The following is a 144,179-nucleotide window of genomic DNA, read 5'->3' as shown; positions in this document are numbered from 1 at the left end:
AGAGAAAGTCATGGAGAAACTCCTCGCAAGTGGCGATGAGTGTAATCACACTAATGTGTGGTACCTTGACAATGGAGCAAACAACCATATGAAGGGCCATCGAGAGAAGCTCAATGAGATCGACGAGAAAATTACTAGAAATGTGAAGTTCGAAGACGGAAGCGAGGCGCACAAGTTTCCTAATTCATCTTACAGGGAAATCTATGTGAGGAGAGACACTATATTCGAGGAGGAGAAGAAGTGGGAGTGGTGCAACAACAACAACAAGCTCGTACAAAATCTCGCGGAGTTCGGAATCCTACGAGATGTCTATGTGGAGGCACCACTAGTAGAGATGGATCCTGATGAATTGTTGTTGCTCACCACCGATGAGCCAACAACATATCACGAGGCGGTAGTCGAAGAGTCATGGAATGAAGCCATGAACAATGAGCTCGAGTCTATTAGGAAGAATAAGACATGGGAGCTCACCGACTTACCACTCAATCACAAGACCATCAAGTTAAAGTGGTTTTTCAAGTTTAAAAGAGACAGCGAATGCAACATCCTCAAGCACCAAGAGAGATTGGTAGCAAAAGGCTATGTGCATAAGCAAAGTAATGATTTTGAGGAGAACTTTGCACCGGTGGCGAAACATTACACAGTCAGGTTAATTCTTGGTATCGAGGTGGACCAGAAGAAAGATAGCATTAAGGTAAAGCAGGAAGCTTATGCGAAGAAGATGTTGAAACAGTTTGTAATGGAGGATTATAACTCGAGCAAGTATCCTATGGAAGCAAAGTTGCAGCTCGGAAAGGATGTGGAAGGAAGCATAGTGGATCCGAAGGAGTATTGGCGTATCATCGGGTGTCTCAGGTACTTGACACACACTCGACCGGATATCTCTTATGTAGTTGACATAGCGAGTCGATACATGGAGAAACCTGGCACTCTACACCAACAGGTAGTAAAAGACATTCTTCGTTACGTGAAGGGAACGATGAATTATGGGATTCAGTTAAGAAGAGGACGAGAAGTTGAAAAACTCGTTAGTTTTACTGACAGTGACCTAGCCGGTGACACAGATGACAGAAAAAGTATTGGAGGGATTGTGTTTTATCTCAACGGGAATCTGATCACGTGGCAATCTCAGAAACAACGAACTGTTGTTTTATCTTCATGTGAGGCGAAGTTTATGGAAGCTACTGCAGCGTCGTGCCAAAGACTTTGGCTAAGAAACTTGTTGAGCGAGGTGCTCGGATGCAAGATGAGGCCGGTAACCCTCTATGTTGACAACAAGTCTGCAATAGAATTAATGAAGAACTCGGTGTTTCATGGACGCAGAAAACACATCGACATTCGGTTCCACTTCATCCGTGAATGCGTCAAGAATCAACAGATCGTTGTAGAGTTTGTAGGCACTAGAGAGCAGCGTGCAAACATTCTCACTAAGGCACTAGCAAGAGTCAAATTTGCAGAGATGCGAGAGATGCTCGGCGTGAAGTATCTCGAACCAAATCAAGCTTATGGGGGAGATTGTGAGTTTAAGCATTGATTGTGAGAAAATATAAAGTTGTAGGCCTTTATTGATGTTAGTGTATATAATATAATAATATATTATATTGATATATTATTATATTATACAATATAATATATTATATTATTATATTGTCTTTTATACCATTAGGGTATATTTAATTATTAGTGGGCTTGGGCCTATATGTATAAGTAATTTAAGGTTTTAGGCTAATTACTCCTATATAAGGATTGGTTGTAAAGGTTGAATATACAACACTCAAGTTTTTTCAAGACTTTTTCTTCTTTAGCAAATATCTATTTTCCAGAGTTTCATATCTTCATAGTTGTTCTTAGAAAGATCCAATAGTCAAAGCCAACATGGAGAAAGCTGGAAACACTAGGAGACAACGGCTAAAGCAAGAAAATGTTAATCAGTAAAGGGAGGAAATTACAGTCAAACATAACAGATTTGATGTGCTGACGGCTGGGAGATCCAAATATAAAGGGAACAAGGAAGGAGTGATAAGTAATTGGATTGATAAAGGAGACATAATGGAAACTAATGAAGATGACCCATATGATATTGATCCAATTATAGAAGAACTCTATTACATTTGTGTTACAAGAAGGATGATGAATGAGAGGAAGAATATCAATTCTTCATCGGCTAAAACAAGTGAAAGTATTAATATTATAAATGATTCTCTATCATTTGAAGATATTCAATCACCAGATGTTAGCAAAAAAACTCAAGATGGTTGTTGAATTAGATGATGGTACAAAATCAGCAAGGGCAAAGAAAATGGAGAAGCAAAAGATGAGTAGGAGAAGATATAAAGAGGAAAGTCAATAGTCAAATTCCTTTTAGTATTCATGAATATTGTCACTTGGAACATAAGGGGGCTTATTGACCCTCTTAAATGTCAACTCATAAGGGGGCTATTTAAGTTCTTCAACTTTTGGATGAATGATTATAGGTTTACTCAGATATTAGAACAGTTCTAGGCATACCTGATTGAAGGAACTGTAATGTTTCAAGTTACTAAAAAACTTAGACTTCTAAGAGTATAATTGCATAAGTTCAACTAGGTTAGGTTCAACAAAATCTCCATCAAAGTTGCTGAAGCTATAGAAAAGCTTGAAGAAGTACAAAGGAAAATCCTTTACAGCAATGTACTTAGTAGTCTTGCTAATCTGGAGAAGAATGTGCTCACAGAATTTAGAAAATTAAGTGCTTAGCAGGAGAACTTTGCTAGACAGAAATAAAGGTAGAATTGGCTATCTTTGAGGGATAAAAATACAACATTCTTTTACAAAAAATTTTCAGCTAGGAACATGAAAAATTGGGTGGTCAAATTGGAAAAATATGATGGGGTTGTTGTAATTAGACAAAAACAGGTTATAAGGAAGAAATTAGGTTCTATAAGAAATTGACTGACACTAAGAAAGTAAATTCCAACAACATTAGCCACCTTAGCAGAATTAAACTGAAGCAAATCAGGTATAATGATGGCAGCAGATTGATGGAGAGGGTAACGGAGGATGATGTTAGACAAGCAATATTTCATATGAATGGGGATAAGAGCCCCTGGACCGGATGGATTCATTGTAGAATTTTTCAAGAGTAACTAGAGTATTAATGGTAAGGATGTGGTGAATGGGGTGTTGGAATTTTTTGAGAATAGAAAGATGTTGAAACAATGGAATGTTACTATTTTAAATCTTATTCCTAAAAGTTTTATACCTAAAAAGATTCAAAATTTTCGCCCTATTTGTTGTTGTAATGTTATTTATAAAATCATTTCGAAAATCATTTCTAATAGGTTTAAAAACGTAATTTCTTGCATTATTAGACATGGGAAGTCATCATTCATTCCTGGTCGTTCTATATCCTATAATATACTTCTTATGCAAGGTTTTCTTAAGGGTTATGGTAGGAAAATAATTACACCTAGGATTTCTATTAAAATTGATATTAGGAAAGCATTTGATTCTATTAGATGGGATGTTATTCAAGATTTTTTTGTTGTTTTTGGCTTTTCTAATGTATTTGTGGAGTGGATTATGCAGTGTGTGACATTCACTCATTTCATTGAAAGTAAGTGTGAATGGTGCTCACGAAGGATTCTTCAAAAATGAAAACAGTGTTAGGCAAGGGAATTCCTTATCCTCATACATATTTGTTCTAATCATGGAAATCTTCAATTGTATCTTAAGGGAGATACTAAAGAGTAACCATTTTTCTATCATCCTATTTGTTTAGAAAAAGAATTTACTCATATTTATTTTGCATATGACATATTTATTGTAGCGCATGCAGATGTAGATGTGGACTCCATGAATATCATAAAGGAATTTTTTAATCAATTCTCAAGTATCACTAACTTCTACATAAATGTAGAAAATAGTTTTGCTTTTTATGGAAGGGGTGGATGAAGTAACTAAAGAGAATATTTTTAATGTCATTGGAATCAAAGAGTGTTAGCTGCCTATCCGGTACTTGGGAGTGCCTGTCTCGTCCAAACAGCTTAGGATCACACATTGCAGATTGCTAATTGAGAATGTCAAAAATTCAATAAATGGTTGGGCCTCAAAAAACTTATCATATGCGGGTAGAATTGAGTTGGTTACTAAGGTTATAATGAGAAACATTTGATTATGGGCACAACAACTTGTTATTCCTAAAATGGTGATGAAAGAACTTGATAAACTAATGAGAGATTTTATTTGGTGCACTCAAGGGAGAGGAGGCAAGAAGATAAAATGGGATGATGTTTGTAAACCCCAGAAAGAAGGGGACCTCAGTATCAAAAACTACACATAATAGAACAAAACATTAAACTATAAACACTTTTGGGCGATTGCAAAAAAGGAAGATTCAATGTTTGTAAACCCCAGAAAGAAGGGGACCTCTGTATCAAAAACTACACAGAATAGAACAAAACGTTAAACTATAAACACTTTTGGGCGATTACAAAAAAGGAAGATTCACATTAGGTCAAAGGGGTACATTCCAGATTCCTGAAAGTGGAGATAAGTATCTGGAAGTGCAAGGTGAAGGAGAACATGTATTGGTTAAAGAAGATCTTGAAATTGAAACAAATTGCGAGACTTCTATATCACGTTAGATTTGGCAATGGTAGGGGCACTCTATTCTGGTTCGAAGGAGTCTCCCTTATTATGACATATGAAGTCGGAAACATCCAAATAAGAAGAGGACCACAACGGCAACCGTGCATGAAGTTAAGGAAGGTCAATGCAATGATAATCTAAGGTTATATCTGGATGGGGCAAGAATCCTTCAGGGTGTTAATCATATAACCTTTCATTAAAGGGCTGATGTGCATGAATGGAAGGTTGAGACCAATAAAAAGATTTAGCTCTAGTTTAGCATGGTGATGCATTCGCTCTCGAGGGTAGATTGTGGAGTGGCATCATAACGTATGGTCTTTTAGGATTATACTTCGACATCAGATTATGATTTGGCTTGTTCAAAGAGTTAAGCTGATGACTAGAGACCGCTTGAGAAGGTTCATGGCTATTCCTAACACTAGCCGTGTCCTATGAATTGATTGTGAAGAGTCAATCTCTTATTTATTTGGTGAATGTAACTTCATTAAAGATCTTTGGGAAAAGTTTCTCAACAATTTCAGTTTACAAATTCCCTTGTTTAATTGAAGTTGTATATGAAATTTAGTGCTTTTAAAGACTAAAGGAAACTCATTAAAGGCCAATTTATTCAAATTCTTCTATGAATGCCTTTTGTATCATGTTTGGATGAAGAGAAATGCTAGAGTGTTCTCTAGAATAAGGAGAGAAATGAAGAACAATTTGTTAGATTCTTTAATCTAAATCTTTAATCCTTAAGTCTATAATCTATATACTCTATGTCGATAAATCGAGATAAACTGTAATTGCGGAAACGTACCTGGATATTGAATGCAGAACGGTTCATTAAGCCGTTCTTCGTTATTCTTTCTTGATCTTCTCTTGATCTTGAATCTGGACCTGAATCTGAATGTGGATCTTCTTGTTTAAGGATCTGGACCTGGATCGGAATGTCAGATGTGGGTGGGGTTTAAGTCTTCCAACCCTACATTGATAGCCTTCTTCTTTAGTGTTCTTGAGAGATGAACCTAAACCTTATTGTTCGATGAGAGAAACAAATAGGTAGGCTATCTATATGGGTTGGGGACCTAGCCCTAATATACCCATTTATTATTCGGCCCATCAACGAAATAATGAATGCTATTTATGCTTCTACACAAATATGTCCCCATATTTATTATAGATGTCTAAATAAGCCCATAACCTTTATACTTTAATAGATCACTTTATTTGGGCTTTAATCTTTATTATGATAACAACTAATATATAATTATTAAATAATATATGTACCCAAATATTGGAAATAATTCCAACAATCTCCCACTTGGGTCATATAATATTTCCTTCAATTGTATATTATAACCTTAAGAGCTCAAAATATTGTTATCATTACAAATACATCTATATCAATCTCGTCCATCAATTATACCAACATAGGACTAAAGCGGTTTTTGTTACATTAATTCGTAACTAAACCCTCAATAGTCACATATGTCAATACAATCAAATGACATAGATTAAACATGGGTGTGTAGTGTGGATTAACATGTAGTGTGATCTGTAACATGTCTAATACCAACTGGTCCTCCTTTATTCCTTATAGAAATCAATCTGAATAACTTTAAAATCTTGATTTTCTTTAAAAACTAAATCTTTAATTTCTTTAGAAACTAATTCTTTAATGTGCACATAAATTCCAAATTGTATCTATACAAGCATCACAATACAAACTCCCACTAAAACTGTATATCATCTAAATATGTAATATCCATATGAACAATATGTTCATGAAAGACCTCGGATAACAAATATTTAGAGAACGGATCCGTAATTTTAGAGTTTGTCCAAATATGCTCAATAGATAAATAAACATTCTGAATTCTTTATTTTCCAAATAGTTTGACTTAGTCAAACTCATATTACTATTAAAGTAAAAGAACTGCAAATTATTGTCACGTAATAACTTTAGTGGTCTTTCTATATCATTCATAATTTACAACCTCGTGACAAAATTTTGCAGTCAAATTCTTTAATTGAATGTCACAAAACACCTAATAAATTTTGCCATCATGTCGAAATAATTCTAGTGTCTGCTTAACACTCTTACAAGAATTAATTCTTTAAACTAATAATTAAACTAAAAGTATGTGGCACGAATTTCCGACTGTTTTGGTATCCAAAAAAAAAATCGAATCAAAATACCAAATGATCTCTATCCGATTCGATTTCACTATATGAGTATGTAATGTTTTGTTCTTAAAATATCACATTAGTTGTTTGATTGCTTTCTTAATGATCCAAACCAGGATCCTTCAAGTATTTGTCCAACATCATAAATGTACTTAATTTCTTGATTCATATAATCTAGAACATACATTAAACTCTTGTTTAAGGAGTATTATGTATATATATTTATTTTCAAGGCTAATGTTGAAGTACTTATGAGACTAAATTTATCTCTAGATCTTTCAAAATATCCAATAATTAACATCTAGAAATTCTTTAGTCTAGTTTATTTTCTTTAAACCTATAAGGCCTGACCTTAACTGGACAACCCCAAAAGAATTCTCTAGTTGTTTTAGTTAAATCTTTATTCCATATATAAGTTGTAATTCTTAATTCTTCCTTCCAAATGAATCAATTACATGAAGATATTCCATAAATGTTTGTTTCCAAATAAAGAGTATCTAAAGTAGGTCTTTATTTCTTCATCTTTAATATGAATTGCCAATGTCCACACCGATGTTTCTTTCACCATCAATTGACTTTTGACAACTAACTCAACCGTACATCAACACATTTACTTTATATAGTAATAATGAAGTTACCATCAAATGTGTATGAGTACTGAAGTTAAATTACTCTTAGAACAAACAAAACAAACTATAATATGTATTCTTTTATGCACCACTTTCTTTAGTAATTTTCTTTTAGGTGCAATATCTGCAATTCTTACAACTTTATTTCTTTATTATGTATTAAGGTATTTGCTAAGTGAACACTATTTATGTTATTTTTGTTTCAATCTTTTATTTTTCCTACACACAATTGATGTGAGTTCATATAGAGACTATGTCTCCCTTTAGACAACTACAATTCACATCAATTAACTTAAGTGTAAATAAGAAAATCCAAATTAGATGCATGAGAATACATTATTGTAACTCTGACTTTAATGCATTACTTTTAAAACAAAATAAAACATATATTATTTATGAAATCTTTATTCTAATAATACCCTTAGCAATTTTAACTATTTTAGATATAATTCTTAAAAATACAACAAATTCTAAATATGTCTTAAAAATTATATCATATAAAATGAACTTAAGATGTTGACAAAAAAATAATTCGTATAAGCAGAAGTGTTAACTTGATTAGATAACAAAACAAATGAACAACCATACTCACAAAATTTTAATAATCACATAAATTCAAAATAATGGTACGTCTCATCATATGATACCAAACGCAACATTAATATTTAGTCTTTGGACATTAAATATTAACTTGCAAACGATACTCTTTTGTATTAATCAAATATTAACAATAAGTCCTGTCAAACAATTGGTTATCTTTGGATATTCCAATTATTCACATGGCCCGCCGAATAATTATTACATATTTATTACCACATGTTCATAATGTTATTCTGACCAATTATTTATCTTCCTTTGGGCCGATTAAATAACCGCATGAAATACATACACACTACCTTCTTAATTTATAAAACATATTAACCTTCACAAGAGAGCCTACTTTGGTAGGATGTTGCTTCAATTAATTGATTTAATAAATTAATAAATTATGTACATACTTTAAGTGTGTAACTCGACCAATTATTAAACTTACTTTTGTCCGATTAATAATCGCATAGTTACAAACACAACCGTCTTAATCTTATAAAACAAATATGTTCTATAAATTAATAATTTGTACATTATTTAAATTTGCAATCCGACCAATTATTAACCTTCCTTTGGGCCGATTAACAACCGCATAATTACAAATTTAAGTGGGCCTAAAATTGTACCAAATTTTGAATGTGTTATTAATACCGAAAATCTGAATGTTGTTTTATGTATCAAAATTGCATAAATTCCATATGTGTTACATAAAACAAATAATTGTGATTTTACTAATCACTCAATTATTTCTTAATATCAATCAACACAATATATACATAAAGACCGAAATATGTATATATATTTGAATGTGTAATATAACATGATTGATTATTTATCCAAATATAATAAATAATTAAATAATCAATTACATAGATTACCTGAAATTCTAAATTTATCGATTATTAGGTTAATTGATTTCCTTAATTCTTGATAAATAACTTATTGATATTTATTTATTCTTGTAAATTATTATTAATAAAATAATAATCTCTTTATTCTTGTATTTTCTTAATTTCTGAATATATTTATATAAATTGACTTTTTCTTAATTTTAAGTCATAAATTAAATGGATGATACAAATATATTACAAACATAATGTAATAACTATTTTTCTTTACTTAATTCTCAAATCATAACCTATATTATAGGTATATATTAAAATTCCAGTTCTATATTTTATTTATTCTTAATTGTATATAAATGTACAATAATAATTATTTCAGGAATAAATATTACTTCAATTTTTAACTAATTAAAATATTATTATTATTATTTTAATTCCTTAAATTAATTATAATAATTAATTATTATTCTAAAACTGAATTCCTTGATTCCTTACATACTTATCTAATTAGAATAATAATAAATTATTATTCTAAAATTCAAATTTACTTAATTAATTCGTACTCAAAATATATATATATATATAACCGAAATATATATAATATATTTATTAATATCTCTTTAATTATCTAATCATATCTCACTTTCTTAATTATATATATATATAACTCTTCAAATATTCTTACTAAAAATTATATATATAATTCTTGATTTTATTTTCGTTTCTATACCTTTAATGTTATCCTTAATTTCTTTTATGACATATACATTAATTATTATAAATAATTAATAATTATTATAAAAAAAAAAACTTAATTAGAATTTGAAAAGTTCTTTATTCCATAATTCCTCAATATATATAATTACATTCCTTAATTAATAATAATAATAATTAATTATTATTCTTAAAACATTAAATTCTTTAATTAATTCCTCAATATATATAACTAATTCCTTAATTAATAATATTAATAATTAATTATTATTCTTAAAATATTAAATTCCTTAATTAATTCTTTAATTATTAATTTGACAAAGTCTTTAAAAAAAATATTAGCATAATTATATAATTAATTAATTCCTTAATTAATAATAATTATCATAATTAATTATTATTCTATAAACTGAATTCTTTAATTAATTATAATTACTAAATTTCATATATATATTTCTTTAATTAATTATTTAAATAATAATTAATATAATTAATTCTATAATTAATAACAAATATATAACTTCAAATAAATATATATAATAGAAATAATTTCTCCTTAATTATCTCATTTTTTTTTATTTTATATATATTATTTAGAATTATTCTCTTAAAAAAACCTATTCAACTTCTCTATCATTATCATCCTTATCATTAAACCCTTACAAATCCAATCATCTATTCTAATCCTTGTTAGTTATAATCATCCTTACTAATATCATTAAACTCTTACAAATTCAATGATCTATACTAATCCTTATTAGTTTTGATTGAAATAGATGAAGAACATATATGAATATGTTTTAAAATTCTTATAAACCTAAATTTCAATAGATAGACATAGAGATGGCTCTGATACCACTTGTTAGATTCTTTAATCTAAATCTTTAATCCTTAAGTCTATAATCTATATACTCTATGTCGATAAATCGAGATAAACTATAATTGCGGAAACGTACCTGGATCTTGAATGCAGAACGGTTCATTAAGCCGTTCTTCGTTATTCTTTCTTGATCTTCTCTTGATCTTGAATCTGGACCTGAATCTGAATGTGGATCTTCTTGTTTAAGGATCTGGACCTGGATCGGAATGTCAGATGTGGGTGGGGTTTAAGTCTTCCAACCCTACATTGATAGCCTTCTTCTTTAGTGTTCTTGAGAGATGAACCTAAACCTTATTGTTCGATGAGAGAAACAAATAGGTAGGCTATCTATATGGGTTGGGGACCTAGCCCTAATATACCCATTTATTATTCGGCCCATCAACGAAATAATGAATGCTATTTATGCTTCTACACAAATATGTCCCCATATTTATTATAGATGTCTAAATAAGCCCATAACCTTTATACTTTAATAGATCACTTTATTTGGGCTTTAATCTTTATTATGATAACAACTAATATATAATTATTAAATAATATATGTACCCAAATATTGGAAATAATTCCAACAATCTCCCACTTGGGTCATATAATATTTCCTTCAATTGTATATTATAACCTTAAGAGCTCAAAATATTGTTATCATTACAAATACATCTATATCAATCTCGTCCATCAATTATACCAACATAGGACTAAAGCGGTTTTTGTTACATTAATTCGTAACTAAACCCTCAATAGTCACATATGTCAATACAATCAAATGACATAGATTAAACATGGGTGTGTAGTGTGGATTAACATGTAGTGTGATCTGTAACATGTCTAATACCAACTGGTCCTCCTTTATTCCTTATAGAAATCAATCTGAATAACTTTAAAATCTTGATTTTCTTTAAAAACTAAATCTTTAATTTCTTTAGAAACTAATTCTTTAATGTGCACATAAATTCCAAATTGTATCTATACAAGCATCACAATACAAACTCCCACTAAAACTGTATATCATCTAAATATGTAATATCCATATGAACAATATGTTCATGAAAGACCTCGGATAACAAATATTTAGAGAACGGATCCGTAATTTTAGAGTTTGTCCAAATATGCTCAATAGATAAATAAACATTCTGAATTCTTTATTTTCCAAATAGTTTGACTTAGTCAAACTCATATTACTATTAAAGTAAAAGAACTGCAAATTATTGTCACGTAATAACTTTAGTGGTCTTTCTATATCATTCATAATTTACAACCTCGTGACAAAATTTTGCAGTCAAATTCTTTAATTGAATGTCACAAAACACCTAATAAATTTTGCCATCATGTCGAAATAATTCTAGTGTCTGCTTAACACTCTTACAAGAATTAATTCTTTAAACTAATAATTAAACTAAAAGTATGTGGCACGAATTTCCGACTGTTTTGGTATCCAAAAAAAAAATCGAATCAAAATACCAAATGATCTCTATCCGATTCGATTTCACTATATGAGTATGTAATGTTTTGTTCTTAAAATATCACATTAGTTGTTTGATTGCTTTCTTAATGATCCAAACCAGGATCCTTCAAGTATTTGTCCAACATCATAAATGTACTTAATTTCTTGATTCATATAATCTAGAACATACATTAAACTCTTGTTTAAGGAGTATTATGTATATATATTTATTTTCAAGGCTAATGTTGAAGTACTTATGAGACTAAATTTATCTCTAGATCTTTCAAAATATCCAATAATTAACATCTAGAAATTCTTTAGTCTAGTTTATTTTCTTTAAACCTATAAGGCCTGACCTTAACTGGACAACCCCAAAAGAATTCTCTAGTTGTTTTAGTTAAATCTTTATTCCATATATAAGTTGTAATTCTTAATTCTTCCTTCCAAATGAATCAATTACATGAAGATATTCCATAAATGTTTGTTTCCAAATAAAGAGTATCTAAAGTAGGTCTTTATTTCTTCATCTTTAATATGAATTGCCAATGTCCACACCGATGTTTCTTTCACCATCAATTGACTTTTGACAACTAACTCAACCGTACATCAACACATTTACTTTATATAGTAATAATGAAGTTACCATCAAATGTGTATGAGTACTGAAGTTAAATTACTCTTAGAACAAACAAAACAAACTATAATATGTATTCTTTTATGCACCACTTTCTTTAGTAATTTTCTTTTAGGTGCAATATCTGCAATTCTTACAACTTTATTTCTTTATTATGTATTAAGGTATTTGCTAAGTGAACACTATTTATGTTATTTTTGTTTCAATCTTTTATTTTTCCTACACACAATTGATGTGAGTTCATATAGAGACTATGTCTCCCTTTAGACAACTACAATTCACATCAATTAACTTAAGTGTAAATAAGAAAATCCAAATTAGATGCATGAGAATACATTATTGTAACTCTGACTTTAATGCATTACTTTTAAAACAAAATAAAACATATATTATTTATGAAATCTTTATTCTAATAATACCCTTAGCAATTTTAACTATTTTAGATATAATTCTTAAAAATACAACAAATTCTAAATATGTCTTAAAAATTATATCATATAAAATGAACTTAAGATGTTGACAAAAAAATAATTCGTATAAGCAGAAGTGTTAACTTGATTAGATAACAAAACAAATGAACAACCATACTCACAAAATTTTAATAATCACATAAATTCAAAATAATGGTACGTCTCATCATATGATACCAAACGCAACATTAATATTTAGTCTTTGGACATTAAATATTAACTTGCAAACGATACTCTTTTGTATTAATCAAATATTAACAATAAGTCCTGTCAAACAATTGGTTATCTTTGGATATTCCAATTATTCACATGGCCCGCCGAATAATTATTACATATTTATTACCACATGTTCATAATGTTATTCTGACCAATTATTTATCTTCCTTTGGGCCGATTAAATAACCGCATGAAATACATACACACTACCTTCTTAATTTATAAAACATATTAACCTTCACAAGAGAGCCTACTTTGGTAGGATGTTGCTTCAATTAATTGATTTAATAAATTAATAAATTATGTACATACTTTAAGTGTGTAACTCGACCAATTATTAAACTTACTTTTGTCCGATTAATAATCGCATAGTTACAAACACAACCGTCTTAATCTTATAAAACAAATATGTTCTATAAATTAATAATTTGTACATTATTTAAATTTGCAATCCGACCAATTATTAACCTTCCTTTGGGCCGATTAACAACCGCATAATTACAAATTTAAGTGGGCCTAAAATTGTACCAAATTTTGAATGTGTTATTAATACCGAAAATCTGAATGTTGTTTTATGTATCAAAATTGCATAAATTCCATATGTGTTACATAAAACAAATAATTGTGATTTTACTAATCACTCAATTATTTCTTAATATCAATCAACACAATATATACATAAAGACCGAAATATGTATATATATTTGAATGTGTAATATAACATGATTGATTATTTATCCAAATATAATAAATAATTAAATAATCAATTACATAGATTACCTGAAATTCTAAATTTATCGATTATTAGGTTAATTGATTTCCTTAATTCTTGATAAATAACTTATTGATATTTATTTATTCTTGTAAATTATTATTAATAAAATAATAATCTCTTTATTCTTGTATTTTCTTAATTTCTGAATATATTTATATAAATTGACTTTTTCTTAATTTTAAGTCATAAATTAAATGGATGATACAAATATATTACAAACATAATGTAATAACTATTTTTCTTTACTTAATTCTCAAATCATAACCTATATTATAGGTATATATTAAAATTCCAGTTCTATATTTTATTTATTCTTAATTGTATATAAATGTACAATAATAATTATTTCAGGAATAAATATTACTTCAATTTTTAACTAATTAAAATATTATTATTATTATTTTAATTCCTTAAATTAATTATAATAATTAATTATTATTCTAAAACTGAATTCCTTGATTCCTTACATACTTATCTAATTAGAATAATAATAAATTATTATTCTAAAATTCAAATTTACTTAATTAATTCGTACTCAAAATATATATATATATATAACCGAAATATATATAATATATTTATTAATATCTCTTTAATTATCTAATCATATCTCACTTTCTTAATTATATATATATATAACTCTTCAAATATTCTTACTAAAAATTATATATATAATTCTTGATTTTATTTTCGTTTCTATACCTTTAATGTTATCCTTAATTTCTTTTATGACATATACATTAATTATTATAAATAATTAATAATTATTATAAAAAAAAAAACTTAATTAGAATTTGAAAAGTTCTTTATTCCATAATTCCTCAATATATATAATTACATTCCTTAATTAATAATAATAATAATTAATTATTATTCTTAAAACATTAAATTCTTTAATTAATTCCTCAATATATATAACTAATTCCTTAATTAATAATATTAATAATTAATTATTATTCTTAAAATATTAAATTCCTTAATTAATTCTTTAATTATTAATTTGACAAAGTCTTTAAAAAAAATATTAGCATAATTATATAATTAATTAATTCCTTAATTAATAATAATTATCATAATTAATTATTATTCTATAAACTGAATTCTTTAATTAATTATAATTACTAAATTTCATATATATATTTCTTTAATTAATTATTTAAATAATAATTAATATAATTAATTCTATAATTAATAACAAATATATAACTTCAAATAAATATATATAATAGAAATAATTTCTCCTTAATTATCTCATTTTTTTTTATTTTATATATATTATTTAGAATTATTCTCTTAAAAAAACCTATTCAACTTCTCTATCATTATCATCCTTATCATTAAACCCTTACAAATCCAATCATCTATTCTAATCCTTGTTAGTTATAATCATCCTTACTAATATCATTAAACTCTTACAAATTCAATGATCTATACTAATCCTTATTAGTTTTGATTGAAATAGATGAAGAACATATATGAATATGTTTTAAAATTCTTATAAACCTAAATTTCAATAGATAGACATAGAGATGGCTCTGATACCACTTGTTAGATTCTTTAATCTAAATCTTTAATCCTTAAGTCTATAATCTATATACTCTATGTCGATAAATCGAGATAAACTATAATTGCGGAAACGTACCTGGATCTTGAATGCAGAACGGTTCATTAAGCCGTTCTTCGTTATTCTTTCTTGATCTTCTCTTGATCTTGAATCTGGACCTGAATCTGAATGTGGATCTTCTTGTTTAAGGATCTGGACCTGGATCGGAATGTCAGATGTGGGTGGGGTTTAAGTCTTCCAACCCTACATTGATAGCCTTCTTCTTTAGTGTTCTTGAGAGATGAACCTAAACCTTATTGTTCGATGAGAGAAACAAATAGGTAGGCTATCTATATGGGTTGGGACCTAGCCCTAATATACCCATTTATTATTCGGCCCATCAACGAAATAATGAATGTTATTTATGCTTCTACACAAATATGTCCCCATATTTATTATAGATGTCTAAATAAGCCCATAACCTTTATACTTTAATAGATCACTTTATTTGGGTTTTAATCTTTATTATGATAACAACTAATATATAATTATTAAATAATATATGTACCCAAATATTGGAAATAATTCCAACACAATTTAGGAATGATATTGTTGTTGATGGTTTATTTCTCATTCACACATGGAGATGAATTCTAATCATTATAAGGAATTGGGAGATTCGTCTAAGAAGGGTATAGTGTTTGATGAAGTAACAAAGGAAGCAATGTTCAAGGTGAGATAGAAATTGATGCTTGGTTTCTCATTTTTGGATACTCAAGATATTGTTGCTGGTTTTGTTAAAAAAATGTTGTTTGCTTGATGTATTTTCTAGTGGGTTGTTTGTATGTTGTATTTGTTTTTAAGTGTTGAACTCTTAATTCAGGTTTGTTTGCTTTTAAAATTAGGGCAAAATGTTATTTTGTCATAATCTTGTATTTTTCTTTCCTTTTGGGATTTTAATTAAATGACAATAAGTCATTTCCCAAAAAAAATGTATAAACATGAATAAGTTTTAGTTGATGTGGAAACTAACAACACAAAAAAACAAAAAAGAAGTGGAGAGAGCCTTAAACCTTTAACAACATGATTATGGTCTTACTAATTACACATGTTAAAAGTACACCCACCGAGGGCTTGAACTCTCGGCCACAAGGTTAAGAGCCTTGCGCTCTACCAACTGAGCTAGACGGGCTAGTTGAATTATCATTATAAATTTTTAAAAAAGAAAAAGAAAATTTTATAATTTTTAATTTCAATCGAAAAGAAAATCACTAAAATAACACCTGCCAGGGTCTTACACCCTGAAACACAAGGTTAATCCTTATGCATTTCCATATAAGATAGACATGTTACGTGATTTTGTGTATTAATTATTCGATGAATCGTGATCAAATTCTAAAAGATAACAAAAAAGTTTATATGTCTATTTTGTTGATGCTACTAAAACACTATGTCCTCCTTGTTCCTTAGAACTGAAATTGTATGTGTACTTGGGAGTTGGGGAGGGGTCGGGTCTGGTCGCGATAACTGATAGGCATAAACTTTTTTTCTTATTTGTAATTTAAACATCCTTTTGTTTACAAAGAGTACAGAGTAATTAAAAAATATCACGTTAAAGTAAGTAAGAAAACAAACGTTTTGTCTGTTCATAGCAAAATTTGAGTTATCAATTCCAAATTTTACCTACCCATACCCAACTTATACTGAATAATATGAGTTGTGTAATTTTAGTTTAGTTGAATATGGATTGAGTAATACATATTGAATTTACCCTATTTGCTCAAGCTAATATCTCCAATTCATTAATAAATAAGTTTGACTAAATAAACAATAAAAGACTAATATGTAGAATCAAACTAATCCATCATTTAGGTTGTGAATGTATTGTCTTATGATCAATTGAGCCAGCTCCAAGACTTCAAACTAATACCTGCATAATTAATACAAGAAAAAACTATAAAACATTTGTTTATGACAAGTACGATATTTGTTCTATTATATGTGCATCTTACTATTGGCTAACATTTCAGATCAATACCTGCATGATTAATCAGATGTGTCGCATCTAATCATTAACATATATGTATTAAAAGCTATCAATAAGATTAAATTTTGTTTTTTACGTGTTATTGTCTAACTACATTCGAATGAGATATTTTGGAATATATATATATATATATATATATAATAATGATTAAAAGGGATTTGGAGGTAGCATATACTCGCTCATGAGAATACCGGATTTTATTTGAGTTTATGGCGGGTAGAATAAAACTCTGTTCTAATATCATTATAAAATTTAAATTTGGATTAGTTTCTTTTCTCTAGATACAGATTAGATTTTTATTGATGATAGTAACATAAGAAGAGAAAGGGTGTCACCCACCTTCTGTTTCCTATTCCAAATGTTGCAAATGAAGGAATTATGTCCTTTAATCCAATGTGCAATGACTAAATGTGAATAGGACAATTAAGAAAATTAATTTAATCCAATTATTTTAGGAGTCGTAGTGCTTTGCTAGAAGCCAACTATGATTAATAGGGTAATACCTACAGCTATTATAATTGGGTCCTACGAGGTCACACATATAGGGTTTACCAATAGATGAAATGAGAATGATTATATTACTAATATATTAGATATTAGTAATATATATTATTCCTTTTATTTTGAAATAAAAGAGTAACTTTGTGGATAAACAATATATTAGATATTGTTAAAGACGTTTAAGCAAAAAAGAAATAAATATATATATTGAGGATATATTTATGAAAGATAAAATTATAACATATTTTATTGTCATAAATATGTTACGGTTTATCAAAAAGGAAGGTGGAAGGTTTCTTACATGACAATTAAAAGGGAAATAAATTTTCCTAGGTGAGAAGGGCATTTAAAAGGATGATTATTCGATAATCAATGAGACATACAAAAACTTCCCCATCCCCCTTTTTCTATAGCTGGAGAGAAGTTCTTTAGAACAAAGGGTGCTCTTGATTCTGAAAGCAAGCAATCAGATTGTTTCCTTTGGTTATCCTACGATCTAGCAATCGACGGTAACCGGATCTATTGGAACTCGTGTGGACCAAATAGAGGAGCAACAAGTGGGGCTCTGATCCTGATCCAATCAACCAGATCTGTCAAATTCACGTATCAAAGGTATACCATTTCAAGCTGTATGTTTATTCTATCAGTTATGCTTTTATATCAATGATTAGGTATTTTAGATTAGATCTAAAATTTCCGCACATATACCTAATCAAAAACAACAATGGTATCAGAGCTAGGTTGCATAAACTGATAGAACTATTTGATGCAATCTGAATAATAATCTAACAAGTTAATGATTAATTATAATATGATGATATTATTCGTAATATACAGTTAATTGATCTTGTTATGAAATATAATAAGTTTTGTTTAGAATTAAAATATATAAATATGATTTATATTATTTACTTTTTCTCAAAAGTTAAGAAAAGAAAATGCAAGTTCAAGATTAATACTCTTGAAAGTTACTACATGTTGAACCTTGAAGGATAGTGATCCGTAGAAAAGATTACATGTTTTAATATACATTGTTTTGGTTTTATTTATAACTATTTTTTTTTCACTTTTAAAATAAAACCAATGAAAGATTTTAGTTCCTAAAGAAATTGGGAAAATACCTTTCCACATCATAACCCAAGCAGTTTACGGTATTATTTTGGTTAAGATGGGTTTCGCAAAAGCGATTGTGTCTTTCCTCTACTGTATACTCTTGAGGGTGAATCTATATAAGGGATTCATAAACATTGATATGGTTGTACCCAACAAGAGACCAATACCAAGTCTTGGATCTTGAGGTATAGGGATGACTCTAAATTGGATTTAGATTATCAACCAAGAATTATAAAGAAGTTATGATTAGTAAATATTGTTTACTTACCCTGAATATACAAGGTCTAAGGCAGTGCAAAAGTACGTTAGACTTTTATCAAATGGGATCTTGGAATCATTTTGTTCAGAAAGGAACTATAATAATTTGAATAAAATGCGCATTCACTCCTGTTAAATTGTTTATCACAAGTGTTTGCATTGTCAATACATAAACTAATTAAGTTGTATTTAAATAACATATTGTAGATAATGGCAAACGATAATTTGAAATTCTCCCTGCGCTCCATTATTGAGAAAAACAAGTTAAATGGGACTAATTTCCTAGATTGGGAAAGGAATCTGAGGATAATTCTGAGGTCCGAGGGACGTGAGGACGTTCTTACTACCCCTATTCCAAAAGTGACTGATACCTCGTCTGACGAGGAGAAGGCAACAGCAACCCAATTGAAAACTGAGGCTTTACCTGTCACTTGCTTAATGCTTGCTGCAATGGAACCTGATTTGCAGAAGAGGTTTTTGAGTTCCGATGCTTATACCATCACAACTGAGCTGAAAACTCTGTTTCAGGATCAGGCAAGGATTGAACGATATGAAACTCACAAGGCTATACTTGATAGCAGACTTGTGAAAGGGAAACCCGTAAGTCCTCATGTGATTAGTCTAACTGGGCTGTTCAAGAGGATGGAAGATTTGGGGACCCCTTATGACCAAGAGTTGGCCACGGATATCGTTCTTAGATCCTTACACGATGGTTTTGCACCTTTTAGAATGCAATACCATATGAATGGACTAAAGCATGATCTAAATGAACTCCACAACCTGCTTAAAAATGCAGAAGGCAATATCACTGATGACAAGAGGAAGGAAGTTCTGAATGTCAATAGTGGGAAGGGTTTTAAGAAAATGGCTAAGAATAAAAACAATTACCAAAGAAAAGGTAAACAAGTTGCAAAACCCAAGGGTGATGAGAAGCCAAGAGTAGCTTCTGAACATGATTGTTTTTATTGTAAGACCAAGGGTCACTGGAAGAGAAACTGTCCCAAATATCTTGAAGATAAGAAGAACGGAACTGTGAGTTCCACTTCAGGTATTTATGTTATTGATATAATGACAACCAATGTCCATACATTAGATAATGGTCCCACTTGGGTATTTGATACAGCATGTGGTGTTCACATTATTTCAAATGTGCAGGGACTAAGAAATAGAAGGCGGGTGAAGAAAGGGGAGATAGACTTGCGCGTTGCAAATGGAGCAAGTGTTGCTGCACTTACTGTAGGAGTTTTTTGTCTGTCTCTACCTTCCGGTTTAACATTTGAACTTAATAATTGTTATCATGTTCCGTGTATTACCAAGAACCTTGTTTCGGTTGGTGCATTGCATTATGATGGTTTTGATTTTAGCCTTAAGAATGGGTGTATTTCTGTTTCTAAGAATAATATTTTCTATGCAACTGCTCATATGAATAATGGGATTTTTGAAATAGATCTTAAATCAGAATTATATAACATAAATAACAAAAGACAAAAACCAAATAATTTGAGTGAAACCTATCTATGGCATTGTTGATTAGGTCACATTAGTATGAATCGCATGAAGAAGCTCCATAGAGATGGAATTTTAAAAGATATGGATTATGAATCCATTATAACATGTGAATCGTGTCTGATGGGTAAAATGACAAGGTCACCTTTCAAAAGAAATTTTGAAAGGGCTACTGAACTATTGAATATAATACATACTGATGTATGTGGGCCAATGAGTACAGAAGCTAAAGGTGGTTATAAGTACTTCATCACATTTACTGATGACATGAGTAGATATGGGTATGTTTACCTTATGTCACATAAATCAGAATCCTTTGAAAAGTTCAAAGAATTTCAATATGAAGTAGAGACTCAATGTGGCAAGAAAATCAAAGCACTTCGATCTGATCGTGGTGGTGAATACATGAGCCATGATTTTGATCATCATTTGAAAAATTGTGGTATAGTAACACAATTGTCAACCCCAGGAACACCACAGCTAAATGGTGTATCTGAAAGGAGAAACAGGACCTTGTTAGACATGGTCCGATCAATGATGAGTTTTGTCAATCTTCCGATTTCCTTCTGGGGATATGCCCTTACTACCGCTGTACTAACACTAAATAGGACTCCGTCAAAAACTATTGACAAAACTCCATATGAGATATGGACTGCAAAAGTTCCAAAGTTGTCTTTTCTGAAAATATGGGGATGTGAAGCTTATGTAAAACGTTTACAGACAGATAAACTTGCCCCCAAGTCAGATAAATGTTTCTTTATAGGGTATCCAAAAGGAAGTTTTGGATATTATTTCTACAATCCAACACAGCAAAAGATATTCGTTGCAAGGGATAGTGTCTTTTTGGAAAGAGAGTTTCTTTCCAACAAGTCAAGTGGGAGAAATATTCATCTTGAATCATGTCAAAATGATGATGAGCAACAAACTCAACAACAAGATGACATGGATGATGTCATGGATGATGTCAATGATGAGATAAATACTTATGAAGGGATAAGGACTCAGATCATCCAAGAACCTGAACAAGAGGATCTACAAACTGTTGTGGATCATATTCCGGATTCAGTCGTTGAACAAGTTGAACCCACTCGTAGATCGGAAAGGCCAAGGGTTATGCCAAGACGTTATAATGATTTCATCTTAAATGCAAGCCTTGATGTTCTTATGTTAGAACATAATGAGCCTTCCACCTATAATCAAGCAATGATGGGTCCAGACTCCAATAAATGGCTTGAAGCCATGAGGTCCGAAATGGATTCGATGTTTGAAAATCAAGTATGGGACTTGATAGATTTGCCAAATGGGGTCAAACCCATAGGGTGCAAATGGATCTTCAAACTCAAAAATGACAAAGATGGAAATAAATCTATTCACAAGGCAAGATTAGTTGCCAAAGGTTATAGACAAATTCATGGTATAGACTATGATGAGACATTTTCACCAGTTGTTATGATTAGATCCATTAGGATAATCCTAGCTATTGCTGCATATTATGACTATGAGATATGGCAAATGGATGTCAAAACAGCCTTTCTAAATGGTTTTTTGGAAGAGGATGTGTATATGACACAACCTGAAGGTTTTGTAGATCCGAATTATGCTGGGAAAGTATGTAAGCTCAAGAAGTCAATTTATGGACTTAAGCAAGCATCCAGGAGTTGGAACTTTCGATTTGATGAAAAGATCAAAGAGTTTGAATTCATTAGATGCGAAGAGGATCCTTGTGTTTACAAAAGGTTTAGTGGGAGTAAGATAAATTTCCTAGTATTATATGTGGATGACATACTACTTATTGGGAATGACATTCCGATGCTAGAGTCCGTCAAAGAATGGCTGATGAAATGCTTCTCAATGAAAGACTTAGGAAATGCTGAGTACATTCTTGGAATCAAGATCTATAGAGATAGATCTAAAAGGCTACTTGGACTGAGTCAAGGAATTTATATTGATAAGATTCTTAAAAGATTCAAGATGCAAGATTCTAAAAAGGGATTTTTACCCGTTCAACATGGTGTATATCTCAGCAAGACGCAGTGTCCTAAAACATCTGATGAACTTGAGAAAATGAGCAAGATCCCTTATGCCTCTGCCATAGGATCTATCATGTATGCCATGGTATGTACACGTCCAGATGTTGCATATGCATTGAGCATGTGTAGCAGATACCAATCAAGTCCTGGAGAAGCACATTGGAGTGCAGCTAAGAATATCCTGAAGTACTTGAGAAGGACCAAGGATGATTTCTTAATATATGGGGGAGATGAAAAATTAATCGTATATGGCTATACTGATGCAAGTTTTCAGACTGACCGAGATGGCTTTGAGTCACAATCGGGTTATGTCTTCATCCTTAATGGAGGAGCTGTGAGCTGGAGAAGCTCCAAACAGGATACAGTAGCAGATTCTACAACAGAAGCTGAGTATATTGCTGCTAGTGAAGCAGCAAAAGAAGCTGTTTGGATAAGGAAATTTTTGGATGAACTCGGTGTTGTTCCTAGCATTTCAATGCCTATTGATATCTATTGTGACAACAATGGTGCCATAGCCCAGGCTAAGGAACCAAGTTCGAGCTCAAAATCCAGACATGTTATGAGGAAGTATCACCTTATTCGACACATCATTAATATGGGTGATATTAGGATGTGTAAAGTGCATACAAATGACAACATTGCTGATCCATTGACCAAACCTATGCCTCGGCCCAAGCATGAGAGTCACAGTAGGGCTAAGGGCCTCAAACATATTGGAGAATGGCTTTAAATTTTTTTTTTTGTTTATGAGTATTAAACACTTGTTTAAGTTTGACTTGATGATTTTGAGATATATGATATTTCATATTTATTTATACATTGTTCTTAACAAATATTAAATAATATGTCCAAATAATTCATTATTAACAAATGGGATCACCTTAAGTGTTCTGGTGAATGAAACCCCATTAAGTGAAATGAAGTTTTGAATTATTAAAAGTCTATAGTTCGAAATCATCAAATGGACATAGATGATTTTATATGTTACTATATTGTATGCTGACTGATAGCGTCAGGTTTCATGAGCTATAGGGACATAGAGATGTCTAGTCATATACATATATGTGTATAGATGATACATATAAGACTGACCTGCTTTAATACTCTTCAATATTATAGAGTTTTAAAATTAAACCATATTTAGTAGATTCCTCAGACATGAGTATGTTATGGTCTCACTGGATAATTAGTATTTCTTTGACATTGTTAAACGCTTTCCGTAAAAGGGAGTTATAAAGGCAATTGTTAGGATTGCTAAAAGTTGAGTGGGAGCCATAGTCATACAAGACTGGAATAGTCCTCCTATTTCGTGTATACTCCGATACATTGAAAAGGGAATGGTGTCTCGGCCACTTGAAGAGTGAGAACTGAAAATGCATGGCCATGCTCGGATGGATTATTTGAATCATCCGTTTTATTTACAGTTCGAACTCAGAGTTCAAGAAACATATTTGATAAAGGATATGGATGTCATCATATCATCGAATAAGACACTAAGAGACAAGGTATCTTATATTGCACACTTGTTTAAGGACAAGTGGGAGATTGAAGGAATTATGTCCTTTAATCCAATGTGCAATGACTAAATGTGAATAGGACAATTAAGAAAATTAATTTAATCCAATTATTTTAGGAGTCGTAGTGCTTTGCTAGAAGCCAACTATGATTAATAGGGTAATACCTACAACTATTATAATTGGGTCCTACGAGGTCACACATATAGGGTTTACCAATAGATGAAATGAGAATGATTATATTACTAATATATTAGATATTAGTAATATATATTATTCCTTTTATTTTGAAATAAAAGAGTAACTTTGTGGATAAACAATATATTAGATATTGTTAAAGACGTTTAAGCAAGAAAGAAATAAATATATATATTGAGGATATATTTATGAAAGATAAAATTATAACATATTTTATTGTCATAAATATGTTACGGTTTATCAAAAAGGAAGGTGGAAGGTTTCTTACATGACAATTAAAAGGGAAATAAATTTTCCTAGGTGAGAAGGGCATTTAAAAGGATGATTATTCGATAATCAATGAGACATACAAAAACTTCCCCATCCCCCTTTTTCTATAGCTGGAGAGAAGTTCTTTAGAACAAAGGGTGCTCTTGATTCTGAAAGCAAGCAATCAGATTGTTTCCTTTGGTTATCCTACGATCTAGCAATCGACGGTAACCGGATCTATTGGAACTCGTGTGGACCAAATAGAGGAGCAACAAGTGGGGCTCTGATCCTGATCCAATCAACTAGATCTGTCAAATTCACGCATCAAAGGTATACCATTTCAAGCTGTATGTTTATTCTATCAGTTATGCTTTTATATCAATGATTAGGTATTTTAGATTAGATCTAAAATTTCCGCACATATACCTAATCAAAAACAACAGCAAATTCTTGGGTCGGTAAATCGTTTCTCTGAGATGTTTCTATGTTTTTTTTTTATTTTAATCCAAGTGAATGTAAATTCACGTCAAATTTAAATTTGAATTTTTGTGAAATTTTATTCCGAATGAAGTTGAAATACAAAGAGGTGAGAAAGGGTAACTGTCAGCCAATGAGTTGTTGAATTAATAAATAAATTTATTATGACAATTTAATTTTCAGCTACATATATCTGTTAACTCTAACTCTTATAATATTTTTTTTCATCCAACTCATTATCTCTCTCGACTTCTGAAATTTGTTTTCTTTTTTTTATAAATGTTTTTCGAGTTCTTCACTAAACATTTTTCTGCTTAAACCCAGTGATTGTGATTCAAATATTTTTGTCTAATTCGTTGTGCAATGGTTTTATGTGCTAAGCCATTGTAGGTTTGAACCTCACTATCAATATGTTTTTTTTATTTTCTTTTCAAACCATTGATGTGGTCTACTTAACTCTACAATGGTGTGGATATGTTTGTGTGGTTAAGGAGAGTAGAATACTTACTTAAAATTGGTTAGGCATGGTCGGAGCAGGTTCAAAATTTATTTTATAATTTGTTTTACAATTAGTAAGATCAAACCGTTGACCTCGGTTCACCTAAATGATCAAAATTGTTCGATATGTCCGAGTGATTAAGGAGATAGACTTGAAATATTTTGGGCTTCGCCCGCACATGTTCGAACCCTGATGTCGACGTTTTCTTTTTAATTATATACTTTTTATTATTATGTAGGATATCTTCGAGGGGATAATGAGACAAATTTGAAATTTGGTGTGGGACCCGCCCACTATTACTACGAAAAAAACCCTATAACTTTTTCCTTCGCTAAAGTTCAAGTAAGCAACTTCTATTACCATTGGACTTTGAATCGAAGTTATTGTTGGGAAAAACCCTGACAGAAACACAAAAGAAGAAAACGAACTGAAAGAACACACTAACAGAATTTGATAACGGAGTTCGGCCAAAATGTTGCCTACGTCTCCGAGCACTAAGACTATCAATTAATAAGGAAGAAATTATACAAATTTGGGTGCAATAAACTAAAGAGGGGAGAGTTTCTTTTATACACTAAGAAACTTCCCCAACTCCCATCATCTTCCGATGTGAGATTTATTCTAATTGTGAATATAGTTTCTTTTATATACTAAGAAACTTCTTTCACTCCCACATCTTCCGATGTGGGATTCTAATAGTATCAAAAACAACAAATCTGCACCTTGGCACAATATCCAAATACTAATCTTCAATATTAAAAATAAACCTTCAGTGCTTCCAATTGGCGCTCTTCAGCGCCGACTCAAACGCGGAATATGTTTACCAAATCTAAACAGTTAGATTTGGTATTCCCCATGTCTTTCATCTCGAACTCTTTACCCAATTGAGCCTTCAATTTGTCAACTTCATATTGGCTCTTTGATTCTATCAACATATCATCAACGTACAAGAGTAGATAAATGTAAGAGTCATCTTGCAATTTGCGCAAATACACACATGAACTGAATCTGCTTCTTGTGTACTTGTGCTCCATCATAAACTTCTTAAGTTGCTTGTACTATTGTCTCGACGATTGCTTCAACCTGTACAATGATTTGTTCAACTTGCAAACCCAATTTTCTTTATCAGCAACTTTGAATCTATATGATTGATAAATGTAGATTTCCTCGTTCAAATGACCGTGTATGTCTGCGGTCTTCACATCTGGTTGAGCTAGCTCTAAATTCATCTGCGCTATCAAGGCCAACAAAATTCTAATGGAAGAGTGTTTAACAACAGGAGAAAGTACCTCATTATAATCACCTCCTTCCTTCTGAGCGTAGTTTTTAGCTACCAATTTTGCCTTGTAACGAACGTCAATTTTTTTGGAAAATCCTTCTTTCTTAGCAAATATCCATTTACCACCAATAGCCTTCTTCCCTTTTCGTAGATGCGTCAACTTGCATGTCTCATTCTTCTGAATATATTGCATCTCATCTTCCATAACACCTCTCCTTTTTCCATTTTCAGTACTTCGACTGACATCTAAAAAAGTGGATGGAACATCATCTACGACTAGAAGTGCATAGGCCGCCATGTCAACAAACTGACAAGGTTTTTGAGTAACTCGTCTTGGCCTGTTTAAAGCAATTGATTCACGTTGTTCTGAAGGTTCTTGGGTCAGAACCTCTTCCACATTTAACTCTTCGTCCGTCGTCGGAGAGTCACTTCTAGTTGGGCTTATCTTTATCTGCTCAAACTCTACCTGTTGCGGAGTACAATCAATCTTGTCTGGTGTTACCTTATTCAACATTGAATAATCATCAAAACTAACATCTTTTCTGATAATAGTTTTCTTTGCATCCAAACACCAGAGGCGATATTCTTTAACTCCCGTATTAAATCCCATAAAAAAGAGCCTTCTTTCCTCGTGGATCCAAATTTGATTCAACTCCATGATAATATATTGTAGAACCAAAAATATGCAAAGAATCATAATCAGTTGCAGGTTTTCCAGACCATACCTCTAATGAAGTCTTGTCACCAAGTGCAGATGATGGTAGGCGATTTACCAAATGTTGAGCGTATGACACAACTTCTACCCAAAATTTCCTGTCTAACCCAGCATTAGACAACATACATCGAACTTTCTTCACCAATGTCCTGTTCATACGCTCTGATACTCCATTTTGTTGTGGTGTTTTCCTGACTGTGAAGTGTCGAACTATGTAACATTCTTGACATAACTTCTGGAATGGATCATTCTCGTATTCTCCACCGTTATCAGTCCGGAGAAGTTTGATCTTTCTTTTTGTCTCGTCTTCAACTTGAGTTTTCCATTTAAGAAAAATCCCAAACACTTCATCTTTATTCTTCATAGTAAACACCTAAACTCTTAAGGAAAAATCATCAATAAAAGTAACAAAATAATGTCTACCTCCAAGAAAAGGAGTCTTGGCAGATCCCCAGACATCTGAGTGCACATAATCCAAAATACCCTTGGTGTTATGGATAGCAGTGCCAAATTTTACTCGCCTTTGTTTTCCCAGAATACAATGTTCACAAAAATCTAACTTACAAACTTGTGTACCTTTCAATAATCTTTGTTTGACAAGAGTTTGCATAGATTTCTCACCAGTATGCCCCAATCGCATATGCCATAACTTTGTTGCCTCTAATTCCTTACTGCTCCTGGAAGTTGATACACATGATGTCCCATTAAATGTACTACCTTGATAGTAATACAAATTATTACTCTTCCTGATAGCTTTCAACATCACTAACGCTCCAGTTATTACCCTAAGAACTCCATTTTCCAATTTCACATGTAGGCCTTTCGACTCTAAGGCCCCCAAAGAAATGAGATTCTTTTTCATATTCGGTATGTACCGAACATCTCTAATAATTCTGGTGGATCCGTCATCATTCCTCAGCTTGATTGAACCTATCCCCTTTATTTTACATGTATAAATATCTCTCATGTAAACAACTCCACCATCTAATTCCTTAAAGTCAAAGAACCACTTTCGGACTGATGTCATATGATAAGTACAGGCTGAGTCCAATATCCACGCATCAGAATGTGATGTTGTGTGTGACATCAATAAAGAGTATTCTGAATTTGCATCACCTTTGTTTTCTGCAACATTCGCATCTTCAGAATCTTTCTCTTTATTCTTCAACTTTGGGCAGTTAATCTTACAATATCATTTCTCACGATAAAAAGCACATTAATCTTTGGCAACTCTACTTTCAGATCTTCTTCTTTTCCCTTTTGATTTGCTCTGCTGACGACCCCTGACCATCAATGCTTCATCTGTTGTACCTACTTTGCTTTTCCTTTTATCTTGCTTTCTCAATTCATGACTATATAAAGCAGAACTTACAGCATCAAGAGAAACATTTCCCTTCCCATGAAGTAACGTTGTTTCTAAGTGTTCAAATTCATCAGGAAGGGACAATAGCAACATCAACGCAAGATCTTCATCCTCAAACTTAACGTCAAGGTTTAACAGATCTGCTACTAATTCATTAAACTTAGTAATATCTTCATTCATAGTAGTACCTGATTGGTAATCAAACCGGAACAACCGCTTCTTCATAAGGAGCTTATTCTGACCACTCTTCTTTAGAAATTTATCCTCCAATGCTTGCCACAGTTTCTGTGCAGAAGTTTCATTCTTCACAGCATACTTCTGCTCTCTGGACAGGCACGATCGAATTGTTCCGCACGCCAACCGATTCATGATACTCCACTGTTTTTCTTCTATATCATCTGGATTTCCGACCTCAATAGCAACATCTAGACCCTGCTGAAAAAGACAATCTAGAACCTCACATTGCCACATGCCGAAATACCCAGTTCCATCAAAGATCTCCACCGCAAACTTTAAATTTGACATCAGTGTCCTCGTCCAGGATGACGAAGAAGTTGACGCCCCTTTTGAAGACTCCACCATGCCAAGGACAAACCTTCGGCTCTGATACAACTTGTTAGGAAAACCCTGACAGAAACACAAAAGAAGAAAACAAACTGAAAGAATACACTAACAGAATTTGATAACGGAGTTCGGCCAACATGTTGCATACGTCTCCGAACACTAAGGTTATCAATTAATAAGGAAGAAGAGATACAAATTTGGGTTCAATAAACCAAAGAGGGGAGAGTTTCTTTTATACACTAAGAAACTTCCCCAACTCTCATCATCTTCCGATGTGGGATTTATTCTAATTGTGAATATAGTTTCTTTTATATACTAAGAAACTTCTTTCACTCCCACATCTTCCGATGTGGGCTTGTAATTGTGCCAAAAACAACAGTTATTGTGTCATGTACAACATCCATCAATGATGGTTCATTAATATCCATTGTTTGATAAGAGACCTGAAAACATTCCAAACAACTGAAGGGAATGCTTTAGAATATCCTCTTATATATATGTCTACTTTTAGGAATGCCTTTCTTTAGGAATCATAAACTTTAAAACAAGGAAAAAACATCATTAGTCTTTGAAAAGTGCTGAGATATGATGCTTCTATGTCCCCTTTGGGGCAAGGACGGTTCACTGGGAGGATCGCCCTCCAAATTTTATGTTTTTTTCTAGAAGTTGAAACCGACTATGACAATAGTTGCGACTATAAGCAGACTCGCAACTATGGAAGGGCGGTACGCTCTGCTCTCTTGTGACCCCTACTCTAAAAAAAGACTAAAGGCACCGTATAAAAATTAAAAAGGTCTAAAGGTTCAGATCGATTCAGAAAGACTTTGATAACTCTTTGTGAACATTAATGTAGAGTGAGGGGAAGAGGGGTTCTTTGTCGAGGTTCGAATTCTATTGCTCTTTAATATGTTCGAGTGGATAAGGTGATAAATTTGAATATGTTGGGCTTTGCCCTAACAAATTTAAACTTTGTTATTATTATTAATTTTTTTTATAATTACATGTGAGTGGTAAGTTCAAACCCTTGATTTCGTTTTACCCAATCTTAATTAGTTGTATGTATATTCGAGTAAAGGAAGTCTTGAAATATGATGGGTTTGCTGAATATGTCTGAATTATTTTATTATATATTTTTTATAATTCTTTAATATTGGTAAAATGTGTAAATAATTCGATTTGATTGATTTATTCACCGAAGTTTACATTATTTATAATTATTGATTTCATATTATATATATCTCAAAACACTTATTGAAAAAGAAATAAAAGGAAAATTGAAAGGGGTCATGAACATAAAAAAGATAATTATCTCTTAAAGTACTTAGACATCTCACTCATCTCGAGCAAGTTATATTTCAATACTTTCTATTCAGTGTAGAATAAACTCTCATATTTGGATGAATTGAACTCACCAAAAGTATTTTGAGCATTCAAGTATTTTGAGTCTAACACTTCTCCGAAAAGAAAGTAAAGGGTTTGATAGGATGATGATAGAGCTTCATTTTGGAACAAAGTGAGAGATGAGGCTTTTACCCAACTCCTTGAACATTCACAATAAATATAAAAGAAAGTTAGCCACAATTATGACTCTAGTTAATATATTCTCAAGGGTTAGACAAACAAACAATTAAATTTTGCGATATATTTGAACCTGTATGCACGACATCACTCGCTTGTGGAGAAGAGTCCCGATCACCCAACAATATTTGAAAACATGACAAATCATAAGTATTGATTACGTTGAAGTCACTAATAACCCAATGTAACCAAGATAATTAATCCACATTATGTATTTTTCTTACTATTTCGATATAATTGCGTAATTTCATTAGAAAATTTGGATTGTGTTGAGGAAATATTTGTTTTGACCGACAAAAGAGGTTATGTTATTTTTATGTTTGAAGACATTTAATATGAAAAATTTGAAGTCATTTTTTCTAAATTAAATTAAAATAATAAAAAAATATCAAATAAAGTTTAGTGTGAGTATTAAGGGTGAGATTGGCTCTACAAACATAATTACAAATACATTTAGAAATTATTTCTCAATAAATTAGCTCTAGTTCCAAATTTGGTTTTCCAAAAAGGCTCATTATTAAAATTGTTGGGCTGTTTTCACTAAAAAAAAATAAAAAAAAACACTTTTAGTGAAATAGATCCATACTAATTTAATAAAAGGAAGGAGCATCTAAAAATGCTTGGTCAATCATATGATGCCATGGATCACAAATATTTTTTTGATTCAATAGAGGATGCTTGCATAATTGAAAATCGGTGAGATACTTCATTTTGAAATTGTCCAATTGACAATATGTCTTATCATTACTAGAGACAATCCTACAAATAGAGGATAGTTGGAAGCTAAGCAATTTTTATATATTTAATTATTTTTTAAAAAATATTAATATTGAGATATATAATATTTTAACATTAAAATTAATAAAAAAAAACTTAATTATTAATTAATTATTCTCTTTATAAGTTTAGTTTTCATATATTTATTTTTTAGGTGACCTTTTTTACGGGTGAAATGACATTAAAAATGTTTTGTGGAGATGAATCAGAATAATTAAGTTATTGATAACATCAATATTTACCAACATATTAAATCATTGTATGATTGCTTTAATATTCAATTTCTTTTGATCTTCATTATTCAATTGATTTTGTTCTATTCAGTCGGTTTATTTTCAAAGTTTGTCTGTAAATGAATTTCTTAAAAATAAAAGGCTATAAAACCTACTCAAATTCAAAAGAGTTATAAAAAAACTGCATAACAGCTATAAGATTAAAAGAGTTATAAAATTTGTAAAACAAAAAGTTTTATAAAAAAACTGATCAAAAAAGGCCTAAGTGTTCGTTTGATCTGGGTATTTTATAATTTGCTTTTGGAATTTTATTATTCATTTTCATAGAATTAGGTCGAAACATTAAAAAAAAATATTCAATTCTACTTAACACAATGCAACCTCAAAATAAAATATTATAGAAGAAAATAAATAAATATAATTTATAGTTTAAAAAGAGAAACTAAAAAACGACTTTTACCAAGGGTTTAAACCATCATCAACAAGTTTAAAAATCTTAAGTTTGTACAACCAAAAATAGACTAAATCAATTATTTTTATATATTCTCTATAATTGTAAGTTGATCAAAAATAAAATCAATAAAATGATGCCAACCAAGAATTTGAAACTCTCTACCACAATCATAGTGACGCAGATTAAAACCATAAAATAATTACAAATAAATGGGCTTAAACCATAACCACAAGGTTAAGAGATGTCCCATATATATTAAATGAGCTAAACGGACTAATTGCAATAACACCATCAAATGTTATTGTAACCAAAGTTTTTATAATCCTCAGTCTATATCCCATTTCATAGTTTAGCATGTGTTTGTGAGACACGTGACAATATGTAAGGACTACTGCGAGGCAACTCGATGTTCGATTGTTTCAACCTTGGTTTGCATGCCAGACATCTTTTAAAATGAAACATTTAGTTTTTGAAAGATTTTGAAAATACCTGGAGCGGTAAGAAATTAATTATGTAAAAATAATTAATCATTTGTTCAAACTTTAATAATCTAGGAAACTAAATAACAATTTAACCAGAACCCGATTTAAATTAATTAAACATAATCAATTTAAAGATTATTTATTTGAAAAATCAGAGTCGTCAAGAGATTTTATGAAAATCAATAAAATGATATGTGTAAAAAAGTGGTTCATTATATATATATAGATTGTTGAGATGAATGGGCTATTTAAGTCGTTTTATAAATACTACTGTCTATTATATTAGTCTCGATACTTTATAATATTGAACCTATTTTAATCATGTGACGCCTCAAATTTTCTAGGCTCTCTATTTAATTTTTTTTATTGTCTTTTTATTTCCAGATTAATTTAGAAAATATTTTTGAATATTTTAAATAAATCGGGAATTGACTTTTAGATTATAGATTCGCCACCTAATATTTTTAAAATTAGGAAATTGGTTTGTGTAATTAAACACGTTTTAGAGATTCTGTTTTTGATTCGGAGTTTTGTTACATTTGGGAAAGGGCTATCGCGCTTACTCATTTGTGTCCATCAGAATTACTGTATATTCTTTAAATTTTTGGTTAATTTTAAAATTTTATTGTTTTACCCTTTCATTCTAACGATGTATTAAATACTTATTATTTAAGATGTTCAAATTTAAATATTTAAATCATACATGTAATATAATTGAATTTAAAATTAAATTGTTAATTAACTTTCGGGCTTTTGTTCGAAATCAAACAAAACATCCGTCAGTACAGTTCCTAAACTAACAATTGACTTAACATTTTTAATATTTAAAATTTTCAAACGGAATTTAATAATTACATTGAAAACTAACACCAAAAGTTCGGTATAAGACTCCCCTGCACTTGTGAATGATGTTCAAATATGTAGCCAAATTTGTTAATCTATTCATCCATTATATATTATTGTTTTTCGCTGAACCGATAGCACGGAGACAGAGCCGGCCCAAAAGTGCCCCGACTTTTGGGCTGCCCCAGCCTAAAAATTTAGCTTTTGGTGAGATTAGAACTCATGACTAAAGGATAAACTTAAATTTTCACCCTAAATCACTAGGCTAAACCATTTTATGATTATAAAATACTATAAATCTCTTCTTTATTTTATTTAATGGGCTGCCCTAGGGAGTGGGCTGCCCTAGTCCAAGGGCTTGTCGGGTTTACCCTAGGGCCAGCTCTGCACGTAGATTGTTTCCAATTTTCGAGGGGAGACTTTTGAGTTGAACAGAGGGAAAAGAAGATCATTAAGAGTTGGGATCATCTGCATAGGTCCTTCAGCGAAGCACCCATGACTTATACATATAAAGTTAATTTAATTACTGAAACATTGATATGTATTTTCATGTGAAGTGCTACTACATTGACAACAATCTCAAATTCAAAATTTGTGATAAACTTATTTTCTTTGCTAATGAATATAGTTCTAATGATGATAAACTCCAATGATTTAACTAATATTTTTTCACATGATTTGTAGGTATATTAAGATACTCCTACAGATTTTGATTACAAACTTGAAAGGTGAACTTTTAGCCGTAACACACAAATTGCTATTCTAGTATTGATGATCTGAAGGTAGTTAGTTTTAACTTTTTACAGCCTTGTCTAAGATTTCCCATCCTTATCCGACTTTACAAAACGCCTTGCTACCTGAGTGGATATAGTTTTCCCAGTTATCTATGGCCGATTTGGTGAAGATGGTGACATTCAAGTATTGTTCATTCACCAAGCAGTAATGATCATTTGCTATCTAGAGAGATGTTGTATGTCAAGTTCAACATTAAAAGTGATCATTATGTTTCTCTTATCCCTGCAAGAATAATACAGATTGCTGCATGCTTAAGTGTTGGAATTTTAAACTAATTTTATAAATTCTATTAATGAATGGAAATTATAACGTGGGTAATAAAATTAAATCAATTTCACATGAAATTCAAATGTGAATTATAGGGTGAAATTTGATCCAAATGTTTGATTTAATTAATTTAAATTAATTAATCAAAATGCCTTGATGATCAATTAACAAAATGTTGTTAATTTGTAGCGTGACTTACATGAGTTTGTTATTATTATTAATTGTTATGATAATTTAATATTATTAACAGATTAAAAAACCATGTAACTTGAGTATTGCAAATAAATGTCTTCATTAATTTTGGCAAACAATTACCCTTCATTAAGAAGAAATATTGAGGCAAATGAAGAGAGAAACAATGCCAACTGTTGGATCAATTGATGATTTAATTAACCGTTTATTATTTCAACAATCTAAATAAACATTATATCCCATATCATCCGATGGACAAAAACCACATCACTTCATCCTTAATTTTTCTCACTCTTGAATTTCAAAAGCACTCTTCTTATTTTGTGAGTGTTCTTCGAGTTCTTCACTCGATATTTTCCGTTGAAACCCGGTGATAGTTCAGGTACGCTGATCAAGCTCGACGAGTAGTGATTTCAGTGCAGAATCACTACTGGATTCGTTGTACCCTGGGAGACAGCCATCTACGATAAGCTTCAGCACAAACGGGAGACGATGAAACTATTTTAAGGGAAATGTGTTTAACACATGACTCGAATCAACATCTCAATCGGTGATTTTCGTTCTCCATATATTTTATTTGTTTCATTTATTTGTACATCATTTTATATATATTTATGTAATTTATTTCAAGACAAGATTTCTAACAATCTTAAAACAGTTTATGTGCTAAGTTATTTAGTAGTTTGTGTCATCGAAATTTTTGTCTTTAATGTTTCAGGAATACGAGATATGATGTTATAAGATAGATGATGGCTTATTTCGACAATATAAAGTTGTTCATCTAAAGGAATAGAAGAATCTACAAATAAAGATAAGTCTTTATTGTATACATATAATGTTAATTATTATTAAAATTATTTGTATGAAAGCTTACTTGTATAAGCTAATATATGTTGATGGAGATATATATTCTAAAGAAAAATTATGTATATTCATTATACAAACGGTTTTTAGAGAATGAATTAGAAAACTGTAATTTATTAATTTTTACTTAAATATTTGTTAGTTATTAAAATTATTAATAATATTATATGAAAAAAATGTAACTAAAGAGTTAACTTTTAATTTTTAGAAATAAATTACTAATTATAATTTAGTAATAGTAATTAAAATTAATTATAATTGAAACATATGGTTTCAGTTTTAAAATAATTAATTATAATATATATTCTTAAATTAATTAAGCGTGATGATTATTAATAAGAATGTGATAAGTTGATTAGAAAAGAATTCCAAACCTTTATGCATTCACCTCCGTTCTTATATATTTACCTTTTGATTATGATATTACTAAGTTATCAATTTTGTTTTTAAGTCAAAAAGAAGAGAAAAATAAGTTTCTCTGAAAAGAAGACAAAAGGTCGTAAACAGTAGTATAAAAATGAAAGGGCGTGTTGGTGCAACGGTTCGAAGTTCAGACGCAAGGGTACGAGGAGGTATGAATGGATAATCAATGATTTCTTGGAAGAAATCAGACTGGTTAAAATGACTTTAGTAATTGATGTTGAAACCATTTTAATTTCTTGTGTAGAAATATTATGAGATGAAGGCATAGTAAATGATTTTTTGGTAAAAATCAGACTTGTTAAATTGACTATAGTCATTGATGTTGAAATCACTCCAATTTCTTAGGCATAAATTATGAGATGAATGAGTGCCCATAACAATGTCTTATATAGAAATTTGATCTATCAAAAAGATTTTAACCATGGATGTTAGAATCATTCTAATTTCTTGTGTAGAAATTATGAAATAAAATGGGGCACTTAACGATTTCTCTTGTAGAAATTTAATTTGCTAAAATGACTTTTTCATTTATATTTTGAAACATTTTAATTTCTTCTATAGAAATTATGTGATTAATAATGACAGAAAATGAAGGTCATATGTATAATGAGATTAAATAAGTTGTTTGTGTTAGAACTTATACTAATCATGCATTTAAATAGAAACGACTATGTTAGTCGAATTTGACTTTGCAAAAATGGTCTCGGTGAGAACAATCTACCTAGATTTATTTTGAGAGTGCATACTCGCTCCACGTCGATTGTTGTTCAAAATATGGCAATGTAAGTATTTCGATTAAGACATGAAATATATTTGTAGTTATATTTAATTTGATTATATGTTAATTGATTATTAATATAAATCATGCATATTAGCTAATAATATGATGATTCATGTTATTCATGTTATTCACAAGTATGATTATCTATAAATTTATACACATATATAAATTAAGATTTATTTTCTATCTATTTTTATTTTAATAGATAATTTTGAAATTTGTCACAAATAATGTGTTCTTTGATTGACAAAGATTTGTTATAGAATGTTAAAGGTCATCTAATTAATTAAGAAACGAATAATTGATGACATGAATATTTATTTATATAATTAGTTAGTTTTATATTTGATTAAAGATAAATGATCAACATTCTAATTAAGTGTGATAATTAATATTCTAATTAATTATCATGTATTTTTTAAACGGTATTTTTAATGATAAATGAAGTTGTATATATACTTGTTTAATAATATATATGACATATTATTTATCTTCTATGTTATTGACTATATATATTATAGTTGTTTTGTCATCGTGGTGACTAAAATGAAAGAAGCAATAATATATAATATCATATATATGGATATATTAATTTTAATTTAATATAATATATTTGATATACATTGTTCAATTGCATAATTAAGACTTACTTAATTTGATAATTTTGAAATCAAATAATTACAAGCAAAGTCTTGTTTGATTTGAGAATAATGTGGCAAACGTGCCGATATTACGAGATGCAAAAGTGCAACCGAAAATAAATGTTTAAGTGACTTCGGTCAAAGATGCTTGAAACATGTGATATGGTGAATATTTATTTGATTAAATATTCTAATTTATTTTATAGAAATTAAGTGTTGAAATAAATATTTTAATTTCTTATGTAGAGATTATGTGAAGAATGATTTATATATGAATAAACATTCTAATCTCTTGTATAGAAATTATATTTTATTCAATTAAATATTTATGATATAGTTATCTTATTCATTGTATGATAAGTATAACAAAAGAAATTTTTTAAAGAATCGTGTGACAATTTTTTGATTAGAAAATCATTGATTTAAATCATATAAGTGTGTGGTTTAAAAAAGGGTACCAACACGAATGTGGGGACAAATATTTTTATTGATTATAACACAAAAAAATTGTGTATATTATGATAAATAAAAAGATAATTTATTGTTAGAGAAATATGTTTTCTATAAAAGATAAAGTTGCGCAACTTTACAAAAAGAAAGAAAATAACAAGAAAATATCTTGTTTATATTTGCTGAGTTGGTGCTCAAATTGATATTATAAATTTGAGGATTTTGAAATCAAGAAACATGTCATATTTTGACATTATTTTCATAAATATTTGAAGAACCAATGTCTTTAAAAGGAATTTATGAAATAAATGAAAAGAAAAGTTTATAAAGTCTTGATATGACTTATAATAAATTTTATAATAATGATATAAAAATTTGATCATACTTTTATTAGAAAGTGGATGTGACAATTATATATCATGAAAACAATGAAAAATGTTTCATTACGTGTCTTTTGTACGATATTTTATCGTTAAAAACTTCAATAAAAATGATTAAATTCATTAAGAATGTGAATTGCACTACACGAAATATCATGTTGTTATCAAATAATATATTGATATTATTAAATAAAAGACTTTACGTTTACAAGTGAATATGTTTACATTTGAAAGTGCAATCTACGTATGTAAATCTTCTAAGAAAATTATGATTGATAGATTAAACGTTATAATCTATAATTTTGACTTATGTCAAAAAATAACATATTTTTATGCAAAATATATAATCGTTTATACGAAAACAGAATAGTTCAAAGACATTTTGTCTACTAGTTGGCCAAGTAAACAATATTTTCATAAAAAAATTAAAAATAATTTAAATGGTAAGCTTGTACGAATAACTATGCTTCTCATTAGAAGATATTCCAAGATTATCATAAATTTCTAATTATTAAAATAATAATTTGAAATTAGATAAGTTTAGAATCAATGACAAGTCTAGACATACACATCTTAGACATAATGTCATTAGACTATACTCTCTAATGGAGTTATCAAATTTGACTATGTAAGTCAAAGATAACATTGTGGATCCACTAATAAAATTATTAAATAGAGAGTTTGTTTGAAAGTCTTTTAAGACATCAGCCTACTATAAGTTGGTATGAAGGAAAACCCAACCTATGTAGACTAGAGATCCCAAGAACTAGGTTCAATGGGACAACCTAATTATACTGACTTGGAAATTATTGTTGAGGATTAATTCTATAACGAAACAATATATATTTTGACGAGGATAAGCATATCTCTTTTAATGATTCTTTGTGAGCAAAGAGATCACCTATATGAGGGAGAAGTGGGGCCGCTTCGAAAGAATTGCACGGTTCAATTCTAGACCCTCTCATAGAACTAGGTGCGTGTTCTATGGCCAAAATGGACACAACCATGAGAGTTTAACATGTATCAGGGAGAATTTTATGTGAAAATGTGTAATCGTTTACACAAATGGCAGAATAGTTCAAGGACATCGAGTTTACTAATCGGCTAGTAAAGTTATATACTTTCATAAGGGAATGTTCAAAAGGTTACACTTACCTATCCTATGTACAATTCAACTGTTGAACCTTTCAACGGGTTAATCTTTCAATTTCAATGTGGGGGATTGTTGAAATTTTTAAATTAATTCTATAAATTCTATTAATGAATGAAAATTATAATGTGGGTAATAAAATTAAATCAATTTCACGTGAAATTCAAATGTGAATTATAGGGTGAAATTTGATCCAAATGTTTGATTTAATTAATTTAAATTAATTAATCAAAATTCCTTAATGACCAATTAACAAAATATTGTTAATTTGTAGCGTGACTTACATGAGTTTGTTATTATTATTAATTGTTATGATAATTTAATATTATTATTAACAGATTAAAAAACCATGTAACGTGAGTATTGCAAAATAAGTGTCTTCATTAATTTTGGCAAACAATTACCTTTCATTAAGAAGAAATATTAAGGCAAATGAAGAGGCAAGCAATGCCAACTGTTGGATCAATTGATGATTTAATTAACCGTTTATTATTTCAACAATCTAAATATGCATTATATCCCACACCATCCGATGGACAAAAACCACATCACTTCATCCTTAATTTTTCTCACTCTAGAATTCCAAAAGCCCTTTTCTTATTTTGTGAGTGATTTTCGAGTTCTTCACTCGATATTTTCCGTTGAAACCCGGTGATAGTTCAGGTACGCTGATCAAGCTCGACGAGTAGTGATTTCAGTGCAGAATCACTACTGGATTCGTTGTACCCTGGGAGACAGTCATCTACGATAAGCTCCCGCACAAACGGGAGACGATGGAACTGTTTTAAGGGAAATGTGTCTAACACATGCCTCGAATCAACATCTCAATCGGTGATTTCGTTCTTCATATATTTTATTTGTTTTATTTTTTACATCATTTTATATATATATTTCTGTAATTTATTTAAAGACAAGATTTCTAACAAATTTTAACTTTTTACAGCCTTGTCTAAGATTTCCCATCCTTATCCGACTTTATAGAACGCCTTGCTGCCTGAGTGGATATAGTTTTCCCAGTTATCCATGGCCAATTTGGTGAAGATGGTGGCATTCATGTATTGTTCATTCACCAAGCAGTAACGATCATTTGCTATCTAGAGAGATGTTGTGTCAAGTTCAACATTAAAAGTGATCCATTATTTTTTTCTTATCCCTGCATGCTGCATGCTTAAGTTCAAGAAATATAATATGCATATTGTTGTTTAAGAGAAATAATCATATGCACATTGGTACCTGGTTAGCATAGAAAATGATACCTGATTCACCAAATACTGGATAAGCTGCTGCATCAGAAGATCTACAAAATAGACATGGATACTGGTTCTCCCTCCCTACCTACAATATCACATGGACTCCATATTTTAGAATTAAATCAAACATTCTCTTTAATCTAATACAATCAAGACTGATGTTAAAAAGTTATCAGATCATAAATATTATCTTAAATATACCTACCTCCAAACAGAAGAAACTCTAAGAAGAAGAAGATTACCGACATCTGAATCACATAATAATATAAAAAAAAAAAAAACTCCCCTCAATAAACAATAAAGAACATACCTCAAGATTGAAGGAATTAGTAGATAGACTAAATAGAGAACAATGATCTACAAAAGATAAACAAAACAAGGACAATGGAACTATAATAACTTAAGTTAAGAGCCAAGAAAAAACATTGTAACTCATCTTCATCCATTCAAATTTAACCTTACCTTGTTACATCAATATTAAAATAAGGCATCTGACTGCATGTAAATCAATCAATAGATCAACACTTACAGATTGAAGATTGCATGTTCTATAATATAAGCTATAAACAACCGTCTCAAGAAATCATTAATAATAAAATTTAATAATTATGTTATAAAATTTAATGTTAATAAAATTATAAGTTTAATTTAATTTAAAAAAATTAAAATAGTGAAATAAAATAATTATAAAGTAAAAAATAAAACATAAAAATATTAAAATTTAGAATAGTTAAATTTAAATAATAATTAATTAAAAATCATATATATATATATACAAAAATTAATCAAAATTGTTGTGTATAAAGGTTGGAAAAAAAATTGTTTCTTTTGAATTTTAGCACGCTTAATATGAATTGTCATATAAGGGTCGCCGAAAATATATTTTATTGTAGTGTAATTACAAATAGTATTTAAATGATATTAGATTACAGTTCATAAATTACATTATATTTTAGTTGAGTTTTATAAAATATTAATGTTTAGTGTAAAATAAATTACAGTTGAGTATATACGACGTTACACTTCAGTTGATTAGAAACGTTACACTTCAATTCATTAGAAAGTACACTTAGGTTTATCAATCAATTATACTTCAGTTTTTTAGAATTTATATTTCAGTTTAAAAACTCATTATAAATAAGTATTTTTACAGTTCATTATCATCACTTTAAAAAGAACAATCATCTGGTTTATAGTCTTCAGGGCTGGCCTGGGGTAAGCCCGGCAAGCCCTCGGGCTAGGGCAGCCCACTCCCCAGGGCAGCCCATTTATTAAAAATAGTAAGGTTTTAATTAAATATATTGTAATTTTGAACGTAAGATATTTTAGTCTAGTGGTTCTAGATAAAAAATTTAAAACCTTTGTTTTGGTTATGAGTTCAAACTTCACCAAAACCATTTTTTTATTAAATTTTTTAACTCGACCTAGGGCAACAAAAAAATATCGAACTTTTTTCTAACGGGGGCTGGGGCAGCCCAAAACTCGGGGCCGGCTCTGATAGTCTTTCAATAGCTTTTTTTAATAGCGAAGGGAGTCTCGTTTCTCTTCCACTACTCAAAATTGAATTGTATTTTTTGTTTTAATTTGTGCAACATTCTATTTGAATTGGATTTCTTATTAATACTCTCATTTTTTTATGAATCTATTCATTTAACTTTGAATATTGACATCTTTTGAATAGACACTCTAATTATAATAATTACAATATTGCATCTATTTTACGGCTCTCTACCAGACCAAAGAGTTGCATGATGATATATTTTGATCTTATTTTCTTTTAAGTAGACAAAACTAATTTCCACATAAGAGTTCATCAATGATGTAATTTATTATATGCTTAACAAGGGTACAATTACAAAAACAAAATTAAAGTTGAAAGTAAAACTTTTTATGTTCACTTGAACATGGCCTTTTTAATATGTTGCAACTCCCTAACAACATCGGTCATGTTCATCCTATTTGGGGGTAGCTCTTCCGAGCAAGCCAAACCAATCTTCACAATTGCGATCAGACAATTGTCCCTCTGACCATTATCAATGTCACATTTTAAAATTATTGGATCCATTACAATCTCAATTGCGTTTCCTGTTAAGACTTGACTAGCAAAGTTACGAATGTTAAGACCATTTGCAAACATCAAATCGGTAGGTCTCTTTCCCGTTAACATCTCTAGCAACAAAACCCCGTAACTGTAAACATCTCCTTTCATCGACATCTGACTTCCAATACCGTACTCTAATTAAGATTAAGAAATAAATTAGGCCAACAAAAATTAAAGACATGATGTGTTCTACTATGGTTAACATACCTGGCGCTGCATATCCAACTGTGCCCATCACTCCCATCGAACTACTGTGATGGGAAATACCCATTTCTGGATGATAAAGTCTGGCCAGTCCGAAATCTCCAACATGTGCAACCATTTGTTGGTCAAGTAGGATGTTACTTGGCTTCAGATCACAATGAATAACCGTGGGTTCACACTGATAATGAAGATAATCGAGTGCAGAAGCCACATCAATCGCAACTCTTAAACGCTGGAGTAGATTAAACTCAGGTCTACTAGTTTCTTGAGATGGGTGCAACCATTTCTCCAGATTCCCATTCATCATGAGTTCGTAAACTAGAGCTTTGAATTCGTTACCTTGAAAATCAATGCTTGAACAACATGTTACGATCTTGACGAGGTTCCGGTGTCTAATGTTCTTTAACGCTTTACATTCTGCAATGAAGCTCCTCGTGGCACCTGGGTTTACAAGGTTAAGTACTTTGATTGCAACATCTCCGATCTGATCAAGAACTCCTTTGTAGACGAATCCGAAACCGCCAGCACCAATCAAATTGTTGGAAGAGAACCCATCCGTTGCATTGAGGAGCTCGCCGTAGGATATTTGCACGAAAGACTCCTTGGGCAGCAATTCCAAAGTGGTGGTGGATTCCTTTTTCCTTTTCCACAAGTAAAACACCAAGCTTGAAATTAGGATTAGTATTCCTAATATTGAAGTACCCACGATTGCATAGATGCGTTTGGATGAAAAGAAGAAGTTACGATTCAGTTTCTTGACAGGACATCTCGGAAGTTGTAGAGAAGGTATTCCGCCGCATAGCTTATCGTTCCCATACACGGATACTGCACTTGAGTTTGCAAAAGCCCCGTGTAAAGGCACTTCTCCATTGAAATCATTGAAGGACAAGTTAAGGTTGATCAAAGGAAGTTTCTCCAAAAAAGCTGGGATTTGTCCCGATAGATTATTGCTCGACAGGTCAATGATTTGAAGTCCTCTCATGAATTCCATCGACATGGGAATAGATCCTTGGAGCATGTTTCCTTCCAGGAATAGGAATTCGAGGCTGGTGCAACTGCTTATACTACCAGGAATCTCTCCGGACAAGTCATTATTGTTTGATATGTCTAACGCCACCAAACTTTTGAGTTCTCCGATCTCTGAAGGAAGTGGGCCGGACAGATTATTGTCAGATAAGTCGAGAAAAATTGATAGAGATGAAATTTGGAAAAGCTCTTTGGGAATGGTTCCACTCAAGTTGTTTTGATGAAGATCCAATGATATTAATCTTTTGCAGTTGCCAAAACTGGAAGGTATCGTCCCCTCTAGGTTATTGTTCATGAAATCGAGCTCATTCACCAAAGAAAGATTCCCAATGGAATCCGGAATAGTACCCGAAAGCTGATTTAGACTAAGGGAAAATCTCTGCAACTTTTGAAGTTTACCTATGGTACTAGGTATCGGCCCAGTGAATCTGTTTTCAAACAAGCTTAACAAAGACAAGTTAACAAGGTTTCCAATGGTTGGAGGAATCCTGCCATGCAGTTGGTTTAAAGAAAGTGAAATCTTTTCTATATTTGATGATAGATTCCCTACAAAATCGGGAAGCACTCCTCTAAACTGGTTGCTAATTGTGCCGAATATTTTCAAACTGCTGCAATTAGTAAGCGACTCGAGGAAATGCATTTCGTCAAAATCCCCACTCCCTAAATTGTTATAAAGTAAAGTAAGACTCACGAGATTCACTAGTTTACTGAAATCAACTGTCAGTTTCCCACTGAATTCGTTATAGGAAAAAACTAGATTCACGGCTTTGGTAATATTCCCTATTGAATTTGGAAGTTGTCCGGTAAAGCTGTTATGTTGGAGTTCGAGCAATTTCAAATGCGGGAACATGTTGCCAAAGTAGGACGGAAGACTCCCGTGAAGATCATTATATGATAAAGATAAAACATTCAAGTTGGAGAGGTTATACAATGATGAAGGGATCGTACCAGAGATCTGATTACCAGCCAATCCAAGTTGTACGAGGTTCTTTAGTCGCCCCAAGTTATTTGGAATAGTTCCACTAAAGTGATTATTTGTAACAGATAATGTTTCAAGAGAAGTGACATTGCCCAGAAATTTTGGAATTCCTCCAGTTAAATTGTTAGAAGGTACAGAGATCACCTTGAGCATCGACAAGGAGCTAAATTCTTCGGGGATGGTTCCCACCAGATTATTGAACCCAATCCATAGTTCCACGATGTTAGAGCATCGCGACAGGCTGGCAGGAATCCTGCCCTGAAAACTGTTCCTTTGAAGCGTCAATACTTTCAGCCTGTACAAGCCACCTATTTCGTTAGGGATTTCCCCATGGAAAGTATTGTTGTCTAGCCACAGATATCTAAGAAAGGTGAGATTTCCTACATGAGGAGACAAGGTGCCCGACAAACCCAAAGAGTTTAGATTGAGGAGAGTGACCCTCTTGTGCCTTTTACCGCAGACCACGCCTTCCCAATTGCAGAAATGAGAAGACTCATTCCATGAACTCAAAGCTCCTCCACCAAAAGGGTCGAGGATCTTGGACTTCATAGCCAATAATGCAGCATGATCAGTTTCGTTATTATTATTAAGATCATCAGTAGTAATGATTAGTATGAGGAGTGCCAATTGTTGTAGCACCAACCAGAACCTCATTTTTGGAAGTGTAAGAGTATGCATGCATCACACATCATAGAGCAGACTATGGTAATAAATACTAAAAGCATTTCAATTTTTAATTAGAAGTTTTTTACACGAAACAAAGTAAGATGGGGAAGACTTGACTTTTGACTAATTGGAAATTTGGAATAACAAGAGAAACTATATGCATGTGTTGATTTGTTGACATAGAAATTTTGAAATCACAACCACACATGAAGGCAATGCATAAGGTAAGGTAAGGTTGATCAATTTAGACAGTATACATCACGTTTTCTTGAAACAATGTTAAGAGAATTGACCAACTCAAACTTTGATCAGGGGAAATTTATTTTAACTTTAATTTGAAAATATATAAATTAAAATTAATAATACTTAATTAAATAATTAAAATAAAATAAAATAAAATTTAAATTTTATATATTAAAATAGCACATATATTTTTTATTTATTTTATAAATACAATATATATATATATATATATAATTAAAACTAAAAATATTAAATTAAATCATTCAAATAAATATTATATATTAAAATAAAATATTATACACTAAAATAGAAATACATTACATAAATTTTAAAATAAAATATATTAAAATAAAATATATTAAATAAAAATTAAAATAAAATATTTTATTTTAAAGTAATATATATATATATATATATAATAAATAGAAAATATATTTACAAAAATGAATACAGAAAACGGCCTATAAAAAATAAAAATTTATATAGAGATTTTTGTTATCGTGGAAAATAGAGTCAATATAATTTTCTATTTTATATTGTGTTATTTTGTTTGACATTCTACCTATATTGCAAACAATATATTGAATCCAATTTATAAATATGTACGAGGTTAATCCAATATTTAATTAAACTTATTAAACGTTTTAACTCGTGAATAATTGAAAAATGTATGGTATTCTCATTGTTGATAAAGACATGAAGAAGAAGATGAAAACAATGCTGGGTCAAAGTTTGTGTATTCAAACTTAAATGAGTAACGTTTAAAAAGTGAGAGTTTATGGACGAAAAATAAGAATATTATTTTATTTTATATAATATTTATTATATATTTTATTTTCTATATAAACGTATTTGAATGAATTGAAAGAATGAATTGAAAGTTAAAAAAAGAGGGTTAAGAAGGTGGAATTCAAATTTTAACTAAAATCGAATTGAAAACAAATCAAAATTAACCTATTAATCAAACCAAATGACCATGATTTATGAAATTGTTATACTAAACTCAATGGTCGGTTCATTAGTATAGTGGCGGTCAAACCGTCAAATCAAATTAGTGTCTTTTGATTCCTTAGGTACCGATCTCTCGTCTATTTGGTGAAAGAATAAACTGATTGAATCGTCTATAACATTCTTCTAACCGATCATTAAATAAAAATAAATTTTTTGATATTTTTTTCAAATTAATTTCAACAGTAAGATTGTATATTTCGATGTACAAACCGACCAAACCAAATAAAAAATAAACTTATATTTTTTAAAAGTTTTGTTTATTATTGTTAATAAATTTCTAAATGATCACTTTTATTTTCAAAATACAATATTACTTTATTTATTTATTTATTACTTTATTTTAATTAGATAATTTAGCTATTCAAAAATTAACTTAAAAAAAAGTGACAATCTCTTACAAATTTATAAAAACGAACTTTTAAGTTTTCTTAGCAATATTTGTTTTACTCAAACCGAAATTCCCTTCGTGGACGAATCCTTATGTTATTATCACAAATATTTGTGTTACTCAAGCCGACATTCTCGCTTCCACTTCATATACTAATGTTCGCGCACTCGCATATAATAATTACTTTTAGAGGGATTCAAACTCTGGTCTTAAGTATGAAATATTAACGCTTTAACTTCTAGATCACTTATGATTGTTGAAATAATTTTATAATTTTGTGTATGTATATATAATTTGTAAATTATATTTTGAAAAATTATATATTATATAAAATTTTTATACTCATACAAAAACAAATATAATAAAAATAATTATACCTATCATAATATTAAAAAAAAAAATAGTTAATAATAATATTTGAATTATCAGCTGTCCAATAATTTAGATTTATATATATATATATATATTTTGAGAATTGGGCTGCCCTGGAAAAAAAATAATTTGATGTCTTAATTTTAGTTAAAACAAATTGTTAAATTTTTTTTTTTTTTAGATTTGAATTCATGACCAATTAAAATTATTTTTTTTTTCAACTTAAAACACTAAGATATACAATAATATGTTAAAAAAACTAATAAATTTAACTAAACTTAGTATTATTTTTATTAAATGGGCTGCCTTTAATAGTATAAGACACAATAAATAAATATTTTAAAATTATTATAATTTTGTTTGAATTTATTTTGTTTTACATATTTTATCTTAATATTAAATAAAAATCTTTCCGTTAATAATAATATTCAAATTAACAATATGTTAGAACATCGCGACAGGCTGGCAGGAATCCTGCCCTGAAAACCGTTACTTTGAAGCGTCAATACTTTGAGCCTGTACAAGCCACCTATTTCGTTAGGGATTTCCCCATGGAAAGTATTGTTGTCTAGCCACATATATCTAAGAAAGGTGAGATTTCGTAGAATGGGCTATTTAAGAAAATAGTATTTATCTAAGAAAGGTGAGATTTTATACTAGAGTTTCTGGGAAAAAAAAAGTGATTCGTTGTCTATTTACGTTCGGAAAAAGGCTTTCGCGTTATGTCTTTTGCGCCCGCCTAAGGACGGTTTTTTAAATCTTTCTAAAATAAACAAAGTCTAGCTTCTATAAATCTAATTATAACATTCCTTATCTTTAATTAGTAGTCTAGGGGTCCTAAATGAGGATAGTCTTTAAATAATTGTACAAATCATTTAAAGAAAGCGTGTACCTGTTACGTTGATGTTCAGATTAAACAAAACCTGAAAATATTAGAGGAGAATGTTAGAATAAATTCTAAACGAGCCTTATCCAAAACATTGGTTTAGGCGATATCCCAAAAATGTGAAAATGTCGTTTTCTGACCTTTCAGGATTATTTGAAAATGAGTTTTGGAGTCCCAAAATTACGAAAATAACTTTGAGTTTTGAAAAGTGGAACCAAACAGGCCTTAAGACCGGAGTCCTAGGGTCTGGGTTCGTTTTGGCTGATGTAGGCTCGGTCGGGCTCGATTTAGACTAGGGCGGGCTCGATTAAGACTAGGGTGGTTCGATCCTATAAGATGAGGCTAGACTTAATCGTCGGTCCTAGGCTAGGGCTAGGGTTTGGTTTTATCGGTCCTAGGCTAAGATGAGGCTAGGCTTAATCTTCAGTCCTAGGCTAGGGCTAGGGTTTAATTTTTTCGGTCCTAGGCTAAGATGAGGCTAGGCTTAATCGTTGCTCCTGAGCTAGGGCTAGGGTTTGGTTTTGTCGGTCCAAGGCTAAGATGATGTTAGTTCCTAAGATTGGAAACATCGGTCGTAGTGTTAAGGCTAGGGTTTGGTGTTGTTGGTCCTAGGCTAAGATGAGGCTAGGGGATGACGGTCATAAGTTAGGTGTTAGGTTTACCGGTCCTAGGTTAAGTGTCAATGTTAGTTTTACCGGTCCTAGGTCAAGCGGCAAGGTCAGTCCTAGGTTAATTTGGTCTAGGTTTAGTTTGACCGGTCCTAGGTCAAGTGGCAAACTAATTTTTTTAAATCTTGATTCAAGATGATTTGATCGGTTTTCTTTCAACAAAAAGCTCACACATGAATGATTCTTAAAAAAGAAATCATACAATCAAGCACAAGAACACGATCAAACTGATCGAACAATAAAATTTACAGAAATTCAAAATTTTCAATTACAAATCAAAATTCAAGGCTTCAGGAATCATACCAACAACTGGAAAACATTCATGGACAGTGTTGGAAGCGATCCAGAAGCCTGGATCGAAGGTTGTATCACTGCAGAAAATTTTGACAAAAAATGTTCTTCGCCGGAATCTGCAAGTCTTCAATCGGGTTGAATTAATGTGTAATTTGTGGAAATTGTTTGATGATCGGTAGTGGAAGGATAGGGAGTATTTATAGTAGGGGAAGGTCGACTGAGAAGGGTTAATTTGAGACGAATTAACCTCCGGCAAGCTTATCTCTAAAATCATATATGTCAGCTGGCAGCCTTATCTATAGCGGGATAAGGCTTCTAGATAGAGGGTTATCGTAGGCGCCAACAAGAGGAACATGTAGGCGAAAAAATCAAGGGATTTGATCGTCGCTTGTAGTCGAAGCTATAACTTCTAGAAGATTGGATGTCGGCGACCCCTACATCCCAACGAAGAAGACGAACAAAACAGCGTCGTTTCATGTAATGGGATGCCGAGTTACGTTTACTTCCATCAACGGTTATCCTGGTTGACTAACAGGGTTAGTCTGTCCAGTTAGTTGATTCAGTGCGGACGTGCGTGCGTGGCTCTACTACATCCAGCTGCGTGGGAGCGTCTGGGCTATTGAATGAGATTTGGGCGCTCATCTGATGATTCAGAATCATGCTGCAGAGATTAAACATAATTTCAGCTACACAGGATTATGCAATTATATTTTTAATTAAAAGGTTATTAAAAATCGATTTTTAATCTCTTTTAAATCTATTTTTTCACCAAAAATATTTCTAGAATCATAATAACAATTATGAGCATATTTTATTTGTTTGGGAATTTTGGGGTATTTTATTTAATTGGTTTAAGTAATGAATTAAACATAATTTATGATTAAATCACAATTAAATATTTGTATCCCTTTCTTGGTCTAATTTGGGTAATATATACAAATATTTTATCCTAAAATTATTTTTGGAATTTTGAAAAGTTTCCTTAATTATGGTTTAATTATCACAATAATTAATCTTTAATTATGTTTTAATTCCTTCTCTAAGTTATTTTGAATATAAAATCCAAAATATTGTTTTAATATTATTAAACATAATAATATTATTTTGAAAATAGGGTAAGTTAAATTTAATGCTTACGGTTATAAATGACAAACAAGCATGTATAATTTTTAGTTAATTGTAGTGTGGCGGTCACATTTAAATAAATAACAAAACATGTATAAAATTTAAAAGTGTTGAGATCTAAATCGAACTTTTGACCTCAAGGTTAAGAGTATTGTGCTCTATCAATTGAGTTAGACCGACTAATTATAGTAGCGCCGTTAAATTCTTAAAAAAAGTATAATTGTTATTTCTACCTAATAGAAAACCACAAAATTTGTTCCCTTTACCTAAATTTTAAGTATTGCATTCTACCGTTTAGAATAAAGAGACTAGTTGTTAATGTTCATCAAGGTTTCAAATCATTCACCCAAAAGTTAAAGTATTGTACTCTACCACTTGAACTTAAGAGACCATTGTTAACATCCACTAAGGGCTTTTGATAATTCGACCACAAGGTTTGAGCCTTGTAATCTACAAATGGTCATGTATTTTTTTTGGTTAGTCTAAATATATTAGGTGGGATAGGAGAGGAAAATTGGGAGAGGGAATGAGATAGAGGATGACGTGGCATCACGTCATTGGCTGGAAAAAGGGAAAATTGACAGCCCTAAAGATCACTTTTCATTATCACACATCGACATATTAGTCAACCATGCTATCGGTCATGACTGTTATTATTTATGGACATATTTTCAAGATACAATCAAATCTTGATGGCCTCGTAAGACAAAGAAAAGACCATGTTCATGATAGAAGTGAGTATTTTCTGTTATCGTGTCGTGCCTTTTAGTCTCAAGAACGCGGGAGCAATACATAAAAAGGAAGCCATCATGAACCTTCATGACATGATCTACAAGGAAATGGAATTCTATGTTGAAGATATGATCATCAAATCGATGGATCGACAAGGACATGTCCAAAACCTTGAAAAAATCATACAAATGATTAGGAAATATCAACTACTTCCTTTCTTCATTTCTTCTTCTCTCCTCCGACCAGTAACGACGCTTCCCCTCCCCGCGATTATCCCCGACTCCCCAAGAAATGCTTCCCCTCCCCGCGAAAATCCCCGACTCCCTAAGAAACACCAAATGCTTCCCTTCCCCTTATGACGACTTCAGTATTCATCAGCATTCAGCCGACGTCTTCAACGCATCCTATATTCATGTGATTTTTTGTTTTTTCGTCATTTTCTCTTGCATGCAGAGTATGAATGGTTTTAGGTTTTAGGGTGAAATATAGTTTGTGTGGATAGTTTGAAATGGTGTGAATTTGTATATTACATTGACGCAAACTGACGCAAGTCGACGCAAACTATACTTTGAATCTGTGTTATATAATCATTGGTGCACTTCGATGTAAATTGCACTTTGCGTCAACGCAAACTGCACTATGCGTCAACACAAACTGCACTTTCTAGCACCACTACAACAAAAAAGACTTTCGGCGACGCTTAAAAAGACTTCTGCCAACCTTTAAAAGCGTCGCCAAAAAGATCACCGACACTTATTTTTGCGTCGCCATAAGCAGGGTGGGCGCAAGTTATAGAAACTCTTAATTAAGTGTCGGTAACCTTAATTTAAGCGTTGCTAAAAGTCTTTTTAATTTTTAACAATTATTTTATATTATAATATTAATTTGTTTTTTTTTAACAATTTTATCTGAATATTTTTATTATTGTTTTAAAATTAAATAATTATTAAAAAAAATATTTCATACTAATTATTGACAATTTTAATTATAACCAAATTAACATAAATTCTCTCAACAAAATTATATTATAAAATTATCTCATAAAATCATATAATAGTCAAAACGATCTCAAACAAAGTAATTTTAAACAACAAATATGAAATAAAAAATTGGAAATAGATTATTTTTATATACTTGATCTTCTTCTTGGCCTTCACTACAATTATGTAAATGAATATTATTTTTAAGATAAGAAATAAAAAAAAAGTATATTGATGTAAATTAAATAAATATAGACAAAATTGAAAAAAAACAAAATTGGTTGTTATGTTCACATTTCTTCTTTCTTTGCCATTGACAACTCGAGAATAAATATTTTAGTCAGTCATCAATACCATCAAAAGAAAAAACTAGATACAAATGATTAACAAAAGAAAATATGCTCATATTTCAGACAATATAAAGGAAATGCGTAATAACAAAAGAATAAAGGCATGAATACATTTATACCGTGAATCTTGAGGAAATAGGATCGATAAACAATACCTGCATTAAATAAGCTCCAAATAGGCATACAATTCTAAAATATTTTAAACTTAATTAGTAAAAATGTGGCATGAAAAGCAGATTACGAACTAAATTAACTTACACGATCATTCAGGAACCAAACCAACAATATATATTCCATTAATCGATACTATCTTCGCACAACCAGACAAATATCTTAAAGATGTAACCTACTAAAAATATAAAAGGATCTTCACATACTGAATTCAATAATTGTCATCATGATGCAGGGTTTTTAGGTGACTCACATAACCACAAGTTCTAACTTTATCCGGTCTATCAGGTCCCTGCAAAAATAATCAAGGACGGTTTTCGATCAAGTTTAAAAAAGATGAATACGACTAAAGGCTCACCTGAAATCCATTGAGATCACATGACACAGACACTATGAGTGAGCAATTGAGCTGAGAACCAATTTTCAACATTCTAATGGATACACCAGTGTGGGGGTTCTTTTCATTAAGTTAATAATCAGAAAGGAAAAGGAGATAAATGACATTTTTTCACCAAATAATGAAAAGAAATCTTACCAACAACATCAATAGTCATGCTCGAGGTATAACCAATGAAAAAACATGCGGGATAACCTAAAAGAAGTAAAACCATATAAAACCATTAAGTTACATATATAGAGATGAACAATCTTTTTGTTACTTTTTCTAATAATAATACGAATAATGTTTATCCTCTATACCAAGACCAAGCAAAGTCTGATAGGCATTTGTATTATTGATGGCTTAATGCCTCAAAAGAATTTAAAAAACATAATAAATAGATAACGATAAGAGTTAACACATCAAAAGTTTCACCTTCAATCTTGTTAACTACAAGTCATACTACAATGTAATGGTCCTCTGCAATTCTGAATGAATAAGGGGAAATAAAATAATGGGGTTTCATTCCTTAATATGTTTTGTTTCATATGAGCCTAGTTTACAAATGGAAACATAATCAATAAACAAACCAGGCAGCCAAAACACCGGGGTTGGTCATGGTTGAAAATTATTGAATCACAAAGCTGGTCCATAAAAATGAAGAACACAATGAACCTGAAGTAACATAGGAAATCCAAGACAGAAAAGTGACGCAATACTAGTTCTCCTTTAATTGCCAAAAAAAATATATATAAGCACTAACTTTTCAAAAAAAAAATATTGAAGAAGCTAAGAACTTCAGTTAGATATTTTTAATAAACTACAGATATTGGTTGCAGAAACTTAAAAGAACAAATAACTATGATATTTGACATTCCAATTCTAAACTACCTGATAATATAGTTTCAGAATTAATATGTACTTGCAAGAGAGATCCACACTTCTCTTAAAATGGTCACAAGAGCCGTAAAAGGCTTTATATGGGTAGCTTAACAAACACTCTTGAAAATCAATCTGTTTGAAGCAAAAGTAATGATATCATTGGTTAACCTTAAAGAATCCATACACTTTTATCTTGCATTATATCCAACAGACTAAACATGCAATAAATCAATATAGATAGATAGGAAAGTGGTTAGGGCCGGTAGCCAGAAGATTAGAGTATACAACTATATTGATATATATGTATATTGTTAATGCAAACACAACTATTGCTTGAAACTCATACTGAAATTAGAGATTGCTTCATCCATCACCTTCAAGGCTCTTAAAATGGAATTTAATTCATGGTAGAAAGAAAATAGTATCATGTTCTATTTTAATGCCATGGATTGAACCATTATTCAACTTTCTTCACTAATAAAATCAGTCATCGACATTTATGAATTATATCAACTTTTATTCATTTTTGCAATATTGGCTCAACATTTATAATATATTACTGAAGCCATTAATAGCCATCAAGTTTATCCCAAAAATTTACAACCTATAAAAAAATAAAGGAAACAAAACAAAATGGGAAGGAGTGTGTATATATGTGAAAAACCCACAACAAAAACTACCTTATCTTAATGCTAGAATGATTTCTCTTCCCCTTGACAGAAAGAATGAGGCTATCAACTATAATTTGTAAAAGGATTGCAGATGAGATGAGAATAGTCTAAACCTTGAGTGGGGATAAAACAGATTCAATTCATTACTCCAAATAATACATAATCTACTATTTATAAGATACTAACTCATTAATCTACTAACTTACTCTACTAATTACCATACTACCTCTATAATACTACTAATGTTACATCTAGTCAGATTCAAGTTCTATCTAGCAAGTAACAACTCAAGAGTTATTTCCGAGTATCCTAACTAGTTTCAATAGTTACTAGAACAAATCCTTGTAGCGGTCCAATAAAATGAAAAAGCATGTAACGAAAATAAATAAGTACACATCATTGTTAAGAAAGTTCCATGTTCCAAAAAGAAAGCAAACATACAAAAAAAACTATGAATTTGGAACAAAATTTTTAAGAGAAGTGCATTAAAAATTATCACCGTGTTAAAGAAGCATATTGCAACTTTATCGTAAGAACTATTAATAATCTGAGTCTTCTGAGTAACACAACTAATGGAACCATGAAAAGGAGTTTCATCACTTTTATTTTCCTGAATATAGTGTGAAAGAAACTTTCAGTTACAGTAATCATGTAACTCAGTTGATATTTAATAACAAGTTTTTTTCTTCATTAATATTGTTGTTCAAATGGATTGACTATTACAGTATCCTTGTGCATCTAAAATTCCTAAAGCTGAGAACTGTGTTATATAATTTGGAATGCCATAACTATACAGAATGACTAGAGACATGCTTAACACTTCCAACAAAAATGCTAGAAGATTCATTTCACATTCCATATATGAATGTTTTTACGCCCATGTACTTAAATAGAGGGTTCTCGGTTCCTAACCCTTATACAGGTGGTGCTGAACATTTTGGGAGAGGCGTCAATCAGATAAACCACCAGTTCTTTCTTTGCCTCGTTACCCTATTTTTCAAATGTCAAAATGAAAAGCATCAACACATGAATGGAGAAAATTGCATCAAAGGATATCAAACAGACAACACAAAAGCATCAGCCATGAGAGCGGAGGCGAGCTGGGTTCTAGAGACCAAAAAGTTGCAGAAATCTATGTGGAATGTCTAAAAAATGTTGTTCTAGTTTAAACAGATGCCTCTAAAAAGTTGCTAAGGTCTCTCATTTGCATAGTCTATACACAATTGTTTCGAAGCTATTCTTTTGGAAATAAAAGGGATAACATATAATGACATCACTCTAGTGGCTATTATAGAAATTTATCTAAATAGTTGTAAGCATCTCAATGCCATATATATAAAGAAAATAATTAAGAAGATAAGATTATAAACATGTTAGCTCTTGACTATGCTTGCGGATATGGAGGTGCAGAGTGTTCTTCCCTTCAACAAGGTTCTAGTTGATGTAACTCAAACCATAATATATTTCATCAAATTAAAATCGAGGAATATGAATCAAAACAAAACGAATAAAAATAATTAGGAACAGAACATCAATGTACTCTTAAATTGAACCTCGATTTTCATTTTTTTGTCTACATTTTACAGTGCACATGTTCAGTTCAAATCTAAAATCAACAATGACGAATAAAGAAATATAAGAAGAAGAAGAAGAAAGGAGACGCACATGTTGAGAAATGAATTGTTCAATATGTAACTGTAGCCATTGGATCTGTAACAAAATATGCTCACCGAGAACGTGAAAGAACAACAACAGTTATTCGACAGAAATGAATATTCAAGAAACGGATGAACTAAATCTTTAAGACGCTTTCTAGAACCTAGAAGTTGTTATAGGTGAGGTCGTTGTCAGATGTCATGGCGGTGTTCATCGGCGGCAAAGAATCGGCGATATCGGATCGGACGTAGAGTATCGATCGTGATTCAAGATAGTGGCTCTAAAGCAACGTATTCAATCTGCTAAAATATTTAACATTAGGAGCTTTGTCATGGTAAATCTCATAGGCGTTTTGTTAAATCTTTTATTAATTATTGACCGGTTTTTAGTATGACATGATGTGTTAATAGGCTCTGCCCAAAGCTTTTGAGCCACTCTAGAGTCGGCTATCATTGATCTAGTCGCCTCCTTAAGGGTTCTATTTCTCCTTTTATTCAAACCGTTTTGTTGTGGGGTTCTGGAACTAGACAACTCGTGTCTAATACCGAACTCCTCAAAGTAAGAAGATAAAGTCCTGTTAGTGAACTTAGTACCCTTATCATTTTGAATTTTATTAACACTTACTGATTTCTCATTTTGTACTCTTTTAAGCATCTTAATCAAATTAGGAGTAGCTTGATCTTTAGAAGCTAAGAAGATAACCCAAGTAAACCTAAAATAGTCATCAATAATTACTAAGGTATATTCCATGCCTCCTAAACTGGTTACCTTAACTGGACCGAAAAGATCCATATGTAAAAGTTCTAAACATCTTTCAGACTGAATGTTACATTTACTTTTAAAAGTTGACTTGATTTGTTTGCCTATCTGGCAAGCAGAACAAACATTGTCTTTAGAAAACTTAAATTTAGGAATACCTTCAACTAGCTATTTGGAGCATATAGAGTTAATAGTCTTAAAGTTTAGATGATTAAGTCTCTTATGCCAAAGCCAGTTTTGATCGTTCTTAGCTATCATGCAAATGGAATTAGGTGATTTGTTTTCCCATTTAACTTTATAGACATTGTCTATTATATGCCCTGTCAACAAAGTACTTCATTGTTGATCCTTAAATAAGCATGCTTGCTTATGAAATGCAACAATATATTATATATCACACATTTGACTTATACAAAGCAGAGTATAGCACAGATTTTCAACAAGTAGCACGTTGTTTATAGTGAGGTTACCATGGACAATCTTACCCTTGCCCACCGTCTTACCCTTGGAGTTATCACCGAATGTGATTTTTGATCCAGATTCCTTCACAACGTTGGTTAGAAGCTTGATGTTTCCAATCATATGCCTTGAGCATCCACCGTCCAAGTATCATTATGGGTCCTCCAGGCTTCTGACATGTTTAACCTGCAAATCAAACTATTTAGACCTTTTGGTACCCATATTTAATTGGGCCAACGGTTGATCAGTCATTTGAAATCCATACTTATGTTATTTTGATGAACCTCTTAGTGTTAGTCTTAATGAATCTACTTACATTAGGCTTGACATCTCTTTGTCTGCTTTTAGATGAGTCATAATATTTTGAGGATGGGTTTTGATGATACCTCCATGGTCTCTTGTCATGTTTATGTCCAACCGACCGACTGACTTTCCTTCTCTCAAGACTAAGCCACCGTGACTTGTCAGTTGGCTCAACATATTTTAGTTTCTTTTTAGTTACTAACTCATTTGTATCGTGACTTGCTTGAGTATCGGTTAAGGTACCCTTGACAAAACTTATGGAAGGAAGTTTGCCTTTCTTGGGTTTTAATTCTTTCCATGACTTGTCTGGGTTGCTATTGTCATAGCCTAGTCCAAATTTGCAGTTGGTCGGCCTTTGATGACTCGTCATCTGATTGACTGCATCCCTAGACTTAGTTCATACAGCTATCACATAGTTGGTTCTCTCGTTTTCTTAGTCAACATTTGAACTGTCTCCTTGAGTTTTTCATTCTCAAAAGATAGTTCATCTGTTTCTAGGATTGTGTTGTCTGGTTGAGTTGAAATAAGGACGGACAATTTCTTGTACTCAATGACCATGTCATTGAGTGTAGTAACCAAGTCGCCTCGAGTGAACTCTTCGGAGGCAAGGCCATGAAGAACCTGACTTCTTCATTGTCACTGAAGTCGGAGTCACTTTGAGCCCACTTGCTTTTTCTATCCTCTACCACCATCTCTTTCTGATCCCTATTGTGATTGGATGATTTATGATCCTCCTTATGTTTCTGATCAGCTGGCTTCTTGTCGTATCTCCTTGGCTTTCGGAATTCTGACTTGTAATGACCTAAAGTATCACAGTTAAAACAACAAAGGTTAGCCTTATAATCATTAGAGTTGTTGTTGTTTTGGAAAGATGAGTTAGATTGATTCTTCTGCGTGAATCTTCTAAACTTCTTGATGCGTAAGGTCATCGCATCTTCGCTGAACTGCTCAGCTGACTTGATGGGTTTAGGGACTGTTGGCTCCACAGATGACACAAACGCCCTAGTTACGTTTGAGGATGATGGATCATCTTCATTCCTTGAGTTCATCTCGAACTCATAAGCTTTCATATCATCAAACATGTCATGCAACTACATCTTGTGGAGGTTTCTGGACTCCCTCATCACGGTTGTCTTAACCTCCCAGGCACTAAGAAGAGACTTCAACGCCTTGACTATTATTTCCATGTTTCCATAAATCTTTCTCAAAATGACAAGTTCATTGACAATGTTGGTGAAGCGTTCGTCGAATTTGTTCATCGTTTCTCCGGGATGCAATTTGATGTTATCAAACTTCTGAGTAGCAACCATGATTTTGTTCTCTTTGGTTTGTCTGTTGCCTTTATTGAGTTGAATGATTTTCTCCCATACTTCCTTGGCGGTGGAACATGCTCTGATTTTTGTAAATGTGTTTTTATCCAAAGTACTGTATATGGAGTTCTTGGCCAAGTTATCGAGGTTGTTCTTTCTTTTATCATCATTGGTTCACTCGCATCTTTCCATCTCAATCTTGATCGGGCCGTTAGTGATGACATACTACATGTCATCATTTTGCGAGGACAAATACACTTGCATGCGTAGCTTCTAATTAATGAAATCTTCACTTCAGAACAGGGGGCTTATTGGAGGCAGACATGATGATATTCGAATGCTTAAGAAAAGAAATTGGCTGCTCTAATACCACTTGTTAGGATCGGGTACAACAATAGAGACGGGGGTCTGACTATGTTGAACTCTTACACACTTCAGTTGATATTAGCTCTGTTAGAAGTTAATATCGGTTTCTATTCTTCACAAGTCGTCACAAACTCTTGAACCGAGTTCAAGTGCGGAAATAATTGTTTAGACTTAGCAGGTGAATGAGATTGAAAGAAAGGAACACACGAGGCAAGAGATTTTATGGATGTTCGGAGTAGAAACTCCTACGTTACCCTTCTTCTCAACCTTGAGAAGGATATTCACTAGAAGATTTGGTTTGAATACAACATTTGTACAAACCCAGTCGGACAACTAGGACTTATACATTGCCTGCTTCTGAACTCCTAGCACACAAACACTCTATTGAACATAAACAAATTATGTCAACTTACAGCACTAAATACTCACACAGAATAGACAGTATGTAATACAACTTTAATACTCTAGCAAACTTGAAAGTTTTTAGGACTTTGAGAGCTTGAGAGAGTAGTGAGAACAATCATTATTTTACTTGTGAAAGTAGTTGATCGTTCAAGAACTAGTAAAAGATGGTTAAAACTTTTTAAAAACTTGTATGGAAAATTGTCTTCTATCTTCTTCTTAAGTATGCAAACTACAACAAACATATAACAGACATATTTACTTCAGAGGACGTCTATCCTAATTTGATTGGTTGAGTTCTAAAATAGTACATTAGGGAGGATCCTCTTTGATCTTGTATGTACTTAGATGATAGTAAGCCAAATTATCATTAATGGATTACGATGTACGAGGAACGTACAACTCAAAAGGTTTGACTTGTCTTGGTTCATAGTAGTCTTTTATATGTCTGATTATGCTGCCGTGTCAGACTGCTCATAACGAATGCTTATTTGGGAACTAAGGTTGATCAGGTACAGGAAATCGTTTATCAAAAATGCCGAACTTGGGAAATACCAGAGGCGCCTTGTGTAGAACCGAAGTGGAAAAATATCGGGAACATTTATCAAAAAACCGATTTGGATAAACTATCGGGTACGCTTCTAGATAAAATATCGGAAGCTTACAAACTATCGGACGCGATCCATATAATACTGAGGATATAAAATACCGGACGTGCTCCAATATAAAACCGAAGCATACAAAATATCGGACGCGTCCTAGTATAAAATACTGATTTCATATAATACCATTAAGTCTCAATATAAAACCGAATATAAAATATCAGACGCACCTTTGTAAAATACCTAAGTCACAAATTATCGGAAGCGTGTTTGTAAAATACTAAAGTCACAAACTACCTGGTGCGTGTTTGTAAAATACCGAAGTCACAAACTACCGGATGCGTGTTTGTAAAATATCGAAGTCACAAACTACCGGATAGTTCCAATATATAACCGATCTTGTATAATACCTCTTTTATAAAACCGACATTTGATCAAATACCGGATTTGATCAACTACTGGACAACTTTTCCTTTCCGGTTTTTTTCAATCTGCACAGAATTGATTTAACACAATTCAGTTCTTTATTTATAGACTTATAGTTAATACTTTTATTTAACATATTTGGAAAATTTTCTAACTTGACGGTATCATAAACAGAGTTAACAAACTCTAAAAACTACCAGGAAAATTCATAATATTATTCTCAATAATCTGGTGCAAGAAAATTCACATTCGAACAGATTTGAATTTTAAGGACTTGTTTGTGTACCCTCATTATATTATATTATATTTGTCTATCGCTTTCGATTTTTTTTTAATTTCATCAATTACTATGAATCTCCTAAATATTTTTTAGGGTCGGAACTAAGCATAGTCCCTTGATAGAAGTAGGTTCAAATCTTTAGACAAACAATACAAGTCTTAATCAAACATAGTGTATCAATCCTTCAGATTTCAAATGACCAACTATTTCAATGTAAAGAAAGTCCATCTAGACGGGCGTGTGGGCCATAGTGTCAAAGTTCTTTTCCACACGTAACCAAACATCGAACCCTTAATCAGAATACACTGATTTTTCTTTCCTGCTTTTTTGAAAAGCAAACTAATGTGACACCTCTAAAGTCAATCAGATCGATCCGCTTAAGTACGCTATTGATCTAAAACATCATTAATGAATTCTATTTTTAGTTTCTCATCTCATTTTAAAGACGAAACAACTTTCGAGAGAGTAATCATCTTGTCTACTTTTACGAGATTCAAGAGAAAGGTAAGACAAGTGATTTTCTAACAAAGTCTAATTGACAAAACATTTTTCTAAAATAGTACTAGGGTCGAGTCTACCATTAAATTTTTTTGTCAACGACCATGGGATACGAGCGGAAGGTAAGACATGGGGATCAGACCAATTGCGATGTATGCATTTCCCTTAAAGACGGGGCTTGTTTTGTCAGTGATGAATAAAAACGCGTACAATGTTCGAGTGACTAATGTGACTTTTTCCAAAGTTAATACAAAGTCGTGTTTGGTCTATTTAAGTGTCAAAATATGTCACTCCGTGCAAATTCAGAATGTGTATCTCAAAAGCGATCTCTTGGGAAAATTCAAAATGTGTATCTCGGATCAAAATTGATCTTAGGTGTCAATGAACATCGAACATCATAATCCTCGGTCTTTCGTAAGATAAATGAGGAATGAAAATTAAATATGATCGAAAGAAAAGAAGGTTAGATTAGCAAAATGAACTTTGAATAGATAAGTTGTGGTTGAGAGTCCACTAGTTTTCTTTGTTAAAAATTGAGAAGAAAAGGTGTAAAAACAAGTGAAAAATTTTATTATTAGTTCGATATTTGGTTGGTTGAATTATGTAATTAACTAAATTATTTAGTTAGTTTGACTCCAATTCTTTTTATTTTCTTCGGTTTCTTTTGGTGCAGTATGTTTGTGTATTTGTATTTGTTTGATCCATTGTGTTTTATTACTCTTTGATATGAAATAAAACTTTTTCTTAGAGTTTTTTTTATTGTTTGATTGTCATCTTTAATCATACCTAGGGTTTGTCTACTTTGATTATTGATTCTCCCACTTTTGACATTTTAATGAAATAGTTCAAACCGTTTTCTATTAAACAATAAATAAATTTTTTAAAGCTATAAACTATTATTTGCAGGTTGTAACTATAATTAAATTTTCAAAACAATCTATTCTTTGGAAAATAAAGAAAAATTAAATTATTTGTATTCAAATGTCAAATAAAAAAAATGTGTAAAAAATATTATAATTATATATAATTTGAAAATAAAAAATTGAAACCAGATGTTAGAAATTTAATTTAATGTATTCTAATTCCAATAAAATAATTGTTATTTCAATTGTGCAACCAAACCATGAAATTGAATTTGGGTTCAAATTTCACACTAGTCAACCATATAAATATTTTAACATGTCCTGCATTAATTGTGTAATAAGTTACACTATATTAATATGACGTACAAATGAATGAATCTAATTTGAATGGATCATGTATCTTAGGTTTCAACTACATCTTTCATGGGAATAGAGAATTAATTGCTTGTTGCATATGGAAAAAGTTATGATTTAATAATCATTCCTTCCATAAATTCATTCAATTATTATGTGGTAATATACAATTAACCTTTAAAATATTACATTGGAGCTACAAGCTTCTTGGAATAATATGATTGCCCATTAAGCCTGTTTTGTTTTTTTAACCTGTTTTGTTTTTTTTTCTTTTTAAAGTTGAAGTTGTATCAATAAGTTATCGCAAATAAGAATGATAAAACCAATATGGTTATTATTATTATTATTATTTTAAGTTTACCATCAATAAAAATTACACTTCATCACTCAACTTTGTAATTGACAATAAACTTTAGATGATTATATAGATTTCACACATGGGTAATCCCTTTCTTCCTTTTCTTGTTCATTATACTTCATCTCATTTTCTTCTCCAACACTAATAAAATGTAAATATGCAATGATTTTTTTTTAACAGATGATCAATTTATAAGGTTATAAGATAAAAAAAAATATATATATATATATATAGTCAGGGGCGGAGCCAAAATCTACCAGGCTAATTTTTTATTAAAAAAATCTATCCGGGCTAGTTTTATAGTTTGCTGTCACCAATGACTTTTAGCGACGAAAAATAACCAACAACGACGATAATTTACTGTCGTTATTGATAAAATACATACAAGTTGTTTAAGGTCTGTATATAGCAAAGAGAAAGAAGGTAAGCAACATAAACAAAAAGAATTGAACAAAATGAAATTAAAATCGGAATTGTTTGTGAAATAACTTTTGCTAGATGAGTCAAATTAACTCGGCCTTTATGTGGAAAAAAACAATGAAACTCGTTAGTTAAAGATGACGACCATAGTCACTTTCAAGAGTAATAAAGAAATTGGGAACAAAATCACATAATAAGCAATCGACCTAACTATAACTATGAAAGTTGAATTTCTCAAAATCCGAAACAACTCTAAATTGGGAAGAAAGAAGATCCACTTGAATATCTAATAGAAGCACATTGGTTAGGGATATGACCCTAAAGAAAAGAATAGAAATAATTTTTGGAACTTTTGTTTAGCTAGTTAGGAAAGGGACAAGTTTGATATAGATATATAGAATATAGGTATATATAAATGTATTAAAAAGATTACCTTTAGAATTAAGTGACTATAATACTACCAAAAGTGGCACTATTGGCTTATTGTTCAAAATGTATGTTGATTAATATTGAAATTGAATTATCTATTATTTAGAAAATTGAGAAAGAGATAAGGATTCTTTAGAATTTGTATAGTTGAAAGTTATTGAATTAATCAACCTAATATGTTACAAATTGCATAAATAATTTTTGTAGATGTGATTGGATATCATTGAAAAAACTACTAATTTATTTGGAGAAATATTAGTTTAAGAGTTTTGAGAGTAACAAAATTTAAGAATTTTTTTAATTGATATCACAAGATATTAATTATGTGATGGTTGAATGATCTACTTAAATTACAACATATTTAAGAAATAAAATAATTACCCAAAAACACTTTGGATGACTCTCACGATTCTAAATAAGACCAAAGTTTAAAAATAAAATAGAAAGAAAGTGAGTGACAAGCTCTCAAGTACATTGACTAAAATAATTCTTTTTGCTATATTCAGCTTGATTGTTGGGTTAGAAATTTTAATTTATTTATAACATAATGAAAAATTATTTTATACTCTAATTCGTTACATTATTTAATTTATTAATAAAAATATTAAAATAATATTTATTTATATTTTAAATAATTTATAATTACAAATATAATCATTCTCAAAATCACAAGCAAACCAAATTTATATATATTTATATTTGTGACATGTTCTTAAATCAAAAATATTTTAAAGTAAGAATTAACCTAAAACATTTATTATTATTTTTTAAGTAAAACTCTTTTATCATTTTTCATAATTCACGACAACTCTCTAATCCGAACGTGGAGACGTATTCCCACATGCGAGAAGAATTGGTTAATCTGTCAAAATTGAAACATCGCTTACGAGAAAATCACATTCATCATTGATTTTATGACGCTTTAATTGTCAATAGTGATTTCTCATTTATCAGTCGTTTTGTTTGTTCTTCATTGTTGTCCTTCATTCAGTTTGTTTTATTTTCGATTTTTTTTGAGCTCATGTAACTCATTTTTCCTTTTGTGTCTTTTTATTTAATAACGCTACATCGTCTTTCTAAAAAAACTATTATAATGAAATATTTATATAATCAATTTAATTGCTCACTAACAATCTTATAAAAGCTGGTTTGATTTTGGGTTATTTCAACCATTTTTATTTTTATTTTTATCAAATTACATGTTTTCTCAATCAAATTATTAATTTTATTAATTAAAATATTAATTTTATTTTTATAATATATTTCAAGATAAATAATCATAAACATAAAAGTTGATTATACAAAATGAGTTTATAAATATACATTAGTATAAGTATTAAATTTTAATATGAGCAAATAGAAATGTGAACGAGTCGAGAAGAGTACTATATCACTCGAACTCGAATCAATTTGTATTATATATACTTGAATTCGATTGAGTACCAAAATTTACAATCGAACTCGGCTCGATATCATTCAAAGTACTCGAATTCGACTCGTTAACCATTTGAGCTACTTGAGCTCGAGCTCAAACTCGAAAAATTAAAAAATTAAATTTTATTAATTAAAATTACATATTTTACTCAATCGATTTACTTCATCGTCTAGAATATAAAAGATTGAGCCTGCAAGCAAGATTGATTTGCTTATTTGATGGTAAAAAAGGAAATAAGAAAGAGGAGAGAATAGAAAAGAGATGAGTGAGAGGGAAGATGCGATATGTAAAAACGTTATATATATTAAAAATATAAATATTTATAATATTTATAAAACAAGTTACTTAATTAGAAATATAAAATTTGAGTTCAATTATAAGCGAATAAACCGAGTTCAAATTGAGTTTTGTCCGAGTTACTTACGAACAAGCTTAACTCGATATAAAGTAATTATTTTAGTAGAGCCATATATATATATATATATAATTTTATTTTTTGTATGGATAAAGTTTAGGTATTTTTGAATATAATTTGATTTTTAATTTATTTGTTTAGTTCCTAAAATAATGTAAAATTTGTGTTGTTTTAATATAAAAGATGCATTAATATTATTAATTTGAATTGGTGGAATGCCTCAAAGACTCAAAATGGTATAAACCAGCCAAAGAATGTGCTCTGGCTTGTATGGAGTATATTCTCTCTCTTTCCTACTCACAGTGAGAGGAACTCTGCAAATACTTTGAATTCTCCATTTCCAGAGGAAGAAGAAGATGTTCGGAAGCTGCTGCTGCTGCTGCTGTGATCACAACTCCGACCACATTTTCGCCGACCGGGACCCGGTCCTGCTGATTTCCGGAATGGGTGGTTGCATTCTCCAAGCCAGGACGAGTCCATTCGGGTTCAAATCCCGGGTTTGGATTCGTCTTCTTCTTGCTGACCTTGAGTTCAAGAGAAAACTCTGGTCCATTTACAATCCTAAGACGGGTATCTCTGTTTACCTTCGTTTGATTGCATGAAAAACAAATTCTTGTTCATATCACGTTAAACATGCATGTGTTCTGTAAACGAATTAAGTAGACATGAATTTGATAGTGTTTAATGGAAATGTTTTGTAGGTTATACAGAATCATTGGATGATAGTGTTGAAATCAGTGTTCCTGATGATGATTATGGACTTTATGCTATTGATATTTTAGATCCTTCTGCTGTAAGTTTGATTGTTCTGTTTTCATATCATGTTGTTCTTCATGTTCATATCTTTCTGTTGGAATTTTCTTATTCACTATTACTTTAAGAATCTGAATCCTTTTTTTTATGTTGAAGTGAATTAGGGTTCATTGTTGAGACTTTTATGACTATAAAGGTCAAAAACCAAAGTAGACTATATAATTATAAGCATTCATAAGCTTAGAAGGAAAGGTCTCACTCTTGCTCATTGATGTTGGACTTTGCGAAAACAATGACCATAGGTTTGGGACATTTGGCATTTGTTGTTGGTTATCCTCAATCATAAAGATTATTTCAGGAGAGTTGAACCTCATACCTTAGATTACTTAAGACTCTTACACTTGAGCTATCTTGGGTGGTTAGATCATCTATTTTATCATAAAATTTGGATAACTAAATCAATTGTTGTTGTATTCTTTGCAAAAGCAATGAGACAATTCGCCGTGTTTTTCTTAATTGCCCATTTGTTTGAGACATTTGGCATTTGTTAACGATTATCCTCGATCATAAAGGTAATTTCAATGGGAGTTGAACCTCATGCCTAAGGTTAATTAAGACTCTTACACTTGAGCTATCTGGGGTGGTTAGATCATCCATTTTATCATAAAATTTGGATAACTAAATCAATTGTTGTTTTATTCTTTGCAAAAGCAATGAGACAATTCGCCGTGTTTTTCTTAATTGCCCATTTGTTTGAGACATTTGGCATTTGTTATCGATTATCCTCGATCATAAAGGTAACTTCAATGAGAGTTGAACCTCATGCCTCAGGTTAATTAAGACTCTTACACTTGAGCTATATGGGGCTGATTAGAACATTAATCTTATCATGTCTGTGGAGAAGTTCAAGGATGCATAAGATTCTAAATCAATTGCTGTCATATTCTTGCTAAATTCCTCAATGGAATCACGATATATCAGTTTCAGATAATGTGTTACACCTACTATCTTACATTGATATTTTTTTTCTTATTATTTTTTTTTCAGTTTGTTAAATTGGTACATTTGAATGAGGTATATCAGTTTCATGATATGATTGATATGCTTGTTGGGTGTGGGTATAAGAAAGGCACCACATTGTTTGGTTATGGTTATGACTTCCGACAAAGCAACAGGTTATGGTCAAATCATTTTTATTCATTGTTGAAGCTGATTTAACACCAGCTCAACAACTTCTTACTATATATGTATATTGAAATTCATTTGTTGGCAGAGTGGAAACCACAATGGATGGCCTTAAGGAAAAATTAGAGATAGCTTATGAAGCTTCTGGTGGGAGAAAAGTGAATTTAATTACACATTCAATGGGTGGATTACTAGTGACATGTTTCCTTTCTCTGCATAAAGATGTATGAAACTGATTCCAGTTCACTTGAAATTATGTGAATAAATGGATTGCTATAAACTAATGGTGCAAGTGATTTTCTTGACAGGTATTTTCCAAGTATGTAAATAAATGGATTGCTATTGCTTGCCCTTTTCAAGGTGATGAATCTTGTTTCAAGGTTTAACCGAATTATATATTCTTTTTTGAAATGTTAAAGAGTTTGTATTTGTCGCGAAAGTGACCTATTTCTAGATGATAACCTTAAGGATGGATCCACAAAACCATTTCCAAACTGAAAAGCCAGAAATCAAGATATCTCAATTTTCCTTGATTATCTTGCGCGAATTAAATCCACATCATTGAAGATTCATTTGATTGTCTTACCTACTTGAGTATGGGATTGCATTGCAGGTGCACCTGGATGCATAAATGATTCTCTTTTAACTGGATTGCAGTTTGTTGAAGGGTTTGAAAGCTACTTTTTTGTGGGAAGATGGACTTTTCACCAATTGGTATCTTTTGTTTTTATCCTTAAACTGAAATATTAAATCTTTAACTTGTTTTATCTGCTCAAAGTTTATCTCAGAACATTGATTTTGTTTCTATGTAGCTAGTGGAATGCCCATCTATCTATGAGATGTTGCCAAATCCTGAATTCAACTGGAAAAAAACACCAGAAATTCAGGTATGGAGGCAACAAGACAATGATGGAGAAACCAACATATGTTTGGAAACCTATACTCCAGCTGGAAGTGTTTCATTGTTTGAAGAAGCATTAAGGAATAATGAGGTATTAATTATTAACAAATTTTATTTTTTTGGAGAAAATATTAACAAAAATAGTGTTACTTTTTTTTTAGCGGGGTTTATTTTCGGAGGTAGGTCCCTTTAAAAGTAGAGCGTTTTTAGTGAGAATCGAACTTAAAACTTTTGACTTCTTAGTAAGACCCTTACCACTTGAACTAAATAGTGAGTTTTCTTATAATCTCGGTCAGTTTTATGATGTAAATTGGTAGGGTCAAGACAATATTGTGAATGGAATAGATGCTATGATGGTAAATAGGAAAATATTTGAATTGAAAGTTACCAAATTAGGATCATTTACAAATCTTCGATTAGGAACTAAATCAATTAGAAGTATAATTGAAACTTTTGTTCATCTTATCTTGTAGCTTTGTATATTAAGTATAATTAGGACTATAGTGTAATTGATTTTCATATCAATCACATCTCGTTTAATATTTAAACAGCTTTACCAAATCTGATTAAAAGCCGCCTAATTTTATTGCAGTTAAGCTACGATGGTAAAACAATTGCTCTACCATTTAATCTTGCTATTCTCAAATGGGCTACTAAAACCCGCAATATTCTCAATAAAGCTGAATTACCTACAGAGGTCTCATTCTACAATATTTTTGGGATATCGTACGACTCGCCTCTTGATGTCTGGTATGAGATTGGAAATCTATAGAGAAAATATTCTTTGAATCTAGCAAGTTAAACATTTTTTGTTGAACATGTTGATTGATTCTTAGGATGTTAAGTGTTAACCATCATCATGTATTTGAATGCAGCTATGGTTCAGAAACTTCTCCAATTGAAGATTTGTCTGAAGTATGTCACACAATGGTAATCACCCTCTTTATGCATGTTTTGTACATGTATTTTAAAACATGAGAAAATTTAAATTAAATGACCCTGATGTCACATGATTTTATTGTCAAATTCTGCCCTTCTATTGATTTAATTACCTTTGTTTTTCTTGTAAATCAGTGATTTTTTATCAACATTTTACAATTTACTCAAGTAATCACTTTTACTATAATGTTGGAATATGCTGATAATGTAACTCAAATAATCCACTTTTTTTTATCAAATAAGATTCTTTCCAAAAATTGAAATTATTTCGTAAAAAAACCCTACATCAAACAAGTCACAAAAAATAAATGATGAAACATCATCCCCACATATCCATGTCTAAAATACATGGTGGATTGCAATTTGTGCTAATTTTCTGTCAAGAATCATGTTTATGCATATAATCAATTTTATTGTTTATTGTTCTAATTGCATATAACACATTTGTCAAATCCAGCCCCAGTATACTTATGTGGACGGAGATGGAACTGTTCCTGCTGAATCGGCAAAGGTTCTATTTTTTTTTTATATACTTTTCTTATTCTCTAGAGTAGTTAGTGAAAAAGTTAACTCTAAATGATCAAAGAAATGCATAACAATTACACTATACTAATCAAAGCACTACCCAAGCCCTAAAAGGTATCAATGAAAAGTATACTCCATTAGCCTAATACTAAGATTTTGTGATTTTCCGATATGAGATATCATAGGAAATTAGATACTTTTTTTGTTTATGTTTATTTTACAGGCAGACGGATATGCAGCAGTGGAGAGAGTGGGAATTGCTGCCACTCATCGGTCACTGTTATGCAACAAAAAGGTTTTCCAACATATCAAGAGGTGGTTAGGGATTCACCACAAGAAAACTTCTAGGGTTTTGGATTTATGAATGAAAATTACACAAAATTAATTTAATTATATACTGATATGTAAAGAGTATACACCAACTGCAGTTGGGTCCTTTCCCAGCTCTTTTGTCCTATACACATTGGTTCCATTACTAAATTTGAGAAGGGTTTCTTTGTTTCTGTAAATTCAATTCAAGTATGAATGAGACAATGGTGGTGAAGAATGAAAATCGATAGAGATTATCCAAAACATGGGAATCATTTGACAATTTGGAGATTTTCTTTTGAAAGAAAAACAAAAACAAAGCTGGAAAAAGAACAGGATATGGTCACAGTTTGGTTCCTAACAGACCAAAGAGGGTTCGAGGTAATCATGGTGGGAGTCTTCTAATATTGCAAAAAATAACTTCCAACAAAACTGTGGAGTTATGGGGAATTTAAATGAGCACCAGTATCTTCTTGACTTAGATGGTTTAGTGGGAAAATTGATAGCTTGTATAGAAGTAACATGATATGTGATGATCTACATTAAGATAAATATTTAGATATTGCCTCAGAGATTGAACTAAAAGATTTACTATTATTGTGAGATCTCATTGAAAGCACATGATTGAAGTTTAGGGGTACCTGACAAATTGTTCGTGCCCAATGACAATAGAGAACCTTATGTAGGTAAAGATTCTCAACTAGTGAGGCATTTTGCGATACAATCTCTCCTTATGTGTTCAGTTGGAAGAAATCTGCATCAATACCATCATGAACTGAAAATATAGAGGAAATGAAAAGAGGTACTCAATTGATATATGAGAGTTGTAAAATTATTCAACTGATCTGGGTGGTAAAGTAGCAATAATATCATCATTCATTCATAAGATCTCGCTATTATTATTATTAGTCTGGGGAGTTTCTGTGATGAGAGAACCATATTACATTTATTCAAGACCACATATTTCTTTACTACTCTTCTTTTCCATTTTTGAGCTGTTCCCCTTTCAAGAATCTCAACCACCAATAAGCTGAAGATTTCATGTGACGATTCAGCCTGTTTTTGTAGTCAATATAAATCAACCCAAAACGCTTGGTGTAGCCATTACCCCACTCAAAATTGTCCACTAATGACCACGCAAAGTACCCCTTCACATTTGCCCCATCTCTGCTCAACAAATGATTAAGTTATTCTATGTAGATTTAACTCTACTAACCGTAATAAGAGGAGTATATATATAGAACTAGAAGGAATTATATATGTAAGAAAAAGACAGATTTTCCCCATTTGAAAAATGAACATTTTAACCACCACCCTTTCAACTTGTAAAAGTGGGTCAAATCCCAAAAAAGTTATCTTTTTGGCTAACTCCTATAAAATTAAGAATTTTAAACATGCATGTTAAGATCATAGCTTACTTAATTGCTAGAGCAACGGAAGTGAGATAGCCCTTGTAATACTCAACTCTCATCTTGTCATCTAGCATATCGTTAAGAGACGCATCACTGTTGTCTTCATCATCCATTCCTTCACCATATCAACCACAATGATTAGGTTAAATACGAAACAAATGTTACAAATCACTTCTTTTCCATTCAAAAATAGTATGGACAAGGGTAAAAGCTTTTATGATGAATCAGAAGCATACAATTCTCAAACCGTTACAGTTTGATTTCTTTGTAAGTCCCAGATACAGTAGATAAAGAGGGACCTAAATAAAAGAACATATATCAACTTTATGTGAATGCAAAATTCCTTCTTTGATGCCTTGAAACTAAAAGCATGTCAAAAACATGGAAGATCACTCTTTATACAATGCCTACCCCTTTCCAATATTTTCTATACCATAGTCAATAATCAATTTCTCCTTTTAACTTTCCTAAATTTGAAATCAGAAACTCAAGATTGATGGGGAAATGCACAGATCCATGAGATTTTACTTTTGAGCAGTAATAATCTAAGGCTTTGCTTAATCTCGGGTTATTTTAATAACCAAGTGGTTATTTTCAAATAACCTTTTTTGATGCAGGTTATTTGGGTAAAATAACTTGAAGGGTATAACTAAAGGATGGAAAACAAATAGATAGAGAAGGGTATTTGATTGATGATTTGACTAATGTGATTGATTAGCATAGATTGTTGATTGGATAGTGGGTTATTTGGAATTAATCTCAAATAACCCACACCATAGAAGGCCTAAGCATTAAATATAACTGGAACTTAAATCTATTAAGCATTCATGAAAGCAAATAGTTTCACTTTATTTTTGCCCTTTTTCAGGAGTTATACCATTCTCAGTAACATATATCTGGGGATTGTTGTATCGTTCGGCTATGTAATTGAGCACTTTACGAATACCCCAAGGTACCACATAAAGCCATGGTGATGCTGCCTACAAGGTAGAAAAGTTATGTAAAACATAAATCATTGAAACTTCTGAAAGAAAGCTAATAATGAAAGAAGCTGAAATAAGAATGGTTAATAAATACCTTCTGGCCAATAACTTCCCCACTTTCCCACTCAGCTGAGATCAAAAGAAAATATATAAAAAAGAAGAGAAATTATAATGGTATTTAAATGCCTGGAAAATTTTGTCAAGATTTTCATAACTAACCTATTCTCTCCATCTGTTGTTCCTCATAATTTGGATTCTCAGAGGTAGCTGTTGAATGTGCAATAAATCTTGAGGTGTAGTGATTAAGACCAACAAAGTCCACTGTCATCCTAAGAAGCTCTTTCTCTTTCTCTGAGAACGTTGGAAGCCTATCTCCAAGCTGGTCACGCATAGATTTAGGATAGTCTCCATGAAAAATTGGGTCCAGAAACCTAAGTTAATATGACAAAGCCACCCTCACGTGTTAACACTACTGATTGAAGATAAATTCAGTGGAGGTTACAGATAGCTATATTATAAGTTCACCAAGGAATGAAATAAGTCCCGTGATAATATGTTTATAGTTCAACAAATAGTGAGCAAAAATTTTACAAGACCGAATGAGCATTACAATATTGAGGATCATTTGGATCATATCATTTTTAACATTGCAATCCCTAAAGTACCTTTATCTACTTTTACCATTTCATTAATATTTTGTTTTTTCAATTTTGTTAACCCCAATCCGAATCAGCATCATTACATCTTTTCTTTCAAGAGCATTTTAGTAAACAAACTTTATGAGCTTCTTCCTTAAAATTCACGCCAATATTGATTGAAGTATCCTATAAAATAGGAAGGAAGGAGTTAGGATAGAAATACCATCCAAGATGAAAGTCAAGACGTCTCTGTGCAGCAATTTTATCCTCCATACTGTCTGATAGAGGCTCTGCCCATTCACAATCAACCGCCAAACCTATATGGCCTCCTTGTGTTCCCTATGGTGTAACACATATTATTTGAATAATTAAGTAAGATAGAATAATTAACTATGATAGAATAATTAACTAAGATAACGAGGAAAATTTGACAAAGTAATATGAAAAAACAGAAAAAGAGAATTCAGATCTTATGGCATGAATTTGATAAAACTGTGGAAACTACTAAACATACAATGAAACAAATAAAGTCTATAAGGAGCATGTTTGTTACAGAATCAATCAAAATATATTATTATTTGACTTTTCTGTAAGTATATTATTTCCATATTTATAAATGGAGTGAACTGTGTATACATAGTAGGTAGCATATACATTGTAATTTACAACAATAACAATAGAAATAAATCTTATCTTATCATCTTTGTTTGAACTTTCGTTTGAGGAAAACAACATGGTATTAGAGCTTTGTTTCTAACTCTCACATTTTTTTTATCAACATTTCACCTTTTCTTCAAACAATCCATCCTGTCTCAAACTCAAGTTTTTTTTTAAAAGGGTCAACTTTTCATTGAAATAAAAAACGCAAAATGCGTTTAGTTAATTACAGATGGAAGGGAGGAGAGAAACAAAAACAAAAACAAAAGAACAGAAGGAGAAGAATAAGACTAAATGCCAATAAGATCAAAAAAATTTCAACCCGTACAAAATCCCCTTTTACGAATAGAACCAAATGCGTGGAGCATAAAGCCTTTAATTCTTTCAGCTCCAAAACTTTACTCTTGAAATGTTCTTCTATTCCTTTCTTTCCAAATTGTCCACCACATTATGAGGGGTATATGCTTCCAATCATCACTGATGTTTGTCTCAAACTCAAGTTGATTCAATTGAGACAATGAGTTGATTCAATTGAGACTTAAGTCTAATACTAGAAGTTCACTGGATCTAACTCTGTAATGGTTGAACTACATCCATGGAAATGGGAAGGAAGAATTTCTAATGAAGGAAAGTGTTGCATCCGTAACAACTGACCCCTTGTTTAAACCTGGAACATCGAGAATCATTTGTTATGTCTTGGCTATTTAATTCCATGAAGTCCAGCGAAAATTTCCTGAACGAAGGGAAACTGAGACGAGGTAAATGAGACATATTTCCAACTCGATAACTCTTCAGAACTTTTTGAAGTTGAAAAAACTCTACACACATAAACAAGGCGAGATGTCTACCTTCACCTACTACACAAAACTCATTCGGCTATGGTAACAGCTTGATTTGTTTGAAATAACTAATGCCAAAGATGGTGAGGCTTACCAGAAAATCACTGAATTGTCCAAGTTTTTGTTTGATCTGAATCTTATATTTGATGTCTCTCGTTCGAGAATTCTAAGAAAAAAAAAGTTCCTCAACGTTCGGGAAGCTTTTATCAAAACATGACATGAAAGTTGATTGAAAGTGGTGCTCACCACCACAACTGAACCAGTAACACTCGGCTCACTTGTAAAACTCAATCTTTGTGTGACCATTTCCAAAAACTAGGTCATAAATGTAGCTAATTGGAACCCTGTTCCGAGCCTCATCATTTGTTGCCTCCGCCTTCGAAGGCTCTGCTCCGTCTCTCTAGAACCAGATCCATGCAATAAAGGAAAACTAAATGTCTCTTAATAATTGATCATGTATGATGGAGTGAAGACTTTGGCTACAATTAGAGCCTTTAGTCTTTTCACCGTTGTCTTCTTTATGTCTTACTTTGAATATCCACTTGCACCTGATTGCGCTTTTTTCTTTTGGTAACTCGCATATAGACCAGACCAGTGTCGTTTCCCTTAGTATATGACCTAGTTTTCAGCCATGGCCACACCAAAGTCGACTCTTGCAAGTGTTTACTCGGCTGCGGTTAACGCCGCCATTGAATCGCGGCTGAATGTGATTAGTCGCAAATGTTGGTGTTCAATTGCAGTGGTAGTGAGCATCAATTAGCTGTTTTTGACTTAGAATTCGAGCCATAAAATATTGGATTCAGGTCAAACAAAAATTTGTACCATCCGCGTTGTTAAGTGATTTTCCTATATGTCTCAACATCTTTGACATTGGTCCAGATTGCTATTTCAAACGAATCAATCTGTTTCCATAGAAGAGTGAGTTTTGTGTAGTAAAAAATGGTAGACATCTCGTTATATTTCAGATCGTGTAGAATTTTCTCAACTTAAAAAAATTGAGAAGAGTTATCTAGTTGAAAATACGGCTCCTTCATCTCGTCTTAAATTCCCTTTGTTGTTTGATGGAATAGGTAATTCTCGCCAATGAAGGAATTCATGGAATTAAGTAGCCATGTCATAACCAAGTGATTTTCGATGTTCCAGATTCTGGATTACCTTTATTGCTTGAATGAGGGTTCGGTTGTTGCAAGTGCAATAGTTTCCTCTGTTAGGATTCTTCCTGCCCCTCTCCACTAATGAATGTTCGGATCGAGTTCAACCATTGCAGATAGTTATATTTTGTCTCAGTTGAATAGCTTGAGTTTGAGACATGGTGGGTTGTTTGGAGAAAAGAAAGTGAAAAGATGATAAGGAAGAGGGAGGATGATAAAGAAAAAAGATTATGTGAAGTTAGAGGTTAAGCTTTGATACCATGTAGTTTGCCTAAAACGAAGAACAAGAAGAAGATTCAAGCAAAGAAGATTTATTTGCTTGTTATTGTTGTGTAGTAACAATGTACACTACTAACTACTATGTATACATAATTTTTCTTTAATTAATAAGCTTGCACGCACGATCCCAACTTCAAGTTAGGGGCGTTCTTAGTGAGAATCGAATTTGAGATCTTTAGTCTCTTAGACAAAACTCTTTGCACTTGAATAACCCTATTGAGTTTATGCATACATAATTCTATAACAGATACAATCCTTTTAGACTTTATTTGTTTTCTTTTATCCTTAGAAAGAAAAAGAAATAAGTCCTCTTACTTGACCTCAATGATCAAATAGAATCTTTATCCTATGAAAGTATAAAACAGATACCAGGACTATGAAAATTATATCAAAAGAGTCTGGTAAATTTGACATTTTCTTGAGTTGAAGATTCCATCTAAACTTGGGACAGAAGAAATGATCCTCTGATATATCTTTACAAAAAAAATAAAAAGAACCTGATATTTTTCTCTGTAAATGTTAACAGCTGCAGCATGGGCCAAAAGCTGGTTGTGGGCAACCAAATATGGTTCTGTTGTTGCATTTTTAGACTGTCCAGGAGCAAATATTCCAATACAGTACCCATTTATTGCAGTTTGGAGAGGCTCATTAAGGGTCATCCAATGTTTCACTCTATCACCAAATCTGGAAAAGCAAGTTTCTGCATAGATGGAAAAGTATTTTCTGGATGTTTACAGAAATAGAATTGTAGGTCAGCATTGGAATAACCTTTTTAATGGAGGAAATACAGATAGTTTTATGTGGTGGAAACCCTAGATCATAATCATGAACACTAATGCAATGTAAAAATGCAAAGAGAAGCTTATTGATGTGAGAATCATATTACAATGGGCATTGTTGCCTATATTTTTAGACTACATATAGATAACAATCATTAAATATAAATTTAATAAAATCTCAATCAAGCTAGTCAAAACCCACGACATTGTGAATATAACTCCAATTCTAATCAAGTTTTCTAATCAATATGTACCTATATGAATGATTCATATTGTACAAAACGGGATCAATATAAATACAAAGAAAAATTGAAGATACATAAATGAAAGGATAGAAATTCTTTATGCTTTTTTATGAACTTGCATAAAAGGCTCATTTTACTTAATTTGTGTTAGGTTGGCCTTTGCAAAAATGTGGATTAATGAAATGGTTTCATCCTTTCAAAAACAAATATTATGTGTTAGCTTCGTTTTTGCTTCTCTACTTTTATTACTTCTTGTCGTCATTTATTGGGTAACTCTGTTATGTTCTTAAATAGTTTCTGCACAGTTTTTGCATCTCCTTAATTTCAATCAATCATTGACTAAAATATTTGTTTCAGTCTAAAGTGCATATAAAGATATTAACGGGGTTAATAAAAAAATGGTGACAATAAGTAATTTAAGCCATTTTTAAGTTTGTGAAGCAAAACAAGTTTTTTTATGCAAGTTCAGGAAGCAAAATGAGCATCTTTCTTAAATGAAATACATATTTCCAAGAGGCATTAAAGAAGGGAGGCTTGGAGAGAAAGGCCTCCCTGGAAGCATGATAGCACAATATTCTACTGACAGAATTGATACATGATTTTTGTTATTCACCTAGGATTAGCTAATATCTGATGAAATCAATTAATATGCCACTTGTTTTCCCAAAAACAACTAACAATAAATCACCAGCATATTTTAACAAGTAGGAACTTACATGACTCTCTCATCCAGCCACCCTCCGATTGACTGATCAAGATTTAAAGGAAGATCCCAGTGGTATAATGTCACAAAAGGTTGAATGCCTGCAAAAGCATAACATCTTATTACATCCAACTGTTTGTGGCGGAAGCAAATAAAATAAGAAACTACTTACTTTTTTCTAGAAGAGCATTAATGAGATCGTTGTAATAAGCGATCCCTTCTTCATTCACATTTGTACCTAAGCCATCTGCAGACAGAGTAATTCAAGACAATCAATCTACTTGTTTATCAAGTCGTAATAACACGTACAAGGTAATAAAACTACATGGTATAAGATGAATCATGTCTTCATTTTAATGGGAAAAAAGTGAAGATGAATATTTGACATGGTATATGATGTTCTGTGTCATTGTTTCTTTTATGAGGGAAGATGAAATTTGACATGTTTTGTGTCATTGTTGGGTTGTGTTGTGTTGTCCTGTCCTTCCAATCATGACGTGTATTATTGAGCTTTTTTGACATGTTTTATGCTAGGGTAAAAAACCATAAGATTACAAAACTGAGTTTTCCATGTAAATTACAAGACACATTCTTCAACAATAGGGTAGATAAACATATGTGGTTTTCAATTAAAAAAACGAGAAGAAGAATTGACTTAGCTTTGTATTCAATTGTTATTATTATTTAATAACCAAGTTTCTGCTAATAACCAAGAAATCAATCAATTATCTTCAAATTGAATGACTAGTCAATTAGTAGTAAGAAGCTTTTCACCATTGTATAGTAGTAGTAAGATCGTTGATTGGATAGTTAAGTTATTTGGAAATAATCTCAAACAATCCACATCAAACAAGCTCTTAGAATGATGGAAATGCAAATTAAGAAATTCACTCATTCCAGGGTGGTTAAAGAGAAAGAAAGATGGAAAAGAAAATAAACAAGACAGAAAATAGAGAAGATTGTTGGGTTAATTCTATGTTGAGATATTAAGTTATGGAAAGGCCTTGATGCAACAAAGATAACAGTGGGGTTTAAACAACCAGATGCAGATTGCATGAGAGAAGGTAATAATTCAGTGTTGTCGTCCTTGTATATCACAAAAAAATATTACCAGGAAATATGCGAGACCATGATATTGAAAAACGATATGCACCAAATCCCATCTTAGCTATGAGATCAACATCTTCCTGCAGTATAGGGAAAGAAGGACAAGCTCAACAAATGAAACAAACTTTGGGAATTACTATTCTTGCAAAAGTCACCAAAGCATTCAGATTCAACAACATCAATTGATTAATGTTCCAAGTCTCATATCAGCAGCAATGTCACAAGAAATTAAAAAGATATAAAGAAATCTCCTAAAACATGTACAGAATTGAAATTTAGTTTACTGCATTTCAGGTGTGATTACTTTCATCAAAAAATCAAACTACATAAACATATTTTGTCAACCTGAAATCGATGATATTGATCAACTGCAACATTTCCATTACTTCCATCAATAATGTTTCCTGATGGAGCAAAGAAATTAGTATCTTTGGGGTGCATTAATCAGCAGAAACTTACTTACTACTACCTTTAACATTGCAAAAGCTATCCCAGATGCTAGGACCTCTTCCACCCTCATTCCAGGCCCCTTCAACCTAAAATAAAGGAAGAAAAGAGACAGATTCAATATCTTTCTCGTTTCACATAATCAACAAAGTTTGATCCGCAAATAATACACAAGTAAAATCTCACCACTCAGTCAAATTTTTATAACTCAATCCAAATACTTCCATTTTATCCTAATCCCATTTAGAAAAAGCCTCAAGTCTTATACACTATAAACCCTACATTTTTGTTATTCCACCATCCGCCGTCCAAATAAGATGGATTTGGCGTTTGAATCAATTTAGATGGAAATAGAAATCGAGTTTGATAATAGAGACCTGGTAAGCAGAAGTGGCAGTGCCGAAGACGAAGTCGGAAGGGAAGTCTGGGAGAGAGACGTCTTTCTTAGGGACGATCGATCTCCACTCTTCTTCAACATATTTCAATCTCTGAGTATTAGATTTAGCCATTGCTAATTTGACGGAAATCAATCAGTGTCTCAGTGAGAAGAAGATCCGTTTTCCCTGTGAAGAAAGCTTGATTTGATTTTGATCTGCCAGCATAGCCTAGTTCTATTGGGTCCTCCTACTACACACTGAAATTGACCATTTGTCTGTTATTTTATTCTTCAATGGAATAGTTGTTGGAGAAGTTTATGCCTTGTTTGGAAAATACCCCCAATATGGCCATATATCAAACATATTCAATTTGAGTAAATATGCTAAAATATAACTCAATCTAATTAAAAATAATTTTAATAATTTGTTGGAATCATATTTATTTATTAAGAGAAATGATTATGAGATGAAATTTGGGTGAAATAATGATTTGGCGTAATATAATTGTTTGAAAAAATTCAATAATTTCTTTATTTTTTTTATTTACTCACACTTTTTATTTTTTTCAAATCAATTAGGTGATGTCACGTCATTCTCTCTTATTTTTCACAAAATTCTCTCGTTATCCTTCCTCATTTATTAATTTTATAAAGTTGGAGAGTAGTATTATCAAACTAAGACTCTTAGGGTCAATTGAGATTTTGAGCATCTCTTTTAAATTTCGTGTTAATTATTATTAAAATATACCAAACGAGGTTTTGTCTTAACGGGGTTTGTCAACATATTATCTACTTAATATTTATAAAATAAATTACTGATGTGAATTTAAGGTTTTGGGTAATAAACCATTAATTCATTTAAATTTTGTTGGTTAAATTAGTGATATTAATATTTATTTATTTATAAATATTAAATAGATAATAGGTTAAAAACGATCTCGTTTTAAATAATATTAAAATAAAGAGCTCAAAGGATGAGGTTTAAAAAAAATCCAATTGTTTCAAATTTTACAATTTCCCCTATGTTCAATATAAATGTTTGGTTAATAGAGAAAAAATATAAAAGGTGCAACTTTCAAATGTCTCAATACCTCCCACTTACAAATTATTTGTGCATTATCATGAAAAAAAATTAAGTCAAAGATTGGAAATATCTTGAATGGATTTTTGTAATCTTATAATTTAATTAATTTAAATTTAATTTAATTAAAATTATAAGATTTTAAATTTACAATTTTAAAATTTTATTTATGATTTTATCTTCTTTTTTTTAATATATTTCTATACTTTATAGATATAAATTGTATTTATATTTATAAATTAAAATAAGTTATTACTTATTTTAAAAAATATATATAATTGAATTTGTAAATATTAATATGTTTTAATATTATTTCATTTTTTTAATTAATTTTATATTTAATTATATATACAAATAATAATAATATATATAGTTATTATTTTTACTTGAGAATGAATAAAATAATTTAAATTAGAAAGTCAAAGATTTATTAGTTTTATGAAAAGATTGACTAGATTTACGATAAAATTTATTTCACCACATATTTAATTTCTAGTTCGTCTAATTATTCTTGTGTAATTTATATCATAGTCACGAGTCTCAAATACTTATCTAATCCACTTATACAACTTAGCTCCCGGCGCTTCTATTGGCATAACAACCGGTACACCATAGGTTGGCCCATCCCAGTCCTCTCGTACTAGGGTTGGTTCCTCGCAGTTCTCCTTTTAACACCAACGGTAGATAGAAACCGAACTGTCTCACGACGTTCTAAACCCAACTCACGTACCACTTGAATCGGCGAACAACCGAACCCTTGGGACGACCTTCTTCAACCCCAGGATGTGATGAGTCGACATCGAGGTGCCATACTTTAAGTTCAATTGGATAAGATTTATTTCATCACATATTTAATTTTTATTTCGTCTAGTTATTCTTATCTAATCTATATCATAGTCACGAGTCTCAAATACTTATCTACTCCACTTATAGACTTTAAGTTCAATTGGATAAGTAATTGTCAAAAAAGTCTTTCGCCTTATGCGACTGTCGTGGACTAACATAGCGAAAGGGAAGGAGACATTTCGCTTGTGACCAGGGTCGATCTAGGAATAAGTCTGGCAAACCCATAAGTTAGGGCAGTCCACCACTCACGAAGCCCATCTAATAAAATAATTAGATTTTTAAAAAAAATTAAGTTTTTTAACATAAATTTATATATTAATAACTCATGATGAAAATTTCTAGTTTTTATTTGGATATGATTCTCACTAATAATTATTTTTTTAGGTTTTCTATGTGGGATTAAACCGTGGCTTGGGCAATGGCGGAGACAGTAGTAGGGGTGGGTTGTGGTTAAACAACAAAGGACTTGTTAATGTGGTTCTTTTTATATAAAATAAAATTGTATTTCATTAATAATAAATAATATTTATAATTAATTATATAAATAGTGATATTATTATTATAAATTAATACAATTTATATATATATATATATAGTTTATTTGTTCAAACTAATTTATAATTATACCTTTCTAATTATTTATAATATTTTATTAAAATAATTATTTATAATATTTTATTAAAATAATTATTTATAATATTTTATTTTATAAAAACAATTAACATTGTTCTAATATATAAATATTTATAATAACACATAAATTTTAATTAATATATAAATAAAATTTATTTATATAATTATATAAATTAAAGTATAAAGAATTATATAAAAACTAATGTAATTTATATAATAGTATTATTTATTTTAAAACTACATTTATATATGATAATTATATTTTTTTTTTTATTAATTTCTAATATAAATAACTTATAAAATAATGATTATATATAATAATTTATATAAATATAAGAATAAAATAATCTTTTATATTTTTTACTATTTTCTGGTACCACTAACCAATCATAATATATATGAGTGTTTACTCATTTGATAATATGTTTTGACAATGATTTTGTATTTTTTTCTTATTTTCATGTTTTTTATTTTTTTTCCTATTTTTTCACAAAATAGGCTAAAATATGCTAAATTAGACTTTTATATTTTATTTATTTATATAGTTATTTTTTTCTTATTTAAAACTTAATTAATTTAATTTTTTACATTAATTTTCTTAACCTAATTTTTCTCAACTATATAGTTTTAAATGTATAAATTTGTTTTTTAAATTGAGTATTTTTATCTTTTATTAGATTTTGTATGTTTATTTTATTTTGGTAAAGATATTCGTAGAACGATTTGATTAATATGTTTAATCATTATTCGTAATAGTATATTTAGGGGCGGAGCCAAGATGAAAAATTATCTGGGGCTGACTCCAACTTGCATCTCAGATTTAACTTTTTATGCTCCGCTTTTTTTTCAATAAAATTTCCACGATTATTAGAAGATGGAGACTCGTCATGCACTCTCAATGCACACGCTTGCAAAGTGAGTCACCGAGTGCTTTCAATAGTTGTTGTAAGCCGTAATCTATTATTTTGTTTTTTATCTGAAGACTATGCATTCAGTACTTTGTCAATATGACAATGATATTCATTAGATTATTAAGATATTCAACTGTCATATTATGTGGTGAAATATTACATCCTATATGCATAACAAAAGAGCATTTATCCCCATCATTAACTCGCTTTCAATATTTGAATCCATTTATTGTAAATGTAGGTTTTTGGGAGTTGCTTATGTTCAAACAAGAAATATGGGAAACAAAAAGCAACATCTTTCAAATGAGAGTATTCTAACTAAGTAAATTTCTTAAACCAATGACTTTGGAATCGTCGATTTTGATTTCCAAATTTGGTCGGCGGGTACTCATCCTTAATAGGTTGATATGACCCCATCTTGATATAAGCTCGTCTAATTTCATCCCTTTGATTAAAAGGATATTTCCATATCGGAATACGTAATGCTAGATCAAGTTTAAAAGAACTTACATCAACATCAATTCTAGGAGATTTGTTAGGTTCTTAGTAAGATATCAAATTTTTTATTTAAATACTGAATCAAACCAATATAACTATTTTAACTTGTTTATTAATATTAATTTATATTTTCTTATAAAATTTTGAAATAGTTTAAAATTAAGAAATATAAAACACTATTATTATTTTAATTTTTATATTTTACCCTTATAAATAATTTGTATTATTAATTATATTGAAATAAATAAAAAATAATGTATAATTATTATATAAATATAATTTTAAAATAAATAATATTATTATATGATTTTATATATAATTTTTATACTTTATTTATATAAATAAATCTTATTTATATATTAATTAAAATTTATATATTATTATAAATATTTGTATATTAGAAAATATAGTTAGTATAAAATAAAATATTAATAATAATTATTTTAATAAAATTAAAATAATATAATTATGAATTAATTTATAGATAAATTATATTTTAAAATATAATAAATTAAATGTGAGGGCAGGGTTTAATCACTTACCTCATTTTCACAGTTTAATTACATAGTCAACTGAGCTAAGAGTCATATGTCAAATACGACTATAAAATGTTTTATTTTAAGATTTTAATTTAGGTGGGGCTGGAGCCCACCCTAGCACATGCGTGGCTCCGTCCCAGAGTATAATACCTATAATTTTTTTTATGATTGAAAGAAAAAAAATGTTCCCTAGATTCGTAAGGTGATTGTGACCTAATTTAGCAAAGAATGAGCAAGTTAGGTTACAGAGAAGACTGATCGTGTAGCTGGAGCTGGTTATAGAACTTAAGCCAAACATAGTTTCAAAATTGGATAAACATGTTGGCGTGGTTTAGCCGTTACCAAATATATTAAAATTTTGGTTGAAAAAATATACTGTGATTGAAATTTCATAGAAGAACAAAGATAGTTGAAAATTGGTAATCTTACCTACCACGTGAGTTGCCAACTGGTTGAATCTTTCCATTACCAAATAAAATAGTTTGGTGTACGAAATTTAATAATGTGAATAGATTATGTATTTGGATTATGTGAATAAATTTTAATTAATGTTTTTAATATATTCTATACATTATTGAGTCTAAATATTGATAGGAGAGAAACACTTAAAATTTGAATTTCTATTTTTTTAAATTATGAATTTATTCTTTAGTGATGACAAGACAACCTATCTAATTGTATATGACCTGTTTTTAAAAAGTTAAATTTCTCAAAATTTTAAAACATATAATATTATTAACAATTTAATTAATTAATATTTTTTTCTCAATTGTTTTAATAATCTTTTATTTATTATAAAAAAAAATATATATAGTAATTATTATAATTATATATTTAATTTATACATATATTTAAAAGATAGCGAGTCACAATCTAAAAACTTTGAAGCAAATGACATATGGAAGGCGGATAATTAGGACTTGTTAATTAAGAATAAAGTTCAACAAATTTATTTATCTTTTCTTTTTATTAAAATTTTATCTTTATTCTCCACGTCATAACATTTCTCTCTTAGGTAAATATATATTTAAAAAATTTGTTAGTTAACTTATTTATTTATTTATATATTTTTGAGAATGATAATAAAGAAAATAAATAAATTAAATAATAAATATATATGTTTTAAAATATAAATTATATTTTATAGAGTAATAAAAAAGATAATGAATAAATTAAATAAAACATTATTATATTTTGATAATCAAGATTGAAAATTAAAAAAAAAAATTATTTATTTCAATTTCATTATTCTCATAATAAATAGTTATATGTTAAATAGACAATTTTAAAATGTGTAAAATAACATTATATATTGAAATTGTTCTAAGACGAATTAAAAAGTTTAATATTTTGTAATCTCATTAGTAAATTAAGATTGAACAATTTTGATATTTGAAGTATTAGAGTCTAAGTTTTAAAATGTCTACCATATTATTTAGTATATTTTTCTTAACTTTGTGGGCCACAATTTTATTTATTTTGCATTAGCCTCTAATTCTTAATATTTTTTTCTTTCAATATTTTTCGATTGGAACAATGTCTACCATATTATTTAGTATATTTTTCTTAACTTTGTGGGCCACAATTTTATTTATTTTGCATTAGCCTCTAATTCTTAATATTTTTTTCTTTCAATATTTTTCGATTGGAACTTGCGGGTGGTAAACTTAGGGGGAGCTCGCCTCTTCTTCAGACGTGTCCTCGACAACCTGTCGAGAGTGCTTGGTCGCTGGACTTTCTAAAATGAAACTCGCGTGTCAAGAGATATGGGGTGTTCTAATCGAAGTGTCATACCCAAGTCGGTTAAAACCTCGAATTGATTCTTAAATCTTATAATTTTAAGATGTTACATAATGTTAACTAGTCTAATTTTAAGTAAACTCTTAAATTAATAAATTCTTACTATTTTAAATTTATATTAATATTAGAATGTTTAAACTCTTCATATTATCTTTTTAAATAATATATTATTAATTTACAAAATTTTATTTAAGAATTTTTTTATCTAACTATCTACTTGTACAACTAGTTCATTTAGTAAATTATTAAAGTTTATTTGATAATCGGAATTTTGAATATTAAAAAAATGGTTAGAAATTATACTTGTCACCTTAAACTTACAACCTAGCTCCTTGTGAGAGGGTACAAGACTAACAGAGGATCAAACTGATATGAGATAGAAATTCTCTCTTTTTTAATTTAGATTGTAGATGTGATCATATAAAAAATACATTTAATCATTTATCTCTTTAAAATGAAAATTTATCTCTGTAAAATACATTTAACCATTTTTCAAATAATATTATTATTTTTAATAATACTAAAATAGTATTTTTAATTGGTTAAATTTAAAATAACTTAAAAAAAAATTAAAATCTAATTAAAGGTTAATTATTGTGATAATTAAACCATAATTAAGAAAATTATTCAAAATTCTGAAAAGTAATTTGAGGATAAAATATTGTATTTATTATACCCAATATAGAAAAAAAAAGTTAAAAATATTTAATTGTGATTTAATCATGAATTATGTTTAATTTATGACTTAAAGAAATTAAATAAAATACACAAAATTCTCAAAAATACGGTATTGATAGCAATAGTTGTTTTTCTTGTTTGTCGGTCCCCGATTATAAGTTCTCGTTGACCACAGCCTATAGGAACCAAGCTATCTACCGCTTTTAAACCTGTCAGATTTAATTGTTATTATAATTCTAGAAATATTTTATGTGAAATTTTTTGTGATAAAAAAACGTAAAAAGAGAATTAAAATCAATTTTAATAATATTTTTTATAAAAGTAAAATCTGATAATTCAGTGTAACCAGATTTTTGTTAAAATTCTACAATATGATCCTAGACCATTAGATGAGCGTTCAGGCTTCATCCATAAGTCCAAACGCTCCAACGCAGCTCGCTACAACGAAGTCGCGCGCGCCCACACTAGATCAACTAACGGGATGGACTAACTCCGTTAGTCAAACGAACTGACCGCTAATGGAACTCCAATGGAACCCGATGTTTTGTCACTCAAAACAACATCGTCCAACGGTCTTCTTCGTTGGAATCGCGATCATCGCCGACGCGATTCTTCCATAAGCTCCAACTTCCTCAGCAAACGATCAAATCTCTTGAATTTTTTCGTCCACATGCTCCCCTTATCCCCGCCAGCAAGAGGCCCTTATCCTCTAGCCTTATCCTCCCTAGATAAGGCTACCATGATTGAGGATAAAATTAGGGATAAGTTCACTAGAGGATAAATACTCCCTTATGCTTTGTAAAGCAAATAATCAAACAATTACACAGCAATACCCATTGAATCAAAGTTGGAAGATTCCAGTCAAGAACTGTTTTTTGTAAAACATCCTCCGGTGATCCCAGCTTCGATCCAGGCTTCTAGATAGCCTCCAACACATCCAAGGAGTAATCTCCAACTGTTGGTATGAATCCAGAAACACTATACTTCGGTTTGTAATTGAAAATTTGAATTTTTTCAAATTTTCTTGTTTGACCGAGTTTGATATGTTCTTAAGCTTGATTATTGAATTTCTTTGTTTAGAATCATTCTATATATCATGTATGAACTTTTTATTAAAAAAATAGAACAAATCAACCTAAATAAAAAAATTCGAAAATTCAAGTTTGAAAACTGGATTTTTAAAATTTTTGTGTTCTTGGTTTTAACCTAGATTTTTTGACCCAGTTAGTTATTATACATATTTGTTAACATGTTATGATGAATTTCAAGCAACTGTAATAACGTTTTGATCATGTTTGATCCAACAACGTTTTTTAAAATTTAAACTTAAAAACTGGATTTTTGAAATCTTGTGTTCTTGAGTTTAAACTTAATTTGTTAATTCAATACATGTTTGTTAATATATTATGATGATTCCCAAGCAACTATTTCATCATTTTGATCATGTTTGATAAAATCGTATTTTTGAAAATATATTTTTGGATTTTGATCTAATCTTCAAAAAATATTTTATTGTTTAAATGATGTTCTTGTTTTGGTTGAGTTTAACTATATTCATCATTTCAAAGCTAATGGAACAAAAAATAGGCCTTAAAATGGCCTAATTTGAAAAGTCCAAAATTTGACATAGAAATGTGTTTTAAATTGATCTTTGTAAAGATCTTGAAAAGTCGCAATTTATGTTAGAGCTTTTGTTCTTCATGATCATATAAACTAACTGTAGCTTACAAATCATGATTCCATAATTTGAATCAAAAGTTATAGACTTTTGAAATTTTGACCAAAATAAGAACACCTCGGTTCTAAGGTTTTAGCCTACGACCGGTAATCCTCGGTCTTGTTCTTCAGCCGCGACCGAGAGAACCTAGCCTCCGACTAAGGACTAGGACCGGTATTCTTTAGCTCCGACTGAGGACCTGCACCAGTGTTCTTGAGGAAGAACCGAGCCCCAAGACCGATGGTTTTAGACTAGGAACGTGGAGCCCGACCGAGTTTTTTTTAACTTAGGACCGAGTCATCCTCTTAGTCTATGACTGATTTTTCTAACTTAGGACCGATCCTTATTTTGACCTAGAACCGAGAGCCTTTAGTCTAGGACCATGGATTAGGATCGAGAGCCTTTAGCCTAGGACCGATGATTAGCACCGAGAGCCTCTAGCCTAGAACCGATGACTAGGACCAAGCCTTGTAGACTTAGGACCGAGAACTACCTAACCCTAGGACCGAGAACCTAGACCGGTAGACTTGACCTAGGACCGAGCCTCCCAGGTTTAGGACCGATCAACTTGAGTTTGGTACCAAGCCTCCCGAACCCAGGACCGAGCTCTCCGGTCTCTTGACCCATACGACCCACACCATGGTCTGGACCACCCTAGTCTTGACCGAGCCCGACCGATCCTAGATCGGTCAAATTGAACCCAAACCCTAGGACTCCGGTCCTAAGGCCTATTTGGTTCAACTTTTCAAAATCTAAAAATATTTTTGTAATTTTGGAACCTGATCCATTTTCAAATATTCCTGAAAGGTTTTGTTAAATCTAAATACTAGCACAATAGGTACATACCCCTTTTAAAAATAATTTTGTATAATTATTTACGATCTAAACACATCATTGTTTATGACCCTTAGACTACTAATTAAATGTAAGAAATGTTATAAATGAATTTATCATAGCCAAAATTTGTTTATTTTAAAAAGAATTTTTAAAAACCGTTTTTATTTTGGCGTAGAGGACATAGCGCGAAAGCCTTTTCCCAAGCGTAAACAGACAACGAACCACCATTTTTAGAAACTCTGGTATAAATACGTTTATACACGTATCATTTTATTAATTTTCATAAAATCACTTGGCGACTCTGATTTTCAAATAAATAATCTTTTAAATTAGTTATGTTTAATTAATTTATACCGGGTTTTGATTAAATTGCTATTTAGCCCCTAATTATTAAAATTTGAAAAAGTATTAATTATTTTTACATAATTAATTTTTTACCGCTCCAGGTATTTTCAAAATCTTTTAAAAACTAAATATTTCATTTTAAAATATGTCTGACACGCAAATCAAGGTTGAAACGCATCAAACCTAGAGCTACCCCATAATATTCTCCCCATATTGTCACATGTCTGCCTGATTGCGGCGCGTGCTAAGCTATGAGACGGGAGATAGATGCCTGCGGAGGTCAGAGCTCTCTTGGAGATTCTATTGGGGATACCTTGTTATTTTAAAATTGAATAAAATAAATAAAACTCTGGCTATTTATAGTTTTTTATATATAACATTCTACCCTCACAATAGTCCACCTCACGGGTCTATCACCTCAACAGGTACTTAAGTTTTACCCTGTACCTAGGCAATACTCTAATAATTTTTAAAAATCAAAGGGGTATATCACCCAAGATTGCGTGAAGGAGTACCAGATCGGAGTTCTATACATATACAAACTACTTTTAGACCGATAATACCTGTCTGTGATTGAGAGATGTTGCGTGGGAAAAAACTAGGAACCTAGAGTGGATCCCCATGTTGTCTTTGATACATCCTTCGAGATGCGACCTTAGCAATGGTGGGGAGAGATTCCAACCTAAGCCTTGACAGAAACCTTAGTACACAAAACCTGGTTACTTTACCCAACCTTTGTTTGGACGTGCCCAAACAACAATATCGCGACAAGTTGATCCAGTACGTGCTTATTTATTATACATGCATACATCTATAATAGATATACTAAACATATTTAAGCATATTTGCTTTTATCAAAATCAAACGACATGTTTGTTACAATTGATTATACATCGCAAAATGGCCTTGTTAGAAAACGAGAATCTGTTCATGTGGTCCCACCACTTCCACGATTCAGAGTGGTACTATAACGCTTATGAGCTCAACTCTGCTATCAACTACACTCATTTTCGGCTCCATCATAACTTCATGATGGAGATGCAGCGCAAATGGTATCCGGTGCATAACACCTTCATGTTGGGGGATCGTCAAATTTGCCCAACTATCAAGGAATTCAGATCCATTATGATGATTGACAACAAAAACATCATAAAGCTCAAGCCCTTCATGGAATATATGTCTCTTAGGAAAATCATCCAAGAAGAGTTGTGCTACACAGAAACCACTGTAGACAAGATCCTTGCCAGAACTTACTTGGATCTTCCTCGTTGGGTTAAGATGACAACCCAAACCGGGAAAATTCCTCCACTGAATTTTGGTACCTCTTTGCTCACTATGAGAATCATGTTAACTCATTTCCTTCTCGCTCCCTCGAGCAATCTCCCTCCATCCTCGAAAATCTTGGAAGTGGCCTATCATCTTAAGGTTGAGAATAAAAATCCCACCGAAATCATCCTATTTGAGACAGTGATGGGTCTCAACGAATCATATTATTCCTATTCTCTCAATAAAAGAGGAGCTCCTACCATCCTCTATGTATGGCTTCTGAAGAAAATGGAGCGCATATCTCCTCCACTTCTAAGCAAGGAAATGAATGTCGCTCTCCAGAATCGGTGCCTCAAGAATGTTAAGCCAGAGCTTCCCATCTACGACAACAATACCATTCGAGAACTTCTACCATGGTATGGTATCAAGAAAATGGTATATCTAATGAACGACTTATGGTACTTATGGGCCTCGAATGGATTACCTCATACTACATTAGTAAACTATTTAAATAGTTCGGGCGAGATTGCATGCCTCCCTACCATGACTATGTAGTAGCCATAGACAGGTCGATTAAACATAGCGACTTCGTCGACTATTTAGAACTTTGGAGCGACTCTGTCAAGATGGGAATCCTAAAAACGGAAGGACTACATTAATCAGATCATGGATGAGTTCCACCGACAACATGCAGAAGAAGAAAGTGAAGACTCTGTCACCTCCACTTGATATAGACGAACTCGCTCCCCCTGAAGAGGAGCTCTAAGTTTTACCCTTTTGTACAAACGACAAAAACTTAGAAGCCTAGTATAATCAAACTGGAAAACCCTAAGAACTCCGAAATTTTGAACAATGTAACATCGAAAGTTCTTTTTTAAAAAAACAAATATATAAAACCTTACGAGATGTTTATCTATAGGTCATGTTATTTGCATATGCATTTGATTTTTTTGTTACAATTGCAATACATTCCCTCTTCTGCTATCACAGTCATCAACGATGTCCACGCTAACGGATATTGAGCTTCTCTCTTGGACAAAGCACTTTCGTGAAAATCAATGGTTTTCGAGGACTACGACCTCAACCCCATCATGAGTTTCCTAAAATACGAAGTAAACTCTAACTTCATGATGGAAATGTATAAAATGTGGAATCTAGACAAAAGAGCCTATGTCCTCGGTAGTAGGATTATATGCCCCACCGTAGAAGAATTTCGGTCTATCCTAATGATAGATTACAAAAATATTATACATCTAAAGCCATTTATAGACTCGATGTCTATCAGAAGACTTTTACAAAAGAAATATCACTATTCCGAAACAACCTTTAACGCCATCATCACCGACATGAGCATGAATTTCCCGCGACTCTAATTTTCAAATAAATAATATTTTAAATTAGTTATTTAATTAATTTAAATCGGGTTCGGGTTAAATTATTATTTAGCCCCCAAATTATTAAAATTTGAACAAATGATTAATTATTTTTACATAATTAATTTCTTACCGCTCTATTTATTTTCATAATCTTTTAAAAACTAAATGTTTCATTTTAAAAGATGTCTGACACACAAACCTATTAGCATTTTAGACCTTTACTTTTATATATTTTATTATTTAGTCTCTTTGTTGGCTTATATATAAGTCTTTCATTGTTTTCTATTTCCATATTATTCATCAATAATAAAACCCTAGTTTCTCTTTTCTCTATTCTTTAACATGGTATCAGAGCCACCATTCATTTATAGGGCTTGATTTGTTGGGATCGAGGGTTTTGCAACGATTCTTATGCTTCTACATCGAATGATTAATCTGTTACGGTTGTTTTTCTTCCGCACTGATTGATTGCAGCTCCTAGGGTTTGTTTATTGGCTTGTGAATTAGGGATTTTGTTTGTTTGGTTCCTTTGTCGCTTGGATCTCGTTTGCTTGTTCGTTATGGCTGTTCGTAAAGACGATTCTCTTCAGTCTATTAGTGTATAGTTGAATAGGAAAAATTATTCATATTAGAGCTATGTGATGAAATTTTTTTTGAAGGGAAAATCGATGTGGGGTTATGTTACGGGTACAGAAATGCCACCTACTGATAAGGCTGCAGAGACTTATGCAACAATGTTCGATGTTTGGGAGACCGATAACTCAAAGATCATCACGTGGATAAACAATTCCATCACACATTCGATTGGGGTTCAGTTGGCAAAGTACGATACATCCAAGCACGTTTGGGACCATCTTGCTCGTCTTTATACATAGTCTAATTTTGCCCGACAATTTCAGTTGGAAACGAACATTCGTGCACTCAAGCATAATGATTTGTGTATCCAATATTTTTATTCCTCCATGTCTGATTTGTGGGATCAATTGGCTCTTACCGAGTCTGAGGAGTTACGAGTATTGGCACCTTACATCACACATCGAGAGAAACAACGCTTAGTTCAAGTTTTGGTTGCTCTTCGATCTAACTTCGAAACTTTGCGTGGATCAATCTTGCATCAGAACCCTTTGCCTTCAGTTATTCGGTTGTCCATGAGTTGATAGCTGAGGAGATACGAATCAAGACTCGACCTAACAAAGAGCATAACCCAACATCTACTTCATTCGTTCTTGCAACTCCACATAATCCCTTTGGTAATCATCCGAATCGATTGAACTCACGAGTGGCTATGGATGAATGTGCTTTCTGTAAGAAGAAAGGTCACTGGAAAGGTCAATGTCCTTTGTTAATCAATAAAGGTAAAACAACCGCAACAACAACAACAATCGCAACCACAACATCAATCACAAAGACGCCCTCCACAATCATCATCTCATTTGCCCCTAGAAACCTACAAGTCAAGCATTCCAAGATAGTAGTGTATTGACTCCACCTCCTATAGATCCATCAATGATTGAGCAGTTCCAAAGGTTTCTCGCTTCGCAACCTCATGCCATGCCATCATTTTCTCATGTCGGTTTGTCTTCTTCTAATATCTCTGCTCCCTCAGGTATATATTCTTCTGTTTGGGTTCTAGACTCTGGGGCCTCTCATCATATGTCTCCTGAATTGTCTTCTTTTGATTCTTTGTCACCAAACACGTCTATCTCGGTTGCAACAACTGATGGTACCCATATTCCATTAGTAGGAGTCAGTTCTATTAATACACACAATTTAACTCTTTCAGATGTCTATTATATTCTAAGTCTTACCCTAAATCTTTTCTCGGTTAGTCAATTGTGTGACTTGGGATATTCCGTCTTCTTTTCTAATTCCACTTGTTATGTGTAGGATCCACATTCTTAGAAGCTGATTGGGACAGGCCATAGGAGAGGAGGATTATATGTGTTGGATGAACTTGAAGCACTAAAAATAGCTACTAGTGCTACTTCTATTGTGGATTTGACATCTTTTCATTTGAGTCTCTCTTCTTCTACCTTTTATTTATGGCATTCTCGTTTAGGACATATTTCGGGATCCCGTTTAAAATTTTTGGCTTCTATTGGAGTTTTAGGTGATTTGAAAACTGATGATGTTTCTGATTGTAGTGGTTGTAAACTTGCTAAGTTTTCAGCTTTGCCTTTTAAAACAAGTTTATCTTCATCTTTTGCTCCATTTGACCTAATTCATTCTGATGTGTGGGGACCTTCTCCTTTACCTCTTAAAGGGGGTTCCCGCTATTATGTTTCGTTTATTGATGATTGTACTCGTTATACTTGGGTTTTTCTTATGAAATGTTGTTCTGAATTTTTATGTATATTTCATACTTTTAGAGCTCTTGTCAAAGCTCAGTATTCATCTGTCATTAAATTCTTTCGTTGTGATTTGGGTGGGGAATACACCTCTAATGATTTCTCTAGGTTACTTGCTTCTGACGGAACTCTTCATCAGAGTTCTTGTTCAGACACCCCTCAACAAAATGGCATTGCAGAAAGAAAACATCGACATATTGTTGAAACAACTCGCTCTCTCTCATTGTCTGCCAATGTTCCTAGTGTCTTTTGGGGTGAAGCCATCCTCACTACTATACATCTTATTAATATGATTCCAACATCTCACAACTCAGGTTTGTCACCGTTCAAGGATATGCTCTTGCTTATTCCTCATTGCATGTCTTTGGTTCTGCTTGTTTTGTATTACGTCCACACGTTGAGCGTAGCAAATTGACTTCATGATCTGTAATATGTGTTTTCTTGGGGTACGAGATAGGACAGAAAGGTTATCGTTGTTTTGATCCCGTCAGTCAAAAATTATATGTCTCCCGTCATGTTACGTTTCTTAAGCATATTCCATTTTTTCCCATTCCTATAAATTCTCATGATATGACTCACCTAGACTTTGTTAGTATTGATCCTTTTACGGTTGATGATGAGGTGACACCTCCTACTACAGATTCTAGTACTACAGAGGTGACACTTCCTACTACAGACTCTAGTACTACAGTTCCTGACACATATCTTCCTCCCTCCACGGTCTCTCAATCTCCTCCCGATTATGTGGATCTTCCACCTCGTAAATCAACCAAACTTCCTGATTTTTCTTATTCATGTTACTCTACATCTTTTGCTTCCTTTTTAGCATCTATTCATTGTTTGTGTGAGCCATCGTCCTATCAAGAGGCTGTTATTGATCCTCTTTGGCAGTTTGTTATGACTGAGGAACTTGCAGCACTACATCAAACACATACTTGGGATTTGGTTTCTTTACCATCAAGAAAACGACCTATTGGTTCTCGATGGGTATACAAAATCAAAACTAAGTCTGATGGGTCTATTGAGAGATATAAAGCCCGAGTCGTTGCGAGGGGTTTTTCTCAAGAATATGGCATGGATTACGAGGAAACTTTTTCCCCAGTTGCGAAAATGAAAACAATTCACAATCTTATTGCCGTCGCTTCCGTTCGTGGGTGGAATATAACTCAGATGTCTTCAAGAAGAAGTTTTTATGGTTCCTCCACTTTGTGTCCCTCTCAAACCTGGTGAAGTTTGTAGGCTCCGGAAAGCTCTCTATGGGCTTAAACAAGCACCACGCGCTTGGTTTGATAAATTCTCTACTATGATCACTTCAATAGGATTTCATCGTAGTCATCATGATTCGGTATTGTTCATCAAGTGAACAGATTGAGGTTGTATTCTTCTATATTTATACGTTGATGATATGATTATTACAGGTGATGATATTGACGGGATTGGCTCTTGAAATCCGAGTTGGCTCATAGTTTTGCGATGAAAGATTTGGGGATGCTACGTTATTTCCTTGGGATTGAGGTTGCTTCATCTCCAAAGGGGTATATTTTATCTCAGTCAAAATATATAGGTGATATATTTGATCGTGCTCGTCTTACTGATAATAAGGTTGTGGATACTCCAATTAAAACCAATGTTCGATATTCCATAACCGATGGCTCACCTTTTCCAGATCCAGCCTTGTATCGTACTATTGTTGGCAGATTGGTTTACCTCATCATCACCCGTCCTGATATTGCTCATGCTATACACATTGTTAGTCAATTTGTTACTGCGCCTACTATAGTTCATTGGAGTGTTGTTCTTCATATTCTCTGATATCTTCGGGGAACTCAGTTTCAGAGCCTTCTCCTTTCTTCCTCTTCTTCCTTGGATCTTCGAGCGTGATTGTCATGTTGTTCGACATCACTTTGCAATCGGTACCATCACATTGCCATTTGTTTCTTCCTCTGTGTAGATCGTCGACTTATTCACCAAAGCTCTATCCTCTTCTCGTTTTCGTTTTTTTGTTACCAAACTCTCAATGCTCATTGCTGCTGCATCATGAGTTTGACGGGGATATTAGCATTTTAGACCTTTACTTTATATATTTTATTATTTAGTCTCTTTGTTGGTTTATATATAAGTCTTTCATTGTTTTCTATTTCCATATTATTCATCAATAATAAAACTCTAGTTTCTCTTTTCTCTATTCTCTAACAAAACCAAGGTTGAAACGCATCGAATCTCGAGTCATCCCGCGACATTCCTCCATATTGACACGCGTCCGCTTGACTGTAGCACGTGCAAAGCTATGGGACGAGAGATAGATGCATGCGGGGTTACAATCTCTCCTCAATAATTTATTCTCTCATACTTACTATAAAATATATTTTTTAATAATAATAAATTTTCAAACTAAGATAAATAAAAATGAATTAAATTATACTTAATTAAAAACATTCGCTCATTAATTTACTTAAATTAAGTGAATAAATGACAATGTAATTAAAAAATTAAAAAGTACTAATGAATATACATTTCAAATGTTATTTAAACTATATCATCTAACCATTTTATTTTAATAAAAAAAAATTAACATAATAAATTACAACTATATATTTCATTTTAATATAGAAATATGATCTCAACATTCTCATTTCTCTCTCACAAAAAATATATTTTAGAAAAGTTGAAAGATTAATCTTTCTTTCTTTTTGAATGATGTTTTTTTTATAGCATTAGAAGATGTTTCGTTTCTCATTTCATTCCTCAAATTTGAGTTGGTGTGACATTTTATTCAGTTTGACATCCTATTTAGTCTATTTAGTTAGATCAATTTTTTCGTCTCGGATTTTTATAATCCGAATAATATTCTCAATCTTTGGTGGCTCATTTGTTATTCATACCCTCTGATTGTGTTAATGATCATTTCTTAAGTTCGTATCCGTCTCATTCTTAGAAGAAAATGAGACGATATAATTGAATCTAAAGTTATTTTTCATTTTTTTTAATAAAGAGTTATTAGATTTGATCTTTCATAAGGAAGACTCCTATATTTATCTTCTCATTATTTGTTGGCAGACATTTTCTAGTGTTGTTTATTAACCTTCATTGATTCGTTTGACTTGCTTGACTTCAACCCTTATTGTTTAGAAACTCAAATGAGTTCGTCTTTGATAAAACTCTTAACAAATTGAACGATAGTATAGATTTTTTTTATTGAAAGTTTTATTTTTATAAATTATTTATATAATTTGATATATAGAATAATCAACTCTCATTTGGATTTTATAACAAATAATTTCTTTAAAAAAAATAAAAGATTAGGACAAATAATTATTCTCCATTTTGCATAATCTGTGTTCTTAAGTTTTTGAGTGACTCTTAATTATTTATGATAAAACTAAATGTAATCAAATATATTTTTATTAATAAGAAATTAATTCTCTTTAATACAAAAGAATTATATATATATATATATATATAAGGTTAGTTTATAAGTAATATAAAATAACATCTATAAAATCAAAACGACCGATCAAGAATTTAAATATTAAATAATATAATAAATTTAAAAAAAAAAATTACAATTAGAAGATACAACAATATTTACCATTTTTATGAGGTTAACTTTAAAGAAAAAAAAAAGTTCAACCCAAATTTTGAGTGTCATTTAAAATTATTTTGTACGTGGGTTTATAAGTAAGTTCAAAAAATGTTATCTATATGAATAAAAATAATGAAAAACCCATAAAATAAAGTTATTATACATTTAAGATGACCTCAAAATGAACTTAAGTTCAATTAATTCATAGTGAACAATCAGTATAAGCATCAAACGGGCATTTTTTTTCTTTCTAAATTGGTTTTTCTATGGAGAAGAAAATAATATATAATATATTTTTATTAAAAATACATATATTTGTATATATATTATATATATAGAGAGAGGACATGTGAAGAACATGAGAAGGTAGAAGAATAAGGTAATATCTAATTAGTTCTCTCTCTCTCTTCTCGGGAGTCAGGTTGGGTAAAAATTGTGATGACATGTGAATTCATTCTAGCTCGTGAAAATGGCTAATGTTTTGAGGTGCAATTTATCATCAAACATTTACTGCTTCAATATTGTAAGGATCCGAGGAAGATAATACAATATATATATGATTCCATAACCCTAATTAATTTAAGGCTCTTTTAATTTGCCACATTAACCAATATTTCTTTTATTTATTTATATATAGCCTAGGGCTAACTTATATGATACTTCCATAATCTTAATCTTTCTGTCAATTATAATTCATATTCCATTTAGTATATGAACTTTTTTTTATGTTGTTCTATGGTTGGTATCATATATAGAACATTGAATTTAAAATTTTTAATTTCTTTAAAAAGAAACTTTTACCATTCAAAATATTTAGAAGCTTTTTGTAACTTATTGAATTATTCAAAATATATTAGATAATTATTTTCTCTTATAAAGAGAATTATGACATATATAAATATATGATAGTCAACCTGTTAGAAATATTAAAAATAAAAATCTAAGATGTTTATTAAACCGAAATCCATACAAATCCCTTGGAGTAAAAAAAAAGATTATAGATTAATTGTGATTTGATTGAGACATTATTGGATCTAGAAATATCTGATTGTATTGTAATTTTTTATTTATTATATTTTATGTTAATAAATATAATAGAAATTAGTTTTATCATTAACCCGAAATAATAATATTCATAGTTATATATACATAATTAATTTTTAATAAAGAATGAAGAAGTTTTATTATTATGATATTGAGAATTAACTATTTATAATTTTTATAAATAAAATGAAAGGGTGTCCTTAATTACAAAGTTACAAACTAGTATTATATATATATATATATATAAATAAGAAACAAAACTTTATTAATTGAAATAATATCTTTTTGAAACATTTAAAATAGATAAAAATATTACTTATTAAAACACATTAATAATTTTAGAGAAATGATTAGGATTACTAAAACACATTAATAATTTTAGAGAAATGATTAGGAGAGAGAACTTGAGGAGGGAATGAGAGAGAATGATATGACGCAATTTGATTAGCCAAAAAAATAACAAAATTTCTCTCTCTTCTCTCTCCTCACATTTTATCATTTTTCAAACAGTGATGTAGTGACACACCATTCACTCCCCCGTTCCTCCCTTAAATTCTCTCTTCCTATCACTACTCATAATTTTATTTATTTAATTTAATAATGTTATTTTAGTTTGATATTATGTATTTTATAATGTCCTCCAATTCCCATCCTCTCAAAACTCAAGAAAATAAAAATAAAAAACAAGAAAAAATAGATGATACCAGTATCACAGAATTGAGATCACATGGTGGGGGACTTTGAAGCAAATCGTGACAACAATTAAATCAAACTAACCCCGCTCACACTTCACAGTTCACTCTATATTTACACTCTAAAATTTCATCTTCAATACTTCCACACTTGAATATCATCTCAAATCTCAATGGAGAATTACAGAAAGGCAATATCCACCACCACCCCACCTCAAAAACCATGGAAAAAAGGACCTCCAAGAGGAAAAGGTGGTCCTCAAAATGCTTCATGTGGTTACAGAGGAGTTCGCCAAAGAACATGGGGTAAATGGGTAGCAGAAATAAGGGAACCAAAAAAAAGAACCCGTCTTTGGTTAGGTTCATTCTCAACAGCTGAAGAAGCAGCCATGGCTTATGATGAAGCAGCTAGAAACCTCTATGGTTCAGATGCATACCTAAACCTTCCTCATCTCCATTCTGATCATTTCAACAAAAGAAATCAAAAACTCTTCAAATGGTTTCCTTCTTCCAAATCACATATGGTTGTTCCTAAATCCTTTCATAACCCAATTGGATGGCTTAATTTAAGTGCACAACCAAGTGTTCATGCTATTCATCAGAAGTTACAAGAGCTTAAGCAAAATGGAATCTTGAAAAAACATCAACCAGAGACTCAAATTGTTTCTGATACACCTATGGCTGCTGCTATAGAGAAGCCTCAGATTGATCTGAATGAGTTTCTACAGCAAATGGGGATTATAAAAGGAGATGATGGGAAAACTGAGGTGAACATTGAAAACCATGCACAAGAGAATCATACTATTCTTCAAGAGGAGGATTTCAATTGGGAAACATTGATAGAAATGCAAGATCCTGTTGTCTCTGCCTCTGCTTCTACTTCTGCTTCTGCTGCTTTGGTTAATGATGATGATCATTATGATGATATGTTATATTCATCTTATAAACTTCCTAGTTTTCAAGAAGAGCTATCTTTCGGAAATAGCATATGGGATTTCTAATCTAGTATAAGATATGCATTTTGAATCTATAGATTAATAAGAATAATATAATAAACCACTTTCTTTTACATATATAATAATAATTTCTCTTTTACATGAACATGAACATGAACATGAACATGAACAGAGAAAGAAACAGAGAGAGAGAGAAATGAATTAAGAAGATCAATCAATCCCTATCATTGATTCATCAATTGAATTAAATTAACTTAAGATTGATTAAACTTGAAATGGGAATGGAAGATCACCCTTCATCTCCTCTTCTTGATTAAAAGCTCTCGCCTTTGAACTTCCCAACTTGACTGAATTACCAGAATTCCCACTCTCAACAAATGCATAATAATTCAAGAAAAACGCCAAAGTAAGAACAACCCATTCCAAGCAAAATATCAAAACACACAACCCACCAGCTAACTTCAATATCATCGCACCATTTTCTTCTCTTACATAAGAATCCAATCTACCCAGGAATTCCTTAGTAGTTGTGAAGATCAAAACAGCCACAGATCCCTGAAATATAGCAGTTAGAACTGTGGCAACCATATGGGCACCGTACCACCTGCGTCCGGTGGTGGAGGAAGAAGATGATGCGGCGGCACTGCCGGAGATTGCTCCGACGATGGTGAGAATGTGGAGGAGGATTAGAAGAAACCCACAAAGGGAAGGGATTAGACGGAGAGAAAGGGTGAGGAAAATGCAACTTGAAGCGGCTCCTAGAAGGATGTAGTTGCAAAGAAGGAAGATTTTGTGGGTGAAATGGTTAGAATCGAAAGCCATGGATTTTTTGTTTTTGTTTTTGAGAATTTTGAGGTTTCTTAGAGAAAGAGAGAGTGATGTGAAGAAGAAGAAGAAATGAGAGAGGTTTAAAAAGAGGGAATAGTAACGTAAACATTTGACTTTTTTAAACTTGACCGTTGGAGAGAGTAGGTAAAAACAAAAAGGAAAATTTGAAAGTTCTCAAACGGCTAGTTTTTGGTTGAATGCAAGCTGTGTAATGATTTGATTATTGGCTCCTTTATTTTTCAAATATTTAGGGCTTGTTTGAGTAGATTATTATTTGAAGTTTGTTTGAATTTTTGAATTATTTGAATAAAGTTTAGATTGTCTGAATAAAGAAAGGGATTTGAACTTGTTTGATTTAGAGGGATTTATTTAAATTATTTAGAGCAAATGATTAAAGCATTTATTAATATTTTTATTAAAAATATGAATCATGAGATTGAGAAAATAATAGTTAATAGGATTATAATTTAGGAAAAAAGCTCACTTAGACGTATATACTTGTACAACTAGCTCACTTAGACGTACTAATAAAAGATCATTTAAACATATATACTATCAAAAATTGGCTCATTTAGCCTCTTTTAATAACCATGGTTAACTTTTATTTTTAAATTTATATATTTACTAATTAAATATTAATATATTTTCTCTCTCTATCTTTTTCATTAATTAAACTAGGTAATTTATTTTATTTTTAAATTTTTTATTATTTTAATATCAATTTCTCTTTTATATTTCATCTTTTTTTTTATTAGTTTTCATTTCTCATATTTCTTAAATTCTCATTTTTTTTTTAAATTTAACAATTTTTTTATGAATTTTATGTTTCACTATAATATTTTTTTGAAGGTTTTTTTTATTTAATTTAATATAATAAAAATGAAAAAGGGTTTTTTCTTATTTAGTTTAATATAAATAAAAATAAAATTAATAATTTTTTATTTAATTTTTATTCACGACTTATATTAGTAGTAAAAGAATTGTTTTGTCTAATATTTGATTATTACTCTTTTAGTGTTTGATGAATGAGTTTTTTATTATTATTCAATTCTTAATTAATTTATTTTTTTGTTGAAGGATTTTTTTTATTGAAAGAATTTTGATTGTTATATTCAATTATTAGGATCAAACAATTTTAAAATAATTAATAATTAATGTGAATATAAAAATATATATATATATAAAAAGAAATATAGAGTTAAAATAATTAAGGATGAATGCTCGTATATATAAAATAAAATTAAAATAATCAATCATAAATAATCATATAAAATAATAAAAAATTATAAAAAAGATAAAAATAGAGAGTTCATTTATTAGTAATAAATGAAATAATAAATGAAGAGGAAAGAGAGAGAAAATATATTAATATTTAATTAATAAATATATAAATTTAAAAATAAAAGTTAACCATGGTTATTAAAAGAGGTTAAATGAGCCAATTTTTGATAGTACGTACATTTAAATGACTTTTTATTATTACATACATTTAAGTGAGCTAGTTGTACAAGTACATACGTCTAAGTGAGTTTTTTTCCTATAATTTATTTGAAAATAATCTAATTTGCATCAAATTAAACTCTCCTAAGTTAATTAATATATATACTTTTTCTTTTTGGTATTCATAAATAATTTAACATCACTTTATAAGGGTGGGAGGTGTTACTAACCACCCATAAAATAAATATGAGTAAATATTTTCTTTTAAATCATATCAACAAGTCATTTTTTCTATTAAATAATCAATTAAACATAACAAAATATTGATGATTTGTTATTATGTATAACATTTTTTTAAATATAAATAATAATATTTAAACCTAAATAATAAATTTTATCATAAAAATAGTTTTCAAGTAACCTTACATGAACCAAGAGTTTATATATTAATATTAATAATATAAAGTTCATGACAAATGTATAGCACATTAACATTAAGTTTGTTTGATCTTGTTATATGTAAGAGATTGAATTATAAATTTAAATATTGATTGATGAAAAAATTAGATATATTTGAGTTAGATTATTCAAATACTAGTCTAATTGTTAAAGATGAAAATGTTAGATTTAAATTTTGAATTATATCGTGTATATATAATGTTTAAACTATCATAATTTTAATTATTTCAAATTTCTCTTAAATGCTTATTTTAACTTAATAATTTATTAATTTTAATTAATTTATCACATTTATAAAAAAAATTCTCTCATTCTTTAATATTTTTAACCTGTTATAAGACATCATATTCGGTAAGACATTAAATACATATATTTTAAAAAATATTTAAATTAATCATAAAGATACTATTTCAAAATTACAAACATTAAATTTATCACTTTTCAAATTTTCTCATCACATATTTTTCTAATCACTCAAACACGATAATTTAAATGCGTAGATCTCAAAATAAAATAGTTAGCTTAAAAAAATATTCAAAAATATGTAAATAAATATCTTTTTGAAAAAAAGCTTCAAAAAGCTCACTTAAACGTACGTACTTATACAATACGTACTATCAACAATTGGCTCATTTAGCCTCTTATAATAACTATGGTTAACTTTTATTTTTAAATTTATATATTTATTAATTAAATATTAATATATTTTCTCTCTTTTCCCTTTTCATTTATTACTAATAAATGAACTCTCTATTTTTATCTTTTTTATTATTTTTATATGAGTATTTATGATTGATTGTTTTAATTTTATTTTATATATGAGCATTCATATTAATTATTTTAACTTTATATTTCTTCTTCTTTTTTATATATATTTTTTTATATTCACATTAATTATTAATTATTTTAAAATTGTTTGATCCCAATAATTGAATATAACAATGAAAATTCTTTCAACAATAAAAATCCTTCAACACAAAAATAAATTAATTAAGAATTAAGAATTGAATAATAATAAAAACTCATTCATCAAATACTAAAAGAGTAATAATCAAATATTAGACAAAACAATTCTTTTACTACTAATATAAGTCCGTGAATAAAAATTAAATAACAAATTATTAATTTCATTTATATTTATATTAAACTAAATAAGAAAAAAACCCTTTTCATTTTTATTATATTAAATTAAATAAGATAAAACCCTTCAAAAAAATATTACAGTAAAACATAAAATTTATAAATAAGTTGTTAATTTTTTAAAAAAAATGAGAATTTAAGAAATATGAGAAATAAAAACTAATAAAAAAAAGATGAAATGTAAAAGAGAAATTAATATTAAAATAATAAAATAAATTAATAATAAAATAAATTACCTAGTTTAATTAATGAAAAAGAAGGAGAGAAAATTTATTAATAATTAATCATGGTTATTAAAAAAGGCTAAATGAGCTAATTTTTGATAGTACATATGTTTAAATGACATTTTATTAGTACATACGTCTAAGTAAGTTTTTTTCCTATTTTTTTTATAAATGTGATAAATTAATTATAAAAACAAAAATTTTACACTTATTTGAGAAAAGTCTCAAAATGATTAAAATTATAATAATTCGATATCAAAATTCAAAGTTAGAGAATGTAATAAAAAAAATACTCAAATTTGAAACTTAAATAATAATTGACCTTTAAATATTATTTTATATATAAAATTTATTTTTTTATATAAATAAAATAAAAATATTTTAATTGATTAAGTGATTTAATTGTTAAAAAATTATTTAATATTATAATTTTTTTATTGAAAATAATTCTAAATAACTACCATCAAAGAAGCTCTGAATATTTGAACCATAAAACTTATAATTGGCCTAATGTAGGTTCAACATTCAAGATCGATGTACAATTTTTTTATACCTACTAATATATAATTAATCTTTGTACTTTAATAATCACTTTTTCATTGTACTTAATAACTTATATAATTAGTAAATAATATATAAAAATATTAAAATTAATGCTAAGTATATATCACTTTAATTATCTATATTTATTTACTTCATAATATATTATATTATTAATATTACCCTATCAAGTTAGTTCAATGGTAAAAGTCAGTTTAAAATAGCAAAATGTCACGAGTTTGATTCTATCGGTAAACATTTTGAATTTAAGCAGAGGTCTTGGTTATAGGTGTTATGTTAGTTCTCTCTTCGTTAAAAAAAATATTACTTTTAAAATATTTAGTTAAATTTAAAATAAAAGAAACAAATAAAATTGAAGAATGTTTGGAAAAAAAATTGCATTGTAAAAAATTCTATTTAATTAACTATGATAAATGACTTCAACACTATCTATCACGAGTCTGTCCCAAACAAGAAATCTTACTACAAATTATTTGACAATTTTTAGAAATAATTCTTACACTTTTTATTCATAATTATTCAATTTATTCACTCTCTACCATAATCCCTATCCTAGTGTAAATTTTAAGAAAAGTTTAAAAGAAATACAATAAAATAAATATCGTTTAGAGAATAAATGGTGAATTTTGCAAATTAAAAAGAATTTTGTAACCCTAAAAAGATCTCCTTTGGAGCGAGTTCCTGGTAAAAAGTTTAAGATTCGAGAAGTTCAACCTCGGTTTGCGTTTTAGAAATTTTCTTAAAATAAAATATTATTTTAAAAGATATCATTAATTCCTGACAGTTTTTTCGGGGGTTTAATTTTAAAAAATCATAGCATTTATCAAATTTCAATTTGATTTAAAAATCCATTAGTTTTAGTTAATTAAACATAATTAATTTAAAAATTATTTATTTTGAAACAGATTTACCAATTGATTTTTTTGAAAATCAATAAAAGTTGGCACATATACAAACGTATTGACTAGAATTTTCTTTTAGTTCGTAGTTTGGTAATACTAGAAAAAGGGTTTTGCGCTTCAACCTCTGTACCTGTTTTAAAAACGGTTTCTACTTATAAAATTGACTTTTTGAAAAATCGGTTGTATAACGTTTGAGTTTTAACTGATTATTTTCTGGTCCTAGTCATGCTTCTAAGTTTTAGCATTATTTAAAATATTGAAACAACAATATTTAAAATGCTAGTACATGTTGCAGATGATAACTATGGTGGAAATACCTGAAGAATATCAATAATTTTAAAGGAATTAAGATTTAGAAATAATCATCAAACAAGCCTTTGTCGAAATTATTTTGTGGAAACATCCCAAAATATTTAAAATGCATTTTCTAATTTTTTCGGAATTTTTAGAAAATGATTTGGAGTCCCAAAATTCCAAAAATAATTTTTGATTTTAAAAGTGAAACCAAATAGGCCTTAGGACCGGAGTCCTGGTCTGAGATTCGTTTTTATCGGTCTGGGTTCGGAGACCCTCAGTTTGGGCTCGGGAGCTCTCGGTCTGAGTAATAGAGTCTCTCGGTCGAGGTGCTAAGAACTCTCAATCCTTGGCTGATCTTACTGGTCTATGTATAAAAACTTATCGGTCCTAGACTAGCTTGGGGCTAGGTTTATCGGTCGAGGTGTATAAACCTCTCTGTTTAGGGCTCAAGAGCTCTCGGTCTGAAGCTTGGGATGCTCAGTTCCAAGGTTAGGCCTCTCGGTCCTTGGTGGAGTCTCGGTCCCGGACTCAAACCTCTTAGTCCTAAGGTTGATTCTCTTGGTCCTGGGTCTCGAGAATCTCGGTCCCGAACTCAGACATCTTGGTCCTAAGGTTAGACCTCTCGGTCCTAGGTCTTGGGAGTCTTGGTCCCGGACTCAGACCTCTTGGTCTTAGGTGAGAATCCTCGGTCGGATCTGTCGGTCCTAGCTCAAGAACATCGGCCCTATGTCTTGGTCCTAATTTAAGAACATCAGTCCTAACTCGATTTTCTCGGTCCGGACCGAGGATCCTTGGTTGAATCTCTCGGTCATATGCTCACAAGCCTCGATCCTCAAGAACAGAAGGATCCATTTTTTTAAATTATTTTTTTTAGCTCTAATCTTTGATCTAAGAGCTTGGATAGCTTCACAAAATTCCTAAGAATGTGTTGATCATCATCTCAAGGTATGGATCGACCTAGATGATGATCAATTTGTTCAAAACAGTTTGTGATCAAAAATCGAGTTTTTTTATTTTAAAGTTGTTTTGAAGTGAAAGGAGCTATCCAATAACTTCCTTATATTACATATACTTGATTGATACCAAAACAAGAACATTGGCTATTCGTTTTGACCAATTTAAGAACTCAAAATTTTCATTTTATTTTTAAAATTCTGATTTTGATCAAATATGATCGGGATGGATCAAACATGATCCAAATAGTTGTCTAACATCATTACAATCATGTTGGAAAGCTTTCTGGCCTGTGATTCAACCGAATTAACCAAAGAATAGCAAATTCGTTTTTTTTTTATTTTTGAAATTCAATTTTGGGTTTTTATTAATTAGATCGATTAATCGGTTATATCATATCATGATAGTTTATAAATCATCTTGTGATGAATTCTCAACTATAAAACACCATAACAACAAGCATACAAGCTTATACAATTTGAAATATAAAAATTTCAAATTCAAATTGTAAATATGAATTAGAGGTTGATTGGAACATTATCAAGGATTGGAGAACACTCCTTGATCCTTAGGATTGCTTTCTGGATGCTCAGATCCAAACTTTAAGGCCTTAAATAGAATAATCGAAAAATTCGAAACTTTGAAGCTTTAATGACAGATTTTGTTTTTCTTCGATTTAAGGGTTGTGTGTTGGTTCCTTATCTTCATAATGACTTGAGGGGGGTATTTATACTCATCCTAAGTCGATTGGAGAAGCCAAGTGGGTTGAATCAGTCAAATGCCATTGATGGATTTTGATTATTCTTGGCTTGTAGTCATTGGAATAGGCAATGACGAAGCCTACAGTTATAGGGAGAATGATCACCATCATAAAGTGATCATTCTGGGCTTTGAATTAGCTCATTTGGTGGACCAATGACTGAGTTCCAAAAAACCAAAATCATCACGGGTTCTTCATCCTTATCTAGACAACGTCGCGATGAAGAAGGTGATCGGAGCCAAAAACGGCGTTGTTTCTCCTGTGTTTGGCGTTACGTCTTGATACTGTTGGCATTGGACGGTCCGTTAATGTTTCAGCTAACGGCTATCTCCTAATCTATTGTGGCCCAGGCACACGTCTCCTCGGCTACAACGGGCTACGTAGAGCGTTCCTGGGCGCTGAATGAAAATTCAGCGCTCATCCGATGACCATAAATCCTTCTATAGAGAATCTTATAGATTTCGGCTGCACTGGATTATTGATATTTGTTTGTATTTAAAACCTTAAGTGTTTATTTGAAATTGATTTTTCTTTCACCCTTTTGACCTTAATTTTGATCTTTTAAAATACACTAAATATTAAAATAAATATGGTAAATATTTTAACATTTTGTTGTTGTATATTTATATGATTTAAATAAATAATTCTCTTTAGATGAAATTGATACAATAATTCATCAAAATTATTTATTTTTGTCATTTTATTTTTCTAAAATTATTTTAAGACATTATGGGTACAACATTTATCCCAAATAATTATATTTTTTTATTTTGGCCTTAACTCTTATTTCATTTGATTAATTAACTCAATAATTAATTGTTTTAAATAGGTTTTTAGCCATGGGGTTAATTATTTTGATCTTATTTATTTAAAAATAATTCAAAATAATTATTTTAATATTATAAACTAGAGTGTATATTTTTAGTGCTTACAAATTCCTAAAATAAAATTTAAAATTTTTATAATCACAAATTAAGTTTGTGAACATAAATAAATCAACCTCGTACTTATTTGGAGTTTTAAAATTAAATTATGGACGCAAGCAAATAAAATAGTGAAATGTTAAAAAATAGGCCAAAGAGGTTCTAAGTAAAAAAAATATTTTTTGTTTTTGTTTAAAATATTATTTTCAACAATTTTTTAATATTTATAGATTTTAGAACAATCAAATGAGGCATAAAAATGTAAAAAAATAAAATAAATTACAAACAAACGAGGCACGAGGAGTCATCGAGTCAGACATCGAATCTAGCGTGGGTCGCGGGTATGGGAAACAGGTGCCAATCACTAGCATCAGTCATGTGGCTTCTTCCCTTTGTCGTGTGGAGGAGGGATCCTCGTCATATGGACATAAATTTCTTGGTCGTGACCTTAGTCGGATGGGAGAAGTTTTCTCAATTGTGGGTGAAATTCCTTTATCGCGAGGAAGACCAAACGACTCAAAATTCTCGGTCGGACAAGGAGTTGCTTCCTCAGTCGAACACTTGATAATAAATTAGGCTAGATGTCAATATTTCTTAGTCGCGACCTAAGTTAGCGTTGAATCCTCGATCAGGAACCAATCCATTGGTTGTCTCGGTCGCAAGGCGGGTTAGAGCTTAGTCGTCTCTGTTGGGAAGGGTTGAAATGATTTGTTTCTTTGAGTTAGGGTTTAGAACCCAAGATAAGAAAAAGATAATCTTGAAGATTTAGAATAAAATCACCGACTAATTTCATTAGAAATTTTCTCATTTATAAATGGGATAAAGTTACAATAGTCCTTAAACTTTTATTAATACATAAAAACACATCAAACTTTCTAAACAATATTTTATAATTCTTACATCCCCTCCTCAAGATGAATGTCTCTAAGATTAATCTTGTCTCTGAGAGTATAAAATGTTGTACAATCCAATGGCTTTGTAAAAATATTAGCTTGCTGAATTTTTGTAGAGACATATTTTGGTATGATAAAACCTTGATTGAAATTATCTCGAACAAGGTGGCAATCGATGTCTATGTGCTTTGTTCTTTCGTGAAAGACGGGGTTCTCCGTGATATGGGTAGCAACTTGATTATCGCACTTTATAGAAATAGGCAATTTGACATCAATATGTAGGTCTTTGAGCAAATAACTGATCCACTTTAGTTCACAAACAGTTGTTGCCATATTGCGATATTCTGCTTCCACTGAAGAACGGGATACAATCGTTTGCTTCTTTGTTTTCCATGATACAAGTGCATCTCCAATTTTAACACAATAACCAATTATTGATCTGCGTGTATATGTGCAGGTTGCCCAGTCTGCGTTTGAAAATCTCTCAAGCAATAAATCAGATTTACAAGGATAAAATAACCCCAAAGAAGTTGTTCCTTTCATATATCTAATAATTTGTAAAGATGCTTCTCAGTGATCATTTAGGGGTTATGCATAAACTGACTTAATTGTTGTACACTAAAACTAATATCCGGTTGAGAAAATTTTAAATATAATAATCTTCCTATTAGCCTTCTGAATTTTTCAGGATCTGTAAAAACAGGGCTATTGGAATTATTTAGCTTTATCCCTTTAGTCATAGGAACTTGAGCTGGTTTATAGTCGGATAAACTTGTATCATTTAAAATATCTAACACATATTTTCGTTGATTCATATACATGCCTTGACAAATTTGATACACTTCTAATCCTAGAAAGTATCTAGCTTTTCCTAAATCTTTTATGGAAAAAAATTATTTAAATAATTCTTAATGGATTTAATCATATCCATATCATTACCACTTATTAGTATGTCGTCCGCATACACTAATAAAGTAATAAAAGAATCATTTTTTTTCAAAATAAAAAGGCAAGTGTCATTTACAGATTGCAAAAAACCAAATTCAACCATTTTTTTGAAATTTTTTTGTTCCACTATCGGGAAGATTGTTTTAAACCATACAATGTTTTATTTAAACGACATACCTTGTTATCAGCTTTTTCATTGTACCCCTCAGGTACTTTCATATATACATCTTCCTCCAATTCACCATGAAGTAAGGCATTGTTTATCTCAACCTGCTCTAAAAACCAATTATTAGCAGCAATCAATGCAATTAAAACTCTTACCGTTACAGTTTTGGCGACCGGCGAGAAACTGTTGTGGAAGTCGATACCATCTTTTTTATTGTACCCTTTAGCTATCAGTCTCGCCTTATATTTTGCTATTGAACCGTTTGGGTTAAGTTTGGTCTTATAAATCCACCTGCAACCGATTGGTTTCTTCCCATTTGGAAGTGCAACTAAATCCCAAGTATTATTAGTTTTAAGTGCTATCAACTCTTCATTTATAGCCTTCTTTCAGTGTTCAATTTGTGAGGCTTCAAAAAAACTTTTTGGTTCTTTAGTTGTAGAGATGTTCCCCAAAAATTCTAAGTGTTTAACATATCTACATTTTGTAACATAAGGAAAAGTGCTGGGTGTATAAGAGTTTTTATTTTTTAAAATAGTGTTTGTGTTGACAATGTAATTACCATGCCAAGTAGGTGTCTTTCTTTCCCTTACATTTTTTCCTTGTCCTGTTTCTGGAAAAATTTGATGTTGAGTTTCTGAAAGATTCGGTTGTGATGAAAATTTTTGTTCAACATTTTGGTTTAACTGATCATTAGAAGTATTAGTATCATTTATGTCAAAAAGAAGATGAATCATCATCAGAATCTGAAAATAAGTAATATGTATCTACAAAAATAGTTTGTTTGTTTATTTGTTCATATTCTTTTTGATATGGAAACCTATTTTCATAAAAAAAAAATCAGATCTCTAGAGACAAAAATAGCTTCATTTAAAATGTCAAATACTCTACAAGTTTTTTGTCCTATAGAGTATCAAATAAAAATACATTTTTTACCTCGAGGTTCGAATTTTGTTTTATGAGGTGCATTATTTTTGGCATAACACAACACCCAAAAACTTTAAGATTATCTAAATCAAGTTTTGTTTTATACAATTTGTAAAACAGACTTTCCTAGTTTAAAACTTTTAAAGGAATTCTATTTATAACAAGAGTCACCATAAGAATTGAAAATGACCAAAAAGTTATAGAAATTTTTTATTGATTCATTAAAGTTCGTACCACTTGAAGTAAATGTTGATGTTTGAGTTCTACTACTCCATTTTGTTGTGGGGTGTAGGAACAAGATTTTTTATGAAGAATACCATTTTTCTTAAAAAAGTTTTGCAGTTCATGATTTAAAAATTCACTACCATTATCAGACCTGATAATTTTGATTGAAGTTTCAAATTGTGTCTTAATCATAGCATGAAAATTGATTAAAACATGTTTTTGCTGTATCTTTAGTTTTAATTATATAAGTCCATGTAAACCTATTAAAATTGTCGACTATAATAAACATATATGAGCAATCAATAAGAGATATTTCTTTGTAAGGATCCCAAATATCTATGTGTATCATTTCAAAACATTTAGCAGTTTTAGAAATGCTAGAATTAAAATGTAATCTTTTCATTTTTGAAATTGGACACATATCACAATGAAATGTATCATCTTTATTCAAATTAAATGCATGTTGTAATACTGTTTCAGAAGGATGTCATAATCTTCCATGTAACAACATGTAATCAATACATGAATTAAAAGTCATATTCACCGAATCTATATCAAGTAAGTATAGGTTTTGACTAGAGTTTCCTTTCCCTACGATAGAATTATCCCTAGCATCCTATAATAAACAACCCTAAGAAGAGAATTGACAACTAGTTTAGTTTCTTTTTTCAAGTTTAGACACTGAAATTAGATTATATTTAAAGTCTTTAATGATCATTACATCATACAATTTTAATTTTTCAGAAAGCCTAACATTTCCCATTAGCTTAACGTGTTTAACTGTTCCATAGGGTAAAAACAAAGGTATGTTATCAATTTTCTTAATTTCAGTCATAATATTTTGGTTTGAACAAATATGACAGCTAGCACCACTATCTAATGTCCATAAAGGTTTATTCTTATAACTACTATGCACATTAAAACTACATGCATTAGTAATGTTATCATAAAAGTGATACATACCTTCATAATATTTTTCTTTGCTATTTCCTTCTTTGAGCAATCCTTTCATTACTTCTTTGACAACAACTGTAATTTCTGAACTATTGAACTCTTTGGAGGAGGATAAATCTTCTGATATGGTCTTCAAAGTAGGCAAATGATGTGCTTACAACATTCATAGTATTGGTTGAGATACTAGAACTTTTCACTTTTAAATCACTATTACCTTTCCACCATTTAGGATAACCTATGATTTTAATGCAACCCTCTTGTACATGACCTTCTGTTCTGCAATGTTCGCAATATAAAGAAGAACCTCCTTTTGAATATTTGTATGTTTTGTTATTACCTCATCTACTTCTTGTGTTTTTTGCTACATTTTCCCATTTCTTCTGTTCAGAATTATCTTTCATTGTCATAGCAAAAATTTCACTCTGATCATTAATCAAAGATTGGACTTTTGTCTGTCTTTCTATACTCTGCATCATCGCATATGCCCTATTTATTCTAGGTTTAGGATCCATTAGTAATATATGTTTTCTAGCATTATCATAATACTCGTTTAATCTCATTAAAAACCGAGTAAGTTTATTGGAAGTATCAAGTTGTATCACTAATTTGGCCATTCTACAACAACAAATTGTTCTTGGATCATAGTCACAAGAAGGCAATGGTTCTAGTACTAACAACTCATCCCATAACTTTTTCAGTTTAGAAAAATATTTTTCAAGACTAAGTGCACCTTGTCTAAGGTTGCTTATAGCCCTTTGAATCTGAAATGATTGTGGTCCATTGCTCTCTTGGTATCTTTCTTTGATGTCTATCCACAGATCTTTTGTTGTTGTGGTTGAAGAATAATTTGCCTTAATTTCGTCTGATAATGTATTTAGAATCCAAGATCTTACCAAGAAATCCATCTTTCTCCATCTATCAAAATCTTTAGCATCTTTTGGAACAACCAGTGTACCATCAATAAATCCTAGTTTTGAGATAACCTGATACCGCTGCTCCATCCAATGTAATTTGTACCATTGAATATCGTTGTATAGATTATAGCCCCTGTGTTGTCCGAGTTCCGAATCGCCAATGGATCATTATCATATCGCTTCTTCCGGCCATTATTTGATCGGTTAGCGAATAATTAGTCGACGTTGAAGAACTATCGTTAACTATTTCTTCTATATCTCCAGTTTATGAATAATCGGTTGACGACGAAGAACTATTGTTGAACGCTTCTTTTTTATCTTCAACTTCTTGATCTTCAAAGTTTTCCTACTCTGATACCATGAAATCGTTTGTTTTTTGAGTTAAGGTTTAGAACCCAAGATAAGGAAAAGAAAATCTTAAATATTGAGAATAAAATCACCGACTAATTTCATTAGAAAACTTCCCATTTATAAAAGGGATATAGTTACAATAGTCCTTAAACTTTTATTAATACATAAAAAACACATCAAACTTTCTAAACACTATTTTATAATTCTTACAATGGAGCATACACAATCGTCTTTAACCTCCATCCAGTTGCTGCAAAGGTTCAATCGGGATGTTGGTGGTTTTCAACCTAAGCCCCCATCATTGATTATGGATGCTTAGAAAGGTGCCCCACTTCACGATGAGTTGTCCCATTGTCAAGGTATCGTCAATCTCGTGCAAGTCGATGATCGAAGGTAACCGGGAAAATGGAGATGATGACCGAAAAACGCGAAATACATCGGCAACACTTTTACCCAAAACCTTCCCTAATCCTATAAAAACTTGCTATAAACTATAAAATCTAACACAACACAACCAACATTAAGATATAACAAAAAATTCGAGAGGTAAATGGATTTTAAAAAAGTTTCAAGAACATACCTCAAACTAATGGGAAACGGCCTGGAATTGATCCTAGACCATTTCAAAATAAGTTATGATGCCTTTTGGGTTCACTAGTGGAAACTGGGGTTTTAAGGACGGCATTAGCTGTCCTTAAATCCCATAAAAATGTTGGTATTAGTACACATTCAACGGTTTTAATACACGTCGGCATCTCTTAGTATTGCCGTGTCAGGAAAAGGGAAATGGTTTTTCCAACAGTGTTCCAGAAACTTTCGTCTAAAGTGGACTAGGCAATACCAACAGTTTTTGATAAAACTGTCAGCAGGTAGCTTAATCAATACCAATAGTTTTTGATAAAATTGTCGGCACAATACCATAAAACTGTCAACACTACCTTAATCAATACCAACAGTTTTTAATAAAACTGTCGGCAAGTAGCTTATTCAACACCCACAGTTTTAGCTAAAAACTGTCGGTCATCTTTTTTTTTTATAAAAAAAATTATTTATTTTTTCCATTTCCAAATCCCTGTTCATACTAAATATGAGCACTACCAAATATCAACAATAATCAATCAAAACATATATAGCAAAAATAAAACTTACATAACAAAAATAAGATTCATAATATGCAAAAATGTATCTAGTTCACTTAACATACATGTCTTCATAAAAATTACTAATCTGAAGGTGGGGGCGGGAAATGTGACATTAAGAATGCAATCTGTGATTCATGTTTGGCTTTTTTTGCAATCAGCTCTTGTACCTCTACTCTAAGAATCTCATTCTCTTCTCGTAAAGCATGACTGTTTCTTTGCGCATTATTTTCACCCCTTCGATCATCTCTAAAATGTGTAACTCGTATACCGGATCCCATTCCCATTACCCTTCCATGTCTTTGGGGTCCAAAAATGGTCTCTATTAAAACAAAGTCATTCATCTCCGGATTCTCAGCTAGCGCTTGTCGCTTGCTCCATCTCCGTCTGCACATTTAAAATAATAAAGTCATATATTTTAATTGTTAGGTACTTAAATGTAGTATTATACTTACTATCTTTTCTTGGACCAGTGCATTAGGTGTCAGTGTGTGATTCTCTCTAGTCGCCTTCAGAGTCTGAGTCTGTCTAAACTTCTCTATGTATGTCGGAAGGCGTCTTAAAGTTTCTTGCATCTCTCGTTCGACTTGAGAATATGACTTACTTCCCGTGTGATGGGCATATATCACATTCTCCCTATTTTGGATACCTATCACGCTCTTTCTCTACATTTTAAAAAATAAAAGTTGAAATAGTTAATGAATGTTAATATAAGGTTTCAAATACTATATATGTACCTTAAAGTCCTCCGTGAAATAGCGGTTATCCAAGATGTAATTACAATCTATCTGCGAGTACTCATCGGGTTTTTCTCACGAATAAGTGCCTCATTTCCCTCACATCTCCTAATCTTGGCATGCAAATCACTTCGCCATCTATCCCATATCTGTTTGGCATGTACTATGCCAGTCTGTCGGTACGTATCAATATGCTCCGGAAATGTATCAAATGGATCCTGAAAGTTTTTGTGTTAAAGTAACGAATAAACTAAAAAATGAACAATGCTAATAAATAATGTTTTAACTTCTCACCTTGATAGCTCGTCACAAGTTATCAAGTTGCAAAGAACTCAAATTTTTCCACTTGAGTAAACGATGTGAAATCGAATTGGCGTTCTGAACAACTAACCCCAAATGTCTGGACCAAAGTTGACAGTTATCACCGAAAGGTCTCCCGTCCACTAGATTGAACGTCAAGCGCACCTTTGATCCATGTGGCCTTCTCGAGAGAGCGATGTTCTTATTTTTCCCTCGTCTCAACATTTATAATAATAATAATATTTGTGAAAAAATCCCAACATATGTAAGTATTAAATATTCTTGCCTTTTATTTGTAGGGATGGCATTTGCGATTATGCATACAATTCAGTCCAAAATCTGGTCTTCATCACCTTCTGCATTCTCCCTCAATGATACAACAGTAAGTGAAAATCTCAAATGTCAAATAATTGTCATTAAACTCAAAGCCAAATGTTTAGTATATTATTACAATTCAATAGGACCCATTGTCATTAAACTCAAACCTCAAATGTTTAGTATATATGTAATTCCAATCTTGATTTGCTCAATATCAAAAATTAAAAGTTTTCATACATTGATACTGAATCTATTTGACATGGAGAAAACAAATCATACTAATTACATAATATATATAGTCCTAGAGATTTGGTGAGTACTAATAAACCAAAAGAAAGTGTACTAACAGACAGTTCAATGGTTGAAACATTGAAACATTGAAAATTTGTAAATAAGAGAATCATTCAGCTCTAAGCAAAGAGAATCACTGATCAATAACAGCAAAAACAGATAAATAATAGCAAGGTTCACAGAAGAAATTTCTCTAGTGATTTCGACTGTTCATAAAGGGTTCATAAAGGGAGATATAGAAAGAGATGCTTACAATAAAATGAGTTGAGGACGGCAGCGGATTCTATGGGAGAATGACGGAAAAACACCGAAGAAATGAGTACTAGATCAAAGGGAGAAATGAGTACTAGATCAATTAGGGGACGACGAAGCTCATTTTAAACCTAGGTACATTGGGAAGCTTGAGAAGACGACGACAGTGAGATGCGATTCAGGTGTGCACTAGACCAAAGGGAGACGCGCGAGAAAGAGATTCAGGCGGGGAACGACTTGGAGAGAGTGAGGGGCGCTGGATATTGGTAAAAATTGTAAAGAAATACCGAGAGTGTTTTCCAAAGCTGTCGGTTTTCCCAAATGAAATCCCGAGTGTTTGGATAAAACTGTCGGTTCCCATCAAAAGTTCCCAAATGAAATACCGAATGTTTTGATAAAACTGTCTCCATCAAAAGAATCTAATTCTATTTTATATTTTCATCAAAAGAAACTAAACCAATATATTTTTTAATTTCTTTTATTAAAATTATCTTTTATAATTTAATTTAAAAAATTATAAAATAAAAAAATTTATTTATTCACTCCTCACTTAAAAAAAATACAATATAATTTAATTACTACTTTTATATTATATAAAAACAAAATTATTTTATTTTATTATTTACATTTTATTTTGTGTAAATTTTATGTTTAATTTATTTTGTGGTCTTAAGGTATTAATTGTTAGACAAATATTTATATACAAAACAATCACCTTACAAACTACTACTAATATTAATATATATATATATATATATATATATATATATATATATATATATATATATATATATATAATGATTCTTAATTTTAAAAGTGTCCGGATTGCCAGGTCGAAAGCTGTGGTTAATTTGGATATATGTAAGAGTAAATGGATACTTGGGTCGGATTGTGGGTTGACCCGTCCATAAACTTAAAACAGTTAAAAATAAAATTAAAAATGCTATAGGTATGGTTCGAACTTGCAACCTAACAAAATAAGTATAACATTTTAACCAACTAGGCTAATAACACTTAATATTTTAAATTCAACCCAAAATTTGATAAACGCGTGATATTTTAACAATATAAGTTCAACTTTTTAACTAACTAATCTATATATATATAATGATGCTTAATTTTTAAAGTGTCCGGATTGCCGGGTCGAGAGATGTGATTAATTTGGATATATGTGAGAGTAAATGGATATTTGGGTCGGATTGTGGGTTGATCCGCCCATAAACTTAAAACGGTTAACAATAAAATTAAAAATACTATAGGTATGGTTCGAACTTGCAACCTAACAAAACAAGAAGAACCTTTTAACCAACTAGGCTAATAACACTTTATATTTTAAATTCAACCCAAATTTTGATAAACGCGTGACATTTTAACAATATAAGTTCAACTTTTTAACTAACTAATCTATATATATATATATAATGATGCTTAATTTTTAAAGTGTTCGGATTGTCGGGTCGAGAGATGTGGTTAATTTTGATATATGTGAGAGTAAATGGATACTTGGGTCGGATTGTGGGTTGACCCGCCCATAAACTTAAAACGGTTAAAAATAAAATTAAAAATGACATAGGTATGGTTCGAACTTGCAACGTAACAAAACAAGTACAACCTTTTAACCAACTAGGCTAATAACACTTTATATTTTAAATTCAACCCAAATTTTACTAAACGCGTGACATTTTAACAATATAAGTTCAACTTTTTAACTAACTAATCTATACATATATATATATAATGATGCTTAATTTTTAAAGTGTCTGGATTGCCGGGTCGAGAGCTGTGGTTAATTTGGATATATGTGAGAGTAAATGGATACTTGGGTCGGATTGTGGGTTGACCCGCCCATAAACTTAAAACGGTTAAAAATAAAATTAAAAATGCTATAGGTATGGTTCAAACTTGCAACCTAACAAAACAAATACAACTTTTTAACCAACTAAGCTAATAACACTTTATATTTTAAATTCAACCCAAAATTTCATAAATGCGTGACATTTTAACAATATAAGTTCAACTTTTTAACTAACTAATATATATATATATATATATATATATATATATATAATGATGCTTAATTTTTAAAGTTCTGGATTGCCGGATTGAGAGCTGTGGTTAATTTGGATATATGTGAGAGTAAATGGATACTTGGGTTGGATTGTGGGTTGACCCGCCCATAAACTTAAAACGGTTAAAAATAAAATTAAAAATACTATAGGTATGGTTCGAACTTGCAACCTAACAAAACGAGTACAACTTTTTAACCAACTAGGCTAATAACACTTTAAATTTTAAATTCAACCCAAAATTTGAGAAGCGCGTGACATTTTAACAATATAAGTTCAACTTTTTAACTAACCAATCTATATATATATAATGATGCTTAATTTTTAAAGTGTCCGGATTGTCGGGTCGAGAGCTGTGGTTAATTTGGATATATGTAAGAGTAAATGGATACTTGGATCGGATTGTGGGTTGACCCACCCATAAAATTTTTACCGTAATATTTTTTTCACGGTTTTTTATATTATTACTCGTGCCAATGCACGGGATACATGCTAGTATATATACAATTACGTCATTTAAATTATAAAGAAATATATGCCATCTTTTTATACATAAAAGGTCTTTTACAATAATTATATTTAATAAAATTCAAGTATTTGTCTAAATTTAAATAACATAAATATTTAAGTTAAAAATTCAACAATAATTAAGTTGAATTTTTGCTAACATTTTTTAATTATATGTCATGTCATTCATAACTCTTAATATTCATTTAATTAAATCTTAAAATATAAATAAACATATCAATTTGTGAGAATTAAATTAATTTTGACAAGTTAAATTACTTTTTTAATCTTATATTTTTTTTTCATATATTAATTTAATTATATTAAAATTTATGTAATATATAAACGGGTAAAAATAAAGGAAATAGTTGACCTAATAATAATATATAATTTTTTTTACTTAATACCAACAGTTTTCACAAAAACTGTCGGGTCTTACCCACAATAAAGACAAGACAGTTTTTCTGAAGCGGTCGGTATTTGAAAAAACATTATGACAATTTTTACCTCACTGTCGGGATTTAGTTCAATACCAATTTCCTCTAAAAGCCCTCGGCAATATGGTCGGTAAATACTACATTTTCACTAGTGGTTGTTGTTCTTGAGTTTCAACCTCGTTTTTTAAATTTTAAATTGAAATGGGGCGTTTTGATTCAAAGCGAATTAGGAGATTTTGGCTCGACGAAAAGCTTTTAAAACATTAAATCAAAGAATGTGACCGTAAATGAAAAAACAAAACTTTACTATATGAAAAATCAAAACTTCATAAATGAAATTATAGATAGAAGGAAGTTTACAATGAGTTTCAAACATTTCGTAGATGCTCTTAACAGCTTTTTGGACACCTATATAAGTTTTCAACTCACTACTCTCAAAATGGAAGATTTTCAAAAAGCTTGAAAAAACAGAAATGATGGATCTTGTTTAAGTGGCTTTTAGCTGGTGTAGTTCTTGGTCTCCCTTGCACCAGACATAATGAGGCTATTTATATTGGTCTGAAGCCTCCATTCATCTTCCACATTGTCAATCTTGGATTCCCTTTTTGGATACCAAAACTTCGGGGTTCAAATAGGCAATGTGTGATGGTAAATTGAGAGAATTGTCAACACCATTAAATTCCTTATTCTTTCCTTGTTATCTAGCTTTTTTATATGATTAATGGATGCTCGAATAAAAAAGTAATGATGCTTAACTTTTAAAGTGTCCGGATTGCCGGGTCGAGAGTTGTGGTTAATTTGGATATATGTGAGAGTAAATGGATAGTTGGGTCGGATTGTAGGTTGACCCGCCCATAAACTTAAAACGGTTAAAAATAAAATTAAAAATGCTATAAGTATGGTTCGAACTTGCAACCTAACAATACAAGTACAACTTTTTAACCAACTAGGCTAATAACACTCTATATTTTAAATTCAACCCAAAATTTGATAAACGCGTGACATTTTAACAATATAAGTTCAACTTTATAACTGACTAGGATATTTGGACTTTGAATATTTGTGTTTTTTATTATTTTGGTTTAACACTAGGTTTTATACATGAGAATATTCGTCTTAATTATTTTCTTTCCTCCATGTTTCTCTTTGGATTAAAGAAGATCTGTGTGGTTCGGGTGGTTTGTTTGACGATAGAATCTCAAAATTTAGTCTAGTAAAACAGAAACATTTAGCAAAAGATATCAATTATAATGTGAATGATGTTAATGTATGCATATGCATATGATCCTAAGAAAAATCAATTGTCCCAAATTTCTTCATTCTTGGCACCATTGAACCACCAAAAGTGTACCAATGTTAGGCATGAAAAGGAATATTGTTCTCAAGTTATATAGAAGATAGTCTTCCTTTCTTCCCTTTGTTCTAACTTTCTTTGGACGTTGGACTCATTAACTCGATTAGTTGTTGTGATCATTTTTTCATATGAATCTCTTCTGAGTTCGAGCTTTAGTTGTCGTTTGGAGACTTAGAGTCGTTGTTCTAGATAAGGAAATCATGTCATGGTTTGAAGATCAAGATTAAGCGCAATCATTATGAACCTCAAATTCATTCTTATATCTTCACATGGTTGAATTGCTTCGAGATATCATCATTTATATACATGTTAACTTGTCAAAACTATAATATGGCTCTCATGAATATAGTGCATCATCTCTTAGATTTTACACCAAGTTAATATTTTTTTATTTTTTTTGTATAAACCACAATTCATTACTCCATTGTCAAATAGTTAACTTATCTAATTACTTATTTAATTTGAATGAATTAAAAAAATCTTCAAAAGGAAGGGATCCTCAACATTGTTGAGCATACCAATGTATGACTTGAAAATTTAATTTGTATATCTTCTATTGTGTTTCGGGAAAATTCATTGTCTAGATGACACTAATGTTGTGGTCTCAAAACAAAAGGAAAGACAAACATATCATGAATGAGTATTTGATAAGCATGAACATATTATGTGATATTTGTGAATCTTTCAATGGATGGATCTCATTTTTGGGTTTCCATTATGAACCTAATTGAGAAAATGAGAGTTAGAAAAGATCGACAATCGAACTCGATAAACGCGTGACACGCACAAACACATATTTGTAAAAGGAAACACCCCAAATTTTCATTTATTTTTTATATTTTCTTATAAAAAAAACAAAATCAATCATGTGAATACAAAATGGGATAGGTAAGCGTCCTTGTTTATGAGGAATCAATGTGTATTTTATCGTAATTAAACATGATTAATTTATTTTTTAAATTAACCATTTATCTCGAAAACTCATACTTACTCTCTTCTCAGATCTCATAAAAGAGATGAAGGATCAGAATGATTGATTTGATAAATGTTTAATTTAAGAAATTAAATTTTAAATGATTAATTTTTAATTTTTAGAGTCGCCACTTAATTTAATTAAAAAAAATCAAAAAAAAAAAAGTTCATGTATATAATATTATATATCAGATATTGTTTCGAGTTCGATGTTTGGTAACACTTGAGAAATAACTCTCGCCCTATGTATTTTATGCCCGTTAAAGAAAAGTCTATACTTTATAAAATTTTGACTTTTTAAAAAGAAATTGATTTTTACGTCTCATTTATAAAATTATTTTCCAAATTTAGACATGTATTTGAATTTGAAAATTTAAATTTTAAAATATTAAATAAATATCGATACCTGGATCAGACGCGATCTGGGACGAGGTCAACGTGGTTAAGCCTTTGGTCTATGCAAGGTGAGTACGCACAATTGGAATATGCAAGGCGCGCTAGACTTAGGCTTAGGGAATCCGAGAACAAGTTTGGGTTGTCTTCAACCTTCAGTCATAACTATAGGTTTTGGTCTTGGTGTAGGAAGCTCTCATCATCGATTTGAAGGTATGGGAAACTTCGTCTAGTTGGGATAGCTTCGGAGTCATCATTCGACCGATGAAGACTTCAACGAAGCCTCAATAGAAAACATTATTTTTTATAAGGAAAAATTGAGTTATCGAATCAAGGCTCTATTTTGAATTCTGAGCATACCAATAACCCCCATTACGAACAAATTACCCATTAAACAATAATTTGCCTCAATTTTGAGCAATTTTTAAATTCGAAATTTGAACTTTATTTAAAATATTAAATTCAGGAAAACTTGTCTAATTTTCTTGAGGATTGATTTGAAAATTCTCCTAACATAATTTGAAATGTGTTAGGGGACTTTTGGAATCACAATTCGTGAGTTAGAGGCCAAGAATAGAACCCCGATTTTTTTAAAATATAAAATTAAATTTGCGATTTTCTAATTTAGGTTGAGTGATTCGAATTGGTTTCGACAGAAAGTTCATAAAAGATCTCATAATCAAATTCAAATCAAGAAATCAAAGGATCATGCGGTATTGAATAACATATCAAATGTATAAATTTCAATTTTGATTCATAATATGAATTACAACTTGAATGATAGCTTATAGTGAGTTGAAGAACACTCTTGAACACTTATTAAAGCTTTTTGATGGATTAAAACAGAGCTTAAAGGGCTCATATAAAATTTTCTAAATTCTGAAAAGCTTAAAGAAATTTTAATGCCGAATTTTTGTTGGAGTCTGATTGATGGTTTGAGAGTCAGTTGTTGTTCTTTTGTATTGGTCGGGAGATCCCTTTTATATCCAACCAAGGTCTGTTGATGGCTTGAGTCAGTTGGATTCTAGATAAAAAATATTTATTTATTTCAACTTGTGTATCAGAATTCTATCCATATATGTTATGATTCGGGTTATGGTTGTAGGGGAAATGATTAGGAGTGAACATTGGGTGGATTAATCTAAAATTCAATCTGATTTAAATCCAAAATACTAACTCGGAATGGATATTTCAGATTAGATTGAGATCGAATCCGATTGGATTAGAATTATCAAAACTATTTAAATATAAAAAAATCATTAAATTGCATTTCACTTCAATATAACATATTTTTTTACTTATTTCTCCATCATTTAGTTAACAATACTTTTTTTAACAAAATTAATTATAACATTAAATTTTTAATACTATTTTTTTTATAATTAAACATACTAAACATTAAATAATAAAATAAATTAAGTAATAGATTTTTTAATCGAAAAGGTGAGCATTTAACGGACTAATCCGAACCGAATCCGAATTACAAAGTTGTATTAACTATTTCGTTTTGGATTAAATTCGGATTGAGGTTAATTCAGATTGATTTGAATAATCTAATTAATTTAAAATTATTGAATAATTTCAAGTTGACATTTACAAATATATAAAAATTTTTAGTTTGTACTGTCCAAATTATATTCAATCTAATCCATATCCGATATGTATAATTAATAAAATGATTTGAATTACGAATTGGATAAATTTAGTTTGAATATAATACGGATCCGAGATAACGAATTGATTTTAGCTGTTTGCTCACCCCTAGAAATGATCACAAGGTTATTTTAATCTTTCTCTTCTATAACTTTCCGTTTTGGTTGAATAATAATGAAGTTGGACTTCCATTATTATTCAAAGAAACTGGTTGTTCTTATCTAGGCGTCACGAGGATGAAGACAACCCAAAGGAAAAACGTCTTTATTTCGTGCTTTCGCGTCTAGGCATTGGGGAATGCCTGAAACAATGTCGTTTTAGACTAGGCATGGATGCGTGGTACGCGTTCCATGTGCGTTATGTGTGTTGGGCGTTTTGTGTGGTCGTTCAATAGCCTAACGTTCGCCTAGGAGTTAGCGTAACGTTAGCTTAGGCGTTAGCCCTCCTTACGCATTCTAATTGGTCAACGTTTTAAGCCTATTTGGTTTAGGCCAAATGACTTAGACCAATTTGACCTTCTCTTCTTCATTTTGTTTATTTTTATTCTTACTTACAAAATACACAAATTTAATTAATAAACATAAATATTTATTGTGTTTATTTTATTTATTATTTTATGTATTTTAAGATTTTATCTTTAATTATTTTGAGATTTAAATGAATATTATCTCTAAATAATTATTTAATTTATTTTTGGCATTTAATTATTTTGAGATAAATGGTTTTTAATTTAATTATTTTAGAATAAATGAATATAATATATTTTTTAAAATAATTATTTAATTTATTTTTGGCCTTTAATTTAATTATTTTAAGATAAATTAATACAAAAATTTCTCTAAATAATAATTTAATTTATTTTTGGTTTTAATTTAATTAATTTTGGAGAAATGTACCATATTTTCCTTAAATAATTATTAATTTATTTTTGGTCTTTTTGAATCTTATAATTTTGGAAAATTATTTTATGACTCGGGATTATTTGAAAATTTTCTATAAATTGATATTAAGCTGAATGATCAAGAAGATTTGTAATACAAATTAATAAGTATATGTTAGTATTTTAATAGAATGTTTTAAGTTGATTGAAATTATAATATATGTAAAGTGTAAGGGCTATTTTGTTAGTTTAGTAAAACTAATTTGGGGTTTTAACCGATTGACACTACACTTTGTAATTTTGATAACCGATTCATTAATGAAGTTGAGTTTTTCCTCTGCCTTCTCTCTATGATTTGCTTTCTTGATTAATCTAGCAAAGTAATCTTGTTGGATTCGTTCATGGTATCAGAGCATGGTTCATATTCTTCTTCAAACTCAGAAGATAGTGATTCAACCGACAAGAATCAAGAAGTGAAGATTTCAAACCCTAATTTGACTATCAGCGAAGGATCGTCGTCTTCAAACTCAGATCAAGAAACAGAGGCTCGATTGAAAAGGAGAATGGCGAACAAAAGGAAATACAACACCGATCCACTACTTCTTCAAAATGGAGACATCACAGGTGCAATAATTACTAATTCTATACTAACAATATCTCATTACTATGAGTGGTGTACAAGTATTAGATTAGCATTGGAGGCAAAAATGAAGCTCGGATTTATCGACGGATCTTGTAAGATTCCACTAGATGTAGATGGAGTAATGCAATGGAAGATAGTGGATGTTATGGTGAGAAACTGGATAATGAACACTATGGATCAAAAACCTGAAAATTCATTTCCAGAATGTTGTAACTGCTCAACAACTATGGAAAGATATTCGAAGTACATACGAAGGCAACAACGGACCAAGACGTTTTCAGTTAGGGAATGATATATCCACTATTCAACAAGGTACTTCTGATATTGTTGAGCATTATTCCAAAGTTAAATTGATTTGGGATGAAACTGCACATTTGAAGCCAGCAAGAAAGTGCAACTGTGATAGATCAGATGTTGTCAATTGTTATGGATGTAAGGTTGTAAGTGAAGTAGCGCGAGATGTTGAAGAAGCAAAGTTGCTTCAGTTTCTGATGGGAGTAAATGACTCTTATGAACATGTTGTGGATAATATGTTAGCATCAGATCCATGGCCTTCAGTTCATAAGGCATTTACTATTCTAGTTAATGTTGAAACTAAGAGGAATATTAGTATATCTAAAGGAGAATACACTACAATGATGGTGAAGGAGAAGACAGAATTGAACAACAAGAATCAGAAAATTGAAGGAAGTTCAAAATTACCTGCTGAAAAATTCAAACCCTACAAGAACTCTATCTGCACTCACTGTGGATTAAAAGGTCACATAAAAGAAGGTTGTTTCAAATTTCTTGGATATCCGGAGTGGTTCAAACAATCAAGAAAAAAACAGGTTGCTGTCAACACAGCAAATGTGGCAAATTCTCTATTGGATGACATTGAAGAACATGTAGAGGTTACTGGAACGGAATATAAACAGTTCAAAGAATGGTGCAAGTCAAATTCAAAAGGAAAAGGGAAGGTAGCAGCAGGAACTTCAGAGTATAGTGCAGGTAAGTACACTAAAATTCCAACCTGTTATGATTCTTGTTATGCATTTACATTTGAACACAGTATGAGCACATATCATGATGATAACAATGACATAATGTGGCTGATAAATTCAGGGGCAAGCAGTCATGTTTGCAATACTAGATAACTGCTCATTAATATTAGAAAACTTGAGAAAGTAAGGATCCTATATTTAGCGGATAGATCAATTAAAAAAATAGTTGAATTAGGAGATATGAAACTAAATGAAAGATTAGTGCTAAAAGATGTCATGATAGCAAAAGACTTCAAATACAATCTAATATCAGTAGCAAAATTGATTAAAGATGAGAACATGATGTGCATATTTGATGAAGATGAATGTATTTTGCAGGATCGTAAATTGGTCAACAAATTTCAGCTTGGGAAGAAAATTGGAAATTTGTTTTTCTCTTCTCTTCGTTATTGTTCTAAGGACATTTCTCATAGTAGTTCTACTGAATTTTCATCTCCTGTTATTGATTGTATTAGATTGCATAATAGACTTGGTCATCCATCTCCTAAAGTCATGAATAATGTCTACCCTGGTTTGGGAAATAAGATACACCATTGTGAAGTTTGTTCCATTTCAAAAATGTCAAGATTGCCTTTTCCTGATAGTTGTTCTGTTTCAAAAAAAATGTTTTGAACTTATTCATGTTGACCTTTGGGGACCTTATAAGCAGTGGCGGACCTACAAGGGGGGCCTTGGGAGGCCCCGGCCTCCCCCAACCAGAATAAAACTTTTAAAATATTATATATATATGTTTATCAAATAAGGCTTTGCCTGAGTGGTTTTGGAGTTGAAATTTATAGTGGAGGTCAGGTGATCAAACCCTGCCTCTACTATAATTACAACATTTTATTTTATACAAATTTTATTTTCTAATATTTATAATAAATTAACCCTTCCTTTTACAAAAATTAATAAAAAAACTAATTCATAATTATATTATTCTAATTTCAAATATAATTTTATTAAAGTAATTATTATTAATATTTTATTTAGGGGTTGTGACACATATTTATTTTTAATCATTTATTTTATGTAGGATATAGAATAATGAAGATGTTCTATAAACGAATTTGTACTTCTACATCACATGACCAACATGAGTCTTCTCAATCAATTAATGAGTCTACTAATGAGTCTAATGTTACTGATTAAATATACATGGTTAGAATATAGCATATCAAAAGATGCATCATTTTGTTTTTGGTGTTATCTTTTCAAACCTTTAAATAGAGAAAACGTAGATGATACATTTATAGGAGATGAGTACAAAAATTGGAAAAGAGCATTAGAAAGATTCAATCGTCATATGAGAACTTCAAATAGTTGTCATATTGAAGCTAGAATTCAATTTGAATCATTTTAAGATCAAAGACATATAACGTGAGAAACGTTTTACGTACACATGGTCGTGATATATAAATAAATTATCACACATGTTTAACGACAATATTTGATGTAACACGCTTTCTATTGAGGCAAGGATTACCTTTTCGAGGACATGATGAGTCAAGTAGTTCATCAAATAAAGGAAATTTTCTTGAATTGATTGATTGGTATTGTCAACGTAATGAAGATATTTGTCTTCTTTTGTACCGACTCATGGACAAGAATAATTTAGTAATTGTGCTTATTAGTATTTTTATATAATTATCGAGTAAAATTTTAATTAAAAAATACATTTATTTGATAGCCAAAATATGCTACGTTATTATGTATTTGGCCCCCCCGAGAAAATATTTCTGGGTCCTCCACTGCTTATAAGGAACCTTCAATAATTCAAGTTTCTTATATGTTAACCATAGTAGATGATTATAGTATATGCACTTGGATTTTTCTTCTCAAAGATAAAATATGTGTATTTGAAAACATGAAAAAATTTATTACTTTGGTGAAAAATCAATATGAATCTTCAGTTAAAATAGTAAGAAGTGATAATGGTACTGAATTTATAAATTCAAAATTCAATATATTTTTTAATTCTTTAGGTATCATTCATCAAAAAACTTGTGCCTATTCTCCACAACAAAATGGTGTTGTGGAGAGAAAACATAGACACTTGATTAATGTGGCAAGGTCATTGATGAATCAATCCAAACTTCATATTAAATTCTGGCATTTCTCTCTTCTTACTGCAACTTATTTAATTAATAGAATTCCATCTTCAGTTTTGGATTTTAAAACACCATATTTTATGCTACATCAAGATAATTGTTCATATAATCATCTTAAAGTTTTTGGATGTTTATGTTACATTGAAAATGTTTTGCCGCATAAAACCAAATTTGAAGATCGTGGCATTAAATGTATTTTTATTGGTTATCCATCTAATCAAAAAGGCTATTTGGTTTATGAAATTAATAACGGTGTTGTTACTATTTCGAGAGATGTTATCTTTTATGAAGATATATTTCCATATCAAAATATAACTGACAATTCACATTACACAATATCTTCTCCAAATAGTTGTGAATCATCTATTATTTTTGATAATGAAATACATTTTGATGATGATAAAACACACGAAGTTATTTCTGACAATCCACTTGATTTGCTTGAACATTCTTCTCAATCTGACTTACAATTATCTGATAACCAACCTGTTTTATCAACTGATCATATTGTTACTTTACCTAATTCAATTGATTCTCATCATGTTCATCAAAATAGAAGAAGTACTAGGGAAAAACATTCACCCTCCTGGTTGAAAGATTTTGAAATAAATCATGTTGAGATTGAATCCACAAATTCCAGTAGATACACCCCTAACACTTATCCTTTTATAAATTCTCTATTAGACTGTGAATACATTAATTTTCTTTCTAATGTTGATCATACTTACACACCACAATCATTTTTAGAGGCTTCACAAAATCCTGATTGGATTCAAGCCATGACACATGAGCTTGAAGCTCTAAAACATAATCATACTTAGGAAATTACAACTTTACCAAAAGGAAAAAAGGCCATTGGTTGTCGCTGGATTTTCAAAACAAAGTTAAATTCTGATGGCAGTTTAAACAAATGTAAGGCACGTTTAGTGGCTAAAGGTTTTAATCAAAAAGATGGAATTGATTTCCATCAATGTTTTGCACCTGTTGCTAAGACAGTTACAGTTCGTTTTTTAATTGCACTTGCTGCCTCTAAACGATGGCATTTACATCACATTGACATCAATAATGCTTTTCTTCATGGCAATCTTGATGAGGAAATTTATATGAAACTTCCTGAGGGTGTACATTCTAATTTAAAAAAACCTGTTTGTAAACTAAATAAAAGTTTATATGGTTTAAAACAGGCTTCAAGACAATGGCATGCTGAAATTTCTTTAAGTCTAACTATAATAGGATTTATTAAATCAGAACATGATCATTGTCTTTATATTAAACATTCTAAATCTAGTATCACTGTTTTGCTCATATATGTTGATGATTTTCTTATTGCTGGAAATGATTTGACTGAAATTTCTTTGGTAAAGAATTTTATTGATTCTAAATTTACCATAAAAGACCTTGGAAAAGCCAAGTTCTTTCTTGGTCTTGAAATTGCACAAACCAATAATGGTTTTTGTGTTAATCAAAGGAAATACATTCTTGATCTTATTGGTGATGTTGGTCTTATGGGTTGTAAACCAACTAAAATACCCATGATCAAAGGCATTAAATTTTCCAATGATCATGAGAATATAATGGCAGATCCTTCTAAATATAGGAGACTTATTGGGAGATTGTTATATCTTAATTATACTAGACCAGATATTACATTTGTTGTACAACAATTGTCTCAATTTGTTAATCAATCAATGAATTGTCATTGGGAAGCAGCTTTACATTTGGTTAAATATTTAAAGGGTTCAATCTCTTTGGGACTGTTTTTTCCATTTGATAATTCACTACATATTGAGGCATTCTCTGATTCTGATTGGGGTTCATGTCTAGAAACAAGAAAATCATTATCAGGTTATTGTATCATGTTTGGAAATTCGGTTATCTCTTGGAAAACAAAAAAACAACCCACTGTATCTCGTTCTTCAGCCGAGGCTGAGTATCGCAGCTTAGCTGTGACAGTTTGCGAGATTAAGTGGCTTTCATATCTTATTAATAATTTCCGAATTATTCTTCAATTACCCATTACATTACATTGTGATAATCAGGCAGCCATTCATATTACAGAAAATTCTGTATTTCATGAGCGGACAAAACATTTAGACATCGATTGTCATGTAGTTCGAAATCAATTTTTATCTGGTTTTATAAAATTGCAGCACATATCCACTAAATTACAGATTGCTGATATTTTTACAAAGGCTTTGGACTATCCACAATTCAGCTTTCTTCGATCGCGATTGTTTTTACAAGATGTGCATCCTTAGGGGGCAGTATCAAGCTGAATGATCAAAAAGATTTGTAGATTTGTAATACAAATTAATAAGTATATGTTAGTATTTTAATATAATGTTTTAAGTTGATTGAAATTGTAATATATGTAAAGTGTAAGGGCTATTTTGTTAGTTTAGTAAAACTAATTTGGGGTTTTAACCGATTGACACTACACTTTGTAATTTTGATAACCGATTCATTAATGAAGTTGAGTTTTTCCTCTGCCTTCTCTCTATGATTTGCTTTCTTGATTAATCTAGCAAAGTAATCTTGCTGGATTCGTTCAATTGAGTAACTAAATTTTAGTGTAAATGGATACAATATTTTTTCGAAATAATTTTTTTTTTTTATTTTGTTTTAACTTTAATTATTTTAGGATAAATGAGTATGACATCCTTCTAATATAATTATTTATTTTATTTTTGATCTTCTTAGTGAACTATGAGTCCATGATTTTAGAAAATTATTTCAACAACTCGTTATTGTTTAAGAAATTTATAAATTGGAAGCGTTAAATTTTGGTGTTTAATAGTAGAATTTTTTAATTTTTTCTTTCTAATATGACTTGTATGTGTCTCAAGTTAATAACCAGTTCTTAATAATTGGTGAAGTAAAATGTTTTTTTTTTTATAGTTTTTCACCTAAACTTGTCGTCTTCAAAACTTAGGTTTAGAGTCCGAATTCAGAAAAACTATCATTCAAGCAAATTGATAGACAACATATGGATCTATTTGTTGGAATTTTTAAACTAATTCTATAAGTTCTATTAATGAATGGAAATTAGAATATGGGTAATAAAATTAAATCAATTTCATGTGAAATTCAAATGTGAATTATAGGATGAAATTTGATCCAAATGTTTGAATTAATTAATTTAAATTAATTAATCAAAATGCCTTGATGACCAATTAACAAAATGTTGTTAATTTGTAGTGTGACTTACATGAGTTTGTTATTATTATTAATTGTTATGATAATTTAATATTATTATTAACAGATTAAAAAACCATGTAACGTGAGTATTGCAAAATAAATGTCTTCATTAATTTTGGCAAACAATTATCCTTCATTAAGAAGAAATATTAAGGCAAATGAAGAGGCAAGCAATGTCAACCGTTGGATCAATTGATGATTTAATTAACAGTTTATTATTTCAATAATCTAAATAGGAATTTTATCCCACACCATTCGATGGAAAAAAAAAAACCACATCACTTCTTCATTTTCATTCTTTCTCACTCTAGAATTCCAAAAGTTTTCTTCTTGTTTGTGAGTGTTCTTCGAGTTCTGTGTTCGATTTTTCCGTTGAAACCCGGTGATAGTTCAGGTACTTTATCAAGCTCGTTGTGTAGTGATTTCGGTACTGAATCACTACTAGATTTGTTGTACCCTGGGAGACAGCCATCTGTGATAAGCTCTAGCACATGGGGAGACGGTGGAACTGTTTTAAGGGAAATGTGCTAAGCACATTCCTCGAATCAACAATTTATTCGGTGATATTGTTTTTTATATATTTTATTTATTTCATCTATTTGTAACACAATTTATATATATATTTCTGTTATTTCAAAACAATATTTCTAACAATCTTAAAACAGTTTCTTTGTGCTAAGCTATTTAAGAGCTTGCGCCATCGAATATATTTTTTGTCTTTGATGTTTCAGAAATACGAGTCGCGGTGTTGCGGAAGAGATGATGTTCATTTCAAAAAAAAAAATGAAAAAGATTCATCTTAAGGAATCAACAAATAAAGATAAGTCTTTATTACATATAAATATGTTTGATTATTAACACATATGTTCTTATGCTGTTAAAGCTTAGTTTTATAAGCTAATATATTTTGATAGGAAAATTTTCTCAAGAAACATTAATTTGTATATTCATTATACAAATGTTATATAGAAAATAAATTAGAACACAATAATTTAATTTGTTCTAGTCTTATTTAAAGATTTGTTTGGTTATTAAAATTATTAATAATAATGAATGAAAATAAGAAAGTAACTAATATGTTAACTTTCAATTTTTATAAAATTTATGGTGTTAAAATTAATTATAATTGAAACATATGGTTTCAGTTTTAAAATAATTAATTATAATATATACCTTCTTTTTAATTAAACAATATAATTAATAAGAATATGGTAGGATGATTTAATAAATAAAGAGAGATGATATCTTTATTTATACATTGTTTTATATATTATATTTTATTATGGTAATAAGTTATGGTTTTAAATGGGTATATATTGTTTGACAGAGTTTAAGTCAAAAAGAAGAGAAAATTAAGTTTCTCTAAAAAGAAGACAAAAGGTCATAAAAGCGGTACAACAATGAAATGGCGCATTGGTGTAGTGGTTCAAAGTTCAGACGCAATGGTGCGTGATGACAGGGAGGTCCCATGTTCAAATCCAACTGATAAGATAGATGATTTCTTTTGTAGAAATCAGACGTGATAAAATGACACTAGTCATTTACGGTGGAACCATTCAAATTTCTTGTATAGAAATTATTAGATGAATGGAGCCAATGATTTCTTTCATAGAAATCTGATGTGTTATAAAATGACACTAGTCATTTATGTTGAAACCATTCCAATTTCTTTTGTAGAAATTATGAGTTGAATGGGGGTAGTCAATGATTTCTTTTTATAGAAATCAGATTTGTTAAAATGACTTTAGTCATTGATATTAAAACCATTTCAATTTCTTGTGTATAAATTATGAGTTGAATGTGTAGTCAATGATTTCTTGGTAGAAATCAGACTCGTTAAAATGACTCTATCCATTAATGTTGGAGATGAATGAGGTAGTTAATGATTTCTTTATAGAAATCAGACTTGAGTCATTGATGTGAAAATCATTATAATTTCTTGTGTAAAAATTATTAAATGAAATGAAATGGGGCACTATAGAAATTATGTGATTCATAATGACAGAAAATGAAGGTCATATGTATAATGAGATTAAATAAGTTATTTGTTTTAGAACTTATTCTAATCATGCATTTAAAGAGACATGACTATGTTAATCGAAATTTTCTTCGCAAAAATTGTCTCGGTGAGAACAATCTACTAAGATTTATTTTGAGCATGCATAGTCGCTTCACGCCGATTATTGTTCAAAACATGGCAATGTAAGTGCTTCGATTAATATATAAAATATATTTGATTATGTGCTAATTGATTATTAATATAAATCATGCATATTAGCTAATAATATGATGATTCATGTTATTCATAATAAGTATGATTATCTAGAAATTTATATATATATATATAAATTAAGATTTATTTTCTATCTATTTTTATTTTAATAGATAATTTTGAAATTTGTCACAAATCATGTGTTCTTTAATTGGCAAAAAAAAAATTGTTATAGAATGTTAAAGGTCATCTAGTTAATTAAGAAACGAATAATTGATGACATGAATATTAATTTTTATAATTAGTTAGTTTTATATTCGATTAAAGATAAATGATCAACATTCTAATTAAGTGTAATAATTAATATTCTAATTAATTATTATGTATTTTTTAAACGGTATTTTTAATGATAAATGAAGTTGTATATATATTTGTGTAAGAATATATATGACATATTATTTATCTGATTACGTTTCTATGTTATTGACTATATATATATATTATAGTTGTTTTGTCATCGTGGTGACTAAAATGAAAGAAGAATAATATATAATATCATATATATGGATATATTAATTTTGGTTTAAATATATTTGATAATTTTGAAATCAAATAATTACAAGCAAAATATTGTTTGATTTGAGAATAATGTGGCAAACGTGCCGATATTCCGGGATGCAAACGTGCAACCGAAAATAAATGTTTAAGCGACTTCGGTCAAAGATGCTTGAAACATTATGATTTATTTTGTATAAATCATGTGATATGGTGAATATTTATTTGATTAAATATTCTAATTTCTTTTATAGAAATTAAGTGTTGAAATAAATATTTTAATTGATTAAATATTTTAATTTCTTATGTAGAGATTATGTGAAGAATGATTTATATATGAATAAACATTCTAATCTCTTGTATAGAAATTATATTTTATTCAATTAAATATTTATGATATAGTTATCTTATTCATTGTATGATAAGTATAACAAAAGAAATTTGTAAAAGAATTGTGTGACAATTTCTTGATTAGAAAATCATTGATTTAAATCATATAAGTGTGTGATTTAAAAAATGGTACCAACACGAATGTGGGGGCAAATATTTTTATTGATTATAACACAAAAATAATTGTGTATATTATGATAAATAAAAAGATAATTTATTGTTAGAGAAATATGTTCTCTATAAAAGATAAAGTTGCGCAACTTTACAAAAAAGAAAGAAAATAACAAGAAAATGTCTTGTTTATATTTGCTGAGTTGGTGTTCAAATCGATATTTTAGATTTGAGGATTTTGAAATCAAGAAACGTGTCATATTTTGACATTATTTTCATAAAACTTTGAAGAACCAATGTCTTCAAAAGGATTTTATGAAATAAATGAAAAGGAAAGTTTATAAAGTCTTAATATGACTTATAACAAATTTTATAATAATGATATGAAATTTGATCATATTTTTATTAAAAAGTGGATGTGACAATTATATATATCATGAAGACAATGAAAATTATTTCATTACGTGTCTTTTGTATGATATTTTTATCGTTGAAAATTACGATAAAAATGATTAAATCCATAAAGGATATGAATTGCACTGAACGAAATATCATGTTGTTATCAAATGATATATTGATATTATTAAATGAAAGACTTTACGTCTTAAAGTGAATATGTTTACACTTAGAAATGCAATCTACGTAGGGAAATCTTCTAAGTTATTTATGATGGATAGATTAAACGTTATAATCTATATTTTTGACTTATGTGGAAAAATAAAATATTTTTATGTAAAATATATAATCGTTTACACGAAGGCAGAATAGTTCAAAGACATTTTGTCTACTAGTTAGCCAAGTAAACAATATTTTCATAAAATTTTAAATGATAAGCATGTACGAATGACTATGCTTCTTATTAGAAGATGTACCAAGGTTAACTAAGAATGTACCAACATAAATTTCTAATTATTATGATAGTAATTAGAAATTGGACAAGCTTAGAGTCAGTGACAAGTCTAGACATACACGTCTTAGACATAATGTCATTATACTATACTCTCTAATGGAGTTATCAAATTTGACTATGTAAGTCAAAGATAACATTGTGGATCCACTAATCAGATTATTGAATAGAGAGATAGTTTGAAGTCTTTTGAGACATTAGCCTACTATAAGTTGGTATGAAGGAAAACCCAACCTATGCAGACTGGAGATCCCAAGAACTAGGTTCAATGGGACAACCTAATTGTACTAACTTGGAAAGTTATTGTTGAGGATTAATCCTATAACAAAACAATATATATTTTGACGAGGATAAGTATATTGCTTTTAATGATTCTTTGTGAGCAAAGAGATCACCTATGTGAGGGAGAAGTGGGGCCGCTTCGAAAGAATTGCATGGCTCAATTCTAGACCCTCTCACAGAACCAGGCGTGTGTTCCATGGCTAAAACGGACACAACCATGAGAGCTTGACATGTATCAGGGAGAATTCTATGTGAAAGTGTGTAATCGTTTACACAAATGGCAGAATAGTTCAAGGACATCGAGTCTACTAATCGGCTAGTAAAGTTATATACTTTCATAAGGGAAGGTTCAAAGGGTTACACCTACCTATCCTATGTAGAATTCAACTGTTGAACCTTTCACCGGGTTAATCTTTCAATTTCCATTAATGTGGGGGATTGTTGGAATTTTTAAACTAATTCTATAAGTTCTATTAATGAATGGAAATTAGAATATGGGTAATAAAATTAAATCAATTTCATGTGAAATTCAAATGTGAATTATAGGATGAAATTTGATCCAAATGTTTGAATTAATTAATTTAAATTAATTAATCAAAATGCCTTGATGACCAATTAACAAAATGTTGTTAATTTGTAGTGTGACTTACATGAGTTTGTTATTATTATTAATTGTTATGATAATTTAATATTATTATTAACAGATTAAAAAACCATGTAACGTGAGTATTGCAAAATAAATGTCTTCATTAATTTTGGCAAACAATTATCCTTCATTAAGAAGAAATATTAAGGCAAATGAAGAGGCAAGCAATGTCAACCGTTGGATCAATTGATGATTTAATTAACAGTTTATTATTTCAACAATCTAAATAGGAATTTTATCCCACACCATTCGATGGAAAAAAAAAAAACCACATCACTTCTTCATTTTCATTCTTTCTCACTCTAGAATTCCAAAAGTTTTCTTCTTGTTTGTGAGTGTTCTTCGAGTTCTGTGTTCGATTTTTCCGTTGAAACCCGGTGATAGTTCAGGTACTTTATCAAGCTCGTTGTGTAGTGATTTCGGTGCTGAATCACTACTAGATTCGTTGTACCCTGGGAGACAGCCATCTGTGATAAGCTCTAGCACATGGGGAGACGGTGGAACTGTTTTAAGGGAAATGTGCTAAGCACATGCCTCGAATCAACAATTTATTCGGTGATATTGTTTTTTATATATTTTATTTATTTCATCTATTTGTAACACAATTTATATATATATTTCTGTTATTTCAAAACAATATTTCTAACAATTCTGTTCTAAATATAAGATCAATTAGAACTATACATAATTCACCATCGAATCTTCAAACTTTAAATTTCATTTCCTAAATTTTATAAATTTCTTAAGCTCAATTGAATTTGATTTGGTATACAAAAGAGGACCTAAATATGACCCCAAAAAAAATGATGAGAAGTATGTACAACATTCAATTAGGTCCATAAGTCATGAATTTCAAATTCTTTTGAAAATCAAATTTCAAACCAAATTTAAATTTAATAAATCAATGCATTTCAGTTACTCGAAATCATTTTACATAACTTAAAAGATTAATTTAGAAAAAACATAGAAGTTCTTAAAACAACTTAAAGAATAAATTCACGATTCCAAATAATTCTTAAAAATTATCTTGTGATGTTATAAAATATTGAATTACATTTTTTTAATAAAAAATGTAATTTATCTTTTATTTAGAGACTCTTTACATATATATCTTCTTCTTGCTATTTTGATTATGTAAATGACCATTTCTCATTTATTTGTACATTTTCAATGTTAACAAATTTATGTATATCTAATGACGCTTAATTTTGAAATGTTGAAAGTGTACATCACGTTCTCTCTAAAATAATCTACATCATTATAAATCATCATAGATATTTGTATGGGTTAGATATATATATTTCTCTCTTCATTTATCTTTATTAATTAATTTTTTTATTTCCCTTACCATATATATATTTTCTCACTAATAATATAAAATATATATTTTTTTATCAATTCTCTTAACTAAGTTTCATAATTATCTATGTCCTTTACTCTTTATATATATTTATATATATATATATATATATATATATATATATATTAATATTTTTTATTAATTGAATTTAACATTAATATTAATTATAAAAAATTGTAAAAATAATAAGAGTTTCTCAGTTATTATATTATAATTAATGAAAATATGTAAAACTAAAAATTTCAGTTATCATATTATAATTAATGAAAATATGTAAAAATAAAAAACTTCCGTTATCATATTATAATTATCTATTAATTGAATTTAACAATAAATATTGATTATATCAACTAGCAATAAATATTGATTATATCAACGTATATAACTACAATTAAACCAATATATTACTCCATCCAAATATTTTACTTTCTATAAATAATCTTAGATCAACAAGGTTCAATTGGAGAGAGAAGAGTGATATCTCCATATACAGAGCATTTTATTTCGTCGATCTCCTTTTGTCGTGTGCTATCTCTATTCATAACCTTCTCAATTTCTCTATCAATATCATGCTTTCAATAATTGAATTTGCATTATGTTATGTTTCAACAATTCGTTTTCACTGATTTGTATTTTTTTCCAGGAATTTGATCATTTCAGGCAGCTGTAAAAACATCATCGGTCTCCTTTTGTCGCTTCTAACTCTACAATCATTCACAAAATTCAAGTAATTTCTCTTTCCTAATGTATTTATCTTATTTTTTTTTCTCATTATAAGATAATATCCAACCCACCAGCAAACTCAACTCCATTATAGGTCACTCAACTCATTTTAAGTTTTTCTACAAAATCTTTCTCCTCCAAACCCAAATATGTATGGACACTATTCACATACTCAAAAGATTTTCAAAACTTTCATTTCAGTCATTTTAGTTTGTTTTTAATTAATTTATATAACTTATTTATATTTTAATTTGTTTACATATTTTATTTATTTATATTTTAATTTATTTATATTTTAATTTATTTATATGTTTAATTCATGATAATTTTAATAAGGTTTGTTTTGTTATATTTTTTTTGTTTGTGAGTTGTAATTTGTGTTTATATAATAATATTTAATTTATTTTATGCAGTTGTATAAATAATTGAATGAGAATTTAAAAAGAATTAATAAGTTGTTGTAAAATTATGGGTTCAATTTGTAATTTTAGATAAATATATAGATAATATTGAAAAAATTAAAATTTATTATAAAAATGAATATTCTGAGAATATTTTTTTGAGTTTGAGTTTTTGGGTTGAAGATAAATTATTGAGATGTTTACTGCATTTTAAGTATGAGAATAGGTAATTGAGTTAGAGATGTATAAATTCCTTTCATAATATATATATTTCTCTTTCTTAATCTAATTATTAAGTATTTTTTTCTACTTACCATATAAATTTTTATATATTTCACACTAATAATATAAAATATTCTTTTATTAATATTTTTATATAAAGATATATAATATTACATAACATATTTATTTATATATATATAATAACAATATATATAATAATGTTTAATAGATGAATATGAAAGTTTATACACAAATTATAAACTCTATAAATTACTCTACTTTTTAAATTATTTTCTTTATATATTTGACTCTCTTTCTTAATCTAATTATTAAATATTTTTTTTTCTTACTTACACTATATAAATATTTATATATTTTCACACTATTAATATAAAATATTTTTTATATTAAAATATATAATATTACATAACATATTTATTTTTATATATAATAACAATATATATAATAATGGATGAATATGAAAGTTTATACACAAATTCATTACGATTTCTATCTCATTTCGTAATTTATCTCTATTAATTAACTCTATATAATTACTTTACTTTCTAAATTAATTTCTTTATTTTATATTGAAGAATTTTTTCATTTCATAATTTATCTTTCTAATTAATTCCTAATATTACTCTTTTTTCTAAAAAAATTTTTCACTTTCATAATATATAAAAATTTAAAATTATATATATATATATATATATATATATATATATATATATATTATAGGTAGTTATGACTATTTATTTTAAATAGGTGGTTATATATAAATAAATATTTTAAATAACAATATTAAATATTTCTCTCAACTAAAATCTATATATATTAATTTCATACTTAATTTTTTTTTATCTCTAATCTTTATATATATATATATATATATATATATATATATATATATATATATATATATATATATATATATATATATATATATATGGTAATTTTAATAAGGTTTGTTTTGTTGTATTTTTTTGTTTGTGAAATGTAATTTGTGTTTATGTAATAATGTTTAATTTATTTTATGCAGTTGTATAAATAATTGAATGAGAATTTAAAAGTAATTAATAAGTTATTGTAAAGTTATGAGTTTAATTTGTAATTTTAGATAAATATATAGATAATATTGAAAAATTAAAATTTATTATAAAAATGAATATTCTGAGAATATTTTGTTGAGTTTGAGTTGAGATAAATTAATGAGATGTTTACTGCATTTTAAGTATGAGAATAAATATCTTTCATAATATATATATTTCTCTTTCTTAATCTAATTATTAAGTATTTTTTTTTCTACTTACTATATAAATTTTTATATTTTTTCACACTAATAATATAAAATATTTTTTTATTAATATTTTTTACATAAAGATATATAATATTACCTAACATATTTATTTTTATATATATAATAATAATATATATAATAATGTTTAATAGATGAATATGAAGGTTTATACACAAATTATTTTTATCTCAATTCATAATTTCTCTCTCTTAATTAACTCTATAAATTACTCTACTTTTTAAATTAATTTTTTTTTATATATATATTTGACTCTCTTTCTTAATCTGATTATTAAGTATTTTTTTTCTTACTCTTACTATATAGATATTTATATTTTTTCACATTAATAATATAAAATATTTTTTATATTAAAATATATAATATTACATAACATATTTATTTATATATATAAAATAATGTTTAATAGATGAATATGAATGTCTATACACAAATTCATTATGATTTCTATCTCAATTCATTATTTTATATTCAAGAATTTTTTCATTTCATAATTTATCTTTCTAATTAATTCCTAATATTACTCTTTTTTTTTTAATTTAATTTTTTTTCACTTTCTACTTATAATAATATAAAAAAAATTAAAATTATATATATATATATATTAGGTAAGTTAAGACTATTTATTTTAAATAGATGGTTATATATAAATAAATATTTTAAATAACAATA

General features: G+C 30.1%; 6 protein-coding genes and 1 non-coding gene across 9 annotated transcripts; 3 read left to right on the top strand and 4 right to left on the bottom strand.

The window, feature by feature from the left end:
- Nucleotides 1-16,650: 16,650 nt before the first annotated feature.
- On the bottom strand, nt 16,651-16,722 carry TRNAK-CUU. Its single transcript has one exon. It is a non-coding gene; the product is annotated as a tRNA-Lys (tRNA).
- Nucleotides 16,723-43,172: 26,450 nt separating this feature from the next.
- On the bottom strand, nt 43,173-46,380 carry LOC124943812 (putative receptor-like protein kinase At3g47110). Its single transcript, XM_047484285.1, has 2 exons — nt 43,712-46,380; nt 43,173-43,638 (listed from the first exon to the last, which is right to left on the bottom strand). Exons 1-2 carry the CDS (start codon nt 46,365-46,367, stop codon nt 43,298-43,300), a joined length of 2,997 nt encoding a protein of 998 aa, XP_047340241.1. The 5' UTR covers nt 46,368-46,380; the 3' UTR covers nt 43,173-43,297.
- A 20,770-nt stretch (nt 46,381-67,150) lies between these two features.
- Nucleotides 67,151-71,678, top strand: LOC124935062 (phospholipase A(1) LCAT3-like). The gene is made up of 11 exons (XM_047475527.1): nt 67,151-67,436; nt 67,568-67,659; nt 68,667-68,794; nt 68,893-69,028; nt 69,113-69,164; nt 69,418-69,518; nt 69,617-69,796; nt 70,298-70,455; nt 70,581-70,635; nt 71,102-71,155; nt 71,393-71,678. Exons 1-11 carry the CDS (start codon nt 67,223-67,225, stop codon nt 71,531-71,533), a joined length of 1,311 nt encoding a protein of 436 aa, XP_047331483.1. The 5' UTR covers nt 67,151-67,222; the 3' UTR covers nt 71,534-71,678.
- A 584-nt stretch (nt 71,679-72,262) lies between these two features.
- On the bottom strand, nt 72,263-81,333 carry LOC124919810 (beta-glucosidase 42). 3 transcript variants are annotated; one of them, XM_047460152.1, is made up of 14 exons: nt 81,096-81,333; nt 80,741-80,807; nt 80,617-80,675; nt 80,276-80,351; nt 79,337-79,411; nt 79,178-79,265; nt 77,935-78,160; nt 77,036-77,041; nt 74,735-74,844; nt 74,093-74,304; nt 73,968-74,002; nt 73,768-73,870; nt 72,897-73,005; nt 72,263-72,645 (listed from the first exon to the last, which is right to left on the bottom strand). In XM_047460152.1, the coding sequence occupies exons 1-14, from the start codon at nt 81,225-81,227 to the stop codon at nt 72,450-72,452; spliced, it is 1,494 nt and encodes a 497-aa protein (XP_047316108.1). In that variant the 5' UTR covers nt 81,228-81,333; the 3' UTR covers nt 72,263-72,449. The 3 variants fall into 3 exon arrangements, with proteins under 3 accessions (XP_047316108.1, XP_047316107.1, XP_047316106.1); XM_047460151.1 differs by lacking the exon at nt 77,036-77,041 and adding an exon at nt 76,017-76,022; XM_047460150.1 differs by lacking the exon at nt 77,036-77,041 and having other exon boundaries at nt 74,735-74,850; nt 81,096-81,332.
- A 16,109-nt stretch (nt 81,334-97,442) lies between these two features.
- Nucleotides 97,443-97,781, top strand: LOC124943803 (uncharacterized mitochondrial protein AtMg00810-like). The gene has a single exon (XM_047484278.1). It carries the CDS (start codon nt 97,443-97,445, stop codon nt 97,779-97,781), a length of 339 nt encoding a protein of 112 aa, XP_047340234.1.
- Nucleotides 97,782-101,282: 3,501 nt separating this feature from the next.
- Nucleotides 101,283-102,342, top strand: LOC124935034 (dehydration-responsive element-binding protein 2F-like). Its single transcript, XM_047475503.1, has one exon. The coding sequence runs from the start codon at nt 101,462-101,464 to the stop codon at nt 102,287-102,289; it is 828 nt and encodes a 275-aa protein (XP_047331459.1). The 5' UTR covers nt 101,283-101,461; the 3' UTR covers nt 102,290-102,342.
- Nucleotides 102,323-103,125, bottom strand: LOC124935043. The gene has a single exon (XM_047475511.1). The coding sequence runs from the start codon at nt 103,064-103,066 to the stop codon at nt 102,509-102,511; it is 558 nt and encodes a 185-aa protein (XP_047331467.1). The 5' UTR covers nt 103,067-103,125; the 3' UTR covers nt 102,323-102,508.
- Nucleotides 103,126-144,179: the final 41,054 nt, after the last annotated feature.

Source organism: Impatiens glandulifera, chromosome 1 (genome assembly GCF_907164915.1).
Source record: "Impatiens glandulifera chromosome 1, dImpGla2.1, whole genome shotgun sequence".
Lineage (NCBI taxonomy): Eukaryota > Viridiplantae > Streptophyta > Magnoliopsida > Ericales > Balsaminaceae > Impatiens > Impatiens glandulifera.
Note: the sequence above shows the minus strand (reverse complement) of the source record. Positions and strands in the feature narration are given on the sequence as shown.

Bases quoted from the DNA above. Each gene is read 5' to 3' on its own strand.
- LOC124935034 (XM_047475503.1), top strand. From the start codon at position 101,462: ATGGAGAATTACAGAAAGGCAATATCCACCACCACCCCACCTCAAAAA.
- LOC124935062 (XM_047475527.1), top strand. From the start codon at position 67,223: ATGTTCGGAAGCTGCTGCTGCTGCTGCTGTGATCACAACTCCGACCAC. The intron at 70,636-71,101 runs GTAATCACCCTC...TGTCAAATCCAG, and splicing joins CTGAAGTATGTCACACAATG to CCCCAGTATACTTATGTGGA. The intron at 71,156-71,392 runs GTTCTATTTTTT...TTTATTTTACAG, and splicing joins TTCCTGCTGAATCGGCAAAG to GCAGACGGATATGCAGCAGT.
- LOC124943803 (XM_047484278.1), top strand. From the start codon at position 97,443: ATGAAAGATTTGGGGATGCTACGTTATTTCCTTGGGATTGAGGTTGCT.
- LOC124919810 (XM_047460152.1), bottom strand. From the start codon at position 81,227: ATGGCTAAATCTAATACTCAGAGATTGAAATATGTTGAAGAAGAGTGG. The intron at 80,808-81,095 runs GTCTCTATTATC...CCTTTATTTTAG, and splicing joins CTGCCACTTCTGCTTACCAG to GTTGAAGGGGCCTGGAATGA. The intron at 74,305-74,734 runs GTATTTCTATCC...ATATTAACTTAG, and splicing joins CTTGACTTTCATCTTGGATG to GTTTCTGGACCCAATTTTTC.
- LOC124943812 (XM_047484285.1), bottom strand. From the start codon at position 46,367: ATGAGGTTCTGGTTGGTGCTACAACAATTGGCACTCCTCATACTAATC. The intron at 43,639-43,711 runs GTATGTTAACCA...AATCTTAATTAG, and splicing joins AGTTGGATATGCAGCGCCAG to AGTACGGTATTGGAAGTCAG.
- LOC124935043 (XM_047475511.1), bottom strand. From the start codon at position 103,066: ATGGCTTTCGATTCTAACCATTTCACCCACAAAATCTTCCTTCTTTGC.